This window comes from Melozone crissalis, unplaced genomic scaffold, assembly GCF_028551555.1.
Source record: "Melozone crissalis strain CALT ecotype California unplaced genomic scaffold, PUWL_Pcris_2 ptg000005l_1, whole genome shotgun sequence".
NCBI lineage: Eukaryota > Metazoa > Chordata > Aves > Passeriformes > Passerellidae > Melozone > Melozone crissalis.
The window spans coordinates 33147110-33291288 of NW_026535783.1; the positions used below are offsets into that span (position 1 = coordinate 33147110).

The 144179-nt window shown below is 39.6% G+C and overlaps 2 protein-coding genes across 4 annotated transcripts; both read right to left on the reverse strand.

The window, feature by feature from the left end:
- Positions 1-24768: 24768 nt before the first annotated feature.
- Positions 24769-32118, reverse strand: NXNL2 (nucleoredoxin like 2). Its single transcript, XM_054289051.1, has 2 exons — positions 31817-32118; positions 24769-24937 (listed from the first exon to the last, which is right to left on the reverse strand). The coding sequence occupies exons 1-2, from the start codon at positions 32116-32118 to the stop codon at positions 24769-24771; spliced, it is 471 nt and encodes a 156-aa protein (XP_054145026.1).
- Positions 32119-46724: 14606 nt separating this feature from the next.
- Positions 46725-106217, reverse strand: SPIN1 (spindlin 1). 3 transcript variants are annotated; one of them, XM_054282646.1, is made up of 6 exons: positions 106147-106217; positions 67986-68212; positions 58071-58119; positions 52628-52881; positions 51470-51703; positions 46725-48265 (listed from the first exon to the last, which is right to left on the reverse strand). In XM_054282646.1, exons 2-6 carry the CDS (start codon positions 68035-68037, stop codon positions 48066-48068), a joined length of 789 nt encoding a protein of 262 aa, XP_054138621.1. In that variant the 5' UTR covers positions 68038-68212; positions 106147-106217; the 3' UTR covers positions 46725-48065. The 3 variants fall into 3 exon arrangements, with proteins under 3 accessions (XP_054138621.1, XP_054138612.1, XP_054138630.1); XM_054282637.1 differs by having other exon boundaries at positions 105924-106211; XM_054282655.1 differs by lacking the exon at positions 106147-106217 and adding an exon at positions 105010-105222.
- Positions 106218-144179: the final 37962 nt, after the last annotated feature.

The following is a 144179-nucleotide window of genomic DNA, read 5'->3' on the forward strand; positions in this document are numbered from 1 at the left end:
TCCTCATTCCCCTCCCTTAGTATTTAATTTGCTTAATAAGCTTTTGCAAAATATTAATGAAAATAAATTATCACTTTGTATTAATACAAAATAACTGATAACTGATCATTACCAGCAAATCTGCATCATTAATTTCATCAAAAATGAAATTTGTGTGCTCTGGGAAACACAGTGGCAAAAATACCATTTACAATCTAAATTGATATAAAATGATGAAAACAATAATCCTCTGATGTAACAAAATATTCGATGTGGACTCAAAATATTTGACTCCAGCTAACAACGTGCTGATAAAAGAAATCTCCTCCTGACGCAAAAAGTAGACATATCTATGTTTTTAACAATATACCTGCTCTCCCTTCCACCCCGACATGAAACTATGCTGTCCATCCATTGAAACCAGCATTCCAGTTGCAATGAAAGAGGCTTCTGGGTGTCCTTTATCAGAACTCCCAAGACAAGGTTTTCGGTTCAGCAGTTAGATGATTATATGCTGTACATGTGAGCAGCTGCCAATGGCAATATCAGGAAATAGTGCTACTTTCAAGCTGGTCTGTATCCATGTACCCACCCCTTGTTTTTCTTCTTTACATTTCTCAGCACTGTGATGGACAAGATTAACATCTTTCTCTTCCCTCTGAAAAGGGGCTTAAAAATTGGTTTTAAAAAATACTCTTACACTGTTAAAAGCGTTTTGTAAGCATTTCGTTGATTGTTCTCCTTAATGTTTACTGCAGTCAGCAATGATCAGATATGTGTCATAGTGGAAATCTGTAATGGAAAAAAAATTCCTTCTTAATGACCTAAGCTAGCTGGCTTTTAACTCAAAGTCTTTGTGTAACAGTTTGTAGTTGGAAAAAGAGAGAAATCTCTGTGTCCAGGTTAATGCTACATTTCATAATTGCATGCAGTTTCCAGCTGTAGATAACTAATGGCCCAAATTCAGTGAGATCATCCTCACCTGCAACCATATAACTGAGAGATTAATCAGGCCTATTTAATACCTTCTTAAAGGCCAAGTCAGGAACTGTTCAGAACACCAAATGCCTTAGTGCTGTCCTTATGTGTGTTTTTAATGTGACACAAAAAGCCAGTGTTTAAAATGTGTCATTTCCATAAACCTGACATTCCAGAAGCTGTATCAATCCGCAGCATGCTGCCTTGTGCTTCTCCTCTCAGTGCTCCCCACAGGTGTCTCCCACACGCTCAGTGCCCTTGGGGTTAGTGTGTTCACAGTTTACCTGCCAGCTGCCCCTGAAGAAGTGTCTTGGCAAATGATCAACCCTACCTTCCTACTCTGAAAGGGACAGGCTCATTCTCCGGTCCTTGCTATTTCCTAAAAATCTATGGCATCTAAGAAGAGCAGTGCTGGCCTGGAGCACATTTTCTGGTCTCAGCAGAGTCCAGCTTATGGTCACACTTGTATCCTCCCATGCTTTGACGGAGGTTACTCTGAGTTTATATCCATTTCACTTCTTTGCCTCTTAAAAACGTTGGCTTAGTCATCCCTTGAGACCTTGGGCTTTGCAGGATGTGGAGGAGGAAATGGACTGGTAGAGCTAATAGCTCCCTTGGAAGGGTAGAAATTTCTCCATGATCTTGATGAGGAAGGAATGAAAACAAACAGCAAAGCAAGGAATATTTTTGCAGCGCTGTCTGCCTCTCAACCACCAACATGCACAGGCTCACTGTGAGCTCCCTGAGAAGACCTCCTCGCCCAAGGGATATCTAACTTGCCCTTGGCTGACTTCATCCTTCTGTACCATGGACTTTTAGGCAGTGACAGCATTAAAAACTGAACATACTCTTTTATTATTGTTTATATATTGTTCTTTCCCTACCTCCTTTCAGAATGTATTTTTATAATCTTCTGCTCTAATAGTCTGGCTTGCTAAATGAAGATTTTTGCTTTCAGCTACAAAGTAATTTTGCACTTAAGGAAATGAAATAGAAACTGCTACTATTTATATCTTCATTACCTTACTGGCAGTGGGCCTAATGTAGCAAGTGAAATGCTTGTCACTAGGAAATGCCATGACAGAGGTTTAAGACAATCATTTGCACACTGTGCCACTGAGGGCAAGAACTGTACAGAAGAGGGCTGCAGCCATCATGTCATTAAATGCTTGCCCTCAGAGAGAAAAGGAAGCATCACATCAGCACAGGTCTCCTGCCATTAAAAGGGCAGAGGTTCAAACCACACTGGAAAGGTAGGGAGACAGAGAGGCAGGCTGTGAGCAAAGTAAGAAGTGCCACCAGTCCTCATTTGGGAAGGAATAGAAGTGCCAGGGATGCGCAGCATGGGCAGTCAGAACACTAGGCAGAAACTGGAGCAAGCTTGTGCAAGCGAGGGAGGAGAAAGTGGGGCCAGTTTTGATTGTGTTCGTATTCATGCCCTGTGCAGAGCACCCGCAAGCACTTTGGGCTGATGACAGATGAGAGCTATTTTTTAAGATGGATATATCTTGACAAAACAATATTTCTGGTCCAGCAAAGCATACATACCAGCCTTGGGACTTTCCATGTGGCATAAAACCATTCATAGAGTGACTTAAACTTTATTTAGGCACCTTTTCGCAGGTATTTGAGCAGGTCTGGGAGCAAACCTTCTGTGTTTTGTTAAGGTAAGGTAAAAACATATTATCCTATGAGGCACAGACAGATGCGCCCACAGATAGGCTGACATGACTAACTCCCAAGCAGGCACGCAAATTACTAGCCCATTTTATCCCTGATTCCCTGTCCCTTGATGTTGCTGGCCACTGAATAAAGCTATGATCTGTGCTAATAGCTGCTGAAAGCAGTAACCTCGTGGTTAATTTACATTAAACAGGTGCTTCTGGATTAATTTAGAACCAGTAAGTCCCAGCACGTTAAGCTGCATTTCATCCTGTGCAGTCTTGTCCTATCCTCACAACCATCATTTTCTAGCTTGTGGCTGAGGGCCAGGTCCTGCTCCCAGACACTGCTGGGTAGATCTGCTCTACCCACAGAACTATTCAGTCTGCCTTTTCCTCCCTTGACTAGGCCTTAATTATGCATCTGGTTGCGTATTTTGTACACTGCCATCCATTTCATCCTTTTTGCTTTACTTCAGGCTTTGTGAAAAGCTACGTCTTTTAAAAAGAGATGCAAATGCAAAAACAACCTATTTTTTCCTTTCTGTAGACACACTATTGGTCTGATATTACTCTAAAATGATTTCTTCTTGACTAGTTCTTAATTAGATTAAGGTTAAAAAAAATTTCAAGTAGTGTGTGTGCTACAGCAACACACTGAGGCAAGTGTATGTATTTTTTATGCCACAATCTCCTAACATCTTGTACAAATGACTCATTGCAGTCTCAGCAGGTTATTACTTTCCTGAAATACTAGTAAATTCAGTCTCTCTTCCTCACTTGTTGCGCACTACCCTAAATTTCTGGCTATTTCCCACCAATATAGAAAATTAAAAGAATAATTCTCGTAGAAGCAAAAGTGCTCTCTCACATCTAATACCATCCTGCTCCCTCAACTGTCCTTTTTTGGTAATGTTTGGGCTAGGTTCTGGACGTGAAACAAGATGTCTGACAGAAAAGTGACTTGATGCTTGCATTGGTGGAAAATTCCAATTCCTCATTAGTTTATTTACTTTGTCTTACTGCGGTCTAATTGCGGGCTTAAATGCTGTGGTTATTTTTAATTGTATTACTAAGAAAAGGTCCAGCTGCTTGGATATTATTGAATATTTTTTCAGAAATAAAAATTATTTTGAAATATCCAAATGAAAGCCTTAACAGTAAACCAGTCGTAAATCGAAAGTCTGTTTTTCTCAGAAGTGTTTAAAGGAGTGATTTACTCCTGATGTCACATCATCTCTTGCAATTCTTGCTGGAGACTGAATTTTGCTGACACAGACTTACTATGTCAAACACAAAAGACTGTCTTAATTTGTGTTTTGAACCAGGCCCAAAGGAAAGAGAAAAAATGACAGAGGGAAGAGGATTGCCATTCCAGCTATGCAATTGAAAACAATGTGCCTATGCAGAGGAAGGGAAAGGAGAGAAAAAAAAATAGCTTCCAGTCTCCCAGGGTGCCCTGAGAGTGAGAGGGAGAGGAGTGGGAGTGCAACCTGATGTTCTGCTTTACATAACAAATTGGCTTCCTTTTGCTTACATTGAAATTTTATGGGACTCTCTTTTTTCACTTTCATTTCAAGAGCTGCTTTGAGTTTTTACCATTCTGCTTTCCAAATTTAATAGGCCATCCAGGTTGAGATAGGAGTGTGGTTATAAGATTTCTCAGTGCCTATAAGAAATGTAGTCACGATGAAGAGGAGACTCAGGGGAGGCTGAGTGACTTGAGGAAGCAAACAGCAGTCATATAGAAGAGTTTCAAAGTCCCCTTTTAAAGCTCCTGTGAAGAACAAAATAATACGTTGTTTATGATTGCTGACATCAGGGGAGGGGAAAAATATCCAAGACAGAGAGGTATCTTTGCCTCAAGGTCTCTTATTGAGCATGAGAATGCAGGTTTCTATCCTTACTGCTAGTGCTTCACAGGAAAAAAAAAGGTTTGAATAAAAAGAGCAGTTGACACCCCGGGTGTTTTACAGCACATGCCCATGTAGCCCCTGAACGTGGGGGACCACCCAAACCCCACAGTCTGTGACAGGCTCTGCTCCTGTCCACAGGGACACAGAGCAGGGACTATCATCCAGGCTGGTCCCTGCAGAGGGGCGCAGCAGGGTCCCCAGGCTGTCTGCAGGAGGAGATGGCTGCCCACCTGCTCAGCTCCCTGCAGGTATGCACAGGTCCAGGCGAGCCTGCCGAGATGCACCAGTGTCTGCAGGATGTCTTTTTCTGATGTGTGGCTGCCATAGGACTGCAGGCATCTCTAGGAGTGAGCGGGTAACAAACAGCAGCAATCCTGCTCCAGGTGCTGCATTTGACCAAGAAACCCTGGGTGCCTTTGCTTGCTTAACAGGCTTTGGCTGGCCAGGCAGCTTTCTGTGCCTGTGATCAAAGGGCTTGAGTTTGCTGCATCCGCACAGTTTGTACGAGCAGAGGCCCTGCTTTAAACCACGTTTGCCTTTTGCTGCAGTTCTGCTTTGGGCTTCATTGTGGGGAGCTAGTTAGTGAGGATAGAAGGGGCTTGGAGCATGAATGCAGGATTGATCCTGACAAGACAGCAATTCTCAGAATTAATACAGAATCAAGTAGACTTCCTTTTCCAGCTGTTTACAAGTCTCTGTTGCCTGTCAGATTGGGAACTTGATGGCAGAGACTGGTTCTTAATATAGATTTCCATGTTTTCTGGCTGAAATAAAGTACAATGCAAATCACAGGAGCAGAAATTAAGGCATTGAGTTCTTACTTTTGCAACAAACTTATCTGGAGATAATTATGCCTGGTGCAGTTAATGTGCATTGAGTTCAGTCACCACCTTGCCTTAGCTGCTCTGAAGTGAAGCTGTATTGATTTGTAATGCTTGCACATGGTGCAGTTATTCCTTCCACTCAGAGCAGGGCATGCCCTGTGTCCCTTTGTCTTACTGCAGAACATTGCTTCGTTATTATGCTAAATTGCAGAAACATCATGACTGTTTCTTCATCGTTCCTAATGGCTGATTAAGTGGTTTTATTTTTACATACTCTGGCAAGTCCTGTTTAGCAGGGCTGGGTGTTAGCTAATCCTGATGTAGCCAGGTGGGTTTAACTTTTTTAATGAGAATGAAACGCATCTGTTATATGGAGATAGTAAATCACTTTAGAAGTTCCAGCAGAAGATAAGACCCACCTACACTGTTGGCCTGTATCTATCAGGCAGCCATGGCTTGCTGTGCCATCAGTTTTTGTCTCAGTACTGAACTGTTTGAAGATTCGTGGTTAAATACAAACTTGATCATAGAGTTTACATTCCACAAGTGGCTCAAGCAATTTAAAATGAACTCGACCTGACATTTTAACCTCCTTACCAAGCTATGCAGACTGTTTATACTGGCAGGGGGATCTAATAAATGGGGTAAAAAAGGGAAAGGGAAGTCAATCATCTTATCTCAGCTGAATCACTGATTTGCAGTGTGACCTATGCAAAGCCCTGAGTCTCTATTGCCTTACAGATAACGAGAGTACTCTGAGACCCAAAGATACAACTTGAGATGATGTGATTTTCTTGTTAATTTATGTCTGCTTTCAGAAAAATGGTCTAAGCATGGAACATTTCGTACAATGCTAAAAACAACACAGAAATACTGGACATAAGTTATTTGCCAACTGTGGGCCTTGCAAAACATTAAGTGGGCTATTAGTTCACAAACCATACATTTGGGGTTGCCGACAATTCTTGAAAGTCACTACAGTTTGCATGGGTTTAGTCATGACTTTTCTTTTTCTCAGAATTACCTGAATTTTCAAGGACTAAGACTCTCAGCCATTTAATCTCAATTTAATGGACACTTTAGACACTTGGTGCTCTTCGAAAGCACCATCATCTGGCAACTCAACAAAGGCATGTCCAGCCCAGCACCACTTGCCTTTCTGATACTCATCTCTCTCTTGAATCACAGTTTGAAGAAAATGATTGTATCCTATTCTGTATGGTAGAGGCACTGTCATGGAGATATAAATGATTCGTGAGTTCTTCAAACTCTTTCAAAGAGCAGCTGCCATTTTGTGTGCTGTGTCACACCCAGAATATAAGGGAAAAATTTACTGCTCTAGTGTTCCTTGCAATAGCTCATTCTTATCCTTGAATTGATACTGAGGTAAAGCACATAGCAAATGAAAAGACTGATGCCTAATCTCTCAATCCTGATTGTGCCACAAGCCTAGAGCATTCCCTTAGTCAGTTGTTCAATGTATATGCCACATTTCTTTTAGTCAGATTACATTCCTTGAAAGTGTCGCCCACATGTTGCCATTGGGTTGGAAAAGAAAACCCATCATGGATATTATCAATATATTATGATAATGCACTTACAAGAAAAGAATGGTTGCAATATCAAGCATCACAATTGAAATAATTATTTCGTTCTCCGTTAAAAAACAGCAAGGAGTAATGTTTTACCCACTTTTTCTCCTAGAACAATGCCATATGGTGCCTAGCCTGGAGCAAGGAAGAAAAATTCCTTTGTTTTCTTCATGTCAGTAGCATTGGGCTCCTGTGGAGACATGGAGATGGTCTGAAATCATACCTTCCATAAAGGACATTGGCTTCTCAGTTCTCTGAGGGTTTCTAGGGGAAGATTGTCTGTATGTGCAGCTCCCACAATACCGACCAGGCTGCCCTTACCAGGAAGGGACTGGCTGTAGAAAACTAGCCTTGATAAGGGAAAGGGGAAGACCACTGTGGAGAAAAATAGCTGCTCCCAACAGACTTCCCAGTAAAGGAAGAAAGCTCTGCAACCTCTGGTCAGGTAGAAGGAAAAAACTGGAGTAGCTGGTGTGTTACTTCAGACTTTGTGCTTCACTGAGCCACAGATTTCTCTTTTAGAGTGTATTCACTTTGCTGAAATTCAGAGAAGAACAAAATGAAGTGGCTTGGAAGTCAGGTGAGTAGAAGTGAATGCTCACAGGATACTGAAGCCTGCTTGCACAGTAGGGGGCGAGTTCATCTCTTCATTCTGTGTGTGTAAGATGTGACAGACTCTAAGGCATCATGAGATCTGAGAGCTTTTGACATGGGGCACAGCGTAGATCTTTACTGGCAGCTGTCAATGTTCAAATCAGCTGCAGGAGAGGGCCTGATTCCTTGTCACTTTTCCATGGAGCAGATAAATCATTGACTGGACAAGTCTGTTTTGGCTGTGGCTGGCAGCCCAGGAGGCTTCCACAAGCACCTGACCTCTGAGTCAATGAAAGCAGAAGGGAAGGGGTGATGGCAGTGTCACTCCTGCCATAAGCAGCAGTCAGGAGCTCTCCTTGCCATAGAGGATAACTTCCAAGGAACCAAGGAACAAGGGTAGAGCACTGAGCCCTCTCTCTATTTTGCTGCAAGAAAATTGTATTTATAAGTGTTGGCATCACACAGCCTGGCTATGGCTGACTAGAGAATCCATCTCTAAGGACATGTTAACTGCCCAGGCTCATCCTCATTAGTTTTCAGTTACAGAGAAGGCAATGGTGTCCAGATACTATTGCATGCATTTTGAAACTGGAGTGATTTTTTGTAGCTCTCTTGTTTTAATTTTAAGCTTTGGTAGTATGCCACATCAATGCCAGAAGCTTCAAAATAAGTCTGGGGGAGTGAGAAGGATAAAACGGGTTATAATCTGAGAAATAAAATGAAGAAATTCTTCACAACACTCTTGTAGTCCTAGTGGTGTTAAACTCTGGGGAATGATAAGGCCTACATACTCCATCTGAGCACAACAGGTTACCTTTCTTAAATGGTTTCCATGGATTTTGGTATCCTCTCATTTCGAAGCATTTTTCAATTAAAAAAACATTGCCTGTGTTTAATTCACAGTAAACAGCAGCTGTAAGATTTGTTCAAGGTCACAGAGCAAATGAATTTTGGAAAATGGAAAGAAAGTAAACAAGTACGACTATTTTTCTCTTATCACTGGTGCATGCAGCTTTTCCTTAGGAGACAATGACTCTCACTGCCTCTTCAGTCACAGGACAGATTCTACATGTAAAAAAATTTTATATATATTTATTATGTCTATCAATGTATCTAATATCTTTGTCTGTCTATCTATCTATCTATCTATCTATCTATCTATAAAAATACATAATGGAAACAGTTTTCTCTTTTCATTCCACTTCAGCCCTAGCTTTTAAACCTGAGAGTGTCATACACACTGCAGAACATACACGATGATGAGCTCACTGCTTTTTGTAAGAACTCCCCAAGAAAGAAAAACAACACTTTATTGCTGTAAGTAAGGGTCATGACACAGCTTTCATACTGTATTTTTTAAGTGTTTGCACAGCACAGATCACAAAAATAACAAATCTCCATGAGAATGTGGAGTCTTCATCTCGCAGGCCACTTATCTTGTTAAGGTACTCTAATTAGTCACACTAATCACGATCAACTGTTGATTTTGACTGTTTAGTGTAATCCATCTGATCCATATTCCACAAGCTAGCAATGAAATTTGGATGGCTCATCATATTGCATTTACTTCTGCAAGCTCTAAGCAGAGAAGTGATCCTTGGTGCACAAAAAACACAACAAAGAATTGTCCTCTCCCAAACTTTGGTTTTTTAAAAGAATTGTCCTACACCTTGCATGATGAGGGGCTCTGGAGTATACACCTGGATGTTAACCCTACTGCATGGATGTCCTCATCAAAAAACCCCTAAAGCCCAGAGCTGCTTTATCATAGTTAATGTTGCTGGTCTTTCTTTTCCCCAGGAACCTGATGCCAGCTCCCACTCTTCATTCCTCAGGCTCTGATTCCTCTGTAGGGCAATTGCTCTGTTACTTTTCACCAGAAGAAGAATTCATCAGGTAGAGAGCACAAGCAGCTCATTCTCATGATTCAAGTAATGCTCCAGCAAATGGTAGAAACTCATAGGGGCCAAGCCACCAAAATTAAACATCTGGCAGCCTGTGACAGAAGGCTATTCCTCTGATGACAAAGCATCTCCTTGTTTACTGTCAATACAACAAGTAATTGAAAATTGCTTTCTAATTTTAACTAAAAGGCACTGTCTCTTGTGCTCTACCCACTTTTGCCCAGTGGTGTGCTGTGGCTTACCATCTTGAGGATCACACCTGCCACCTCCTTCAGCTGATACCCACTAGACAGGGAATATGCTAACTCACACAAAACCAGCTCCCAGACACTGACATGTCTTCTGCATCACTCCAGAGGTAACCACTTCCCAGTTATGAATGGCAAGGAGCAGCACAAACCTGTCCTGTAGCACAGCCAAACACACCAGCTGTAAGGAGAGGAAGTGGGTAGTGGGTCAAAATTGGGAAGGAACCACCAGTGATGCTTTAGGAGTGGACATGATGAACAGGAGACAGGCAGGACTGAGGTTTGGCAAGAAACAGACTTGTCTCCCTTGTCACGATAGAAAAACTGTGAGTTATGTCACTTATCACAAGGCTGTAATATTTTGGTATGTTCCTTTTGAAGGATAATGGCACAATTTGTAGGGATCATTGCATGGGTAATAATCAACAGTTTATCACTGCAGGAATGATCTCTTGTACAGATCTTTTTACTTCAAATGTGCTGAAGAAACAAAACTTCTATCATGTTCTTTCATTCTGTGCATGGGTTTTCTCTTTAAAAAGAAGAAATACTGATATAATTAAAACTTTAGAGAAATAAAATTAGAGAAATGCTGATGTAATTAAAAGGAACAAAAATGAAATTCAGAGGCTTCAGAAACTTAGAACTATAACAATGTACAGCATTTGCAGATCTATCAAATGCATTTGTCTTTTTGATATATATACACCTCCTTTTAAATCATAATTTTCAAGCTATTTCCCAGGTTCTCTGCTTAAAGAAAACAACAAAGTGCACATTTGAATTCTTCTGCTGAAATCTTTTATCTGTGAAAGATAAAATGAAAACATGTCAGTTTCCATCATCTAAATGCAAATAAGAGTGACTGACACATTTATCTGGATTTCTTTCCCAGCAACCAAGAGGTTAATAATAACAGGATCCAATTTTTAAAAAAAAATCACTTGATTCCAAGTGCCAAAGTGCATTTAAGGTTCATTTCAAAAGGTTCTGTTTCAAAGCACATCCATGTAGTCTAGAAAAATTAGAGTGGCTTAAAAATCATCCAACCAAACCACAATGTCACTATTTGGACTTTTCTGTTGCCTTGTTTAAATATTTTTACAGTAGTATGACTTGCCAAATCTCACTGAGAGGCTCTCATAACCACGTATGTCATGGTCTATATTTTTATGACATGGGCAAGGTAATCTAGATTTATTAAAACAGAATCCCCCATGTGCAAAACAAAATCTATTCCCAATATATCACACATCCCAAATCTGAACAGGGGTCCCAAAAACTAGAATGCATGCTCTGTGGAAACGGTGTGCTTTAATCCCCAAACACACACTTTACAGTTAAAGCTTCAAGACTGCAAGGGACAGTAATTTAGCTAAGTTGTGTTGGAGACATGGTTTATTTCATGCGAACAGAGGAAGATTTGAAATGTACCTCTTATTCCCTCCCATCATTGTTATTCCAGGAGCAAGGTGTGAGTGTGAGTGGCACAGGATGGCACTTGTGCCCTGCTGCTGCCAGCTGTGTGCCATGCAGTGCATTAAACCCAGCCCAGCTGCCAGGCCCCTGCCTGCCTCAATCTGCCAGTATTCCAGAGGTGTCACTGCTGAGAGATTGTTTAGCTTTTAAGCTAAACAAGTAGCATTTAACTGCTACCTTTTTAAGGCTGTACCTAGACAAAAAATGAAACTAATAAACAACTGAGGAGCTGCACTTAAGTGGCAAAAAATAACCTTTGTATGTTTTTTAATACATGTAACACACACACACAAAAAAAAACAAAACAAAACAAAAAAAACCCACCAACCCAATAAACCAAACCCCAACAAAGAAAAAACCACCACCAAAAAAAAACCAAAACCAACCAACCAAAAAAAACCCCCCAAATACCAACAAACATAACCTCTAAACAAAGGGGGAGAAAGGAGAAAAAAATGGCTCTGTAAATGTGTTCAGTGTCTTTTACCATATTGGAGAACTAAACTAACAAATAATCTCTAGATAAAGCAAGAGAGGAGATTAATGGCAATTGAACTCTGTGAATGTTATGACCCTCCTCTAATCCTTTTAACCATTCAGGTAGCAGAAGATGCTCTGTAGGAGTCTAGAAGGATGTTCAGACAATGGAAACCACAAAGCTGCCCAAAGAATCCACAGCATATTGCTCTCAGTAGGCAGCAGTGTTCCTTCTCCATCACACAACTCCATCAGCCACTGAATGCTCCAGAGAGCATCTCCACTGCAGCACATGAATAAATCACACCAGCCAAGACTGCACTGAATGAACATGATCTACAGTGGCTGGAGGAAAGCAGAAAAGGCATCTGTGGGAACACTTTCAAAACATCAACAGTTTGAAGTTTCTGATCCCTGAAATACCAAATTGAAAAAGGTATCTCAGAGAAAAATTAAATAGTCCAATTTTATTATTTTCTCTGCTTTGGACAGGTGGATTTGGCTATTAAAAAATGTTTAACTCAATTAGAATAATGAGAATGCTTCAACTGGAATGGTTTCCCCCCCCCTTGGTATCAGGGGTTTAAAACTTGCAGCATGCGCGTTTTGAGTAAGGGAAAGTATTTGTGTAATCTACATCAGTTACAATTCTGAAAACTCACCAGTTTCTACAGTTAGAAAGAGCTGTGTCAAAACAGAAGGCCTGGAGCCAGGAAGCTCTGATACCTAGCCCTGGACGTGGCACACACTCACTTGGGTAATTCACGTAGTCTCAATCCCAAAAGATATTAAAGGCTTCCTGTGAGACGCAGGGATGTAGCACTGGCATGGATTTCTGCTGAGATGTTTCTTCTGGAACACCATTTATCTTTCCTGCTGCTGTGGTGAAGAGAGAATGATGGGGAGGAGTTGGATGTTGCAATATTGTGCTTGCGCTGCTGACAGGCCAGATGGCAAAACAACTGGTATCACTGGAATGGACAGTGTTGCTAATTTGTCCTGCGTGCCTGCAAAGGCAAGAGCAAAAACCAGCTATAAAAACTGCACTTTTTAAACAGACAGGTACAGGGTGGAGAGGTAGGGCATGACTGACTCACCTTGGGCTCAAAACAACGAACTCATAGTTTGTTCCTGATATATACGAAGAGCTCTTACAGCAGTTTATTGAAACATGAGGTTGACTTACAGGATGACTTTGGCACTGATGATTTGCCAAGTCACTGAACAGTAATTACCCTCTTCTTCCTCACAACTTTTCCCTCCACAGCTCCTCTTCAGTAACAATTACACAAGACCACGACTCCTGTTCCTCTGCTTGATAACTGTATTGTTTAAAGATAGCCTGCCAGCACTAATGTCTGAAGCTGCTTTCCTCAAACAAATCTACATAGAAAGTAAATTATGACATTTCAAAGGAGCACACGAGTTCAGGGCTCACATAATGACAGATAATTTTGGAGCTTGCAGTGTCTCTGCCAGCAAATGGTAGACCCGTTATTGAAGATTAACCGCCACAATGCTAAATAGGTCCATTTATATGAGAGCAAGGCAGCAAACTGAGTGCGGATCGGTCAGCAGAGGGGGCAATGCGCAGGCTGGCGGAGCTCTGGAGCGCTCTGGTACTGAAGGATGGAAAACAGGGATGACATTGCCCTCTCGTGGGAAAAGGCTGAAGTGGAAAGCAGCGGCGCCGCAGCCGCCTGGTGCCGGCAGGGTTTGTTAATCCCGCGAGTCTCATTACAGCAGGCGCTTAAACCTCCTGACATTTTCCTTGCATATGCTCAGGTCATTCGGAGTTGAGAATGCGTGGCATGCTACAGGACCAGGATTAAATCTTTACCAGAAAGTTCACTGTGTTGGCTAAGGATATAACTATGAGGATATGGCTCAGAAGCATCCCCTTGAAAGCCAGATATCTGGGGTCAGGATTTTCTTTTCAGAGAGAACAGAGTGAAAAGCTTAAAAAAAAAAAAAAAAAAAAAAAGTGTTTTAGCCTAAGACCCATGACACAGATCTGTGCCACTGACAGTAAAATCCTGCTAAGACCACTTTGCTTTAAAAATTACCCCTCTGTTCTGTCTGCAAGCAGTTCAGTTCATATCTCCTAAAAGTATAACTCATACTGTACAGAGTGTTGGGATGGAGGTGATTTTTGGTTAATTTCAGAGGATTTATAAATTATTGTGGACTGTATCGAAAAACATGTTATAGAGTGGGTTACTGTCCAGCCATGACAGTTGTGGACATTTGAAATGTGCAGTCCTGAGGAGTTACATTTTATAAAGAAAGTTGATTTTGATTTTTGCTCAGATCTCTTCAGAGAATCTTGTAAAAGATGAACTATTCAACAGGTAAACTTGGGATGAAGAAGAATGAGCAAAAGCAAGAAGGAGGAGACAGGTTGAGGACAGGACGCTGAGGACAACTCAGCTTGGTTTTGTCTTAAAGAAAACAGCAAATTACTGGTGCCCAAGTAGGTTTCTGATGTCTACATGGTTGCAAGGACAAAAATGCAGGACAGTTTCTGGAAATCTTTACGATGGAGGCACCCAGGCCTACAGGTGGGTCACTGTTAATAGCATATATAGGATTGTTGTAGTAAGCATGGCTGCCAGAATATTGTCCATTAATAAACATTCTACTCTCAACACAAGAAAAATATTCCCACCACTTGTCATCTGCTGTGGGGAGCAGCTATTAAGAACCCCAGTAAAACTATAGAGAAATAAATTAAACTGGATATGTTCTGGGTTTAGAAGGGCTTGTTTTTCTTCTATTTTCCATATATATCCAAATATGCATACATGTACATGTATGCATGCATGTACAAATGCGGGTAGCAACTGCAATGACTAAGTAAAATCTTACTCCCTCAAAGTCTTTGTTCAAACTGTCTCAATTTCAAGTTGTTTGGGATGGAGGACACATGAGGAGAGAACAAGCCATACCTTGTTGATACACCAAGTAGTGCTTTGAAGATGGAACTGGCTGTTGTAAAGGTGAGATGGGCAATAAGAAATTGCACTCTAAGGTGAGATGTATGCTCTAACTGACCAGTGCACACAGAAAGAAACTATTCGGACAGTTTGTCTTTCAGGATAACACAAAAGAGAAGAAGGCAAACATGTGTTTTGTCACGTCTCTGTCCCACAAACCTTAGAATGCCTAGTTGTCTGAGTCAATGGAGTGGAGCAGCTGTTCCAGTGTAACCCCATCCCTCCTGGACCCTCAGGTAATATGCAGCCTCCACTCCTGCTGTGGTCCCAGTTTGTCCTAAGACTTCCAGTGTATCCCAACTCAGAATTATATGGTTGCAAGAAAAAAAAAATCTATTCCTCCTGCTCTGGATGGTTCCATTCCTTTCACGTCTCCCTAAATTCCTCACCCTAAGCTGGGCATCTTCCCTTGCCTTCTCCCCCCAGCCTGAGGTCTCTGTCCAGAAGCCAGTTGGTGCCTGCTCAGCTGGCACAGGTACAGCTGCTCTCCCTCCCACACAAATACCCTGGCTCCTTCTTTCACAGGGGCTAAAAACCACAGGCATGAACTGCTTTTACCAGAAATCTGCCTGGACAGGACACTGAGAGCAGGAGAGGAGAACATGTCCTGGAAAACTGGACGCAGTGGCCACAGAACAAGAGGATTCAAGTATGTCTTTAAGAAAATCAGCCAGTACTCCTGTCTCTTTAAATGGGCCTGGAAGGTAGTTGTAGTGAGTGTGCATCCTTCCTAGGTCCTACATTGTGTCTGGTGTCAGGTGTGCTGTGGAACTTCACCATATTTCTCACAGTAAATGTTCTTTTCCTATACTACAACTACACATTTTTTCTTGTAGTAAGTATTCTCTCTCCTTTTTCTTTTTTAGGATTACATGTTGGTGTAAGCATGTAACACAACTTGTTATGGTGCCATTTTTCATTCATACTTCTCTGAAGAGAAAAATACAGATTTATAAAGGCTCAAGCTTATTTAGCAATTAAAGCTACAGGCCTTTTGGCTATTCTATCCAAATATTTCAGACCAAGAAAGTGCAACTTCTCACAGTCTCTTACAAACAACTTCTCTAACTGAAAAGCCACTATGATTTTGTGAATTATCTGTAGACTTTTAACCACAATTGCGCAATGAGTCCCTGGCTGTAGTTTGGTAACCACCGGCTTAGGAATCAAATCATACCACAATTTGCATTCAGGTCCTGGCATTCCTGCTACAAAATTCGCAGGAAACTTTTCCAGACATTTCCATTATGTCTTGTTTTCTCTGTCATTAAATTAATATAGATTACATCAGCTGCTTCCCAGGACTGTTGGGATGACTGGAGTTGTGATAGTGGTGAAATATGGGTGGATGTGATCAGAGAGTCACAGAGTGCCATTATTAGATTTTGCCATTAAATAAGCCCTTCCAGAGTAAGATTTCAGCAGAATTTAAGGAAAGAAGACTAGGAAATTTTAAAAAACAGCCAATAACCAAAGAATGCTCATCATCTTTCATTAAACTAAGTATTTTTAAAAAATTACCTAACAGTCGCAGAAAACCAGCAGATCCACCTACAAGAGTTGTGCAGAAGAAAATAATTCTGCCTTTAATTGGTGCCTTGTCTCCCATGAAGCTGGGAAATGACATAGTCTGTCAAAATGTTTTAAAAAGCATAATGCTTTAGCCATTTTTGCTTGTGAAATTTTAAGCATCTCCCTGCCTATTTTACAGCTTTTCAGACTCTAATATTTGGAAGGAAAGGCTTGTTTTACAAGACTAAATTAAAACATCTATTGCTTCATTGTTTCTCATATTGGATCATTTTTCCTAGTGGGCAAACCCTATTGTTTATTTGGAAAATAAACCTTAAAAATCTCACCTGTAGTTTGCTATTTTTCTTGTGCCTACTAGTTTCTATTTGTGAATCTATTTCCTGGTTTCATACTAAAAGCAATTACCTTCCATTTATTTTTGCAGTTATGAGTCCTAAGAGAAAAAGCATTCTGCTTCTTACCATTGCTACTTCCATCAATTTGCCTTTTCTGTTATTCTTGTATCTAGCAACACAGCTCAAAATTTCCACTTGGTGCAAAATAATGCAAGAATATTGTTGTTCCACACTTGCAATATCCAATTAAAAGAATCATAATTTCTGAGCATGTGGATCAAAATGCTGATGCTCATACATTTTACGTGGGTATAATGGCTTCTTTGCTACACTGCAGGACCTATTTTAAAATGTATTTTCTTCTGAAACTGTGGTTAATGTTTATGTAAATTGTAGAAATGTTCTCAAAGAGAAAGAGGGCATAAGCTGAGAAAATGGTGTCCCTGGAGATCAATGTAATTATTGTGGTGAGATCAGTGCCAGGGAGAAATAAAAATTTCTGTGCTGTGGTGAAAATCTTTCTTCGATTGTTTAAATCTCCCTTAAATCCTATTTTTAGAACTAAATTTAATTTAAATGGGGCAATGGACCTTGTTCAAGCATAAGGGAGAATTTCTCTTCAAGAATCTGTCTGGTCTCATTTGGACATCTGTGCATTGCAGAGATGCGCATGAATGTGATTTAGTTTTTCTCTGGAGACAATCACCTGCCTGAGACAGTGGTGACGAGCTAACTTTCGGAGTGCTCTCTACAATTTCAGATATGCCTGTAACTAATAATGTGTTATCCTCTGAACTAGAAAGAAAGGAGGGGAGTGAATAAAAAATATTAAATGTTAAATTAATTTTAAATAGAAGCACTGCTTTACCATTGCCTTGGTTTTACACACAGAAACATATTTCCCGCTATGATAAACTAGAAGGATGAGAAACCTGAAAAACCTTAGTTCTGCCTATTTAAATCAGATACTTACATAGGTATTGAATTTTTAACATAATTTTCTATCCTAACTTCGAGATTGTAACTGGTCTAACTTTATATGTTCAGTTTTTACAAGGGAATCCATTTTTTCTTTTAACATGCATTGTAACTCCCAGTGAATAAAAGTAGAATAAATCTAGCAGACAAATAAAAGTCTGCTGGATTTTCTCTTACTATGCACAAAACTTTAGGAGATAGTGTACTTCAATATAAAAGGGTAAGTAGAAAAGTGATAAGTATGGATGACAAAAACTGGAGAAACAAGTGGAAAAATAAAGATTTCATGCTGAAAACTGGCAGTTTTTCAGCACAAAACTACTAGGCCAGGGATAAATCCTGCATTAACTGACGCTATGTTTAGCGAGCTGGTGAGATTAAAAAAGCCTTTTTCCTAAGTCCTCAGGAACTGACAATCTCTTCTCTAGATAAAGCAGTTAGGTGTTCAGAGAGGAATCTGAGCATCTTACAGCACCTGAAGAGGCAGAGTTTCCTAACATGGCCTTAGCACAGAGCAAGGGGAGGGAGGAGGTAACAAATACAGTTTGCGATCTTTTTGCTCCTTGGCTTTCCCTATAACAGGACTAAGCCTGTCTCTTTGTTGCCATTTGATGAGGATTCAAGCTTGGATTCTGTTGCTGGATTTTGGCTTCTCTGTTCCATGCAGAAACAGAGGGGTACGTCTGGTCCCTCCATTCTTCACCACTGCTTGTAGTTTGAGCTACTCTTGGCCTTTGGTCCACAGCAGCAGATAGCAGCCTGAAGGCCAGGTTAATAGCATCTCCAGGGTAATACCTGGTCTCCTTCTCCTCTCTCCCTCCTAGTCAGGAGCAGCTGCTGATGGCTGTGCCTCTTGCTAGCTTGCATAACTCTCAAACACCCACTCCCTTACTATTTTAAGAAGAAGAGACCCACCCATGTTCCCCTTCAATAATCACCTGAGCTCTATCCAGCATGATAATTACACCACCCTCATGTAAGACAGAAGAATCCTTCTGGGAGCCCAGCAATATTGGATTACCTTCATGAAGTGCAGCTGGACTGTAGTAACAAAATATTTGTCGATAACTACAGTTTGTCAACAACAAACAGCTGAAAATAAACTGTGGCAGAACCAGACTGCACTTGAAGGTCCCATTGAGTTCTCTTCTTTATGCTCTCACAGATGAAACAAATACTTTCTAACATAGCTTCAAGAGCCCTCTCTTTTATACTGCATATTATGTTTTGGCATCTGACCACTAGACAAGTTGTTCTAGGTTGAGATTGAAGATAAATACCTCAAACTAATGTCTTCCTTCAAAGGTCAAGTGCATCACGACTTTTTAAAACACATCTGGTAAGCAGATTACAAACCACAGCTCAATTTGTGAGCAAGAAACATTCTGCATGGACTCAAGAGTTGAGTGGTCAGAAATTTCCAAGCTTAAAGTACAACAGAACATAAATCACTAAGAAGTGGCCTATTAGAGGCTACTAGAGGCCTATTAGAGCCCAGGAGGCTGTTGAACTTTTGTGCATTCTTACATAAAATACCTGTCATACTGCAAACACAGTCTACTTTACAGATTCTTGTCAGGCAGGAGGTTATTTCAACAGCTGTAGGGCAGAAAGGAGAAAGGTTCAGTCCTCCATCAATACAAACCATGGCATACCACAACTCTACTAGGGTTTACGTACATTTACAGCAAATACACACTGCTGTGAAGGGGAGCAGAGCAGCATCTTTAAAAAAGGGAAATGTGTTTCAGCAGATGTACTCATTTCTTCCCGATAACCCAGAAACTGCATCCATGTGAACTCACATGCCCTCTGTCCAGCTTCTCCATCTCTGTTGCTGCTGTGTCCTTTTGACCACACCAAGGCCTGCTTCCACATACTGGCCAGAAAGTAGTTTTGGTTTGGACATTGCTAGAAGATTCAGACAAAGTTGATGCTTAACTTGAGCAAAAAGTCAAAGGTTTGAAGTTTTGAAATTTATTAACATCTAATTGAAGGGGTTTTGGAGGGGGGGGGGTGGTGTTTTGGTCAATCTTGTTCATTTTTAAAGAAAGTCACACCATCTTGAATGTAGGATGACTGAAACAAATACAGTAGAATTTTACTGTCACAACCCTACACTTGTTCCAGCCAAGTTCCAACTTCAAACCAATTTCAAACTTCTTTCATGGTGTTACAACTACTTCAACATCAAGCAGTTAGTTCTGTCTTTCTTCTTTTCACATGTGGGACACTTCTGCCTTGGTCTCTGCAGCTGGTCTCTCCCTCTGCACCACAAACAGTAAAATCCCCAATATACTCAAAATCTTGCATGGCGTTAAATGTGCAATGTATTGAATTTCTCTTGGAGGAGGTGATAATGTGTCAACTTTGAATAGAAATGGAGATATTGTTAATGTGAATACTCTTCTACTGATAGGTGTTAGTTAAGGTATTACTAAAAGCAGCACTCTTCATAAGCACAAGTAGCTGCAGCATGTCATATTGATCCAGGGAACAGAGTATGTGTTTTTCAGTGTTGATAAAAAAAGCCAGGACTGGGACCCCAGGATACAATCAAGATGTCTACTCATTCCCCTTGCCTGCCCTTCATTCTCTGGTCTCTTCACCAGATAGGAACTATATGTGGCAGCAGCTTTATGAGGTTTTAGAGAGGACATATCTAGATGTAGACCATGGAATTTTGCTTTGGTGATACCAACAAGATACAGCTGCCTTCCAATTTATGTAGAATGCACTGGGTCACAAAATGTGTATGCATTGGCATTGCATCAGCACACCTGGAGCTCCAGAGCACCCTTCAAACATGTCAACCTTCAGAGATGGTATTCAATGGGTTATTATGTATTATACTGGGAGAAGCCAGTGGCAGAGAGACAGAGTTCCTTGCACAATGAAATAGACATTATAACCCTCAATGTACCACTTGAGGCTGGCAGTATTGCTATTAATTTCCAAGTAAGAAATAAACATAACCAGGAGATTGCTGCATAAATGAAAAATTACTAAAAACATCCTCTTCTATGCTTAAACAGGCATGCTATCTGTTGAAGAGAACTTAAGGCTTTGACAGTCCTGCTAGAAACCCGAGTGCCTTTCAAAACCAAACTGAAGCTACTGCCAAAGAAGAGAATCTCAGTAAATGGCTTTGTCCTGGGACAAAGCCCCACTTATTCAAATAAAACAGCTTCCTTTGAAAACAATTTTGATCCAAGCATAAGAGTATTAGTAAATTTTATGTTTCCATGGCAAATGTGCCCTCACGTTATACTTGGAAAAACAGTAATCGCTGAAAAATACATCCTTGGATGTCCTGCATGCACTTAAGGTTATTTGTACAAGAAGGATTGGGGAGCTTTGGCTACTGCCTACACAAAATGGCTGTTTATTGTTCTAAGAATCTATTGATTTGTCAATGTCCTACAAATCCAAGTAGGCAGAGTTACTGGAATAGCCAGGACAAACACTTCCAGGACAGTGCTTATATCTATTTACAACCTGCCTACAGCTTCTGTTTGTCTGTTTGAATTGTTAGGGCTCCCATCTCAGTTCCTGCCCAGAGAGAAGTCTACATAAGAACACCCCTCTGCCAAGTTTCTTCAACTTCTCCTTGAAGTATTTCTTTGGGACTGTACCACTATGCTTAAATGCAGTGGTTTTGGATAGAAATAGCACCTTCCACAGCAAGTTCTTCACCTGACACTGACAGCATTAATTGATATCAGAAAGTCATGAGACTGATCATTGAACTTCATCCACTAGAGAAATTTAAATGACATTGAGGAGGTAAAAGGCTTAAAAGTGTTTCTTTTTGGTATTGGACATTTATATGTCCATCTTCACAGAAACTGACAGAAAAAAATTTACAGTTGCCCTTTTAGGAATATTGCCTGCAGAGAGAACACGTAACAGTTAAACTCTTATCTGGTTTTAAGAAAAAACTCAGCTGTACAAAAGGCAAAACAAGGCTGTGCACAGGGTGGAAATGAAATGAAAAGCAAAAATAAAACCCTGTCATGTATGTACCAGCTACTACTTGTGTCCTTCAGAACAGCTGTTTGCAGTCTAGATTTAACTCATACTTCAGGAAGAGCTACTGAGATTTTGCATGTACTCTCAACTGAGAAGAAAAGTAAAAGATTTAGTGTTAAAAATGCATATCAAGATATCATGACAGCATTTCAAGGAATTTTCAAGTACATACTCTAGGTTTTTTTCTTCAGCCCAAAATATCATAATTGAAGAGTTCAGGTGAATAAACAGAGATTTAACACCCCCTTCCCCCCTATTTTTAAGCACATACATTTAAATACATCATAATACTATTAAAGTTTGAAAACAGCAGCTCTGGAGGAGGAAGAAGGAAACTTTTTTTGGGAGAAGGATTAAAGAATAAAAGGAATAAAAGATTAACAAAGAGAGAGATTATTATTGCCTTTTTGATGTATATTTCATGTCTGAATTTGTCACCCTTTCTGCTTTGCCTCTTCCTAAAATAAGAGTCACAGGACAGCCTGCATCACTCACCTGCAGCAAGTCTCTACAAGATTCAGGCTATCTATCAATTCACAAAGTATCAACTTACAATCTTTGCCATTTTTCATAGTAAAGTAATTGTCCATAAAGCCTACAACAAATTCAACACCACTGGTTCTTAGCAATTTTAGCATATATCGATCCATAAATTATTTACTAATAATGGACAATATCTTGTCCAGTGGAATTAGGAAGAATGCTCCTCTTCTTAACTTTACTTTTTTATTTAGTTGACTCCTTTAAAAAGGTGCAGCATCAACCAGTATCACTATGCTGCTGCCTATTGTTGCATTTTTTTCCTCACTCCACTGAAAAAGTACTGGTACTCACTAATATTCAAGGTGACTGTGACTAAATATAGAGTGTAGAAAGTCATCAGTGAACTGAAGAATGATTTAAGAAAGTTAAAGGGACAATTCTATACATTCTAAGATGAGTACACTGAAAGTTCCATTTCCAAAGAACACACATCCCAAGTAATAATAAGCTTACAGCTGACCCACTAGGATTTGCTTCTCTAATTTCACAAGGTATTGTTAATAAAATATTTTCCACTACTCTGTACTTCATCTAAGTCAAATATGGATTATTTTAGCACTGACAAGGAAAACAATTTTCTGATATTCCAAACACTGATGTGCAAAACCAACAGTCCTTGACTGAAGTCACACCAAGCTTTTTACAGCGTATATATCTTTGTTTCATCATTATGAATTTTTAGCTGAATTTTACTTGGAACTTGTGTTACTCAAAGGGCCTAAGTCCATCTCTGTTATAAAATACTGAGTTCTTTCATATATGTGCATATAGACAAACAAGAATCAAGATATCAATCATCTTGACTCAAGATATCTTGGTTGAAGTAATGCCTGAAATCTGATAATAGGGTGCAGTGGATCTTTTTGCTATAAAAATTGTTCCACATTCAGGTAACCTATTTTCAAACTTTTGGAAACACTTTGATAATTGTTTTTCTCATCTTATATTTGAAATATATCTGCTATTAGGTGGTTTCAGAACAGCAGGGAGAGCTCACATCTCACTTGCACAAAAAATTTCCTAAGGAGCTTAGCATTCATTAGGAAAGACCATGAATACTAATATGGTGAGATGGCACAAATTAGAAATTGTCTGTGTATACCCAGATGTAATTTTTGAAACAGCTAAAAGGAGCACAGCACTCACAGCTCTGCTGAATACTTTCTAGAGAGATTATTTTCCATTTAAAAACTAGTTTCTCTGGTGTACTTGCTTCTTACCTACTGTGAAGTACATGTGACTTTTTACATTTCCACTGTTCAGACAATTTTTTTTTCACACACATTAAAGTTCAGACCCTCTTTGTTAAGTTTTCTGATGGTAAGGCAAACGTAGCTCAACAAATAATAGAGATAATGGTGGGTGGAGTCAGCAAGGCAATAACTGCAGATGGGAGACATCACAATCAGTGTTTTGTTTTAAGGCTGAAGTGGTGACCCTTCACACAAAGAACTGTCTGCAGAGGAATCAGCACTCTCGGGTGCCTCACTGAATGCCTCTACACTAATGCACGTAGCCCAGGGGATGGACAGGCAGTCACAATTCTGGGTGCAGCTGGAGGACTGTGACCCCCCTGGGGTTGCAAAAAGATTTGTGGGGACACTACACACAACTGGAGTGCTACAATTGGTGGATGCAGGCTCTCTTGCTCCAAATTGAGTCAGCCAGACTTCAAGTGTTAGTAGCATAAGTGCTTGTAATGGAAAAAATAACAGCTCTGTTAAAGTCTTTAGGTTCCAATCAGCAAACACTCAGCCTGCATGGGAAGTGGTTTTTTTGGCTCATTGATTGCATGAATGTCTGGGCTGGGCCGCCAACCATGAAGAGACAGCAAATCAAGCTGTGCTTTAGATACAACATGAACATTCATCAGAGAGACCTGGTATCATTGTTGACGTTTTCTTCTACATATTTTGGCAAAAGAAAAGATGGAAAATGGTTTCTTCTTAACCTGACTGATGTTAACTCGGATGCTAACATAACAGAACCATGGAATGGCTTGTGTTGGAAAGGACCTTAAAGATCATCTAGTTCCAATCCTGTGGAATTGGAACTTAGCTTATAGGCCAAAGTTTTAAAACCCATGGTTAAGGAAAACTGAGTAGAACTATAAATAAATATAAATAAATCCCATAAAAGTAAAATAAAATGTATTTAAAAGAATACTAAAATAATATTTCTTCAGTACTGACAAGCAAATATGTTCTATTTAAAAGTCATGACATTTTCTGATTATTCTTGTTAAGGTAGATAAGGAAGTACATGAGACATATTTCATAAACAGTTATTTATTAAAGCAAACAATTTCATTTTCTTAATAAAATGTGCTAATCACCTAAAAAAAAAAGTCATCAATAAATAGTTTTTTTGCATTTATTTTTACTGTGTTGACTTAGCAAAGTAAGTGTTTGCATAGATTTCAAAGGTTTCTATTATTACCGTCTAAACAGCCGATTCTTCTGAAGTTCTTTAGTATTATTTGGAACATTGTGCTTCATATTAAATATCACTGATAGAACAATACAACAATAATTGCATTTTATGACACTGGAATAACTGGTTTTCAAGTCAAATCCAAAATTTGTTTACAAGCAAAGGTAAATAAGTCTTACCCTTCTCATTCTGAACAAAGCAAGAGTCTTTTCAGAGCTCTACCAACTTTTCCACTATGCCTTTTCTTGCTTTTATTTGCCAACATTTTAGCTAGAAAAATTCTGAAAGATATCTGCACCCTCAAGCCAGTTCCGGAAACAGGACAGCCCTTTGTCTCTGATCTGCTTTCTTCCCTTGTCAGTAATGACTTCGCCAGTTTGTTTCACAATCACAAGTTTAGGAATTGCTGTTATGTTGTATCTCTTCTTCAGATCACTGTGGAAAAAAATGAAAAATAAAACACACCATTAGGAGCATTTTAAGAAAACCCCTAGTGTCTTCACAAAGGCTACTCTGGCCAGGACACATGGGAGAGCAGAAGTGATGAGTGCCTGGGCTTCCCCAGAATTTGAGGCAGAGCACTGGGCAGTGTCAGGAGATGAACAAGGCTGTAGCTGGAAGCCTACACCGTGAAAGGTAGCTCTGAAAGATAAGAGAGCTCCAGCATCCTTCCTGTAAATGATCATCACTGCTGCCTGCAGTTTCCACAGGAGCAGAGGCTCTTGGAGATGTAAAAGATGTCCATAGAAGCAAAGCCTGATATACTCTTCCAACTGTTTTTTACTAGCCCAAAGCAGATGTAGTTCTGGGTCCATTTTACAGCACAGAAGGATCTCACTTTGATTAGTATTTGATATTCATTCCCCTACAAATACACTTGAGTGCCCCATAGTGCTACTTCCTGCAATCACCATTAAAGAAAGCATGATACACCATCTTTTTGTGTAAATGGAAGAGACTGAAGATACTCCTTAAACTCCCTCAGAGAAACAAGCCCTCTACAGACAGAAAAGTGAGCAATCAAAATATTTGGAATAAGAGCCACCCATCTGTGTTGCCAGAGAAAAAAATTTCAACACCTCCTCTGCACCTTCAGAAGAACCAGAGGACAGACACAAAACAGGCAGTAACAGAACAGCCAGATTCCAAAACACTAACAACATCTCTCTCAAAGCATACTTAAAATGATAAATGGAAATATGCTGCCTGAGCGGCATCACCACAAGCAAGAACATTTGCTGTATGAGGTTCAAACACCACAGAAATTTGAGTAGGAAAAAAATGTAGACAGTGCTAAAAAATGCTTGACACTAATACACAGACATTCTCAATGATTTCCTGGGAGGAAAAAAAGCACTGAAAAATAAGACTTAAGTGAAATACTGACACAGATAAGGCATACCTGAAACGTGCCCTCCCTTCTCTATTTTTCCTTAAGAGAAGAAAAATCAACAGGTGAAGCAAACTGTTCTGCTATTTTGTTGGCTGAGCAATAATGCAGAAAATACTATGGAAGCAGCAATAATGTGTATGGACCAGGTTTGCTTCCTCAGAGAATTGTGATGTACAAGGAATCAACAAACAATCCCCACAGACCTTCCCAAAATCTGCTAAAACAGGTGAAAAAAACACATTCCAAAGCAAGTATGCATAGAAGCCATGTAAAACTACTATCACCTTGTTATAGGTAGATAATGAGACAGTTGGCTTTCACAAATAAGGGATGACTATTGTGTGAGTATTAAGAAAAGTTTTAGTGATGTATAGTTATGTTATTAGAGTTTAGTTGTCCTCTGTTCTCCCCATAACTCTCTTTCCCCCCGTCCTGTATTGTGACCATCAGACTGCCTGGGCTGTCTACGTGGTAAATAGGTATGATTCGGGCTGACAAAATTGAAACAGTAATCAATATTGATACAGTAATTAATATTTGGAAATGACAAAACAGTTAAAAGTTGTAATGCCAAGAAAGAACGGGAGAGGAGGGGTTCCACCCCCCGCCCGACCCCTCCCCTTTCCTGCAGATGTACAAGGCAGGAAAAAGCAAGAGATACCATTTACTAAAAATTAACAGAAAGAAAGGAAAATCTGGTTGGGTCCCAGGAAAATGCTAATTATATGAGATTTATTGCTTTAATGCTTAAATATAATATTATGTTAGTTTTGGCTTACATTACACTAGCTCAGTGCGCATGTGTAACCCAAAGGTGAGTTAAAGGACATCGAGGAAGAGGAGAGGCCTTCATCAGAGGTGACCCCCAAAGAATGGTGCGACCACCTAAATGAGTGGTGGAGCATGTGCCGTAAAGGTGGTGATGAAGGCAGAGGTAGAAGTGTGATGAATCAAAAATGGGAGGAGATGGCATTAGCACATGGCATAAAAGGGGGAATTTTCGCTCGACAAGCTCATACGTGAGGGGTCCAAGGACCCTGCACACCGTATCCCGCATGGTTATTTTTTTTTTGCTTATGCGCTATTATTGGAACCAAATTATCCCCCATTTTAACCAAATTATATTGTCAATATTTCAAGTGTATCCTATTTTATATCTTCTAAGCTATTCAATTAAAATTGCTGCTACGTTTAATATTGTTTGGGGTTTTTTTTGATGATGGGATAACTGGGCAAATATAACATCTAGGAGACGTAAAAGAAGGCTGCACATGTGCCCCTTGCATGGGGCAGTTGGGAATGGAAAAGCTTGGTGCTTAGGGTTGCAGCATGGCAACACCTGACCTCCAATCAAGTTACAAGAAAAAAATCTCCACTGATAAATGGCAAAGAGGAGCTGACTGACAGACGTTGGGAGGGGTCAGGGCTGGCTGATGCAACGCCCAGGGGTATAAAAGACCGAGCATCCACCTTGAAGACTAACTGGCTATGTGGTTTGCACATATACCGTGCAGCCAGCACTGCAGCTTTTTCCTTAGGCAATCCTTTGTTGTATTTTTGTTAAGGTTTAATAAACCTTTTTAAATTTTCAAAGTGAGCAGCTGTTTCTCACAACCTCATACCACCTGAATGACAGACAAGATGGGTGGAAGACTTATTGGTTCAGTGAACGATAAACACAATTGTATCAATCACAGACAGAGCCCTAGGAGACTGAAGGTATGGAATTTGTTATGGAACTGGAATCTTACACATTACTTTCCTAAGGGAATGCATATATCCAGCTCAGCATGGCACCTTGTTCAGACAGCCTTAGGGCAGAAGGTTGCCTGCATCACACCAGACTGAAGCGTGCACAGATTTTGCTCACATTTGTGCACAGCTTTCAAGATCGGTGGACCTGAAGAAGGCTTAGAAAGAGTTCTGCAGACAGTGCTTCTTAATCACTGTGTACATAGGCACATGTGCTTACAAAAATGACTTTTTAAAAGTTATTAATATCATTCTCTCTGATAGGGACCTAAAATCTCATGATTCACCTCCACAAGCCACATATGTCCCATGGGACTAACTCCAATGGCAACTCATGCTATCATTAAACCATAAATAGAAATAAAAACCCATGACATTACGACTGAGGCAAACTGGAAGGCATAGCCATTGTTAGATCTTTCTATTCTTAAGAGAAGGTTGGATGAAAGTTTCTGAGAGCACAGATTTTGTATTTCTAGAAAATACTAACATTAGCTGGGAGATAATTTTCTTCACAGCACCGTTCATGGTGCGTGCCAAAAGAGCACTGAGTAACACAAGAGTAATTTAGCTATTGCTGATATGTAGCAATAGGGCACCAGGGCCTTTTCTGCTTCTTGTGCTACCATGCCAGTGAGTAGGCTGGTGTTGCACAAGAATCTGTGAGGAGGCAGAGCTGGGACAGCTGATCTCAAACAATCAAAGGATGTTCCATATCATGCAACACTATGATTAGCTGTAAAAGCTGAAGAAAGAAGAGAGGAGGGATCAACATTCAGAGCCCGGAGATTTATCGTCCCATGCAGTCATTACAGGATGAGGCTATCCTGTGCTGGAAGCTGTTAAAATATCCGTCAGTGAATGGGAATTAGTGAATGAATTTCGTATCTTGCTTCGCCTGCTTATCTTTACTTTTGCTTTATCTATCAAACTGTTTTTATTTCAACCCGCAAGTGTTCTCACTTTCACCGTCCACATTCCCTCCCCGTCCCGTGGGGGCAGGGAGTGACCCAGCAGCCGTCTGGGCCTGGCTGCCTACCCAGGCTGAGCCACAGCACAAGTATCTTTATGTAAGGGTTTAAGATCTTAAAGAGCATTCCTGAGATGAAGACAACATGGGGCAGATATAATATAATACTGGGAACATAAATGGTAAATTTTATACACATGTGTAGTGCGATATCTGAAAACACTTGGATTATAACAGTTTTCACTTGGAAGTGCTGTCATGTGAAAGGGATGGGCTTCTTGCTCATCTGCTTCTAGTAGCATGCCCTGTAATACAGCTCTAAGTATTTTCTTTTAGCTGTGAAATTTCTGCATTGTTAAATCTTAAGTCATAAGCATGCACGTCACATGCTTGGGATTCAGTTTTAAAGCGTCTGCTGAGATTTTGCAATAGCAGTCTAAAAAGTCTAAGAACTAAGCAATTGCTCTTAACTGCTTAGATACTTAACATTATTCTATCTTTGTTTTTTAACAATCCATCCTCCCCAGTATTTCTGCCCGTGCCAATCTACCCTCATGCATAAAGCTTCCTAATATAAAATGTACATATAACCTTTTCATTTTCTTTTTATGGGCATTTTCCATAATTCTAATTTTTACTGAGCTGTACAGGCCAACTCAGTAAATACCTGCCTACCTGGAAGCCTGCAAGACCTACTGTACACACCAGGCACTCTCACAAAAACTGATGCTTTTCATCACAAGGCTCAGTACAAACACAGCAGTATGTCTTTGTGTGCCATTATCAAACATCAGTCCTATTTAACACCCTTTGCTGCTGATGTTCTGTCCAACACCTGCTTTTCCTCTCTACTACCCCCTTTCTCTTCCAAGCGTTCACTTCCTACCAGGCTGTCTTCACACTTCACTTCAAGAATCAAAATACTGTGCCTCAGGCAACAAAAAAAATTTACATCAACCTCAGACAATAAAAGGATCAGGAGCAGTATTTCCTATTAGTCATGCCACAGACCACACAGGGTAGTAAAGGTGCAGTCCCACCTCTGGGAAATAGCCAGGACTGACAGCATGGAAGAGCCTGAAGATCCTGCTTTGAATTCAGTATTCTGTTTCTCTGAAGGTAGGCTTGACACTGCAGTGTTAGGCTCTACACAGTACAAGAATGAATGCTGGCTATTTCTTAAGAAAAATTAATCACCAATGCTTCTGTTCTTGAAAAGTATTTTGGATGGCACACTTAAAATTGGCTCTCTTATGTCTAGAAGAGACATCAGTCTATGCTGCAATTATGTATCTTAAACACTGAAGCAACCAGCTAGGATATCTTAACCTCACTGAAGATATTAAACGCCTTCTTTACACAGTCAAAAACAATAGCCAACTCAATTAATTGCAATGGAACCTTAAAAATAATAATGAAATTTAAAATATTAATAATACAATTATCTTACCCATTTTTTAAAAATTATATTCTTAAATAGAACTAGTACCTAGCCAGAATTATAGTTTGGAGTAGTGACTACACATCTGCACTAAGTCTACGATGATTCACCAGTACCCCTGACACCAAACTACCAGTTAATCCAGTCTAAGCACCTTGAACAGCTCCACACAGTCTTTCATTGCTACACACAAGAAACACAACTCCAAAAACATTGCTTGTTCATATCCCTCTCCATTCTGTTCTTCAGTAACCACTGCGATCTCACATTATCTGGCACGACAAGCCATGATGATGTGTCCAGAACTTGTCCAGAACTGTGAAGGGCATTACAGGATGCCATAGAAAAGCCAATTAAACAATGTCTTTGCCTCCACTCTGCATTGAGCAAGAGCAGTCAGAAATAGACCTCTAATCCACAGAGGATGAAGCTGTAAGCACATTCCCATGGGCCATGCCGAACAGCTTGCTGGGTGTGGGACTTCAAGGGCTGCATTTCCTGATGGAAATTTGCCTGCATTCTATCATGCTTAGTAGATATCAAATACAATTACTGCCTGGGAAAATTTTGGAGAACTATGCAAAACAATATTTAAGTCAGTGGAGAAAAGGTCTAACATAAATTGGTAGTGGGCATCCAGAAATGAGCCAGGAAAGGATGAAATTGTTCCTGGCTTTAAGTAATTTGCTCTTGAGTTTGTCAAACTGCACTGAAAAAACAAGATTAGCCAACATGCTCCCTGTTGAGTGAGTAGCTGGGGTGTTACACACCAGGTAGCATACTGGGGTGGATCTAGAATTAAAAGGAAAGATAGAAGATACTAGAAGCACTAGAAAAGATTCCTTTCTTAAAATAATTGATTTGGCTGCAAGTTTTATTACCCAATCTCTATTTAAAAGTCATATTACCTTCTTGACTGGTACTACCTGGAAAAAAAATTTCTACAATCAACTCATTTAAAGAGAGGGGGAAAAAAATCTCTTTATCAATATTTACTTGTATTTCAAGTCTCCAGTTACAGGCATTTCAGTAACCCTGAACATCTTACTTGTCCTCCTGTAATCCCAGTCTATACTTATAGGAGCTAAATCAGATTTCTGAAAGTCATCCAAATGAGGCTCCATCCTTGACTAAGGTCATCAAAACACTTCTTGGTATCATCCTTCACCCTGTTAATTACACACATGCCCTTTCCTTTTGCTGTTTTCATGAGCAAGCTGCCTACAGGAATGTCACTTTGGAAACGGAGCAGCACAGGAGTTCTACACCCCAGTACCAGGTGCAGTATGCCACCGCTAAACTCCAGCTAATACTGTATCTGTCCGAAATTCTTCACAGTTTCCTCTGCCCGAAGTAGTTCAGTTACAAGTTTTGCTGCGTCTTCCTTTGCCTTTTTCCCCGAGCACTAACCTAGACAATGCAGACCAACCTTAGTAACAATTACCGCCCTGCTGAAAAGCAATCACTTGATCCTCACTTGCCATTCGTTTTTACCTCACTCATCTCTTTAACACACGGGGTCTTTACTCTCTGAACTCTCGTTCACAGACCTTTTCGCTTCCAAGGGAGGTGCACAAGCCCGCGTTCTTTACGTGTGGGACGGGCTAAAACCCGCGAGCGAGCAGCGTGGCAGCCGCGGCTGCCGGGGCTCCAGCAGGAAGGCAGGCGCGGGATAACGGGGCAGGGGCGGAGGTTCGGGGCACCTGCGGTACTGGGGCTGTCCGAGGGCAGGGCCGCTGGGGGGCCGCCGGTACTCACTGCTTGTAGGGGTCGTGGAAGGGCAGCGCCAGCCAGTCCCCGTGCATGGCGCGCATGTGGCCCAGCATCTCCTCGGCGCTGTGGTCGGAGGAGATGAAGACGACCTCGAAGGGGGCGGGCGGCTCGCTCTCCTCCAGTAGCTCCGTGTAGAAGTCGCAGAGGACAGGGGTGAAGTCGCGGCACGGCGAGCACCAGCCGGCGGAGAAGTACAAGCCCACGACTTTGTTCTGCAGGGCTTCTTCGGGGTCCACGCTGCGGCCGTCCTTGCTGACCAGGAGCCGGCCGCTGAACACATCCACCATGCTGGCACGGCCGCGGGCCCGAGCGCTCCCCGGGGACCCTCCCTCCTTCCCCCAGCGCCGCGACACGGCCGCCACCACACGGTCACCACTCGGCCACCGTGCCATGGCAGCGCCGCTGCCGCCGCTTTATAGCGCCCGCCGCCACAGGGCCCGCCCCGCGCCCCGCGCAGCCCCGGAGCGCGGCCCCTTCCCCCGAGCGCCCCCTCCTGGCGCAGCAGCTCGGTGCACACCGAGCACGCTCACGGCGCCGAGCTGGCCGTGAATTCAAACCGCAGCCCCGTGCGCCGGCCCCTTCAGCGCACCGTGGAGCTCGCCGCCTCTCTCCTGCAGGTCTGGTCACCAGCCTCAGTAATTTTGACAATAAAATTTTTATTATCAGGCGTCCTGCACTTTCTTTTTTTTTGGTAACAGGAAAATTATCTGAATTCTGGATATAAAAGGGGCTGTCTATTCTCTGTCCCAGTAGATAAGAGGAATTCTCATTTTATTCCAGCGTGTTTATCATGTGTTTGGGTTGAATAATGCTTTTTTTTCTCCAGCTGAAACTGAGTTAGAAATTAATAAAAATTGTATTACAAATAAGAAATGTTTTTTCCTGCCTAAAGCAAACTGCAAAAACGGAAATGAAAGATGATTTGGTGGTAGGGCTATTAAATTACAGTTTAATTAAAGGATCATGATGGGATAATAATCAAACCTGGTACATTTTCTCCTTTCCATGAACTGTGCAAAACCCAATTAAAGAGAATTTGTCTTTAAAAAAAAATTATCGGTATCCCGCAATATAAATTCTAGTGTTTATAATGGAAACTTCAAGTGTTTAATGAAGCTAGCTTAAAAATATTTCACATTAAAATGGTGTGTACAAGTCCATTCTAGAATTTACTCTTCAGTTTTTTCCCCTGTTTTAATCTGCAGGCTCTCAAAAATCTGTCAATTTTACTTACAGAAAAGATAAAATTGTGACAAATATGTATTATGATTCAAATACTTAGCTCTATGGAATGGTCCTTAGTTATAAAGAGTACTTGCTTGGGTAAATTGCAACCAAGTTTATAGTGAAATTAAAGTGCAGTTTCTACATCTGACCGTCTTCTGACCATATAGTAGGAACAGTGAAAACAGAGATACTTCAAGACAGAATTCCAGTTTAAATTTGCATAGGAATAAACTGAACACAAGTATTCTCCCCCACATTTATTTCCTTTTGAGGTCTTTTTGAAACATGCTTTTCTTCCATTGACCTGACAAAAAATTTTTCTTTGTCTATGTTCTGTCCTGAGTGAAAAAGGACATGGTCTTGTTTAAAATAATTGAAGATGTGAGAGGAAAGAGAGAAAACCCAAAGATGAACCTCAGAAGCAACACAGCAGTCTTGCGGTATTTTTCAGTAGGCTCATCAAAACTGGTTGTAGGGTCACTTTGAATTGGGAGCTGCATTCCTGCCATTTCTCTTACCCCTTTTGCCTTTCATTATGAAGATTTACTGCTAATTAAAAGGCTGTTTGTTTCAAGAAAATAGTTCATTCATCATTATTTTCTAAGAGATTCTTTTGAATTAATCTTTACAGAGTAGACCTTTTTATTTATTTCCAAGTATATCTGGACTAATATGTTACTTCAATTCTGATATTCTACTGGAAAACCAAAAACATTGCTTAGGTGTTTAAAAAGTAGCTTTTATTCAAATACTGTATTTCTCCACTTTTCATGGAGGGTTAAACTATGTTTTTTCAAGCCCAGGTACTCATCTACTTCCAGTAGAGAAGTGACATCTAAAACAATGTAGTCCTCCCATCTGTCACATCTCCTATCAATCCTTTCTCCAACTTTTGAGTGCTGTTTTGTGCAGTTCCCCACTTCAAAATTCCTCCAGATGTCAAAAGTAGAAGTTAACACCGTGGTGATTTATTCCGTCCCCAGTCTCCCCTTGGACTGAAAATATTGGAGCTTCTTTATGCAGAACCTGTGGGCCTGTCTCAAGTGTGTTGGCTGTGATGTGACACTGTCAGAAAATCTGCACACAATGCTCATCCAGTGGAAGCCTCTGGGGAATTCCAGGATAAAATTAAACAAAAACTTCCTACCACAAAAAACTGTGCTTATGATTTTGCTAGAAAAGAGCTTTTTGTTATTGAATTTACTATACAATTTTTAAGGTAACAGTATTTAGTCCTGTCTCTAATCTAAGCCCAAGACTTTTAGTTTATTTGTGCTCACATTGCAAAGATTATCCTACTTTCCTTGTGAGTTGTGCTTCAGTTAACACTGAACTTAATTACATATCCAGATTTTGACACACAATTGAGAATTTAAAAAAGAAAATATGAAGACTCTGAATCATAAACTCTTGCTTTTAATGACATAGGGTAGCATGCTGAGAAAGACCTGTAGAAGAAATGAACTGGAAGTAAAAATGTTCAGACTTGCTGACTCCTAAGTAATATAAGAAAATACAATATATGCTCAGAACAAAAGAATTCCATACACCCATGGTGGCAGAGTTAATGTCTCTGTAAGCTATACACAAGATAAAGTGTGAGAAGGTTCTGAAAGCCTGTCTAGGTCTTTAAGGAACAAACCCATTGCTCTGTCCTTCATGTACCTTCTTCATAGCTGGCACAGGTCTGAGTAGTGAATTTGACCCAATAAATATTTGCAATAAAGAGTCTCTTAAAACTCATGTTATATGCATGATGCTGGATTTTTAAATGAAAAGTTATAGAACACCAAGTTTCAATCTGCTTATAATTCTTAGGCATTCTGTAGGAAATGCATACCATCATTACACAGTTGACATTGGCTGGCTGTATATCCATCCAGTGAGAAGCCATGAGGCAAAAGCTGACTAAACTCACTCAAAGGAGAGTCTGACCTGGTTGAGGGCTTATTGGTTCTGTGTACAATTAATCATTAATGCACCATCTACTTAATTATAACCCGATGAAAACATGCAAATGACAAAACTAATAAAGATAAACTCTGGTTGGGCAGTAGTACATGTAGTGCAATCCCTGAAGAAGTCATATTAGCAACTGGCCTTGGTGAATCCCATTATGTGTGACTATTAGCCTAACAGAAAATCAGAACACACAGAATAAAGGAAACACATCTGTGGATTAAAGAGTTAAATTTGTAGCAATCATTGATAAAATTTTGTTAAATAGCTGGGTTTTTAAAATGCCTTTTCATAATACATAAAAATATGCTTTACAGGAGAGAGTTATAATCTGAGTACATATACACCACAGTGTATATAGTGAAAAAAAGGAATAGCAACTTTCTTGATCTCAAGCCAACACATTAACCTAGGAGCTGGGGAAAAAAGCCAGTGCACAAAAAATTACTGAGCCAAAAAAATTAAATTTTACTGTACACAACCTGCCAACTAAAGTAGTTATTGCATATTCATAGCGTTCCTTAGAGCTGACACATTCGGAACACCTTTTCCTCAGCTGGGTTCAGGACCTTATGACATAGTCAGCAGTGATACAGATATGTAGTGAATGCTCCTTCGTGATTGTTCTTGGAGCTGCTTCCCCTACATAACCTCCCAACACAAAAGAAATAATACCAGCTTTTCTCCCGTGGGAAAAGTAATCAAATAAGCAGAACACTTTTTTATTTTAATTACTTACTATTTTATTAATTTTATTTCAACTCTTTGGTACCTATTGCTGCAGATACCAAGGGTTACGTGTTAGGGAATCTTACTTCTCCTTCCTAAGAGATACTGGGATGTAGCTTAGTATTCTCACCACAAAGACGTCTGCCATCATCAAGACTGAATGAGAGCTGTAGCAGCTACCAACTAACCAAAACATTTCAGTACAGAAGATACTGTAAGGTATACCTCCTTTTATTTTGTTTTCCTTTTTTGAAGCAACAGATTGTTAGCAATAAGAGGCAATAATTATCAGAGAACACTGTGCTGGTGAGGCCTCACTTTGGGTCCTGTGTGCAGTTTTGGCTGCCACAACATCAAAAGGCATTAAGCTATCAGACAGCATCCAAGGGAGGGTAACAAGGATGGTGAAGGGCCTTAAGGGGAAGCCTTATGATGAGTGGCTGAGGTCACTTGGTCTGTTCAGCCTGGAGCAGACTGAGGGGAGATCTCATTGCAGGAATGGCCTGAAATGGTGTCAGGGGAGGTTTAGGTTGGATATTAAGATAAGGTTCTTATCCCAGTGGCTGATTGGGCGCTGGAACAGGCTCCCCAGGGAAGTGGTCACAGCACCAGCCTGACAGAGTTCATGAAGCATTGGGACAATGCTCTCAGGCAAGAGCAGGGTGTCCTCTCCAGGGCCTGGAGATAGACTCAATGATCCTTGTGAGCCCCGTACAAATCAGGTTATTCTTTAGTTCCACAATAGCAAATTTTAAGTAAACATTCACAACATTAGGTCTGAGTCTCAGTTTAATAAGCACTGTTGATGTAAATAAATAACACATATGGAAAGGGTGAAAGAACGCTCTTAAAAATGTTTAAAAATTAGCTGGATTTGAGATTTTTCAAGGAATATTTTTTCTTTTAATCTTTTTTATCCTGAGCAGTGTATCGCAAATTAACAAGTGCTAGATAGTCTAAATATCAGTGCTGTAACTTTTCTGACTTCCAAACAGGTATACCAGGGGAACAATGCAGTGTCATCTAATACAGCAGCAGCTGTGTGGCAACAAGAAACAACATTTTCACCCGCAGAAATGGAAAAATACTGTGGTAAAATTCTGCTCTAGTTCATTTGAGTTCAGTCACACTTTTCACTTCACTCTAGCCTTTTGGCAGTTTAATGTAGTAAAGAGGACATTTACGGTTTTTTTGTCTGAAGAGACCTCTGACTAGAGGTTTTCAGGTTCAGAGTTAGCCAACACTAGATCCTGCATTTATGTGCCTTATGAGAAGTGTAAAGCTGCTTTTGAGTCTTCATGCAGAATCTAGGTCAGTGCCCTATAGGTGCTAGCAACCGCCACTTAATTCTAATTTTTGTCAGAGTTTTGGTTGAAGAAAAAGGTCAGATTGTCACAAGCCCTCTGCTACAAGGAGGGGCTCCATAAGTATAATAGCAGTTTCAGTTGCTTTAATTAATTTGATACCTGCATACAAAAGTAATTGGTATCTGCACAACCTCTTCTGGCACAACTTGAATAGTCTTCAGTTGTGGAAGGGACAGCCTGCATCTACTCCTGCCCACCTTGTCAGCAGACTCTCTTCTAGCTAGATTGAATGATTTCATTAAACCTTGTGTTTCAGGAGATCATTTATTAGCAAAAAAAGGACTGGGTCTAGAGAAGCCAGTGTAAGTTTTGCAGTGCTGAAGCTAGAATACTGTTCTGCCAATAAACAAGCTGCCAATGCAGCTGTGCTGCGGCTGGTAGCAAGAGTTCATATTGAGAGTTTCAGCACAGCACATTCACCTCACTGCAGTCACTTTTCTCATGGGTTTGTAGATATCTTCCCAAGACTTTTCTGTCTAGCATGCTCCTTTTCATAAGAAAGCTGTGGTTTTGCTGTTTGAATTAAGGGAATGTTCTTTTAAGGCTGGCATTCACTGTCATTTATGTGTTTTATCTAACCACTGTAAAATCCCAAAGACCTTCCCCTTACACAGACATACACAGAATATGTAACATTCTGTAGCCTGTAGTCCCATGTGCTCTGATTTTAGAATCATTAGAAGCACAGAAATAATTGAGAAAGCGATGTCACTAAATAGGCTGAAGTGTCCACTACAACTCCCCCCCCCCAAAAGTAGTCTAAGAAAGGCATTTTCTGTTCCTTTGGTTGACCGTGAATTAAGAAAACAATGACTGTACTTTAGAGCTCTAAAATGACAATTAACTGCAGAGAATGACAGATGTCAAAGATTCAGGTTCCACATGCTTGCTTCTGTGCCTCATGAACATTGACTTTCATGTAATTTTCATGGGCAATCCCTGCCCATAGTGGGGGTTTGGAACTAGATGATCTTACAGTCTCTTCCAATCCAAGACATTTTATGATTCTATCCTTTTCAGTTACATAGAAAATCATCTTGGGCAAGGAAAAGAGAAATAATACATAAGTTGATCAGAATTGAGTAGAATAAATCCTTATGCTGTTGTGGTGAGTTAACCTTGCAAGACTGTCAGAAGCCCACTCAGCTGCTCTCTCAGTCCCCCTCCTCAACAGAACTGGGGGAGAAAAATGTTGAGAAAGTTCATCAGTTGAGATGAAGAAACAAACATTCTTTACTAAGTACCATTGAAGGTAGGGCAGATTTAACCAAGGAAAAATTAATTTTTTGCAAATTAAAAAATAGGAGTAGGATGGTAACAAAGAAAGACTGTGCCAAAAATATCTTCCTCCCACCTCTCTTTTTCCCAAGCTCAACTTTGCTCCTGAATTTTCTACCTCCTCCTCCTGCCCAGCTGGTGCAAGGAACCGGAAAATAGGGGTAGTGGTCTGCTCATAATACTCCATCTCTGCTGCTCCTTCATGTAAACACAAAACTGTTAGAGTTGGAAGAGACCTCTGGAGATGATCCAGTCCAAAGTGCCTGACAAGGCCAGTCAGCTAGAGCAGCTGAGAGCCGCCCATGCCGGCTGTGCCGAGGGCTCGGCCGAGGGGCCCCTTCGCCCCGGAGAAGCCGCAGCCGCACCAAGGACCCGGGGGTGCCGTGGACTGCCACAGGATCCCCCGAGGGCTCCCAGAGCCCGCCCGGGGCATGGCAGCGCGGTGCGACAGAGCCGCAGCGCCGCAAGGGACGCCATCAGACCGGGGCCTGCAAGGGAGGCACCCGGGCATCCCCACTGCCCACAGGTACATCCATCCCCGGGATTCCATACAGCCCGTGTGCCGTGGGGGCACGGCAGCAGCAGGGGAGCCTCAAGAACACCAGATGAGGGGAGCAATGAGATGTCGCTTGTCTAGAAGGTGATATGCTTCCACCTAACCCCTGCCACTCTCTCCCTATCGCCCCACATACGCCCTTTCCCTTCCCTTCCCTTCCCTTCCCTTCCCTTCCCTTCCCTTCCCTTCCCTTCCCTTCCCTTCCCGGAACCTTCCCTTCCCGGAACCTTCCCTTCCCTTCCCGGAACCTTCCCTTCTCGGAACCTTCCCTTCCCTTCCCGGAACCTTCCCTTCCCGGAACCTTCCCGGAACCTTCCCTTCCCTTGCCCCCCACCACTTCCTTTCCTTTTACTATAAAATAATTTTTTTTTGCACCAACATCTAACCTCATTTGTTTTTAATCATGCTTTTGGGTGTATTTCCAATTTTCAAAGTGGAAATTAGGTCTCTGTGTATAAAATAAATCTCTGTGTATAAATTGAAGTCTCTATGTATAAAATGGAAAGTCTATTTTATACACAGAGACTTAATTTCCTTTGCTCTTCTGGGTTTAAACCAGATTTTAACAGGGCTCCAGGAGAACTTCTGCTCCAATGACTGGAGCACTCTCCTCCCCTTACTGTGCCCTGACCTTGGTGTCAGCAGTGCTGTTGCTCTCACATAAACTCACTTTTCTCTCACAGCTGTCTTGCAGCATTTTGTACCCTTTCTCTAAAATGCTTTCCAGAGGCAGCACTAATAGCTTGGCTAATGTGATCAGCAGTGTCCTGTAGTGGGACTGTTCAGGCTGGCTGTGTCCTACACAAGGGCAGCACCAGCTGTTTTCCCACAAAGGCCACCCTACAACTTCTCTACTGCCAACACTTGGCATGTACACCTAATACCCCTATTTTAAATTCTTGCATCCCAGTAACTTCATCCCAAAATTTCTTCTATGGTTGAAACAATTCAGAAGAGGAATTACTTGAACACAGTCATCTTCATATTGAAGAAATCGTTAAGGCTGCTAACTATGAAAAAATGGCTGCTCCAGACATACTTCTGGGGCTAAGCTACAAGAACAGATCACTGCGAGCAGGACATGGAGAAGATGCAGAAGGTTGAGTCCAGGATGCAAAGACCTCAATGCTGTTTATGTCACCTGCCACTAGAAGGCTGGATCTGTTTTCTACATAAACAGTATTAAAAGTATTAAAGCCTCAAAGCAGAAGTCTTTCATGTTCACAGTAAAACCACATTTAATCCTGCCTCTCCAAGTGGCTCTGACAGAAATTCTTCCTGTGAGATGGCCCTGGATCTTGAATAGAAGTAACAGGGTGAGTGAGACAGGACTTTCCCAGTACCAGAGCATCAAGACAGAGCCTTCCTTATGTTGTTAATCCCATTGCAAGGAGACCACTAGAGCATGGGTCAGGACCAACCTTAATCTGGTCCAGTGAAGAAAGGATCACTGCTTCAGAACTAAGTATTTATACCCTTACAGCTCTTGTCCAAAGGCCAGTAATAAGCAGGTTCATTTGCTGCCATACCTTGCAGGAGCCTCCTACCCCAGTGCCATCCCAAAGGCAGTTCGGGATTTCAGTCAGTTTGCAGGTAATTTTTCACTCCATAGCATGATTTTCTCTCATGCTTACTCTGCACCTTTACTCTGCCACTCAAGAGTACTGACTAATCCCAGCTAAGAAAACCAAAATTAAATTTGAAATTGCATTTGTTATTTCCAAAATGTTTTTAGTGATATAATTAGGTAATTTACAGACAAGCAAATGTCTGAAGAATTCAAATTTCTGCCCCTGGCAGCGTAGTAAATACATTTTTTTATTAATTGACTCAAAAGGACACAGGTGTCAGCAATTCTTATCTTTGCAATCTTGAACCTATATTGAGTGCAAAAAATGTAATCTACAGAGGAGCACCTCAAAACAAAGCATGAAATGCACAGGCTTTCTGCAGTAAGGTTTTTAGCACTCTTCAGATATTTTCCACATACAAGTACATTCTTTAAAAATTTGAAGCAATTCATATCTCCATTTCATGCTTTTGTATTATCTGGAGGAGTATGACTAGATAGTATCAATTAATAGTAATTTTAGGTAGTTGTAGTTTTGTCATCTGCTAGAGTGGTATTTGTTGAACTAAATATTCAGAATTTTTAAAACATACGGTGTTATTTTGGGCCATTTACCTGCATAATTTGATTATATTTTAAATATGACAATTGTCATGTGTTAAACCAAATCTGTGGAAGCCAAAATGCTAAGAACCTTCTCCTGTACACAGTGCTAGTCTTGCAATATCTTAAGTAATATCTTATCCTAGCCTAGTTAAAGGCTAGGATAATGTTTGGATTTACAACATTAAAAAGCACTACCTATTGCAGTTAATCTTAATTTTCTTTTCTTCTCAGTCAAATTTAACACAATGCATTTCTCATATAATATGAGCATCTTCCTGTTAAATCTTCCTGACAGTTCTTTTAGAATAAAATCTTATTCTCAGTTCCTTATATTGTTTGGATTTTCTTCCCCCCTACCAGAAGTTCTGAATCAGAGTGGTTAGGTTTTCTGCCTCACTTTTTCACGCAACTGCACTGTAACTCCCTTTTAATTTTTTGTCTACGAGCTACTGAGTAGACAATACACTGAGCTGCAGTAATAATAATGGAAGAGGATTTTGTGTCAGGCAGAATGACATCCTTTTAAGGCATAACCTGAATTAAATGAAAAATGCTGGAGAATATTGAGCATTCCCAGCAAAACAGAGTTCCAAATTTCCATAATGAAATGTGTGGCATCCTATCGAAAAGTTACTTGTAAAAACTGCTGTTATCAGTCTTTCAACACTTCAAGCACAACGTTTTAATCACTTTATCTTCTCTAGTGCTTCTGCTGTTAGTGCCAATTTATTTTGTTCTTACAGCTTAAAAGGCTAATGTTTCGTAATTCATTAAATCAATGGAAGTTCAAGTTAGACATCTGCCTCTGTAAGCTAAAAATAGTGAGGAGTTTGTGAACAGTATGCAAAATCAAACAAATTAGTGACAGCTTTTATCCAGTGGTAAAGGTCTTTATGAAGGTAATTTAATCAGTCATCCCCCAGCCCATTTCAAAGCTGAATACATCATGTGTAGCTAGTTAGTGCCACAGGAACAAAACGCATCAGCCCAAAACTCAGATGAGTGTGGCCCTGACACTGAGTAATCGTCCATAAAAGAAAGAGAAAAATAAGACCACTCTCTCCTCAGTGGCTGTTTACAAGGAATCACTTTGATCAACAAAAATGTGTGTTTAAAGTAGTGTAAAGTTGTGTTTTGTTTTTTTTTTTTCTTTTAATTAAAAAAAAAAAATTGCCTCTCATCTCTCAGATCTGGGTAGAACATCCTTAGGAAGTGACAAATCAAATTAAAAGTGAAGATGTCCATGTTCATTACTTAAGTCAGCTTCAAACAGATCAGTCTATAGACGTGAGGAACAATGGCATCAAACTACTAAATAAGGGCCTGTAAAAGTGAGACTCCATTGAATATAAACAAATTTAAGGATTAATTGCATGGGGGTGGGTGGGACCAGTGTCAAAACATAGAGGTACTTAAACTGTGAGGTTGCAGAACCATTCACACAAGTTGCATACAAGTGAAGTTAAGCAAATCATTACTGATTTCGGAAGAAAAATGTGCAGAGATCTGTAATGAACATCTGTGTAGAATAGGGAAGTGTTGACACCACCTCACTTACACTGCTGAGATCTCAGCTGCATCCTGTTATATGCACACACAGGTGGACATTGTGCATATAGAGCTCTGCACTCTGTTTGGAAATCAGGAAACTCACAAGGCAATGGGAAGAGCAGAGCTTAAAAAAATCCTGAGTAGTTTGATAACTTCCTCAGGCTGTAAATCCTGAAATGAATTAAAATGGTAATTTACTGATACTGGCAAAGAGGTTAATGATGCAACATGCTGAGGCAGGAACTTACTGAAAGAAAAATGAGTCAGATTGAAAATAATGCTTCAAAGTTTGTGAAATAGTAAAAATCTTTTATTATCTAGTGCTTGAGGATGAAAGAACACACCTCTAATTACCTTCACCTATTTTTACTTCTCCTTTTGTCCCCTAATGATCTTAAATTACAGCAGCCCAACCTCCTCCAAAATATCCTTACTGAACTTTATCCTTTCCAGAAAGCAGTAGTCCCCTGAAGTCATCAATGGTTCCACTGCTTATAGCATGAATATAAAAAAAAAAAAAATTATGTCAAAATAAATAACTCAGTGAGCGAATAACTTTTTTTTTTCCCCATGAAAATTTAACCTGTTCATATTGACAAGGAGGAACCTGACAGATGTGAAAATACAATACAGCAGCATTAACACAATAGCTCTGAGTAAGACCCCTATCACCCTCTTAAATCTGAGGGACATTTCAGATGCTTGTAAGTCAGCTTGTAAGCAACCAGCTCTCAGGAGCGAGTTCATTACTGCAATGATAGACAACAAAAATATCTTTGCTTTTCTAAGCCTTCTCTTTTTCTCTATACAGAGGAAGATGCCACCAAACTGAGGGTGGTTTATTAGTGGTAATACAGAACAGGTTCAGGCATTAGTCACAAAGTGTAAGTATCTGTTGTTAACTACAATTTAACAGACTGATCACAGAGATAAACACCTACTTTTCGCAGGTGCAAAGACTTTTTGGAATAAAGTCTTAGACTCTCCTTAATCACAGATGTACACAATATAAATCTTCACTGGGAGCAGTGTCAGAGGCAACAGGATACAATAAACTGGATGATGAACTAAGGGAAAAGGCTTGGGTATGCATGCTGGGATTCTCCATATTCTCCATGTTCTTCAGTATATGACTAAATGAGCTTGGTGCCAAAAACATGGTTTAGAATCACAGAATCATTTAGGTTGGAAGAGATCCTTCAGATCATTGAGTCCAACTGTTAACCTAACACTACAAAGTTTACCACTATACCACATCCTTTAAGTGCCATGCACCCTTTATTATCAGAAAAGTAATAAAGAAAAATCTGTTCAATATGGGAAGCCTGCCTTAGTAATTAAACCACATAAAGTCTTCAAAACAACATAGAAGACTTTAGAAAATCCACAACATGGTAATGTTATCTTCTTTCCTCATCACCTCCAATTTGCATCAACTTTGTTTTTTATCACCAGAACAATACACTTTATTAAATTTTAAACTGCTTTAATTCAAAGTAAATTAATGTACCACCAAAACACTGAAACATGCAAAATGCTTCTGCAGTTCCCCACTGCCAAGACATTTTGTGTGCTCTGGAAATAGAGACTGCTTCACAGATCTGCACAGCCCCTCGTGGGGGGGAGTTTTCTGTGTTTAGTTAAATACAATTTAACAGTATACTTTTCCTTAGGCAAGTCCCATCTTGCAAGCAAACATATTTCATAGGGCAAGTATTATACCAGCATACATGGCTCAACATTAAAATAATAAATCCCCTTCAATCAGAAAAATGAAGAAACTGCTTCTTCAAAATCTGAAATCACATCTCTGTGTTTTGCTCATGAGAACAAAGTTTACAGGCATAAGTTGCACATAAAGGGTTTATTTTAAATGTTTTAAGGATAGAGTTACATCATAATTATAAAAATTACTTACAGAATTAAGTAACAATTTAAAGTGTTTATACTTCTAAATGCAGAGAACAGGGAACTGTCTACATTGTTCAAAATAAAATAAAAATAAAGAAACCAAGCTCTAAAGATGAATTAATTACCTAATTTAAAAATGTGAACACGAAGACCTCTGAACTATACACATACCAAGAACCATCCAAATTGCACTAATGATGTAAAATACAAAAAGCACAGCATTTTCAAGGAACCAGAAACTGTTTTTACCATAACTCTTTTCCCTGATGCAACTAGACAATTCTCTCTGAAGACAAAGCCCCTATGTTTAAACAATCCATTTAAAGAATGCTTCTACCTATTCCAACAAAAAGGGTTTTCCCCATCTCTATTCCAACATAGTTTAGGGTTTGGCACTCAAAAGAAAGAAGAAGAATGTAGTGTTCTGCTATTCAACTGAAATTTTATTTTTTTCTTCAACAGAATACATGGTCCCTTCAAATGCTGTATGACACATACAACTGGAAAATTACCTTCCGTTGGCACTATGCTCGTCTCACCGGTGCATTTAATCCTACTAACAACCATTAAAACAGCACAATAAGCAAATTCACAAAAAACTGAACACAAAATAAAAACAGAACAAAACAAAAACCTAAACATTTTAACATGCAACTTTAGTTTGTTACATTGAATGTTCTAACCCTCTAAGCATGCAAAAAAGGATGGTCTGCATTTAAGTTGTTTTTTTTTCCCTTTTAAGTTTTACATGGCAGCCTGACATCACACACACGCACACACACAATATACAACAATACTACAGCAGGTAAATGTGAAAGGTGAATAACTTTTTATACAAAGATCCATGGCTTGTGCCATCACAAGCCCTATGTGATTTTGGAAAGTAATGTTGAACCCCTATAACAAGGAACCAACATTTAGTTACCAGGGTAACGCAAGCACTGCATGCAGATCTGAAACATGAGCCTAAAACAAAGCCCAAAGCAGATGGGCAGGGAGTGGAATTAGTCTCAAGCCTCAAAACTGTGGTTTAAGCTATCGAAAAAAACCAAACCCAAAAAAACAAAACAAAAAAAATATCCCCAAAAAAACCCCAAGTGAAAATATCCACACAACAGACAAACGGGGACATCCAAAAATGACAGTGAAATTTACAGTTTGTAGATTATACTCTAATTGTCAGAATACATAGTGTATTCAATAGGCTTGCAGAAAACCCACAAATGCAAGCCTAATTCTAGAAGTGTTCCAGTAGACCTAAACCTCAGATATTTCAAAACAAACCTCTTATTCCTCAGATATATAGCCCCAAGCTCAGTGTACTAGGTAATCCATGTATCTTGTGTGTAATTAATACACTCACTCATTCCTGTGCCACAAATATCGACTTGGGCTCACGGAGCCAGGCTCAGCTTTGAGATTTACATGCAGGACTCTTAAGAGTCAATAGAAAACACAACAGATCTGCAGGATGAAAACACTGTGTTGCAAATCTGCTCACTTTGTTCAAACACAAGAAACATTTACGACTCGGGTACTTACTGCATAAGGACTGCATCGGAAGCTATTCACTGAAAGACAATAGCCTGCTTTTGGTTGCCCATGATGAAATACTGGACATAATGCAATATAGTAGCAATGGACAAAGAATTAAGGTATCATATTTATACGGAGAGTATTTATTACCATTCAACAGCATAATGAGGCACAAGCCTTAAGGCTAAAATATGAAATCAGGCAAAAAAATGGACAGAAAGGGGCTTAAACCACTGAGTCTTCAATATCAGGAATACCCACAACAGAGGTCATCTGCACCTCTGTCCTCTGATTAACAGCTCCTGCATTCTTCCACTAATGGCACACAGCTGGATATCAGGGTATTTGTTCCTTCCATCAACAGTGTTAACTGTCTTCACGTTCTGTACTTCTGTGAAGCAGTTCTTGAAACTTGCAGAGCTCTGCCTTAATGTAACATGACAACCTTGTTGCTGTGCTGCACTGTTGTTCCAATTCCATTATTTTTAAAAGCTGCCACACTTAAGGAAACCCTAATTTTCATTTACAACTATCTTGCAAGATTATAACCATGAAAAAATTTTGCAGTTGTGGGCTGCTATTTACATCCACAATCCAATGCAGATGACTGAACCACTGAGACTGCCTTATAGCTTCCATTAGATAGTACACCACTGGCATGCAGAACTCTAGTGTTCATAGAATGAAATTAATGTTAACAGCATACCTCAAAGCAAGTACAATGTACACCACAAAAGGCAACAACAGGTTTAAATTGTAGATTTTTCCAGACACTCCTTAAGTGGAAAAGCCAGAAAATGAATAAACCGGGAAGATGCCTTCTTGAACCAAAATTATTAAAAGCAAACCAAACAAAGGAATGCAACAGACTGAGCAGAAGGCAACAAATGCTTCTCCTTCTCTAAAATTGCATCTTCACTGTAAAAGGACATCCCCTCCCACTCCCCTGGTGTAAGATTGTATTTATCATGTAAAATATTAACTACTGTTAGGCTTCTAAGTCCACACACAAACATTCAGGTTGCTAGGTTTTGATTTTAAATGAGAGACTACTGATGCCAATGCGTAGTCTAAAGTCTTCTGAAATAGCATATATACTGTTAGAGTTGTGGCACCAAGCACTTGGGTTTTGCTAAGAAGTGTGTATAACAAAGAAAGAAGTACAACATTTAGGATTGAAGGCAGCCTTGTTGCATGTATTTTACTGGTTCCTACAACTTGTAAATATGGGCCATTAACCTGCATATTCTAATTAAGTGGTTATACAGATTAAATGTAATTTTATAGCTTAAAGCCTTTTCACTGAAAGGTGCGTAATCCAACACTTGATATCCTACTGCCCTGTGACTAGTAAAAAATGCACAAGCATTTCCACACACTGCAAGTTCTTAAAAAGCTAAATTTGAAATAAAGTGTAGAAACACAGCAGATTGATGTTACTTGGGTTAGGCACTCCTTGATACTGCACCAACTGTTTAAACCTTTCAGAAAAGTCACCTCTGTCCCAACCCTGAAGACAAGGACTGCCAGTATCCAAGAAATTAAATTTAATGTTACAAAAGAAGGCGTATCAAAATATCAAACTACACTTGCATGTGGCAGTTGAACAAGTGAGTGCAAGATTGAAGAAAAAGTCAAAATCTATGAAAAAATTTAGATTAATGATTACAACACTAGATCAACTTTACACAGCTTGAATTTGCAGCTGTTCTTTGCTTTTAACTCCCTCCTGCCCAAACATACTGACTTCCTTCAAGAAAAGGAGTTCTTTTACACAAAATGTGTCATGTTTGTATTACTCAGAACAAAACAGTTTTGCTGGCAGAGATTGTGGGTTCGCAGGGACATTTAAGCTTTCGTTAAACTGGAAAGCAGTCAAGTCTTTGTGTCTACAAATTTTACATTTAATAGTTCCACAAATTTGGCAAAAGTTCATGATGATGTCTAGGATGTCTTCACCAAATCGTAGACATAAATATGGAAATCATCATCAAACTTGATGAAATAGACAGATGGTTTGGCTTCAACTTGATGAATGACCATGCCAGTCCTTTTCGAGCCATCTTCTTTGGCATATTCCACTTGTTTGCCTACCAGGCTGTCCACAACTTCACCTGGTTCCCGTTCTGCAGGAGGTGAATCATCTGTAACATAAACCCAGCATGCTTTAGTAGACATTTTAATAAAATTTTGCACTATGAAAGAAAACTGCACAGTCATCTTTAAAACTCATACAAAACAATTAGAATTTGTAAACAGATTACTTAATTTCATTCAGACAAGCATTTAACAATTGCCATGCTTGTAGAAAGTAGTTGCAGAAAAAGTCTTCAAGCAATGCTGTCTTCAGTGTTATTAAGACAAAAATAGCACTTTGATAAGAGAAGTAAAACTTTGACAGGAGGGTGTATGCACAAGTTGTAGAAAATGGCTGTAGATAGCTGAATTTCTGCTGAATGAGCAGAAAAAGGCACTGGATCTACTTAGCAGAAAGGTACCCTAACTTAACTTCCCTCTTCCCACACACATTATTCAAAGGTTCAATGCGTGCATTTAACTACAACAGAAGCATCTCTTCTGAAATGGTAGTAGGTGTCAACTCCTTATTAAAAGGGACTTTTGACTCCCTATTTGAGTAATTTTGGTTAAGTCTGACTGTATTATTTTCCTCTGTGGCAAAACCTAACCGGACAATCCCTATGCTAAATCTGGATTATGAAAGGTGTGATTTGTAGCATGCCAAGTGATTGGATACAAGCCAATTACGGAACTTGATAAAGGGTAAAAAGTACTGTGTGGAGAACTGAAAGCTAACCACATCTTCTTTCTCAACTCCTCTTCTTTGATTCCTAATTCAGATAAACTTGTAGTTTGTATTCTACAGGAAAACTTTCTAAAGCAGTTGCAATATCTGATGTGGCTTTTATTCTGGAAATCATAAGCTTTTAAATTAATAATTTAGTTACAAGTTTGTATTAAGAATCCCTTACAGATTCTACCAATTTTATTTTGAGTTTTGAGAGCTGTGAAAAAACTCTTAAAGGAGAAAAAAAAAACCAACAGGGAATGAATAGACTGGCTTGCATTTGCACTTTGAAAGACTTGCAAACAGAAGGTTTTTGTTTTTCACTTCCTCTATAAATGCATTGTCACGCATAGTTATTACCCTCTTAGTATGAGTTTTATATTTCTTGGCAAAGATGCAAGTTCAACTCCTACATTTTCACTTAGAAGTGTAGGCCAAGTTTTAGTATCAGATCCAGCACTATATTTTCCCCTCACAAAAAGAAAAAAGTTTAAAACAAATTACCTATTATTTGGTCTCCTCACATTTGCAGAACCTATATTTGATAAGGGACAGTACCCTAGGAATTTTATTTATAACATTATGGCAAGTTCCACCAAATTTATAGAAGTATTTGTAGATATTCTAAAATCTGATTTTGAATAATACTACTCCAAAATACTAACATCCAATTGTTGAGTCAAGGACATGATTCAAACTATCTGGAAAGCACTCACATTCAGGAAAGGAAGCAAATACTTAGAAGTGTTTAGAAAATCAGTAAGCAATAATCTTTTGGCAAGCACAGAGGGTAAAGTGCACTAAAACCAATTAAGATTCAAATGGAAAGAAAGCATTTAAGCTTTCCCTACTCCGAAGGTGGAAGAAAGCAAAGCAGACTTAAAATACATTCCTAGTCCGTTTTGATGGTTAATACAAAGAACAAGTTATTTTAACATTCAAATCTGGAAGAGCTTGCTTTATTTCTTTAAGAAGAGGAAGACCACTTTTTCCCATTAACATTTGTGGTTCCTTCTTTAAAGCATCAGAGATGTTGCTTTTTGCTAGGGCCAGAGGAGATGGCAATCTAAACACAGATCATTAACACAGAGATTATGCAAATAAGTGCCACTTTTTTATTCTGCCAGTAGATCATTACCAGTGGTGCATCTGAAAGAAGATGATCTCAAACTCAACAAATCACTAATTGGATAACTGCAGTGGTTGGCTACATAGTGCTTTGCATATGTATTAGTTACAATAATTTTCTTTAAATCCCAGATGGCTTTTGTCAGAAAGGGCTTTGTTACACAGGAGAAGTAAACCCAAAGTATTCTTTCTAATCTCTCTCTAGAATAATATTGATTCTGTGAAAAGCCTCCTAAACCAATAGAAGTTCTGAATAAGACTACTTCATCCAAAATGACAGGAAAGATACTAAGGGGAAATCTTTTCTTATTAGCGTTACAATATGTGAGAGAAAATCAATTTCAAAAAATAAGTACTTCTTTCCCACAAGCAACTACTCAAGAAGTTTTTCACGCTGAAGACACATAGCTAGTGAAATTGTTCTTACTATATCAGTCTGACCCCAAATATTCATTCCCACAAGAACTGCTTCAGAGACACAAATAAGAGCCAACTCCACACAATATGATACTTCTATAAGAAAACAGCAGTGGAAGATTTCTGGCTTGTAAATTTCCACTAAAAAACCAAAATGTAAAGTCTTTCACGGTAGAACACACATATTTTCAGCAGAATTAGGATTAATTATGAAAAGGTATTACCCTGCATATGTCACTGCTATGAAAAGGTAAATATTTCAGCAGTTAATACAGATGTTCTTTCTTGTACTACCACATTTGTTAGCTGTGATACTTTGAAAAAAATTAAATGGAATATCAAATATGATGGTTGTTTGTCAGCTGTCTTGACCATACATAAACCACAGCTAAATGTTTAACACAAAAAGCTGTCAAAAGAAAACAGTAACTTTTTGCCATCGGCAGTCTATATACAACCACGAACAGGGACGGGACACCCAAAATCAGTGCCGTGAGCTGTTTATTTCAAACATCGGCCTCAGTACATTGTTAGGACAATGGAGACAACAGATGTGAACAGCTCGCTGATTCAAATGGAATGCTAAGGAAATGTAACGTTACAGCATAGCACAAAGCCATCTCAGTCCTGGTTTCAGCCAATCACACACAGAGCAACAACATATTGACAATAATTTTATCCAATCATATGAAACACACGTAACTGTAGTTAACAGAATAGAGACTTCTTCTCTAACACAGTGGCTCATTTATGAGAGACAAAGCACAGAGACTCATTCATATTAACCTTCTAAAGATATACATTAGATAAACTTGTTGCAACCTAAAAGGGCAAATCACAAAGGTTTATTGTTCTATTTCTCATGTCTGTGCTACAGCTTAGAAAACTTTCTGCTGCATTAGCAATGTTCACAAATCTGCTGTATGAGGCCTGTCTTTTTTACCATTTCCTCAAAACCCTCTAATTTTATGGATCCCAACATTAGTGGCCTACTTACTTGAATCAGGCATAATGCGAAGGTCACCTTCTTTATAATCATCTAAGAGCTGGTACATGTACAAGACGGGATCTTTCTCGTAGGTAATATAAAACCATGTGTTCATAATAGGAGCTCGAGCCAAAACCATCCCCCTCCATTCATCTTTTGAGCCATCCTCTGTCTCAAACATATGTTCCACGGCTTTACCAATCATTGTGTCTGCCAGGTGGGCATCACTAATTCGAGACGAAGCTGAAACGACAGCATTTCAGAAATTCATTCAAAATGTGTCTTTGTAAAAATAATCTTTATGCTGATTAATGCACAAATCTTATTGGCAGTTAGTAAATTCATACACAAAACAAATAGTGTCCATTCCAGAGAGTTTAGTGCTGCAGAACTAAGAACTTCAGAATGTTGTTAAAATAATTATGAATTATTGTACTCCCTGTGATTGAACAATCACAATGTAAGCTAGCAGGAGATCAATCAAGCAGCAAAGACTCTGTACTTTAACTAGACACTGGGCAGGGAGAGGCAGAAACAAAAGGCCTATCTCAGGGCAGTTGTATGATGGTATTAATTCAACTTTTGGGGATGGTTCCTCATAACGCCACCCTACAGATTGTAACCAATTCCTTTGCAGTTAGAAGAGGCAAGAGCTTTTTCTATTTACAAACTAGTGTTTACTTGGTGGATTGAAAAACCTGCAGTTTAACAATCCAAGTGCTAATTCTGTAAAACAAAAAGCATTATTACTCATCAGGTTAATTCACTTAGAAAATGTCTTCCAGCCATTATTGTAGTACATGGTGGTTGTACAAGAAAAAATGTAACCTTATTACTGTTAGACACACAAAATAGACAACATGGTCCAGATGGCTTAGAGTTGAAATATTTAACATAAATATCAATGTCAATCTGAAAACTACAGAACGTACTGCACACTACTTTAAAGACAGAAGACAGCAACTGCACTCACTAGCATCATCAAAATTTGTTGGAATAGAAAAAAAATCAAAGCATTTCGATTACCTGCCATGAGACAAAAGTGAAATTGAGCAGTAACATTTAAGTGGTCATGGGTTATCTGGGGGAAGTCTGCAGGGAAAACATTTGGTGATAAATGTCAGCCAATATGTATATCTATTTAGGAGAAAAAACCCAAATACTTACCAACTCTGTCTGGAAGAACTTCAAGTGCTGAAACTCTTTCATCTTTGTGAAGTTCTAGTCCATACACACAATCAAATCCATCATACTTTATGAGATAGAGTGAGGGATTTACAGGAACCTGATCAAGAACTGTGCCCTTCCATTGTGTTACAGGTCCACTTCCTTCTTTCCATCCGTGCTGTATCCTGCAGCCTACAATGTTTCTTCGTGGCTGAGAAATAGGTTTGCTTGGTCCCACATTGTTTCTATGTTTTCTGTACACAGATACAAACATTAATATTAAACAGGTACATACATAATCTGCCTCAGAAAATAACCGTATGCTTTTACAAGACAATATATTTTATAGCTTAGCATACCTTATTCAAATTAGGTCATAAAGCTATTAAAATTTAATTGGAAAAAAGAAAAACATACTTAGAAGTAGAGACACATTTTTGCATGCATACAGCATGTCTTATACAAAGTTCAGTTTCCTAGCAGTAAATTCTAAATGTAGTTTGCTTAAGCCAAAATAACAAATTCTATCCCTTGCTACACTGAATGTCAAAAGTGAAACTCACCTGATCAAATCTCAAAACACAAGGTTACCTGGCAGTACTACAACTTTACTACCTTGTTACTCTCTGCAGAACAGTAAACAACTCCTTCCCAGAAGGAAGAAGTCAGTGCAAGCATTATGTGGCTGACTGAAATTCTTTCCAAGTGTTTGTTTTTCCCTAAAACAGACCTATTTTCACCTGAAGAAAATTTTGGCTCCTTCATTTACAGGTAATTTTGATTTCAAGTAGTTTTAAAGACACATGACAGCAACAACACTTCCATATTTAATATGGAAAATTAAAAACCGCATGTAATGTAAATGGCCAGAGAAGGGATACTCCTTTATGTGGAAAACAGATCAAGTAACTTTTTTGTCCTTCTGATATTATCATGGAATTGGCATGAAAATTCCCTCTGGTAAGTAACAGCTGCTATTCTGATGAACTGTAATGTAAGCTATTTGACAGTTCCAAATCACTGACAGTGGTATACAAGTTTTGTTTCATCCAGCTATTAAAAACACAATTTTGAACACAAATGGAAGAAACTAAGGGGGATTATGACAATATACAAAGTTCTCCTGGATATCAACTAGTTGTAAAACAAATTTTTGAGCTACTACTTGTAGCACACATCATTTCAATGGCAGTAATATGTGCACACAACTAGCTTAAAAGTAACATCTAAAAGATGAGTTGCAGAAGGCAATATTGTTCCTTAGATTAGAGATAGTGAGCAAAGAAAAAAAGTCTCCAGATATGATTAATGCTCTCACAGAAGTCCCTAGATGATCCAAAAAACACAGATAACAATCATACCACTGAAATCCTGGAAGCAGTATTTCAGAATAATACACTCACAAAATGATATTGTGGAATGTTTAACACTGTATCATAACTGTAATCATAACTATTAAAAAGAAGATACACAATTAACTTCTGTACTTGTCCCACCTCCAGATTTTAATTCATCATGAAGATCTTAGCAAGGATATTTTCAAATTTCACTTTTGTTATCATTTGAGGTTTCCAAAGATCAGGCTGCAGTTTTGCATTCCTAACCTTGATAGCACATATAATTGGAACAGGTTTGAGTTCCTATAAAGAAAAACTATCCCACAAAGCTGGATCTAATTTTACGCAAAAACTAGAATGTACTTTCAGATTCTAGCTCTACTCAGGTATATATATGTGTTTCTAATTGTAACAAGCGTCAGTAATAGCTTACTATTACAGAATAAGTTCAGAGATCAGGTTCTCAGCACAAAATTGAGGTTGTTTTCGATTCGATTCATTTAATTAGTGCTAATGGAACATTGGTTCTTTCAGAAGGGAATAAAAACTACTAGAAATAAAAAAAGTTTAAACTGACATTGCTTTGTCTAGTTTAAGCAGTTTATGTTGCTCATCATTTCATCTTTCAAAAAAATTATAATGCTATAGATATTCAACCTCAGTCAACTTTCACTTTCTGCCTACAAAGCATAATATTTATTTGGAACAATACGGTAGAAAACTTTACACTCACTCTAAAAAAAGATGAAGAAGATAACATAACTGAGTTCAAACAGGTTTAAAATGCCTCACAGAGCAAAGATTTTTAGGAATTTAATTACAAATCAAGTACCCACTACATGTACTTGCAGTTCAAATTTTTGTTTGAAGGTTGCATAATTGAACAGCTGCTCACTTCTCATTTGAAGTGGTTAATACTATAACAAATTAGATACTCAAACTAGTAAATTATCAAGGAAAACCTACTTCTTGTATCTGAACATGGTAAGAAAGCAAGCAAAAGGTTCTAACTATTAGGAAGTAAGTTATGAATGTACTTCCATGTAAGACAACCAAGCAACCAAATCTCCTTCCCTCAACAGTGTGCCATTTTTGTAATAGTTACTCAGATAACCTTCTATGATGTTCTATCCAGAAGGTCCAACACAATTTCTCCTTCTCTTTCACTAAAACAGTATTTAAAATTTCCACAGACATTTGCTCTTGAATATTTGAAAACAATTAGACATGTAAGAAATGAAGCCAGGATAAACAGATAATAGCAAGTCCTGGAAGTAGTTCTTGACACATCAGACACATCATCATTGTAAACGGCCCTTCGACTCCCAAAAGTTTCTGATCCTCTTCTTTATCTCGCCGGCTGTATGCTGTTAAATAAAAACCTAATGCGAAAAAGTTTCATTATCAGAACCAGATACTTTGGAAATGTTCTAAAGACTACACAGTCAGAAGGAAATCTGCCCAGATGTTAAAGCTGTGTTTATATGGTCCTTACACAAACTTTAATTTGGCTACTGCTATCTGGGAAACCAACATATTTCACAAATGCAGAGGACTGCTAGCAGAAAAATCAGCTATTACCAGAGAGTTGTGCTTAAAACACAAACTAGCATTTATAAAAATAGGAATGGCAATGCCCAGTAACCTACAAAGTTACTCATTTAAGTTTTGTTGTTGATTGTTTTTTATCCTTATCATGTCATCTCAGAAAAACACCAAAAGGAAAAAAAACCCAGAAGGATGAAAGAAAATGACATCTCTCAGATATGCAAAACATACACAACTGTGAAAAACTGGAATGAAAATGATAAAACATTATAGAAGCAGTACAGTAGCAGTGGTCAGTATGGTACAAAACAAAAGTTATTGAAAACAGGATAAAAAACTTAATACAACTGTGATCTAATTAAGGTCTATCACTAATAACATAATGGTGATCTGAGAATTGTTATTAACTACTTTTTAGAACATTCAGACTATGAGGTATGTTAATTAATACAGAAGTTTTCAAGTATATTCTGTACTCCTTCAAAAATAAAAAAAATCATTAAGTTGTGAATTTCAGCTCTGGATGCTGCAGAAGCCAAGAGCACGTTATATTAAAGTGGTATCAAAATTTCAAAATGTTTAAGTCCACTTGTAATAAATTGCAATTATAACCTACACCTCCAAGTCTCTGAATTGCTAACTACAAGAAATCTGGAGAGCCTATGAAGAAAGGATTGCTTCATACCTGTGCTAGATTTGCACTATCCTTATACACTAAGCGCGGAAAGAATGACATTTTTGAATTTATTGATTGATCTGATCCCAGTGAGGTCAGCTTCATATTGGCAGAGATCACCACTACTCAAGACAGAGTGCTTGGAAGAACTGCCCTAAAACCACGGGAATCATCTCCAGAAGACTCAATGGTTGTGGGCCCCTCTTTCCTTTAAAGAAAAGGGTATTGTCTGACAAATAGTTAACTGCTGTTTAAAGAGTTCAGAAGGCTCATCCACACTGCTCATTCTATCACAGCCTCACTTACTTAGTCATGCCTTGCTCCTTCCTCTGCCACAAACCTTCTAAAACAAACCTTTAAAATCTCAATGGCCTTTGAGTACTAGTAGGCTTCTTTTTCTTTTTCCTTACATGAGGACATAACTATATAAATAGCTAAATCAGTGACAAAGTATATTACTAACTCACAGTTGATCATGTTGGCTCAGAGTAGTGTCAGCATACAGTATTACATCATATTCATATCCTACTCATTTATGGTAAACTGTAAACAATGTTCCACTACTACACCTCATTTGCAGGCAGCACGCAAGAAGTCACCTTGGCTTGGTACAAAAAAACCTTAACTAAGTAATAAAAAACTGAACTAGGCTAAATTAACATAAAACTGAGCTGGATGCTTAATTAAATACCTCAAAATTATGTCACTTAAGATCAAAACTTCTTACGTCCCACAAAAGCTTTTACGCTAATAAGTTTACAGCCTATTTAGTTATTTAAATAAGTGTATATTAACACAACAATAAAGACAAATCTAGCCACCCTCAAGTACAAAAGGCAACCCACCTCTGATAGTCTTCCCATCATACACTCCTTTCTCTGAGCGGTTGAAAGAGAACAAGAGAAATTAAAGTTTAACCAACTCTACCTGCCCCTAGACAAAAAAATGTTTCTCTTTGCCTTCTATGAAGATAGACAAGAATGGATAATGATGAGCTGGTGGAAGGCATCAGAGTAGTTTAACATCAAGTGTTGTCTCAGGGAAACAGTTAACACTGTTAATAGTGATTAACTAGATTAATTGTGGAAAATACACCTGCCAAACAAATTGCCTGTGATTGATACACACTACATGACTTTACACTTACAAACAGCTGGTAACATTTCAAGTTTCCCACTTACCCAACTTAGATTTCTCTCACCAGATACAGCCAGATATGGTATCTTGCTGCATGACACTAAGACCAATTATATCCAGAAGGTTACCTCTACTTTCACACAGCTACTCACCAGTGTTCAGCTGCCACTATATAAGATGTTGAAGATGGAAAAATACATGCCATGAAAAGGTAGCAAAAGCAGGTATCCTTCCTTCACATACTAACAGCAACTTCCTTACAGAAGTATTTCAGTACATTCTTTATTTTTAAAAAATGAAAAATTTTTTCCAACACTATAGTTACAATGCTATCTATGATTAGATATATCTGAGATTCCTTCCCAACTGGGTTCTTAGTAAGGATGATTTGCAGGTTTTTTTGATCTGGTGACTGCATGAACTCTGTGCCAGAGAACAAACATCCTACAGTAGACATGGCTAAGCTAGGCCTGAAAATCCTTCTCTACAGATTCCAGAAGAATTTCGAAATTGTATAAAAAAAAATATTATATTAACAGTCAAAACAACATTTAAAACTTTATCTGTGGGGCTTTCTTTACCCTACTACCCTCCTGAAAGGATTAAAAGTCTGACTCTACACACATACACAGACTGAATATTATTCCACAGTTTTCAAAAACAGAGTGGAACAATCAGGTATATTTCTAGAACAGTACTTTCAGTTACTGAGAGCTATTCTTTAGTAAATATATCAACAACTTACTTGTGGGATGTTCTTTTCTTCATCATGCTGGCAGACACTCCTGCATGACCTACAATATAAAAGATGTTGGAATTACTGAAAAACAATTTAAGAACTTACATAAAAGCCATCATATTGAATGTCAAAATGTAAAGAATCCAAACACTTCATGTTATGACTGATCAGTGAAAAGGCTCTAGAGAGGAAAAGGCTCTAAAGAGGTAGACATTGGCTATTTGCACATGAAGCTGGGGTGGACTGAACTTGGCTGGATGCCTGGTACCCACCAAAGCTGCTCTATCTCTTCTCTCAGCTGGACAAGGGAGAGAAAATACAACCAAATGTTCCTGGGTCAAGAGAGGGTCAGAGAGGCATCACTCAACATTTACCATCAGAGGCAAACCAGGCTTGACTTGGGGAATATCAATTTATTATCAAGCAAGTCAGAGTAAGACAATAAGAAATAAAGCTAAATCTTAAAAATACCTTCCTTGCAGCTCTCCCTTCTTCCTGGGCCTAACTTCACTCCCAATTTTTTTCTACCTCCTTTCTCCCAGGCAGCACAAGTGGACAGGGAACAAAGGTGCAGTCAGTTAATCACAAGTTGCCTCTGCTGCTTCTTTCTTTCTCCTCAGTGTTAGGGTTAGTTCTCCCTCCTCAGGGGAAGGACTCATCTTACTTTTTCCCCACTGAAGTGTGGGGCCCCTCCTACAGGAGACAGTCCTCCAAACTTCTCCAATGTGAATCCATCTCAGGGGCTACAGTTCTTGGCAAACAGCTCCAGCATGGATCTCTTCCACAGTGTGCCATCCTTCTGGAACAGGCTGCTCTACAGTGAGCCCCCCACAGGGTCACAAGACCTGCTTCAGCATGGGCTTTTCTCTGATGGGGCCACAGGTTCAGCCAGGAAACCTGTCCCAGTGCAGACTTCCTGCAGGCTCAGACTCCTTCATCCACACACCCCAGTGCAGGGTCCTCCACGCAATGCAGGGGCACAGCTGCTTCACCATGATTTTCACCACTGTCTGCACTGGACCCTCTGCTCCAGGGCCTGAAGCACCTCCTCCCTCACCTTCCGCAGTGACCTTGGAGTCTGCAGGGCTGCTGTGCTTACACAGTTTCACTCCTCTCCTGCAACTGCTATGGGGCAGAATCTTTCCCCTGTTCTTCAATACAATGCCCAGTGGCACTACCACCATCACTGACAGGCTCAGCTTTGGCCAGTGGCAGATCCATCTTGGAGCAGGCTGGCACTGGCTCTCTTGGACACAGGAGAAGCTTCTACCTACTTCTCACAGAAGTCACCCTTGCACTCCCCTGGCACCTTGCCATGCGAACCCAACACAGAAGCTCAGTGATGAATGTTAACGAGTGACAGCAACTATTAAAATGGAAGTTGAACTAAACACAACCGAGACAGTAGTTGCAATGGTCAATCAGCAACAATAGTGAATCACCAGGCTGTTTTAAGCTTCCATCCTTGAGTTAGTAAAAGGAGATGCCAATATACACCATCCTGAGTTAGCAAGATCAGCACTACCTGTGCCTAACAGAGCACATAAAAAACTTAAAAATAAATAAATTTTTACTAAAAGAAGAGCACTGCACTAAACCCAGCGATAACTTGGGATGAATCTGAAAAATGGAAAGCTTTTAATAAGATGAAATGAGGAAAGCGGAAATCAGGCTTCTGCTGGAAGAGAGCAGCCATGAAGAATTCACCAGAGGAAATACGCAAGACCAAAATGACAGAAAAACACGTTCAAAAGAACACTGTACATAAAAGGTAATGCGTACAGGTAGAAAAATCAAAATTAGTTATTGGAATGAAAACTGCAGGCTCAGATCACAGTCAGAGGTCACCTGTACAGGGATCATTTACTGGGGTTGACTGAAACAGCCCCTGTTAAAGTGATGCCTGATGGTGACCACATGGCCAGAAGATAACTGACCTTGATTCTGATTCTCCTTGTCTTCCTCACTATACAGCCTCTGAACAGTATGGAGTTAAAATTTCTTCACAGGACCTTGTTTTGGACTGTTTTGGATTTTTTCCTTCTTGGTTGCCATATCTAAAACAATCTGGTCACAGTGCTGGATTGAACCATGTATAACTCTAACAGCTTGTGTTTATGTACAAACATGCCTAGAATTTTAACTAGGAATGCTTGAATTAACATTTGCAGAGAAGTGCTTTAATTTCTCTATAGGCTTAAACAAACCAATTCTTTCAAATTTACACTATGTTCATGTTCCAAGCATATCTATAACTACATACATATTGAAGAGAATCATACAGGAGTCAAGCAGTGACAGTACCAATAGTCTTTGAAGTCTTCATAAGTATTTTACTATTTTAATTTTTGTAGGCAAAATTTAAGAGGGCATACACAAAGTTACAGAAATGGCAGAACTAATATAATTAATTATAATTAAAATAATCTTATGTTTAGTATATTCAAGTTTTCATCAGATAGTCAAGAATCTGCATTTCCAACAGTAATGATATCTGAAGTGTTTGTAATTTTTAAAAATTAGACCTTGTCTTTCAATTACTGCAGTAAAGATCCTTCTTGCAATTTCTGACTGTTACAAAACCAAACAATTAAATTGAGTAAGAACTTAGCTGGGAAGACCAAAAAAAAAATCACAAAAAGTATGATTAGAAACCCATAAGACTTTAGGACTTTATAACAACCTGTAAAAAAACTTTCTAAGCATAATTTCCGTTACCTCTCTGTATATGAGGCTGTATTCTATGATATGTAATATAATTTAAAAAAAATTATTAAAAATATGGTGATGTTTTATTTTAAAAGAAGTAATTTCGTCAAATCCAAGAACTGTTCTTACAAAATAGAGAAACTGCATCAACAGAAGATGAACATATGTACTTAACATTTTACATTTCCAGCTAATGAGGGAAAAGTAAGATTTTGGCTAAAGTAGCTCAAGTAAAAACACAGCAAAACAACAGAATGGTGCAGCACAAAAATTTGCCTTATGTCCACCTCTCAAGGACTCTGTAACCTGTGAGAAGGGAGATATGAAGAATTTATCTTTCAAAGTCAAGAACTGAAGCACTAGATTGACACAGAAGGAAGATTTACTCCAACATTTGCAGTAAGTACAGAAGAGAAGTTATGCCGACCTCCAGGAATGGGATTTTGCTGTTTCCTAAGTTTTCACTTGGGATCTTCAAATTTTGCTAAGATTCAACTTGTTCACTGATGTAATGAGCTCTATACCAAAGGCAACACAGACAACTAAGTACTACTCATCATCTTAAGTCAGTCTCTTAAGAGAGCTCCTAGCTTAATACATGAAGTGAAGGCATTTGGATGTTTAATAAATATATCAAGTATTTGAAGATCCTAGGTTAAACACACTCTTGTACTAACCAGAACCTGATTTACCACAATTTGCCCTCTTAATTTGCACAGTCTGAATTCAGATAGGTCTCAGAGAGATGTAAACTCCTTTTAAGGATATATGGGGTTATACTATTGAATTGCTTGGCTACCGTAGTGGGTCTAATGCTGGCCAAATGCCAGTCCACCCACTAGAATTACTTACTCATTTTCTGCTGTGAGATAAGGATTAGAAGGAGAGCAAAGCAGGCTCAAACTTTAAAGGATATAAAGAAAACTTTATTAACAGAATTAAAAGAAAAATAGAAAGAAATCAGAACAAACCTTCAAAATACTTCACCTCCCACCACACCCTCTTTTCCACTGACAACGTAAAGAGACAAAGCCTGGGACTTTCAGTCAGTTTACCACCTCTAAAATAGTCTTTCTTCAGTTCTCTTAGGGAGAAGAGTCTCTCTTGCCATGCCATGGAGACTTTTCCACAAGAAACAGTCCCCTCATGGTTTTAATCTTCACAAATAGCAGCTGCCTGGAAATCTGCAATCATTAAGTCCCTCCCAAGTTTTGGTAGTTTTTTCCATAACTATCACCATAGGTGAGTCATTTCAGCTTACTGGGGTACAATTTTAAGGATGAGTTGTTCTAGTATAGAAATAAAAGTTCTCTTCTTTTATCTCTGGAAACAGAGGTTTTCTTCCATCTTTGGGGAAAGGTTTCTCATCTGTCTCATCTCTCTCTGTTCAAGCTACTTCAACACCTCCTTGCTTCAACACTCATGCCTCTGCTCACTGTGGCTAGAATGCTACATCCCCCAGCGCATTCCATGAGTTACAGGGGGGGAAAAAGCGTCTGATGTATCAATTATATCTTCACCATAGCCATACAAGAGACTTTCAGCCCAAGACTAAGGCATCTCCTCATTCTCCTCCCATCTCCTCCTTTACGGACCTTGGTGTCTCTATATTGTTTTCTCTATGTGTCTTCACCCTTTCCTTCTCTCTCACTTGAGAGAGGATTGATGTCTGCAAGTTCCATCTGTACACTAAAAATGTTAACATCTTGCCCAGGCCTGTGGACAGCTATATGATCTTTGCCAGGCAGTGGCCACTCTGGTTGCATGGCTGTTTTCTGGTCCCTGCTGCATTAAATTCCAGTTGCAGGGGCTGATTTCTGTGTAGGGCTGCAGAGCCATCTCTGTTCTTAGCCACATGATTTTTCTGCAGAACCAGCAGAGTGGCTTGGTGGCTCATGGCTGGAATGGAGCCTGGCTTGGCTCCATCCAAAGCCGAATGGAGCCGGCATGGTCCACTGGCTGTGGTTGGAACTCAGTGGCAGCAGAATCTCAGCCAAGCTGTGCTGCAGGCTGGGCTGGCTGGGCCATGAGGCAGCGCAGGGCCAGACTGGCCTGGCCAGACAACACAGCAGAGTGAGGCGTTGCCTGGCTAGCGTCCAGTTACCTGCTGAAAGGCTAGAAGCAAGAGAGCTTTTCCCAGGATTTGTCCATTTTTAAACACGTTTTCCACAGAGGCATTTTCAGCTCTTTTAAGTGGTTTAACAGGTTGTCAATATTCAAACTAGCCAACTGATTGGTTTTGTCAGGTCCAAAGGAAGCTGCCAAGGTCCTTACAGAGAATCACTTCCATAGCTCATGGATTTTTTTCTTAACTAAAACCTAAACTATGTTAATTCATAACAGCTACACAATTGTAGAAATTGCAACAAGAGTTTCTCTGTCCTCTACAGCAGCTCTGGACATGTGGAGAGGACAGCACAGAATCCTTAGGTTTAACATATTCTAGTCAGAAGGTCAAAATAAGAACTACCTGCCTCCTGAATTCATCTTGGTCCACAAGGATGGAGCAGGTGGATGACATGACCCAGCCATGGGCACTCCCAGCCCAGAGAGCCAAACGTGTCCTGGACTGCATCCAGAGCAGCGTGGGCAGCAGGGCAGGGAGGGGATTCTGCCCCTCTGCTCTGGTAAGACACCAACTGGAACCCTGCATCCAGAGGTCCTAGCACTGAAGAGACCTGCTGGAATCAGGTCACAGGAAGGCCACAAATATCACTGGAGGGCTGGAGCACCTCCTGCATGAAGAAACATGATAGTTGGGATTGTTTGGCCCGGAGAAGAGAAGGCTCTGAAGAGACCTTACTGCAGCCTTCCAGTACGTGAAGGGGGCCTATTAGAAATACATGGACAGACTTTTTAGCAGGACCTGTTGCAACAGGACACAGGGTAACGATTTTAAAAACCGATTTGTACATTGAATGTGGTGAAATACTAGCACAGGTTGCCCAGTTGGTGGTTGCCCCATTCCTGGAAGTGTCCAAGTCTTCACTGCAACTTCAGTAGCCTTGTGTCCATCCATTGGTTCAGAGAGTATAGTGAAGCACTTTATTAAGTGCTAGCAAATTAATTGTGACTTTAAAAGGATTATGAATAAATTTTCTGTCTCTGAAGCATGATTTCAAATTTGGGGCATAGTAATGACTGGGGATATTCTATGAAAAAAAAAATGAGATCTAGTTGAAGATGTTCCCACTAATTGCAGGAGTTGGACAAGATGACCTTTAAAAGGTCCCTTTCATATAAAACTGTTTTATTTTATTATGACTATGAGCACAGAAACATATTTTTTGTAATAGAAATTGACCACAACCTCCAGCTTCCAGACAAAAGCAACAGAATTAAGAATTCAACTGTCATATGGTGTTTTGTAATACTTGTGTTTTCAAAGGCTCATTGATTCAACCCCTTATAATAAACTCTTAAAATTCAACAGCAAAACTAGAAATCATGTTTCTGAACTTTACTCCAGACAAAGATAAAGAAATAGGGTATGACAAGACTAAAAAAATAATTGTTCAGGATGTTGGCTTCAAGGGAAATACACATGTCATTTCAGCTGGGGCTATAGGAGAATAGGACGAAGGATAGGAGAAAGCTACTGGTAATGTTTTGCTATTGTGACATGAGTTGGTACCCTCCATGCAATCCATGAAAATCAGACAGGCTCTCCAGAAAACAGCAACTATATTTTACTTCTCTGAATATCTCCTATGTTTACAACAGGCAGCAAAACCTAGATGTTTTAAAGTTGTGTTCCAGAATCATCAGTGTGAACAGCAGTGTGAACTCTGGAGACTATTTCAGAATTACTTTCATGGACCTAAGAAACACTTCAGTGCACTGATTCACACCTAGTATTGCTCAACCTCAACTTAGAGTTTGAAGAAGGAAGGTCTTTTAATTGAAGTAGGTCAGAAGTACAGACATAAGCCAAATTCTAACTGCACAAAAGATTTCACTGCAATTCTAAGCAATTCACATGCATTATCTCTTTTCTTAGCTAATTAAAACAATACTGAAACTATTTACACTTGATTTACAAGTGAAAAAGCTACAAATGCTCATGTATGATACAATCATCATATGCCCATACATGTGTTAAAAGTTTTCTTTACTAAGAGAGTACTTTTTTGTTTTCAAAACATCCAGTAAAGGCTTTACAATTGTTCCTGACCATCATGCAGTTCAGCAGGAATCTGTATCTCTGGGAGAACACAGCTAAGAAAGACTCCAGAGAACCATGCCTTTCACTTATACAGCATTATACAGGTGATCATTAGATTTAGAAGTGTCAATTGAGTTAACACAGAGTAATCACATCTTACTTTACAGTCAAATATACAGTACATTAATTTTTTTTTAAAAGGCTGTATTTCTCTTATATTTGGGACAGCAGTACACTAATTAGAGAGACAGGGAGGCACACGGTCAAGAGCCCCAGTCTGATTCACGGAAACTACATCATGGAAAGCAATTCTATACTTCGACAAACTCCAAGAGTCTGCAGCCATGTACTCTACTGTTATGTAACAATTAAGTATCTACCTTGCCTTCTTTCCCCCCCTTCAATCCTACCCCTTGCTTCTCAAAAAGGAACTACATACAAAGTATGTTTCCCAGAGAGAGATTTCAAAAGCCTAGATATTATAAATCACAAATAGCTCTTCTTTTACACCTAGTTAACAATCTATAAAACCATTTCCTTCTTAAGCAGACAGACAGGACAGCTGAAAATTGTCTTTGTCAATGATGCTACCAACCTGCAGTGTCACTGACTGACAAGTCTCTACAAAAGGATGAAATCAAAGCCAGTCGAAAAATGCTTTGTTATTGCATCAAGTTTTGCCCTATATGAAAACGTGACACTACCACCGGTTTATCTATAACCTCCAGAACTGTTTTTTGCTACCTACCCATACATGATCCTAAAATCCAACAATTTTATTATTTTAAATTATTAGCATTAATAATATTTTATGTTAATAAAATATTATTAACATAATATTTTATATTATTAAAATATAAAATACATAGGCTATTTCCACTCTTTCACTGTATCTTCTCATTTTAATTTTTTTCCTCCTGATAAAGACTACATTACTGCTTTATTATTCAATCTCAGATGACAGAAATTTTATGGGCAAGACTTAAAATTCTAATTTCTACCTAAGATGTAGCTATTCTGGAACCTTATGTGTGTTTGTAAAGTTTCTTGGAAAGTAGCAACCATCATTAAAAATGCAAGGCAGTAAATAAGATATTTGTATCCATAATGCAGCAAAGCTCAACAAATCTGATTAAAAAGTTACTTCTTTAAGTAGAACTTTTTTCCTTTTTTTACAGCTGTTCTAGGTAATCTCAGAGATTCTCTGAAGTTTACCTAGTTCAGCCCTATGATGGGGGAAGGCACTTTTCACTAGATCAAGTTGCTTAATATCACTTTGAACATAACCTTAAATATTTCCAACGAGGAGTCACTCACATTTGGGTAACCTGTTCCTGTATTTCACCACACATACTCATTGTAAAAAATTTCTTCTGTATACTCAAACCTAACTGTACTCTCTGCTTAAAACAATTACCCCATATACTGCCACCGAAGGCTTTGGCAAATAGCCTTTTTCTGTCCTCTTTGTAAGTACCATTTAAAAACTAAAAGGTTGCACTTCCTGGAGCCTCCTCTTTTCCTGGGTGAACAACTGCAACTCTCAGCCTTTTCTCATGAGAGGAGCTCCATGGCTTTAGTCACTCATGGCCATCCTTTGGACCTACTATCTTTCAGTCTGAAGCCATTTTCTCTTGTCCTGTCATTACAAGAGCTTGTAAATAGCTCCTCTACAGCTTTCTTTGAAGTCTCCTTCAGGTAACAGCGGGCCATAATTAGGTCACCTTGAGGCCTTCTCTCTCCTGAACAACCACAGCTGAACAACCACAGCTCCTGGAACCTGCCCTTGTGGGACAGGTGCTCCAGCCCTCAGATTATCTTCATGGCCCTCCTTCGGGACTCAATCCAACTGATCCACATCATTCTTACATTAGGAGCCCCAGAGCTGAATGCAGAACTCCAGGTGGTGTCTCATTGGAGTGGACTAGAAAGGCAGTAGCACATCCCTCAACCTGCTAGTCATGCTGCTTTTGATGCAGCCCAGGATGTGAGAGGCCACTGGGGCTGTGAGTGTGTCTGCATGACTGTGACGCTGATGGGAGATGTTGAGCTTCCTATTTGCCAACACCCCCAAATCCTTCTTGTCAAGGCTGTCCTCAGTCCATTCTCTGTCCATGATATATTTGTGCTTGGAATTGCCCCAGCACAAAGGCAGCCCCTGGCATTCGGCTTTGTTGAACATCCCAAGGCATGCAGGGCCCACCTCTCAATCCTGTCCAGGTTCTTCCGGATAGCATTCCTTCCCTCCAGCATGCTGACTGCAACACATAGCTTGGTGTCATCAGCAAACCTGCTGAGAGTGCACCCAATCCCACCATCCCTACCACTGAATAAGATGTTAAACAATGCTGCTCCCAATAGTAACACCCGAGGAGCTCCAGTCATCACTGTCTCCATTTGGTCACTGAACCAAGTGTTTAAGATTTTGCATTGGATCTCTCCTTTGAAACCCCTAGCTCTTACTTGAAAGATAACTGCATTACTATTGGAATCAGTACATGTTTCAAACAAGTGACAGCAAATTTTAACACATTCTCAGGTAAAATAAAAGTTTGAAAGTCTCCAAAGGGTTACTGAGAAATCCTCCAGCATCAGTTCCATGTTTCAATGAATCAAACGTGTATTTGGCGGCACCCAAATCATCTGTTGCATAGGTATTTTAAAAATTAACTGAGCTTTCCCAATTGCACTTGTCAGTTGGTTTTTTGACAGTTTCATAAAAGCTACAATTCACAATGGTTGGTGATAAAAAATTATGTTGCTTTCTCCACACAGGTCACTGATAAATAACTTTTGACACAACACAAATAGGACAGTCAGATCTGTAATGCTGCATTTACATTTAAATATACTAGTTAATTTTTTAGTTTGTCTTTTCAAGCCATGATCTTCTAGAATAAAAGCAAATTTTCTTTTAAAAGAGGAATGCTGACATCTAAAATTATCAACATGTGCAGAAAATCATTCACATATGTAAGAAGTCAGTAAAGTAAGAATGATTTTCATCCATTAAAAGCAAAGAAAACCATTCAGAAAGAACACCTCACCTGCATCAGCTCTGGACCGCTGACCTGGTGATTTTCCAAATGGGGTCTTCATTCATCTGTGTTTAAGTGAGCAGCAAAGCTGCTGGACTAGGGTGAAAATCCAGTTCTTTCCAACTTCCAGGATCTTCTTTTTAGTCTTAGGATGAGACAATCACTTATTAATCCACCATTCAATCAACAACTTGTCCTTCTTCAAATGTAAAAGATGCTCTCTCAATTACTGTACTCTGAAAAATAAAACAGATTAAGTTTATAAGTAGCTTGATTTTGAAACAAAAAATATTCCATCTTAACCAAGCCCCACTTTAATGTTTGTTTTCATATGCAACAGGATATTCCTTCACATTTTATTATTCTGAAAACATTCAGCAACACAGGACATATATGGCTAAACAAATACAAGCGCTGCTACTTTTATCCCCTAATCACAGTGTATTTCTAGGTCACTATGTCAATTACAAAGAGAAAGGAAAGCTTCTTAAAAACCATTGAGCTTAACACAGGGAGGTATGACTACTAACTTAGAGAAACTGTGTTATCTCTACAGGGTTAAAGTACCAATCAAAGTATCTAACTAATCTATTTGGTTAGAAATAATATGCTCCCACTCACATAGCAGAATAACTTTGCCTCACACAAGTTTAAAAAAGACTGGTGAAAAAAATGCAACACAAAAGCTTTTAAAAGCACTGATTTCACTGCAATGACTGCTTATACCAGCAATTTGTTGAGCAGGTCAATAGTTCATAGATCTGATGATTCATAGATCTCTTTAAGTTTCTGGCAATTCTTTCCACCTAAGATCATCAAATTCCTAAAGCACTTAGTCATCACATTCCCCTAGATAAGGGAAGTAACTGAGAACAATTTTTTAATACTCTTTCCAGGATTTAAAACCAGAAAATTTTTACCATGTGAAAAAAATCTAAGCATTACAGGTTAATTTATTTCAGAATAACATTTCTGGGCCAGAAACATTTATGTATAAGAATTCCCTACTTCAGTGTTGCTTACAAAAGAGGCAAGTGAGATCAGATCACTTCCTTAAGAAATGTCACTGCTAATCTGTGAGAGATGGGGCCGGTCTAATCTGTGAGTCAGCACTCTCTTCCCTCTTTTACTTCAGTTTTGGAAACTGTTGTCAATTTTCATACAGGGGTTAAAACCTGAAGAATGTCCCTAACTAGTGATCCAGACAAGGGAAAAATGTAGCTTAAGCTAATACCTTACTGAATAACAGACCATAAAGGTGACACATCTCAAGGTATGGTAAAACTGTTACACAGAAAAATGCATTTACATCTAACACTTGACAATTCTTTCATGAATTGTACCCATTAACTTCTTGGAACAGTTCAGCAACAAAGAGCAATACACTTTGGAAAAATCGGTAGGGAGCCATCTGCAAATTTTAGAAAGAACTAACTTAAGCAATTTACAGTGAGGAAGTCAATAAGAACTTCTGAAATTAAAAAATTATTTACAGAAACATACTAGTTTTCCACATTTCATCTCATCCTGAAATCTAACAGTGCATACCCAACAATGCTAAAAGCTACCATGGCAAAAATATTCAACAATATTCCAACAGGAACCAATTAGTTTGCTTAACTACTTTACTACAAATACAGCATAAGGATTATTTTTCTACTGAACTCCGATGTATTCTCCTATGGACCAAAACACATTAATAGAGAACCATCACAGATTATGAAAAACCAACTCTAAAATCATAGCACTGCTGTGATATACTACCATACTCAATCTCACAGGTACTGCATAAAAATACAAGATAACTATTCTCCTCCAGCTATTAGTTGAGCTATTAGTTGAGAAGTAATTGTAATCTTATATCTTCTGATCTAAAAAGCCCCACAAAACTAAAAGAACAATCCCTCCAAAACACAAACCAACCATCACTACCTTCACAAATCCACAAAATGTGAAAAATCTTCAGATTTAGAAAATAATACACCCTTTTACAGTAAGCTGTTGAACTGTTATTCAAGGGAAGTATTTTGTAACACCAGTATTACATACTTCCCCCTCACAGGATTTCCAATTCACAGTGAAAATATAAAGTACTAGATATTTTGATTGCATTGCTTATGCAGTTATGTATAGAAAAATAATTAAACCAGAACAAAAGATATGGTTTTCTACCAGTAAAGTTTTTTTTTAATAGAATATTCTCAAATTTGAAATCATGCTTTGGAGACAGAAAATTTATTCATAATCCTTTTAAAGTCACAATTAATTTGCTAGCACTTAATAAAGTGCTTCACTATGCTCTCTGAACCAATGGATGGACACAAGGCTACTGAAGTTAAAACCAGATCCAGCTGTTTAAACTGATTTGCCAGAAACTAAGCCAGTAACTGTTACTAGTTTCAAGCCCTACTGGAGAAGAAACTCTGCTTTCCTAACACTAGTATTCTGAATTCAATACATTTCACTTGCATAGCGACAGTTGTGAAGTTACTAACAATGAGGCATAAAACCTCATTTTTTGAAAACAAACTGATGCACTTTAAGAACACTTGGAATTTAAAGAATATATAAGTTAAGTCTTACTTTTTTAATTACAAATATACTAAATCCTGTACAACTTAGGATTCTTAAAAGTGATAAATGACAAAATATCAGACTTAATGCCAACATGCAAATATCTTGATGTCCTAATACGGAAAATCATAAAGAGAAGATAATTAAGTCATAAAATGAAAAATCTTTTACTGCAAGTCTCAAGAAATGTCGTGCTTCACATAAACGTAGGAAACACAAAACCAAAACACACTTCTGATGCATCTTGTTTGGCAAAATGTAAGATGACCTATGAAACAATCAACTTTTTAAAGTCATTCTGTTGATAGTGGCAGATACACTAAAATAAATCCAACATACATAAGTAGGGGTTTTTTGGATACAAAGTGACACATCCAAATCGACTTTACAGACTGCCAGTAACTTCTGGAAGAGAAGAGCCACTGCCTACTTGTCAGACACCCATTCCTCCAACACCCAACAGCACAGGTCATGATCAGTGCAGCGGCAGGTTTCACTTACAAGACAGACATTGTTTTGACTTGTGAGCTGCTACTCACCAGCCCAGGTGTGTTGCTCATCTGTTTTTACAAGCCTTTCTACACAAAAGCACACTTTAGGAAAAAGTGTGGAAATTGATGACTGCTTTGTCTGATAGTAGTCTAATTATTGCAGAGTGTTTCAGAGGCTATTAAGTGTTAGATTAAAAACACTAGCATTACAAATTGTCAATCATACCAGTTCTATTTGAGAATAGTGGAATCATACTATCAAAACAGGCAGAAAGACATGACATAAGGACAGAAAAAAAAAAGTAATGAAAAAAATTTTTGGCAGTATAAAGGGAAATTATGGAAAAAACAACATGCACAGACTTCTTACTGTGAAATATCTTATCCCCTTTCTAAAAACTTAATTGTTTACAAACATTACAATGGTTATATGAACTTTTAACTCCATGAAAGTAAGTACAACCACCTAAAATAATTCTCTAGCTTAAATTTTACTTAACATTCAAGTCTGTATTTCCATAAAATTGCATGCATTTCACTGCAACACATGGCATAATGCTGTTTAGTGAAAGCTTCATGGCTCTGCTATCCACAGAAGAGGGATGCTAGCAGACAAAACCAATGATAATTAATGCTGACACCAAGTATCACAATTTTAAGTGCCTCACTCCTAACCAGCATATTTAAATTTTACCATCATGAACACAGAAGAAAGTATTTGCTGAGGAAATGCTTTAGGGGTAGAGAAGTTTGGAAGGAGAGGAAGGGTAATTGCATTTATTGCTCGCATTTAGATGATACAATTTCTGCCAAAAGTGGCAGGCTTGCACTTTCTCAGCTCTGTTCCAGCTGTCAGAGCCACCAGTGATCAGGCCTTCTGGCACCACCTGGTGGGCTTTAATATTTTTACGTTGCTATCTAATACACTTCTGTATACAACTCGCTGAGAACTTCCACTGCTAGCTGCTCAGGGGAGGAGCAGCGCTTCACAAAAATGTTCTGGGGAAGGAGTCATTCTAAACTGAAATGCATAAACTAAATTCCTTGGTAAGCAATTGTGACTTCCATAAATTAGCTCAGAGCTACTGCTATATGTTTAAGATGAAGTAGTAGTATAGTTTATTCCAGCACTGGAATAAAGCTGGATGAAGTATGTTATTCAGCATGTTAGTCTGTTATTCAGACTCCCAATCCTTATCATATGAGCAGAAAGGATCATGCTCTGCATGTCTTCTGCACCTGCCTCCCCAAAGGCAATTTTACTGTTAAGATTTCTCCTAAGTAATGATTGCAATAAAAATATGCTGGTTTTAGCTTGTTACTGTTGGGTTTCTTTTTTCATTACCTAATAAAAAAATCCAAAATGCTTTCCTGTGGTACAAGAATTCAGCAACTCAAATTACAAATTTTTGAAATATCTCACCAGCTGAATCAGTATATTAGTTATTAGGAACTTCTTTTATTCTATACTAGGAATTTGTGTAGGTAGTAAGATCTGATGTCTGAGAACAAAGTACAGTTACAGTACATGATATCTGAAGATAAAAGTGATTTGCAGCTGACAACTATGGAAAAAATATTTTTCAGAAACATGTTTATGAACTGAAAGACCCCAAATCAAGTACAACTACCACTCCACTATCATGGCCTCTGCAGTTTTACCTCTACCCAGGGAAGTGCTGTCTACAATTGTCCAGAAACAACTGCACTGGTGTGCAACTGTGTGTGCACATACACAAACACACCCATACCACCGCACTGGTACTGCCCTATGGGGCTTTGACCTGGTCTAGGGAAAGAAGGCCCTGCCACTAGCAGGGCAGTTAGACTAGATGTTCTTTAAATGCCCCTTCCAACACAAACTACTCTCATGACAGATATAAAACACAAAATTCAAAGTTAACTCCACATTGCAATCCCATAGTGATGAACTGCAGATTATTCAGGAGAGGACTAGAAGAATCTGTAATTTGTGCACAGTCGTTTGTTGAAAAGGTGTCTTTAAAATTCAAGAGACAGCACACTGCAGTTTCTAATTATTTGCAAAAAAAATTTAGCATAAACAAATGGACAAGTTATTTACCATAATGAAAAACAATATAAAAAGGTTTGCTGTTAAATTCTTGGGGTTGTAGGGAGAGGGTGGAGCTCAGAACTGCATGGGTGTGGCTATTCTATAGCATCTACATGAGCACTGCAGGGCACAGCCCTGGAGAAAAGAAATGGTGAGTACCCTGCAAAAATGACACAACTTTGTTTACCTCTTTTCAGAGAGGTTGCTGGAATCAGCTGAGTGGACACTGCCCTCTCTTGCCACTGCTGATCCATTCCGGTCCCTGAGGAGAGCGCAGCTCTGGGTGTCAAACACAGCTGAGCCCAGTGGAACAGTTAAAAGCCCTGGTGCTGCTGGGAACCTGTGGAAACCCAGGGAACCAAGCCATAGCAGACTGAAGAGGGCAAAAGCAGAGGCACTCGGGTGGGAATCAGCTATGGGGAACAAAGCAGTGGCATAGCACAATGTGAATGATCTTGCTTTCAGGGGTCTGTCATTGTTTTTCATTGTCTCAGACCTGCAGGACAGAGAAAGCCAACTGTGGAGAGCAGCTGCCATCTTGTCCTTGTCCTAGCTGCCACAGAGAACTATGTGGAGGTGGTGAATGCCTGTTTTTGTCTATAATGCACATTCTCTTCCTGCATACTTTTGTTATAATATTGCTACTATTACTGTGCATTTCTTATTCCACTGCTGTTTGCTTTCACTAAATTGTGATCTAACCCTTGGAGTCTCTGTCAGGAAGAAGGAGAGAGACTTATTTGGAGTTTAATTTGTGGCTGGGGTCAAATCACTATTCATTGGTGCCTACTGTGAGCCACAAAAGGGTTGAAATAACTTTGATGTAAGAATCTGTCTCATTAGGTACAGAATTCACTAGTTACAGCTGCTCTGTTTGTTCATGGAGGTGTGATATTTAACCCTGCATATGTTCGTATACATGCTCCCCATGATGCTATTTTTACGGAGTAGGAAGAAGGACCAGGATTGCTTTGTTGCTGTACAGTGTGACATGATAACATCAATGGCAATAAAGGTCATCCGGGCTGTGTGTTCAGTGCTGTTCACTGGTCCTGGCCTTGGCTGCTACCTCTGAGGATTCATTAATAATAACACCCAGCCTGTAGAGGGGCCAGAGAACAGTGATTTTTCTCATCCTTTCACCCTTTTTTCCTCCTTTGAGCCTCCTACAACAGTTTTTGAGAATCTTGAATTCCATTTGGATGTTAAAGAAAGCATATGCTAATTGCAATATCTGCCAGATTTCTTCAGTGCAGTCTAGTATAAGTGAAATTTAGAATAAATTACGTCTACACAATGTTTTGAGTCAGCATAGACACATTTAGGGAAGCTGTTCAGTGAACTGCCCTGAACAGTGTGAGTAGTCTGAGCTGAACAGTCATGAGTAGTATGGGATGGTGGAGAAAATAAGCCAGCTTTTAAAGGAGCATGCTGCTCCAGTGGTTTGGAAGTTCACCCCTGAAAAAGAGAGGACCTTGATAAAGTGGCAAAATATTTGAAAGAAAAATGCTGTGACAGCTCCAGAGAGGCGTAAAGTTATGCAACTTGCTGACACTTGTCAGACACTGCTTGTGTGTCTGACAGCATGCCCAGGGGAAGGAGAAGAAAGCAGAGCAACAGGCAGCAAGGTGACTCAAACTGCAGCTGAATCAGAGGAACAACCCCTGCCAGCAGCAGCTGCCCCTGCTCAGAAGAAAAAAATTCAAGAACAAATCAATTCACATGGTGAGGGATGAGGACCCTCAAAACCAGAGGCAGAGACAGGGCTGGACATAATCACCTGATCCTTATTCACGGGTGAGCTCTGGGATACACAAAAAGATTACAGCCACCAGCCTGGTGAGCCCTACTCACCTGGCTGCTTGATGTTGGGATATTGTGGCAAATGGTGCAACACTAGATGGCAATGAAGCCCAAGCAATTAGGATCTCTGTCCTGGAATGCAGGCATTGACCAGGGGATTTAGAAAAGACCAGGAACTCTCAGTCTCTGCAAGTAACTCCTGCCAAGTCTGATGGAGAGGTACTTTTGCACAGATGACCTTTTAATGCACCAACCAAGTGGAACACCACCAAGGCAAGGTATCCAGTACCTGAGAGAATTAGTTATAATGGAGGTAATCTGTAAGATTCAAAAAATGAGCAGTCCCCTATAAATACAGATGAATCCAATGTGCACAAAACATGTGGTGAAGTTCCTACAGAGTGTGTCAGTGTCACATGCCAACTCACTGGCAGAGAAGTCATAGAGGGAAGGAGAAAAAAGGGAACAATTTGGCTACCAAACTCCAGCTATATAAAGAAACCATCTCCATCCAAATACAGGACTGCATCTCATCTGTGAAATGACTGTCCAAGGACTCACAACAATGTAATGGGAAAATTAAAGAGGACCAACAACAATTTAAAAAAGACTACCCAAAATTTAAGGAGGAAATGTCCCATACCCTGCCAGTACAGATCAGAGCTCCTGCTATTAGGGAGCAGGTGCTCCCCAGCTAGATAGAGAGGGTACACACCACAAGGTAATCTGTGGTTCTAGATGCCTGACCACTGAGAACACGTGAGGAAATGGGATGGAAAACGCACCTCTGCTCTAGCAGCACTTCTGTTGAGATGAATAATAAACACCACATTAAACTCTTTGATAATAAATGCAGCTCCAGTTTTCCTTGGGCAAGACCTCAGAGAGATTAAAAAGGCTGATGTTATTTCTGATCTTCTTGAAGGGGCCTCCAGGTCATTTACAAGAAGTATCAAGTACCATGACCAGACCAGGAGATGCCCTGCCTCTGAACAGGAGGGGGAAAGGAATGATCACATCTACTGGAATGTGGATCTGATGCCCTGGCACATAAGACCCATGAGAACGTACGGCTTTAACTGGCACCAACACACTGATGCCATCAAGGTATCTAGGGGCAGAATCCATCTCTATTTCTGGGGTGACAGGGGGATCGCAACAGTTGACTCTGAAAGCTGAAGTAAGCATGACTAGAAACGAATGACAAGAACATTCCCTCAGGAATCTATGGCTCTGGGTGCCAAGAAAAGCAGAGTCCAGAGGAGTTGAGTAGAGACGTCAAAAGTAGTGTCACTGGCTCAAGAAGCCACCAGGAATGATACAGTGGTGCAGTGTGACATGGATGGCCTTGCTTTTGGGGGTTTTTCTGCCATTGTTTTCTGTTGTCTTGGCCTTGGCGACAGGTAAAGCTGGCTGTGAAGAGCATCTGCCATCTTGTCTTTCTCCAGGGAAACCACACAGTACTGAGTGCAGAACAGCAACCAACCTGTCTTTACCCTGGCGGCCAGGCAAAGCTAAGTCATGGTGATGAACACCTGCTATTGTGTGTAAAGCCTTCTCATTTTCTATACTTTTGTTATCAGCATTGCTACTATTACTGTATGTTTCTTATTCCACTCCTGTTTGCTTTCAGTAATTGTTATGTCAACCCATAGCATCTGCCTTTCCCTCCTTTCTTACTAGAAGGGCAGGGAGAAGAGACATGTCTTATTTGGAGTATAGTTTCCAGCTGGTGTTAAAACACCACAGTTATGAAGATAAGAGTAAAACCAGGAAAGCTGACATAACGTAGGAATCCTAAAATAAATTTGGCAACACTATAGTAGAACAATAAGTATGAACTAGTAATTACGTTGAAGAATTATCCCAGAGGTTTAGAATTACATGGGTAGCTTTAAAAAGGGTACTATTCTTTCAGAAGGCTACTATCTCAGGCAGCAGTTTGAGCAAGTTTCATTAAACCTATCATCTTTTAGTGCATGTCCTTACCATAGCTCTTTTAAAGTTAGGAACAGTGATTAAGGTGAAAGGTGGATTTGTCTGAATTCATTAACTTGAAATATTAGTATAGTCTTACAAGATCACATGCAGATGGTAACCTGTGAATACTGCATTCAAAAGTTCTTACACACACTAAAAATAAAGATGAATGGAAAGAACAGACAGAGAGAAATCCCAGAATTGCAATTTCCATTGTTTCCTATCCAGTCTTTTTACTTTCTCAATTAGCAAAGTGTAGTAGTTAGAGAACCCAGTACAGTTTGTGCTTTACTTCCATTACATTTCCTTCATGTTATATCATTAAAGCAGCTCACTCACTTAATCCAGTTCAGCATTACAATGGGTGTAACTTTAAATAAACTCTGACAGTGTGTATTTGGGTTAATTTGCAAAGACAGCAGTAAAAACTTCATTAGAGCTGGGATTACAAAACAGTACTTTAAACAAAAGGGCAAGTTATTTACCATTATCTTTTTTAATTTCAGAGACTTAATAACAACTTTATAGAATTAGAGTATTACCTTGCAAGACTAATTTTCAGAACACCCTCACTACACTTCTAAACTGCAATAAAAGCACCAGTGAAGAGGTCAGGAAGGCACAGGATTCTCAGTCCCCATGTTAGAATGCAGCTTGTTCTGATTTAAGAAAAAAGCGCTTTAGGCTGAATGATAAAAAGCTGTTGTTTTCTCCAAGCTTATACGTAATTTTTAGTGTCTATATCTACATGTATTTTAGCATACCCTTACGCTTACATATATTTGTATGCACATGCATTTGCAGTATCCCTCATCATCGTGGGAGATTCAAGGTACTAAAAATAAGTCTTCTTATCTGCATTAGAGTACCCATCCATCAATAGCATGAAAAACCAAAAACCCCAAGGAAATAGGACCTTTCACGGTCTACTGAGAAATACCAAACAAACATCCAAAACACAGAGTAATCATGTTAGACTCTACTGTGCAGGAGAACTGCTTAAAATAACAGGAAGAACACATTATATCGCATTTGATGGCAAGAGTGGATGATGTTCCTTGAAAAGGCCTGGATTCCTGGGAGAAAAATCAATTTCAGAATTCTAAGCACTATGCAAAGAAGGACAGGGTTTGTCTTAAAATGTTCACATACAAATTTGTATTGTAGTTTAAAATGAGTAAAATCCATAGGTGAAAAGTGTCTGTGAGATGTGGAACTTCCCCATTGTTTTCCAGCCCAATATAAGAGTCAATATACCTAACTAGTGCCACATCACTGAAATTGATTACTGAAGTTCAGCTTTAGGGAGTCACGGTCTTTCCAAACAGCAAGAAGCACTTTCCTGAAAGGTCACGTGTCTAAAGTCCAATGCCTACTTTTCTTAAACATAGCAAGGGGTTACTTTCTAAAGTGTCTAGATCCTACTGCATACAAAGAATAGAATTATTTCAGACTTTCTGGGCAACTACAAATTAAGATTATGTCATCTTGATTCTCCTGTGACTGGCTTGATATTTTATGCCACACCTCAGGATATAGCAGAACATGAATGTGGAATTCTGGCCTCAAGAATGCTATTGTTTTCACCTGCCTTTGGGTGCTCCTCAGAAAGATCATCTGGCTTGCTCCCTTTGTGGGTCCTTTAGTGTGGAAGGTAACATTTTCAGCATACTTAACACAAAACAAAATAGCAAGTATGTATGACCACAAAACAACTACTTTTTAGCTTCAGGGTTACAAAGGCCCAGGCTGTACCAGCCTAGGGTTTTGGGGTTTTTTCTTTTGTTTGTTTTTTGGGGTTTGTTTTTTTTTTTTTTTTTTTTTTTTTTTTTATAATAGGGAAATGGGAAAAAAAAAAACCCCTGACTACAAATTGCCTAAAGAATACTAGCAAACAAAACCAGAGGTTGAAGCATGATCCATTAGAGACCTGGAATTATCAGTTCCTTGCACATGGGTAAGAATCTCGACATAACCTGTGAAAAACTCCACAGTTAACTTGCATTATCTGTCCACGTACTTGAAAAAATCAATGTGTAGGAAACTTTAATATGCAGTTATTGTAAGGAAACCCTACTCTAGAGGTTCACAGAATTGTGAGCTCAATGCACAGAAATTCTTCTCATAAATAGATTTCTTTTTGAGGGCTCTTGTAGCTCAAACACAGATGGAAATTAAGCTCCAAACTACCACTTCTCTTCCTCCAACAGCTCCAGTGAGAAAGGGATAAAAAGGCAGAGATTATGGATTGAGACAACAATTCACTAGAAAAACAGCAATGAGCTAAGGAACACAAACAGTAGTAGCAACAATACTAATAACAACAGCGTATAAAAGAGGGTGATCACATGCAAAAAATGCTTATAGAAGTCCAACTGACCCAATGTTACCATGTCCAGTGACACACAGATTCCTCAGACAAAGGAGAATATTGCAGACTTTACCACAGCCATCATCTTCTTCCCTGAGCCCAAGACAATGAAAAACAATGGTACAAAAATCATCTTGGGAAGTTTAGGAAGGACGTTGACGCACTTGAATGCATCCAGAAGAGGGCAACAAGGCTGGTGAAGAGCTTGGTACACAAGCCTGACGAAGAACAGCTGATAGTGGTATTTGGCCTGGAGAGAAGGAGGCTCAGGGGTGACCTTTATCACTTTCTACAACCTCCTGAAAGGGGGCTGGAGCCAGCTGAGGGGTTGGTCTTTTCTCCCACAAGAACAAGAGCATACAGTCTTAAGCTGCACCAGGGGAAGTTTAAGTTAGAAAAAGATTCTTTGCTACAAGACTGACTGGGCACTGGAATTGTCTGCCCAGGGAAGTGGTGGAGTCACCATCCCCAGATGTGTTTTAAAAAAGACTGGATGTAGCGCTCTGTCCCATGTTTAGCTGATGAAGAGGTGTCGGGTCATAGATTGGACTTGATCATCTCAAAAGGTCTTTTCCAGCCCAGTTCACTCTGTGATTCTGTCTCCACCCATGCTCCTTCCTCACGCCTAAGACAAAAACCATAATGTATACATCCCCCCGCTGGACTGCCCACACACTACTCTGTTGGCTCCTTTGATCTCCTGAAAAAACAGAACAAAATAAAGGCCATTCTGCATCATGTTCCCTTTCTCTCCAATTTAAAGCCATGCCCTCTGATAATGATGGGGGTGCTATAAAATAATCTGGCCCTGCCCACACAGTGTGGGCATCTCCCTCCTGGCAACTGTGATGAAATTACCTCTGTCCTAGCCAAAATTAGGACAAGTGTGAAATTAAGATCATAGAATAAGGATGGAGATTACAGATCAGAAGTTTCAATGTGCCTTAACTGTTAACAAGGGAGGGAGTGAGGGGGAATACAGAGGATTCTGGCATGCTCTTTCTTTTACTGGTGGTATGTATATGAGCAGTTGCTTCCCATGCATTTTAGTACAGCGAGAATTTTTGTCCTGATGCATTAACCAGGATGTGCTAATCAGATCTCGCCTCTCCCAGGCCCAGAATTAGCAGCTTCATGTTGCAAATTCTTTCCTTCTGTCCCTGACCTCAAGTTTTCACTGTGATGCTTTATTTTACAGACAAGTACCTTCTGTGGCCTTGACAATCTGACACAGGAAACTGTGCTCTTTAAGTCCTTACACCTTACACCCCATGGCTCCAGGGACTCTTTTCCTCAGCTCATAGGTCGGCCACAAGGGTGATGTATATGAAGCAACAGAAGAAGAAAAGACAGAAGCAATAACATGAACAGTCATACAATGTACAATAGCTATCCAAATCATTAAAAACGCAAATCCAATGGCAATCATCAACCCAAGTCTCATTAGCCACTTCCCCTACCCTCCCCCTATCCTTGAGTCCCAAGGATCAAAGTACTGACATAATCCAGGAACTGGTGCTAACTCCTAGAGAACTGTCTTGGTCTTTGAGTGATTGGTAGCAATTTCTCTTAATTCTGCCTTGGGCTTCTTCAGTCAATGCCACTGCATTGTGAACAGTGATACAACATTCAGTTTCATTAAGATTTAACATTCCACATACCCCTTCCTCGCTTAATAATAACATATCTAAAGCCCTTTTAGACACTTTTTTGGACTTGCAATTTAAGGTCTCTGAACACATACCTCATCCAGTCACTGAGGGTATGTATCTTCAACATAAAAGGTTCTCATACAAAACAGAAACCAGCTCTCATACAAAAGGTTCTCATGCAAACACATCAGTCCACTGGGCCCATACTCTATTTCTCCAGGGGACAGAGTACAGCTCTGGAGAAGGGCAGAAGAAGACAGGGAGAGGGATCCTTCCTTACTCTGGGCTTCTTGGTGGTGGGCATCCCCAAGTCGTTCTTCCAGGAGTACCACCCATACAGTCCAAGTTCACACACAAAATCACAAGGTTGGAAGCGACCTTCAAAATCATTGAGTCCAGCCCATGCTCTAACAGCTCAGCTAGACCATGGCACTGAGTGCCACATCCAGTCTTTCTTTAAACACATCCAGGGATGGTGACTCCACCACCCCCCTGGACAGGCCATTCCAGTACTTTATCATCCTTTCTGTAAAAAACTTTTTCCTAACATCCAATCTAGATTTCCCTTGGTGCAGCTTGAGACTGTGTCCTCTGGTTCTGTCAGCTGCTGCCTGGAGAAAGAGACTGACCCCCACCTGACCACAGCCACCTTTCAGGGAGTTGTAGAGAGTGATAAGGTCACCCCTGTGTCTCCTTTTCTCCAGGCTAAACAGCCCCAGCTCCCTCAGCCATTCCTCACAGGCCTTGTGTTCCCAGCCCCTCACCAGCCTCGCTGCCTCCTCTGGACACGCTCAAGTGTCTCAAGGTCCTTCCCAAACTGAGGGCCCAGAGCTGGACACAGCACTCGAGGTGCGGCCTCACCAGTGCCAGTACAGGGGCAGAATGACCTCCCTGCTCCTGCTGGCCACACCATTCCTGACACAGGCCAGGAGCCATTGCCCTTCTTGGCACCAGGGCACACTGCTGGCTCATGTCCAGCCGGCTGTGGACCAGCACCCCCAGGTCCCTTTCTGCCTGGGCCCTGTCCAGCCACACCATCCCCAGCCTATAATGCTGCAGGGGCCTATAACATGATTGTGGCCAAAATGCAGGACTTGGCACTTGCAGTTATTAAACTTCATCCTGTTTGACTCTGCCCATCCATCCAACCATTCCAGGTTTCTCTGCAGAGCCCTCCTACCCTCCACAACAGATCAACACACGCTCTCAGCTTAATGTTGTTTGAAAATTTACCATTAAAGACTCAACACCCTCATGCATGTAGTCAGTAAAAATATTGAACAGAACTGGCCCCAGCACAGACTCCTGAGGGACACCCCTGGTGACTGGCCCCAGCTGGATGCAGCACCATTCACCAGCACTCTCTGGGCCCGGCCATGCAGCCAGTTCCTAACCCAGCAAGGAGTGCTCCTGTCCAAGCCCTGGGCTGCCAGCTTTCCCAGGAGTGTGCTCTGGGACACAGTGTCAAAGGCCTTGCTGGACACAACAGGTACAACACCCTCAGCCTTTCCTGCATCCACCAGGCGGGTCACCTGGTCATAAAAGGAGACCAGGTCAGTCAAACGTGACCCCTACATGGTGGCTGGGTCTGATACCCTGGCCATCCTGTAAGGGCTGTGTGATGACACTCAGTACAAACTGCTCCATTACCTTGCCAGGTACTGAGTAAGGTACAAACTACCTGGCCTAAAATTACCAGGATCCTCCTTCCCACACTTTTCGTGAATGGGTGTCACACTGGCCAGCTTCCAGCCATCTGGAACCTCACCAGTGAGCCAGGACTGTTGATAAATGATGGAGAGCCTTTGCAAGCTCATCTGCCAGCTCCCTCATCACCCTGGGATGGATCCCATGGATTTATGAACATCCAAGCAGCTCAGCAATTCTCTGACTGCCTCCCCTTGGATAATGGAGGGACCATTCTGCTCCCTGACACCATCTACCAACCCAGGAGGACAGCAGTCCTGAGGACAAGCCATCTTCCCATTAAAGACAAAGGCAAAGAAGGTGTTAAGCGCCTCTGCCTTCTCCTCATCTGAAGTTACTAAGTTCCCTTCTGCATCCAACAGAGAGCAAAGGTTAGTCTTTCCCTTCCTTTTACCATTCATATATTCGTAAAAACATTTGTTATTATCTTTTACAAAAGTTGCCAAATTAAGTTCAAACTGAGCTTTGGCCTTCTCAATTTTTTTCCTACATGACCTAGCAAGCCCCTTAAATACTTCCTGAGAACCTTGACCCTCCTTCCAAAGATGATGCATCCTCCTTTTTTTCTTCAGTTCCTTCAAAACCTCATTGCCCATCCAGGCTGGACATTTGCCTCACAGATTCATCTTTTGGAACACAGGGACAGTCTGCTCCCATGCCCTCAAGATTTCTGTTTTGAAGCATGCCCACCTTTCCTTGACTCCTTTGTTTTTAAGGGCTACTTCCCAAGGAACTCTCTGAATAAGTCTCCTAAACAGGCCAAAGTTTGCCCTCCTGCAGAAGTCCAATGTAAAAGTTACACGTATGCATGGCAGCATACCCCCTTGAGACCTGTGTTTGACCGACGATAACTCTATGAGCAGTTGCTTTCTTTCGCACACTTTTCACACACACAGTAGGAATCCTTGGATGCATTAACCAGGATGCGCTAACAAGGATCTGCCTCCTCCAGGCCTAGAATTAGCATCTTCCTGTTGCAACTTCCTCCGTTTTCTGCTATCTAAAGTTGCTGCTGTGCAAGTTTGCCTTATGGTAAGTTCCCTCTAAGGCCTGGACAGGCAACTGTGCTCTTAAAGTCCTTACATTTGGGTTATATCAGAATCACTTTTTACATTAAAAATTACCTAAGTTGTGACTTTGTATTCTTTTAAGAAAATAAGGACTGTTAAAGGAAGTAGAAACCCAATAGCATGTTTTTCATCAAAAAACATGTAAAGAATCTTGGTTCACAACATGTATGTTAAAACTATGACACAGTTTTCCCTGATCTTATTTCAGCACACTCTGTGCTAAGAACACTGTAAATAAAACAGAGCCCATGACCAAACATCAGATCTCAAACAGGAACTGCTGTTGCCCAAGCTGTTAAAACTCCAAGATAGCAATGTTTTGATTTTAGATTTCTTATTTCAGAGCAATAACAAAAAATTGCTCAAAGAATACAAAAACTAAACACAAAACAAAACAGCAGTGTACAATACTAAAAACAATCTAAAATACCTGAACCTCATCTAAAGATTACATTTGAGAAAAATACAATTCAGAGATCAAATCCCTAAAAACAGCAAGCTCAAGCTTTTGCCTACAAACCCCTAGTTGGTAAGTTAAAGAAGGCTTCTAAATTACATTTACATTTTTAAAGACTTTTTCCATAGAACTCAAGGAAATTTTTCTTTTTCTCCAAATCATGTAAATCAGTATTAGCACTTTCTTAGTAGGATCTTTTAAACTTGCTGTGATGCATTGCCACTTAGTAAGAGTTCAACATCTATTAAGGGGAAAGTTGAGCAACCCTTACACTTGCTTAATTATAATTGCACAGCATTTTTATAAAAATACAGTTCATTATTTCCATGTTCATTTGAGCTCTGCTCCTCTCACATTCGCAGCATTTTAAGTACATGCATAATGACCATCTAAGAGATGAGGTAAGCCTAAACAGGCACACAACAGCAGTCGCTACTGGTGCCGCATAAGTTCGTTCAAATGCTTCTATCGAGGGTATCAGGTTAACAAGTCTGTGCCACCAGCAGCATGTAGGCTTGCCTGGCTGCCCACATTTACCATCCATGGCTACCCTTCCAGACTGGAAGATCTCTTTACCTCTCAAAGCCACTCTACAGTTGCTAAAGCTATCTGCCACTATGAAATATTGGACCATAGTAAGCCAAGAATTCTCTAACTTCTTTTAAAACACCTTACTCCTCAACAACTGCCTTACATTCTCTCTTTACCCCTCCCCCGACCTCAGCCTTTGGTCTTTCTTCCATTTAAGTCATTCTACCATTGCTTCACAGGAAAAATTCTTCAGTCATTTGACCATAACCAGTCCAATCAGTTGCTCAACTTTTTTTACACAGTTCCTCATACCAATAATCTTGGGATTCCTGCAGCATTTTTTTCTATCCTAGGCTGTTTGCAAAACCAACCAAAGCTAATAGTACACTGTTCTCTGTGGCTTCTGGCCTCTCACTGAGGGCTACTTGTCACAAATAAAATTCATAGCCATCACTCTGAAAAATTCTACATTTCAGTCAACAGTAGAAGCATTAAAAAAGCATAAAGCAGATCACAGAACATGAACTAAAAAATTCTCAGTGGCTGTCTTCACCAGTGCAACAAGTAACACTACAAATTACAGTTGCAATCCTACCCAGCCCACACCATGCTGCATAGAAAACATGGGGATTTACCAAGCTCTGGTGCAGTGGGTCTTTGGTTAAGTATGCATAAACAAGAATTGTTCAATGCTTATTTCTTTGAGTTGAAGTGATCCATTAGCAGTTCACAAATTTTTTTCCACTTATAAAAACCTATGCCCTTAACAAAGATATATTCTTTATACTTATTGATTTCACACCTTTGATACAAAGTCTGACATATTAATCAAGAACAATACAGTATCTTTCTGAAAGAAAAAAATCAGTTTTTCCTAACTACATCATTATAAAGAGACTTAAGAAATTTTGATTGAAGTTTCATTATGAATTTTCTTTTAAATTTTTGAGGCCATATCCAGGCTAAGAAATACTAATGTCAACCACAAGCACTGCAAATAAGCAGTACCACAAAATTCTTAAATGCCTGCTTAGAACCACTCCCCAAATACACTCATCTTACTAGTTCAAAATGCAATAAAAGGAAGCCATTTTAATCCCTCAGTTTACACCATGTTCTGACCAGCTCTTTTCACCATTTTGTTAGTAGACTGATGTTTCACTATGCACTCTTAAAACCAATGAACCCTTTCTGCCTTTCATCCAAGGATGTCTGATTTATAATCAATTAGGCCATACAAATTGATAGAAGGGCTATAGCAAATATTCAGTTCACCAACTAATAATGAAAAAACCTCACAGAATCATTAAGGTCTGAAAAGACCTCCAAAATTAACTGTCCTTGACAGAACACCATCTTGCTTGTCAACTAGATTGTAGCATTAAGTGCTACATCCAGTCACTTCTTTCACAATTTCCTGGGTAGCCTGTGACTATACCTCCAAAAATATTTGTAGCTTAGTTCACAAACATGCATCATAGAGAAGTACTGAATCAAACATGTTTGTCAGAAAACTGATATCTGACAAGTCATGTCATACATAATTTTCACTTATTTATTCAAAAGTTTTAGCCAGTCAACAGCAACATGCAGGGCACACATAGGCCCATACACTGCAATTTCTTGAAATCTAAAAGAGAAAATGTTTTTAAAATATTATTTGAAGTACTACTTAAGCTGTTTTATTGCTTTTGTACTTTATACGAAAACAGTATTTTCCATTACAGTACATAAAACTCAACTGATTACACACTTGATCTTATATTACAACTCACAACTTTCAGAACAAAAGAGGCAGTACAGAAGTTAAAAGCATTTTTCAAATTTCCTTGCAGTCATCATCTATCAGGAATAGAACTAATTAAAACTAACACTGGTCAGAATGTAATGCAACCACATGCATCCATACATGTGAAAGCAAGAGAAAGAAATGCTCACGGGTTAATTCAAGTGACCTCTCTGTTTATGGCTTAAAAAGGCAGAAAACTCTTAAGCCCAGAGAAACTTATCTAATATAGCTGACCCCAGCACACAATTATCACATGTCAAAAAGTATACACTTTCCATACTTGCACATTAAGCAAGGGACAGTCTGAAGCTACTCAGAATAAGTAAGGTAACAAATATTTCTAGATAAAGAGCATGAAGTTATTTTGCCAGCAGAATAATTAAAGAGGATTATGAGCTTTAGATCTACAGGAGATCCATTCCTTTCCTATGTACACAGGGAAATAGTTTCCCTTTTACAGGAAGCATTAATATAAAATTCTTCTTTCTGATTTGCTTACTACTCGCTTTACTGAAATATAGTTACATATCTGTACAACAATTACTAACTTCACAGGAGGTTCTTCACTGTTTTTTTGCTACTAAAGTTCTCAGAGCCAAAAGCCAAAACAGTTGGCTTTCTTAGGTTTTTTACTTCCAAGAGTATCTTTTATCACAGTTAAACCAAGACTTTTTCTACTCTCTAAAGCAGGTAATCTGTGACAATAAAATCTACTGATATTAGAAATGCTTCAGGCATTTTCAATATCATTTCAGAGGCCAAATATTCCAGCTTTAAATAATGCCCTGACCATTTAGCCCAGTTTTCCAGCAGCTCAGCATCTTCCTTTTATTTTTCTGTATTGTTAAGATCTGAAGATTTAGCAGATGTCCCTGCTCTAAAGAAAGATTTGGTTAAAAAGAAACCTGACTTCTCTTCCTCCAATTTCCCAGAACACTGGCTATTAAATTATAACTTCCTGACAAGATGGTGAATTTTATTTCCTCCATTACATTCTGTGCTAGGTTTGGCTGGGGTAGAGTTAATTTTCTGGTTGGCATGGGGCTGTGTTTTGGATTTCTGCTGAACACAGGGCTGATAACATCAGGAATGGTTTTATTATTGTTGAGCAGACTTACACAGGCCTAAGGCCTTTTATGCTTTTTGTACTGCCATGTTGTTGAGGAAACTGGGGGTACATGGGAGGTTGGGATGGGACACAGCCAGGACAGGTGACCCAAACTGACCAAAAGGATGTTCCGTACCCTATGACATCATGCTCAGGATGTAAAGGTGGGGGGAAGAAGAAAGGGTTGGGGGACATTGGAGTGATGTCATTTGTCTTCCCAAGTAACCATTATGTGCGACGTGACCCTGCTCTCCTGGGGAATGCTGAACACCTACCTGGCCATCAGAAACAGTAATTAAATCCTTGTTTTGCTTTGCTTGTTTGGATGGCTTTTGCTTTCCCTATAAAAGTGCCTTTCTCTCAACCCATGAGTTTTCTGGCTTTTACCCTTCCAATTCTCTCCCTGACCCTGCTGGTGTGGGAGTGAGCAAGTGGCTGCATGGAGCTTAGTTGTATTTATTTGGTTGCCAGCTGTATTTAACCATAACACAAGCCTTAACACTTAGTTCTACTAACGTGCGGGTAGTTCAGTGACCCAGTACAGGAAAATAATCCTGGCCTTCAAACCAAGTTGAATTTATCACACCGATAAATTTTCTATTTATCACTTCATAATCCAATTCTCTTCAACATCTTCACTGATGGTCAAAGAAAAACATTATACTGTATTTTCTGGGTAACAGTAGAGGATCATTTTCACGTCAACACCAGCCAATAACCAAGGACAAAGTCATGACTGACAAATCTGGTGGCCTTCTACAGTTTTGGTGCTTGAAGGAAGAGTGACTAACATCATCTATCTGGACTTGTGTGAAGTATTAGACACTGTCCTGCACAACACCCTTGTCTCTAATCTCAAAAGACATGATTTGATAGATTAGACAACTTGATGAGTACAAAATTTGCTGGAGGGCTGCACTCAAAAAGGTTGTGGTCAACAGTTCAATATCCAAGAGGAGAGCAGTGACGAGTGGTGTCCTCAGTGGTCAGTACTGGGATCTGAATTGCTCATCATCTTTGTCAGCAACACAGCCAGTGGGACCAAATGCACCCTCATCAAAATTGCTGAAGACTCCAAGCTGTACAGGGCAGTCCACATGCTGGAGGGAAGTGCTCCATCCAGAGGGACATGGACAGGCTTAAGAGATGGGTCTGTGGGAAACTCATACAGCACAAGAGGGCCAAGTGCAAGGTGCTGTACTTGGACTGAAGCAATCCCAAGCAGGAATACAGACACTGGGCAGACAATCGGTTGAAGAGCAGGCACAGAGAGAAGGACTTGGGAGTGTTGGTGGATAAGAGGCAGATCAATATGACTCAGTAATTTGTGTTTGCAGTCAAGAGAACCAATCACATCCTGGGGTGCATCAAAAGTAGCATGACCAGCAAGTCTGGGAAGGTGGTATTATCTACCTAGTCCACTCTCACAAGTGGACTAGAGAGCTAATACCACCTGCATGGTATGCACCTGGAATACTGCATCAAGATCTGTCCCCCAGCAGAGACAAAAACACAGACATGACCTGTTGGAAGAAAGTCCCAAGGAGGGCCACTGAGCTGCAAGGTCAGGCTGAGAGAGTTGGGGTTGTCCCGCCTGAGAAGAGAAGGCTTTGGGGAAACTTTACAGCAGCCTTTCAGTAGCTGAAGAGGACCTACAAGAAGGCTGGAGAAAGACTTTTTATCAAGACAAGACATGAGGGAGCGGCTTCAAAGAGAGAATAGGTTTAGATTAGGTATCAGGAAGAAATTTACTGCGCAGGTGGTGTGGCACAAGAACAGGCTGCTCAGAAAAGTTGTGGATGCTCTGTCTTTGGAAGTGTTCAAGGCCAGGCTGTACGATGCTTTGAGCATCCTGATTGAGTGGAAGGTGTCTCTGCCCACGGCAGGGGGGCTGGAACGAGATGATCTTCAGGGTCTCTTCAAATTCTCTGATTTTTAAGATCCCTATAGCCTTATACCATAAAAAACCTGCTATGCAAAAAAAACCCCCTATCAACTAACTAAACTGGACCCTCAGCCCAGTTTTCTTCAACATCTTTATTAAAGACTTGGATGCATGACTCAGATGGATACTACATAAGTTTGACAGGAGCACTAAATTAGGAGATGTTGATCAGGACTGAGAGACATCTTGACAATTAGAGAGGCGGGTGATCACCAAACCTATTAAGTTTAACAAGGGCAAGTACTGACTTCTCCACCTGGGACAACCCTGGATATGTGTACAGACTAAGGAACAAGAGGCTGGAGAGCAGCACTGTGGAAAGGGACCTGGGGGCACTAGTCAAAAGAACTTGAATATAAGTCAGCAGTGCCCTGGCAGCCAGGAGGTGCCAGGGGTGCATCAGGCACAGCACTGCCAACAGAGGAAGGGGATTGCCCCACTCTGTTCTGTACTGCACTGGTTCAGCCTCACCTTGAGTGCTGTGTGTAGTTTTGGGAGCCACAATATTAAAAAAAGACATTAAGCTATAAGAGAGCATCCAAAAGAGAACCACAAGGATGGTGAAGGGTCTGGAGAGGAAGCCTTATGATTGGTCTTTTCAGCCTGGAGGAGACTGAGGGGAGACTTCACTGCAGTCTACAACTTCTGCATGAGGGGAAGTGGAGTGGAAGGTACCAACCTTTTCCCTCTCATGACCAGAGGCAGACCTTGAGCCAATGGCAAGAAGCTCAGCCAGGGCAGGCTTAGGATGGATATCAGGAAAAGGTTTTTCGCTCAGAGGGTGACTGGGCACTGGAACAGACTCCCCAGGGAAGGGGTCACAGCACCAAATCTGTCTAGTTCAAGAAACATTCGGACAACTCTCTCAGGCAGGCACAGGGCGTGATTCTTGTGAATGGTCTTGTGGAGAGCCAGAAGTTGGATGTGATGATCCTGATGGATCCCTTCCAGGTCAGCATATTCTAGAATTTTGTGGTTTAGTTTTATCAGCATTTTCTTTTAGTAGCTTTTAAAAAACATGTTACCAACTTAAATAAAACCAAAACAACAGTTTTCTTAAATTATGCCTACCTTATTAATCTATAGCTTTTCCAACTACTCTTGTATTACTCTGTACAGTGAAAGCTTCAAAGGACTTTTCCTCTTGCCTGTAAAACGTATAATAAAATACAATCTTAGAGAACTAGACCTTAAAAGTCCTCAATATTATCATCTCTTCTGTTGTTTTTTTGAGGGTAGGTTAAATTTAATATAGCTAAAGCAAATTTTTCAAGTCTTGTATTTTCTATTTACCATTTAGCTAGACTTTCTATTCTTATTTTTAAAATACACTGCCTAAAATTATTCTCTGTAAGCATGCTTTCATTTTCTCTTTCAAATTATTAATGGAACTTTAATGAAAACTAACCCAAGGACACACTAAACATGGTTTATCAGGACTCAGGAGATCGTGCAACAAGTCATTACCTATAAACACCTTTTACAGCTCAAGAAACTTATCTTCAAAACAAAAACTACCTCTGAGCACACACCTATAATTTATTGCTTACATTTATTGCTCCCGTAAGTGTAGGTTACACTAAGACAAGTTTTCATCTGAAGAAGTTTAGCTGACTGATGAAAACAGTATCTTTTCTGACACAACTCTCTCACAATACTTCACTGTATTTGAGAAAAAAACTTCTGAGATATAAGGTTTTGTCTTCAGTTACAGGTGGTTATGGAGCAAAAATAAAGTTGTTTTTTTTAAATGCAATGAATAAATGATGAAGTAAGAACAAATTTCCAGACAGACATTCTGGTATACACATGCATCTATAAACTCATCACATTTTATAAGTATACCTCAACACCTGCATCATCCACACAGAAAAATTAACGTAATGACCTTCAACAACAACGATTCTCCATTTTGCCTTCACAAATCTTAATAGAGTGGACACCTCTGAACCCTCAGGCATTCAGCAGTAAAAAGTGCCTCATTACTTCTAATAAGCAAAACAATCCAAGATGAGGATCAATTAATTACAGTTTTTTATATCTGTTTCCTAAAATGCACTAAAAGATCACCAGTTATACAGAGCTTACATTAGCCTCACACAAACTGAGAAATCCCCTTCAAATAATTATAGACAAATTTTCATCATTCCAACCCATTAGTGGCAGATACTTCTGCTGGGAAGATCATCTTTTGGTAGAAAATTCTGTAAATAATCAGACATACTGTGCTTCAGTAAGTGACTATTTAATTGTCCACAGCTGCACAACCTTTAGACTTGCACCCTAATTTAACTATCAGGAATAGAGTCACTAGAGTGAAAGTAACATAAAAACCACATTTATACTTAGTTTCACGTGGAGCACAAGCAGAAAGTTTTTAATAGTTCTCTGAACTCAGGAACTTGCTTAGCATCTCTAACACCAGCATGGACATGATACACTGAGCGATTTTTTCAACTGCACTGAAAATGCAGATGTACATAATCACGTTATTGTCCCCCTCTCCTACCAAATAAATGAACCGAAGACCAGCTGGTCTTTCTACCTCTGGAATTTTAAAAATGCACAAAGAAGGGCAAAGGGAATGACGTCACTTTCAACACAAGAAAGGTGTACTTTAATCATGCTTTATCTATTTTTCATTCTATTTTTTCCATAAAAAAGGCACTAGAGAAACTAATGAAACATCCAGCCTCCTATTGTTGTGTAGGAATTAATCCACCTCTGTCCAGAGGTTTTAAAAGTTCTCAGTCTTCCCATAAAGAACAGATAGTTGCACCTGCAAGAGATTACCATCTCAGCTGGCACAGCTCAATAGTTCACAGATCAATGCTTCTTCCATTGTCTGGGCCTTTGCATCAATTGGAAAGAGTCTGGGAACCTGCGATCAAAACTTACTTAATTTTGTTTATATGTTGCTCTATATGGTCCTAACATTCTTCAGAAAAAGTGGCAGAAAACCTCTATTAAATGCCATTCCTAAAGGCATCATACATCAGCGGTTATTAGGTTTGCATCCAAAAAACACTGATTTTTAAAAGCCAAGTCAAGTCATATGGGTTGATTACAAGTAAGAAACAGTGACAACATTACATAGTCACTAAGCCAGACATCAGCTGCTGACTGCAATTAGGAACAGGCATAGGATTTTGCCTGAAAAGGAACCGCTAGTTATCAACATGCACAGGGGGAAAAAAACCCAAAAACAACCCACTGACAAAAACAGTGATAAATTAAAGAAAAATGAGATTAATGAGGCAAAAGAAAGCAGAAAATAACATATGCATGACATATCCAGAATGCTAAAACAAAACAAAACAAGCTCAATTAACTACAGTTTTTAAGTTTATGCTCACACTAAATATGTTTTTGAGATTCACAGAAACTTTCAGGGTAAAGGAAAACTGCAGGACTACAACTTTAAGCATTCATAAATAAATAACACAGAAAACAAAGGAAAGTTCTCCAGAAAATAATTTCAGAAAACCTTGTAGGCTTAGTCTGGCTTTTTACAAGGTATTAACAGTGAAGCTGTGCAAAAGCAGAGCATTTTACTAAAATTAAACTGATTAAATTGTAATAGTTCCTTATTTGATCTGCTCCCCACATAGACAATATTACAATCAGATTAAATATTTGGCTAAGGACTCATTGACATTTTGACATATGTTTGCCCTTTGAAGCACTCCTTACTTGTCTCTTTGTTCAAAAAATGAATTCCAAAAATTAAACACAAAATTGCAAAAGAAAATTTCATATATCTGCATATTTCGGCAGTTCTACTGACTAGAAATGAAGCTAATGAAGGGATAAAAGAACGGATTCATGCCAAATAAGCTTACAAGAACTTCCTTAAAAAAAAAAAAACCCAACAAATGAAATATGCTTATCAACATGAACCTTCAAGTTCTACACTAAATCATGCAGTGGTTTTAAAATAAATTTCTGGTCCATTTTCTAATGGCTAAGAACAAATGTATCTGTTTTCCTATACGTACAGATGGTAGAGCAAAACTAATTTAAAAAAAAAATTTCCATTACTGCAACATTATGCAGACCTTAGTAAAAGAACAAAAAGAACAATGAAGATACACATAGCACATTTTAAAGGACTTTTCTTATAGCTCTTGTCTACTCCTCTCTCAAGCAGCATGAAAAAGCACAACCTCTTTTATTAATGAATTATTTGCCTATGCTAACAGAACACAGGGTTTAATTTCAGTACTATTCTGTCCTTCTACCATGGAATCATCATCAGCTATCAAAGTTTAGCCAAACAGTGGCTTTAAAAACAGTGACAATGTTTACAATCTATTTAGTAATACAAAGGTATTATTTCTTTTTACTATACTGCTACAATTCTTCCTATGACTTTGCACAATATACCAAGACACTGAAGGACAATTTCTTTTTCAAACCACACTCTTACAGGCAGTGCAAAAATACTTGCTGATTTAACCTTGTGCATGTTCTAATCTACAGTCTGATCATTTCATGCTTACATGGGAGGACCATGCTTAATCTTACAAAATAAGGCTTTTTAAAAAAATATAAAGAAGAGATCTAGTACTTATTCAAAGTCATGATAACCTCCCTTACATCACTCTATCCAAAGGTAAATTTTAACCCACTCCTAATTGTCCAGTCTACTGCAAATACCTTTGCATTTAACCACAGGGCAAGAACTTGCACCGCTGACACAACGAGAAGTTGTCACAGGCTTGTGTAAGGATCCTAAGCAGCACACTTTTGCACCATGGCAAATGCGAACTGGGATAGTTTTTCATGATGATCACAGGGCTGGAACACATCGCTACAAGAGCAGGTTGAGAGGTGGGGTTGCTCGGCCTGGAAAGAGAAGGCTTTGGGGTAACTTTATGGCAGCCTTTCAGCTGCTACAGGAAGGCTGGAGAAAGACACTATCAAGGCAAGGAGCAACAGGACATGAGGGAGAGGCTTCAAAGTAAGAGAGAATAGGTTTAGATCAGGTATCAGGAGGAAATTCTTTACCGTGCAGATGGTGGGGCACTGGAGCAGGCTGCTCAGAAAAGCTGTGGATGCCTCTTGTCTGGAAGTGTAAAGTCTGCCTCAATAAGCCCTTGTGCATCCTGGTCTAGTGGAAGGTGTACCTGTCTACGGCAGAGGAGTTGGAACTAGGTGATCTTTAAGATCCATTCCAAACCAAACCACTCTGTGGTTCTAGAATTTTCTTTCCTGGTAGACAACTGTCCTCCCCTCCCTCCAATTAAAAAACCCAAAAACTCATGCACAAAAGTAACAGTTGCCCAGGATATGAAGCAGCACTGCACAATCACTGTGCTTGCTACCACTCTATGGTGAATGCAAGTGAACTTCCAGTTTTATAATGCAATTATTTTCTTAGTCATGCTCTTATAGAGAGAAGTGACACAAATAATTTATTACAGCTCTAAGCAAGTGTACTGAATTTGGTTTGGAAACACTTACAACAAGTCTCTGAAAACCATGGAGGAAAAACATCTATTTAAGTAAGGCACTTCACTGTTCTCTGCTCGTGTCTCTTCAAGGAGTATACCTCAGTTGGCCTTTGTCAGAAGACTAGGTTTAATTTCTGTTGTGCTAGTCAGAGGAGGATTGCTCCAAAGCCAAAAGGATCACTCCAACATTCTGGAAGAGCAAGCCTAGGGCAAACATACCAACCCTTCTGTTAGAAAGTAATGGAGTGGTAAGTTACTGCACTTGTAAGTCTGTTAGGTTTAGCAACCATGGCAAATCGAACTCCTGTGTTTATAACTCTTGGGAAGGCTGGCTGATCTTTCTAAGCATAATTTTAAGTACATCACAACCACTTCCCCACAATGCAGGCCACCAGCACAGCTACATACACCTGCAAACATGGAGGAAATACAAGCAGCATAGTTTTTAGGGGCAGGGGGGGATGATCTCCGTTAGATGGAGCCCTTTTAGTCTGTGCATCGTAAGTAAGAAATTATTCTTTGATGTGTTTGACTATCCTGAGAAGATGCCACTGCAAAACTAAATTAAACCTAGGCATAATAAAAGAAAAATCCTAAAACAAATGTAAGAATTTGTGATACAAATACTTGTAAAAAAAATTCTTGTGCAACACAACCACATATTAATTTCTAATGCAAACAAAGTGCATAAACATTCAAGATTCTTATAAGGATATTATTCACAGCATTGGCTGGAATGTCAAAATTTAATTGTTAAGAACCCCAACCTAAGTAACCAGTGAGAATATTGACATGTAAGTAGTAATTCCGCACTTAAAAAATAAAAAGAGCAGGACTGCAAAATACTGAAAAGGGATAAGGTTAGAAAACAGTTACCTACATTAGAGCTTTCTATACAACCAAAACTATGACAAGATTAGCCACAAGATCATTTATTCAAAGATTTCAGAAACATATATGCAAACTTCTCTCATACCAACATCAATCACAGTAGCTACAAACATAACAGACAGTTTTTAATAAATCAGATATTAACTCGGATTTCCACTGGACACAAACACTGATTGCCCCTATTCTAATAAAAATGTAGCTCTGTTTCTTAAATCAGCCAACAGCAGGAAGAGGAATTAGAGTGAAAGTATTGATAAACTTTGGCCTCTTCTAGTCAGAAGAAGATGGACAATTTTTTACAAATTACTGCAATGAAGGAGAAAACAACACCATTTTTGCAAACTGAAACATGATCACACTGAACACTAAATGCATATTCCAAGCACAGGAAAATTTCTCATTATACACCTCATTTTAAAAAAATCTTACATAGTTAGACAATTCAAATCAATAGCATTTTTCATCCTACCTTTGCAATGACAATGGAAAAAAAAACTAAAAAAAGAACAAAACTGAAAAAAGGATTCAGAGAAAATTATCTCTTGGCTTTAATCTACAGTTTGAAAAAACTGAGCAGCCAGTCTTAAACCAAATTTATCTTACCTATTTTCTTCCTATTCAGCCATTTTAGCTTATATTAAACCAGTTCTCAAATGCATCCATGTAACAGTCTACAGTGGGCTCATAAACCACTTAAGTGAAAACACTTGCCTCTACACATGGCAGTCTCTTGTCATGGCTACTAATGAAAAATGAGATGTCACTTTTTCCAGATCAACTGAAGAATATTCACTCACCGTCTAAAAATCTTGGCCTAAAGAGATTATCACATTTAAATGGTAAATAGCTGCCATAGATGTCAAAGTTGCAATCTGCATAACAGCAAGTCACTGAAAACACAATTCAGCATTCTATTGTATAAGCTCCAATTGCAGCTAACTACACTGGTTTCTGTAAGTCTGGAGGGTCAGTGAAAGAACAAAAACTTACTCTAAAAGAAGATAAATTAGCTGTAGAAAATTTATGTCAGATATTTGCAATATTAATTTAAATACTTCAGTCAAAACTGGATTCATCATCAAAGACAATGGTACTTATTAAATCACCAATCATACATTCTTCTCTAAGATGAGAACCATCAGCAGGATTGTGATGTAGCATCGTATCCTCTTTGCTTGAGTACTGTTCTTTCACATTTTTGGTGAAAAAACACAACACATCCTGCATAAGTGTGTATGTGTGTGTGAGTGTTGGTAAGGAACAAGGCAACAGAGAGGTAAGTTCAGCTGTGAAACCAGTGACTCTCCCTAAAAGCTGCAGGGACATCGGAACACACCAATCCTCATACCACTAGTATTTCTTAAAAAGCACAGAAGAAAAATGCACAAAATATTACTTCTGATTTTATGGTACTACAAAATATTACTTTTGATGATGGTATTTATGTACTCAGGAAACAAATTAGCAGATGTGAAGTATTTCAGCAGATGACAAACTTTTTCAAGCTACTGTGGGAAGTTATTTACTGGACTGTGAAAAAATGAACTTTAAGACAACATCTGCATGCATTTGAGTATAGCTGACTTAAAACACTATGCTGTCCTCATTCTCTAGTTACAGAAAGGTATTAAAGTCATGGCAAGAAGGAAGTCAAAGCTTCCAGAATGACAATCACCTTGGAATTACTTGTTTACCGTACTGTGTCTAACCCACAGTAAACCTGCCTTCCTTTCTTCAAGTTTGATGGTTAAGTTGTAATCAAAACAACTGCTGCTCTGAAACTACTATACTGTACACAAATAGAAATTAAATGAGAAAGTAAATTAATTATTATAGAACTTGGAGGTAGAACTTCTAGCAACAGATAAACGAAGTCTCTTTTTTTGCTTTATAATCTCATTTTCTCTTTGAAAAGTTTTAGATCTGATCTGAACTAGATTCACCAATAAACACTTAAGTGTATTTCCTGAGATTCTGCATTAACCTAGGTATTGGTAATAACAACAATCCTCCCAAAAAACACACACATCCATCTTCCCTTTTGAAAATGCACATGCTTATTTGTAGGGAGGACTAAATTGTCCTGTGGTCCTTGAAACAAAGTTGAGTCTACTCAGTTGGGCAGCAGAGAATAGGAAATATAGAAACTGAAGAGAAAAAGTGAGGCATCTTCCAGCAAACAGGATCTCAGGACGCAGGATATTCTTCCCCACGAAATCAGGTGAGGCTTTCTAGGAGTCTGTCCTGGAGATAATCAAAGCACACACTACCACAACCACACCTCTGTCCTTTTAGCTCATGCCAGTGCATATTGCACCACTGTCACCCAAACACAAACTCTCCTAAAAATGTGATTAGAGGCTTAAGTACAATCAAAACCTGGGATGCCTATTCACACCATCACTCTTCCTTCTTCAATTAAATTATACCTAAGAGCAAAACAAAAAGCCTGTCTCAAACAAATCCATGGAAATTCAGTTCTTCAAGCTTCTAGTCTAAAACTGCCTGTAATGTAATGTCTATTTAATTTCTGGTTAGCCAAGGTTACAGCACTGGAAAAAGTACTTTTCACCTACTGTTAATACAGCCACATCTCCCTACTGCCATGAAGTAACATTAACCTGTTTGATCTCTTTCCATACAAGCCACAGGTACAGACACTGTAAATAGAGTGCAGGGCTTTAAGATTCTTCCTTTTGTTTCTTTCTCTCGGGGAATTTTCTCCCGTATGTGTTGCTAGGAGACAGTAGCAACTGGGTACTTATGAGGGACAAGAGAAGTGGCCACAGCTCAAGGGAGGGGTCCAGCTGGCTACTCTCCCTGGGTTTCTCTGGGAAAGGCAGGGATGCCATGAGAATTGTGCTGCAAAGAGAAGGGGCTGGGGCAGCTCCTAGCTCTCTTGCACTTGGCTTTGGAGGAGGATGGTTGGACCTGCAGCTTGGGGGAGGGAATTCGCTGCCGCCGCTGGGGCCCAGCCCAGTCCTGCTTCTCTGCTGGTGAGAGCAGACACTGAACTAGGACCTTATTACCAACCAAACTCACTAAAAAAGGGACTTTTCACCATCTGCTGAGGTGCCTCAGGAGAAAACTCCGGGATCCCAACTGCTTTCCCTTCCCAAGCAGCCTTTTCCCTGCCCTGCTCAGAGCCAGGCTGCCACTTCCCGCCCCCGCCATTTTGGTTTTTTCCTGCCACTGTTCTGAGTTTTTGCTACATTGTAGCGCTGCACCCCCGAACATCCAGAATGCCCCGTGGTTCCAGCTGCAGCTGCGAAGTTTCTGATAAATCTCACCCACCACTCCGGGACTTTGTTGATCCCTACCTTCCCAGCTTACTGCTCCGATATCCCCGCAATAGCTCCTTCTGCTATCCAGAGGGGAGGATGGCTGCCCCTGGGGGTTCCTAAAGGAAACCCCTTTTTCCCTCCCTTCCTGCCGGCTCCGCCCGCCACTGTCAGCGCGGGGAGACACAGCCGGACCCGCGCACAGCGCCCCCTGCAGGCGCGGGGGAAGCACTGCCCTCACCCGGCCTGCCGGGAGCCAGCAGCGCCCCTGCCGGCCGCCACCGGAACCGCACCCATGGGGAAGCGCTTGAAGAGTGGGCGGAGACTCCCACGGGATCGCCGCTCTGCTTTGCTGTCGCTGCCACTGCTGTTGGCCTGCCTTGCTATACACACTGGCAAAGAGCTGCTATTCCGTTTCTCGTATCTTTGCCTGAAAGGCCCTTAATTTCAAAATTATAATAATTCAGAAGGAAGAGCATAATATTTTGCATTCCAAAGGACACTCTTGCCTTCCTTAGCAGTGTCTTTCAAACCAAGACACATAGGTATGTGAAGGCACACTGAAGGCAGGAGTGAAACTTCCCCTGACTTGAGCAGATAGGAAAGTCTGCTTTCCCTCTGGTCTTCTGTTTGGCACCTAACAGTATGTATGGAAATGAAGATTTCTGTGCTTATTCACTCCTCCCTTCAGCAGCAGGTAGTGATGACCCAGAGGCCAGCTGCTCTGCCTATCATCAAACAACCGTAAGAATATGCAACAATCTGTGGGTTTCCAAGTATATTTAACACCTGCACATCCCTTAACCCTAAAAGCACTCAAGAACTGATTTCTGTGAAGTCACATGAGAGTCAGAATATATTGTTAAGCTGCTTTTGAAGGCATACTTGTCAGAGTACAGATTTTGGCCTATCACATCTCACAAAATCTCAGCACCACAATATCTCATTTTTAGTTCCACTGACACCTAAGCAATTAATGAGTTTGTAGGCCATCTTTCACCAACAAGACAAAGAACTTCTGAAGGGGATTTCTGAAGAAAAAAGTAATTGCATCCATTCAACAAAGCTCTCTGCAACTGGAATGCTTTGAGAAAAAAGGAGTACATTGATCTCTAACTTGTTTGCCTCCTTTCTAGCTTCACTGTGATGTTTAGCTCATTGTCTTGACCATACGTGGTTATTAAACATGATGGCCAAGCAATTGTCCAGAATCAGTCAACTCTTTTCCAAGTATAATTTTAGGAATTACACAAACGCCAAATTTGAAGCATTATTTTTACTAATTTTTATAATTCCTAGAAAATTGAAGAAAGACAGTCTAATCTGCAGATACTTTTAAGTGCACAATTAAAGCCAGAACTAAGTTACAGATATGCAGCAGAATACTTCCCAGTCCATGGCAGGTACTTAACCTTTGCTCACTAAAAGAACCAGAAGCAGAGCTCCAGACTTCAGCAAACATCATGTTTGTCAAGGTATACAAACAAGTTATTCAACAAAACTTTACGGAATTTTCGCTGGAGAACTAACCTAGAACATGTTTTTTCTTGTGCTACTCAGTTCAAAAAAAACCATTAAATCTAGAAAGGTGAAAATTTCTCTATTCAAAAATTTCAACTAAAATCACAAGATAATATACTGGTCTTGAGCTGCCTTGATTCAATGTAACTACCAATGACTTCCATTTAGGAAACATAAACACTAAATTAGTAAAACTGAAACAGTTCTGAAACACATAATTACTTGATTGTAATAAATCAAATAGACCAAAAGTTTGACATCTAATGACTCTTTCTGTCCTCATACACCTAGGTTAAGAAATCATAATCTCGCAAAGCTCCCTTTTACATTTAAACTGGATTAAAATAAGTTCATGGGAAAAGAAGTTGGGCAATTGGGTTTTGCCTGTTCTGTTGTTGTTTATGGGTTTTTTTGAAGTCTGTGTTGGTGACACTTTATAGACCTCAGCATGATGGCACAGACCAGCTAGAATAGCTTACTATACTACAAAGTAGTAACTAATTGATACAGCCCCATGTTGTTCAAAATGACATATGGAACAAATGGTCTTGAGTTCAGCACCCCTTCTGTGAAAGTCAAGTATTTACTATATCACTGGAATCCACAGAACTGCTTTTGAAATAAGCACCTACTCTCACCAGTATCTGTAGGTGCAGAACTTGAATAGTGTACTGAAATATTCCACAGTAACATTAGAAAATCACACCAAAAAACCACCAACCAACTAAAAAAACTCCAAACTGAACCCAATCAAAGAGCTAATCAAGTTTTAGACATTTTTAAGTCTTATCAAAAAGAGTATGAATTCATCCAAATATTTCAAGAACCTCTCAACCAAGGTGCAATAACTGCAGAAATTAAAATACAATAAGGTAACAATTACAGCTAGTAGATACCACAGGTAATCATTACTATTTCTATATATTTCATTTTGTGGAATCATTACAATAGTGAAGTTTCCAAGTCAATCGTTCAAGACCTCATTTAACATAGATTTACAGCAGTTTCATGACATACGTTACAGAAAATAAATAAGAAAAAATATAACCTGGATTTGTAGAACCGTCCCCCACAAACTGAAAGCCATTCACCTCCTGAATTCTGTACGTCTTTAGCAAATTCACATTTTACTATATAATAGCAAGTTAACTTCAGCCACCACTTGGTGAAAGCAGTTAGCTCAAATTATTTCCCCATTGTTTCAAATGGGTCTGTGAGGAGGCCCTTTTGTCTCTAGAATCAACTGTTCATAGCTAAATACAAACCAGTTAAATGCACTGTTTTAAGGGTCTCAATATATATTCACATCAGAGGGAAACAAGTCTACACATTCATAAAGCAAATTCAGCTTCCATTCTTTTAAGGCAGGTGGCACAATAACAGCTAGATAACATCTGGACAAGTGGGACACATCTTGATATACAGGAGATACTCATTATGAAAACCAGAGTCAAGAAAGATCAGCATTCGGCCTTCCATCATAAAATCACTAACCTCTAAAGAGCAGTAAGAGAAGGAACACAAGACAAACAACAAACAAAAAATTCTCTCACGCCTGTCATGAGAAACAAGCTATCTAACCACACAACAGGAAACAACTTTCCGTAAGAGCATTCTCTTTTGGTTCAGCTTCAATGCACAGCTTTCGAAGATGGTTTTCTAAACCAGTTTGTTGAATTGGTTTTAGTCACCTATGAAAACATATTGCCATGCCACACCATCAAGAAATCAAACTTTCTCTTACCAGGTAAAAAAAAAAAAAAAAAAAAAGAAAGGATACAAGAAAAACAAAATGGAATGACGAGAAGTATGCAGCAAAAGGCTTCATTCTTTGGAAAGGGGAAAAAAAAGGTTAAAAAATTGTGTTTAGCTTCAGTAAATAGAATCCTTCTAAAAATATTTAATTTGTCAAATAGTAAGCAAATCATGCATTACATTAACACACAGCTCTTGCATCAGCTATTGGTTTACAGATCTGAACATGTCAAAGAGTGCAGTCTGGCAACAGATAGCAAGGAAAGATACTGGCTAAGAAGAGGGTGAAAGAATACTTGGACTAAGAAAATATAAAATACTGAATAAGAATGTACTGAATGTTTATTACCTTTAGGACTGTATGGTACTTGGCAATTTCATAAATATTTAGAACTACAGCAAGTCATGATTTACTTGATTAAAGACCTACTGAAAAGCATGCCTACTTTGAAAAAACAGTCAATTTCTAACTTCTCCCAGCAAGCTGATCACTGAGACTGCATTTACTGCAGTCTTCCTTTTCCTCAGTCTCATTTACCATACAGTTTCTGAAAAGAAGGCTTTACTAGTCTCAGGTTTTTAATTTGGTTGAATACAGCCTAGCATAACTCACAAAGGCAAAAACACTGGAGGGTCTTCACGAAGTGAAGATGCAGAGATTTGGCAGGTTCTTCAACTACATCTGCTTCTTTTGGGCTGATCCCCACAATACTGATTTTTGACTAAATCAACACAACCAAGACAGGAAGAAAAACCTTCTGAGTGTCACAGAAAATAATACAATGCAAGGTGAAGTAAAGATGCTACAAAAAGAGGCAAGAAACTTCACAAAGATGATGAAATACAGACAAATGTTACAGAAAAAATTTAGCTCTAGCAACAAAACTGCAATGTAACAGAGTTAAACTCTGTTGCAGATGGCTTATTTTTATTCTATTTTGCTCTTCAGCCTAAGAATTGGCTCAAGCATCTGAAGGCCTGTTTGGAGGGAGGAGCTGCATACTTAAATGCATTTCACATTTTTAGTAGGTGAGCATAATTTCAAAATGCAGTAGTTATCACAATAAATAACAAATTAACTACAACTGGTAAAACTATTCTAGTTTAGGCAACATTGCCTTCAGACTGAAAAATGTAAAAAAAAAGTAACTGCCTGTTGCAGGAATCTACTGATGTATCAGGCTATAGATTTGCTCTGACTTTTCCATCTAGAATTAAAACAGTTGCCTCAGAAGCCATGACGTAGATACACATTCCAAAATGATACTGTAATTTGGATTACTTCTTTTAAGTTTTATGTTGTTGTAAACTCCTTCTGTATATTATTTTCTCCATAATCAATGCTTGCTAATCACTGCTTATTAATGGGGATGGAAAAAGCAGCAGAAAGAAGTACTCATATGCAGTATTTAATTCGCAATTTCTATCTCAGTAAAAGCAGCAAGATTGTGCCATTCCAATGCTTCTCCACTAGAAGCTTCTGAAGCAAAGCAGACAAAAGACGACATAGCTAGGACATTTGTTACTTAAGAGCAGTGCTCAGAAACCTATGGCTATCCATGTGTATAAATAAAGACTGTATCTTCAAGTATGATCCTTGAAAAATGAAACACTTGGAATTACAGTAACATGACTAGAAAGCAAATATAAAGCATCATGCCATAACACCTTCAGCATTCACCCTTAACTTACAAACTAGAAATAAAACTGTTTCATGGCAGACCACTTTAGATATGCTCGAACTACCTTCAAGTGTTTTGGTTTTACGTCACAAGCAGCAAAAAAATAAGCCATATTTATCAAAGCCAGAAGGGGGTGCTCTGAATAACTGAGGTGGAGGGTACTGAACTAAGCATTTGCCTTGCACTACTAAAGAGGTCAAAAGCATGCTGTCTTGTTTTCATTTGGGAGCTCACTTAACTTCACATCCCCATGCCTTTTTTACAAAAAACCAAACAAATAAACAAGCAATAACAACAACAAAAAAACCCAAAATAAAAAAATCTGAAAGCACTCCTTTTAGGAAAAAGGAGTTTGTACTATTGTCATCACAAGGGCAAATTAATTTGTGACAGAAAGCTAGCAACACGAAGACCTGACAAGTGTAAATTCGGTTTACGTGCTCCATGTTTCACAAGCTGTTTAAGACACTAACAAGGAGATACAGGAAATGCAAAAAAGCCAAAACGCCGATTTTACGGGTATTAACTACACAATGCCTATTCTGACATAACTAGTTCAGATCTTTTTAATGTGATTGTCCAGAGTTGACCCCTTATACCAAATTGTCCTGAAACGAAAGAAAAGGCCCTAGTTCATTCTGCCAAGTGTAACACAGTATTCTCATCTCTGCCAGCACTTTGGTGCATCAGCCACCCCCCACCCAACACGAGAAAAAGATACGCACATTCCAATCAAGCCTCTCTCAGCAGGGCTCACCCAGTTCTCCCCCTCCTTCCCTCCCTTCCTCCCTCGCCCCAGGCCCTGCCAGGTTCCCAAATCACCTCTGATTTTAGGTTTCATTTTGTTGTAAACAGCAAAACGAAAGGAGAAAGCTTCCAAAGCGAGGATCCTTACCCTTGTAATCCCGCCATGCGCGCAAATAAGGAGGGTGAATTGTTTTTCCTCTCTCTTTTTTTTTTTTTTTTTTTTGGATGGGCGATGAAGGGGGAGGGGGTAAGAAACAAAAGCCTACACGGAGGAGCGGCTAAGCAGCGGAGACTGAGGGAGAAGGCGGAGACCCTGGTGGAGGAGCAGGGAGAGCGTCAGCCATGTTGTGTGTGTGTGTGTTGGTCCAGTATTTACAAACCTGCAGCTGCAGCAGCGCTTGGAGCCTGGGAGAGAGAGGGGAACGCAGGGAGGGAGAGGGAAGGGAGGAGGGAGGAAAGGAGCGAGGGAGGAGGGGAAAGCGGCACAGCAGACAAAGGATCGCAGCAGCGCAGAGCGAGCGGGGCGCGCACACACCGCGCCGGCGCTATCTCCCGCGGCCCCGGCTCCCCCGCCGCCCTCACGCCCCCCTCGTCCCGCTTTCCCGCCTCCACCTCCCCGGGGAAAGGCCTATCCGCCAGCAGCCCCTCGGCGGGCCCCAGCCCGCACACAATAGCTCCGCAGCGGGGAAAGGGGGAGGGCACCGCTCCCCTACGGGTGGATGCGGCGCGGGGCCGTGCCGGGGGAGGGCGGCAGAGCCCCGGAGCCCGGAAGGGCGGGGGGGGTTGCCAAGCAGCCAGGGAGCTTGCGGGGAAAGGGAGAACAGAGACGACACCTCCAGACCGGAGCCTCCGCGGCCCCGATGCCGCCCGCGGCTTCCGGGCGGACAGGGCGGGGGATCCACGAAGTGAGAGGCCCGAGGGAGGCGAGGCGCGGCCGGCCTGGGAGCGCCGGTCCCCCCACAGCGACTCCCTCCGGCTCTACCCGGTACTGGGCCGGGCCAGGCCAAGGGCGGCGCGACGGGCTGCGCTCCCCCCGTCCCCTCCCTCGCCCCGGTCGCTCACCTGCTGGCGGAGCGGGCGCCCGGGGGTGCCAGGGCTGCCGCTCAGCCCCTCCCAGCCGGGCCGCTCAGCTTCTCTGCGGCGGCGCCAGCAGCGGCGGCGGGCACGGCCGCTCCCCTCGTCTCGCTTGTCCCCCTCCGCCGCCGCTGCCTCCAGCTCGCCTCTGCCACATTTGGATCCCCCTCTCCCTACGCGATCTCCGCCGCCAGGATAGAGGCCTCCTCACCTTCCTGCCAAATAGTGAGCCGCCCGCATCGCGCCGTTCAAAACACAGGGCCGGGGCCCGCCCTCCTCCCCTGCGCTGGCCCCCCCTGGCGGCGCGCAGGCGCACTGCGCCGCCCCGACTGCGGCGGTCAGCCCCACCCGGGCCGCCATGGGCGGCAGCGCGGCCGGCGGGCGCGAGGGTGGCTGGCGGCGTTCCCCAGGTCACCCTGCTGCCCTCAGTCGGCACAGAGAGCCACCGAGCCGTCTCTGAATGTCCTGTTCTGGGAGGCACCCACAAGGATCATCGAGTCCAGCTCTCAGCCCCGCAAGGGACACAAATCACACGATGTGCCTAAGAACATTGTCCAAACGCTTCTTGAATTCTGCCAGGGTTGGTGCTGAAGAAGGTCAAGAGTGTGGTGCAGCTGCCAAAAGGCAGACTAGCACTTAACCTGAGCAGGGTAAGTATTTGTAAATAATACAAGCAAACAACTGCATTTTGTATGAAATTGTCTTCTCATTTCAAGAGAGGCAACGTTACTGGGAGAAAGAAGATGTAGTTCCTTCAAAACTTAAAGGTTTCCCTGAAAACATGTTGATCCATGCAATAAGGACGTGAAAAAAGGGAGAAGCCTTCAAAAATCCATTCTGAGCAAAAGTGGTAGTTAAAAATTCTTTCCCCCTCTTGAAGGGCTGTCCTGCATGCCCCTGGAAGGCTGAGGGAGCAGTACTTGAGGGAGCAGTAATGGAAAACCTGCAAGTAATCAAGATTTGTTCAGCAATTGACAGATGGTAGGAAGATGCCATCTTTTAGCATTAGATGCCAGGACATCTAGGAGAAAATTAGTATGTTTCTTAATCCTTATGGGGAGTATTTTCTAATTCATGAAGCATGCATGATGTAGATGGAGTGGAATACCAGAAAGAAATTTGGTGAGCCATACCAGTGTAATATGTGATGTAAAGTAATTCATGCTTGTGTGGAAAATGTATAAAATAAAAATTGTAAAATAAATTGAATATTCCAAAGAGCCTCAGACCACGGACAGCCCAGAGACAGATTACCACACTGAAGTTGTGAAACTCTTGGTAGCAGTAAGAAAGAATGCCTCGTTAACTAATAAAAGATGTGGCTGGTGCAGAGATGGGCTTCCCCTGGAACCATCCGGGAACACCCAAGGACGATCAGCACTTGATAAGCATCATCAATCAAGACAGCTGAAGTTGTCAAGAGCATACATCCGAATACAGACTTCTCCTGACATGATCAGCGCCCGCCACCACACAGCAATTGTCCAGCCCTGTACAGTGAAAAGAAACTTCATGCAAATGCGGGGTGACAAAAGGAATGGGGGCGCCTCTGCCTCAGGCAGAACAAACTGTATAAAACAGCGCTGCTGGAGACAGCATTTGACAGAAGGAGGCCCGATGTGATAGAGGTCAGATCCAGGTTCACCCAGCGCCGATCCCGGGCTCGACGCTGTCTCTTTGGCTGTGGCTTCTGAGAACCGAATTTTTGGTCGCCTTTTGCTATTATTATTAATTTAGCTTTCTTGCTGATCATTTATAACACCAGAAATTTTCAGATGAAACTGTCTAATTAGGGGAGGAAAAAAAAAAAAGTAAAATAATCTGGAAATATATTGATGAAAATATGATACAGTGTCATCAAATCCTAGTCCATCATTTTGGTAAATCATTACAGCACAGACCTCTAAGATCCATTCATACTGTCATGCTGACAGTGAAATGGGAAACATCAGTAAGATTGTTACCTTCTGACAAATTTGTCTAATAATGGAAGCAGTTGGATAGCTGATCTGCCATAACAAATCATACTGGTACCTTTTTCTGAAGCAAGGCTTGGCAAGAAATTAAGTCAGCTTGGGGAAGGGAAGATTTTGTTCAAAGAATGGACATTTGGGATTTCTTAGTTCAACAGTAGCAAATGCACAGGGTAGTATCCAAGTTACTAAGTCACACATCACATCATTCATGAAGTCTGTGCCTGTGACAGAAAGTAAAATATGGGTATGTGAAGGTACAGATGCACATAACTTTGCTTAAAATTCTTATTGGCAGAACAGGAGAAGAATGTTATTTTTAGTTTCTCCTTTGTTGTTTTCACATCTCTTAATTTCATCCAAGGAACTGTGTCCCCAGTAATTCCTGTGATAAAAGGATTCTGAGATTCTGAGAGATTATTCATTTGCAATTTAAAGGAAGAAACTTCTGAGAAAGAAAGAGAAAGAGAGTGAGAAACAATGAAGTAGGGGACAAAGATTGGTAAAGATGAGAATACAAGTTAATAATGCTGTACTATCTGTGTAGGATTGTAAAATCTGTAACCAGCTTTGCATATCATTAGATAAGCAATCATTGGCTAAATTTTCCTGAAATTAAAATAGACATAGAGTAATAGAATTGTGTAGCTAGGAAGGGACCTTCAAAAGTCATGTAGTCCAATGCCCCTGCAATGAGCAGGGACTTCTTCAACTAGAGGTTGCTTCAGCTCAGGTTGCTCAGAGCCCCATCTGTTTGACCTTGAGTGTTTTGAGGGATCTATCTGCTGGGCAACCTGTGCCTGTGTTTCACCACCCTCATTGTAAAAAATTGCTTCCTACGATCTCTAAATCCCCACTCACTTAGTATATAATCATTTCTCCTTGTTCAGCTGTTACAGCTACTGCAAAAAGGTCTCTCCCTGTCTTTATTACAACCTTTGCTTAAGTACTGAAAGGCCACTGTGGGGCCTCCCTAGTGCCTTCTCTTCCTCAGGCTGAACCATCCCAAATCTTTCAGCCTTCCCTTATGCAGAGGTGCTTCATCCCTTTGACCATTTCTGTATCCTTCCTCTGGAGTGACTCCAACAGATCCATGTCCTCCCTGTGCTGGGAGCCCAGAGCTGGATGCAGGTTCCAGGTGGGCTCTCCCCAGAGCAGAGCAGAGGGGCAGAATCCCCTCCCTCCCCTGCTGCCCACGCTGCTCTGGATGCAGCCCAGGACACGTTTGGCTCTCTGGGCTGGGAGTGCCCATGGCTGCGTCATGTCCAGCCTCTCACCCACCAGCACCCCCAAGCCCTTCTGGGCAGGGCTGCTCTGCATCTGCTCATCCCCAGCCTGGATTGATACTGCAGGTTGCCCTGACTGAGGTGCAGCACCTGGAACTTGGTCTTGTTAAACCTCATGAAATTCACATGTTTGCTGAGCTTGTCGAGTTCCACAAGAATGATATCTTATCCCTTAGTTGTGTGAGTTGCATCACTCAACTTGGTGTTTGCAGGTAACACTGAGGGTGTACTTGATCTCACTCTCTGTAACTTTGATGAAGACATTAAACAGGACTTGTCCCTTGAGGGACACCACTTGTCACCTACCTCCATCCGGACAATGAGCTTCTGAACGCTGTTCTGTGGATGCAAGCATCCTACCAATTCGTCATCTACTGAACAGTCCACCCATCAAATCATGCATGACTGTTCAGACAGCGAGAATACATAGATCTGAATATATGGTGTGGGACATACTCCATCATGGAAGGATATTAACAGCTACTTAATATCCTAGCTAGTTAATAAGGGAAGGATAGTAACAGCTTCTCATAGTGGCTGTGGTGCTATTTTTCTGAAAGGATTTAATGGTACCAGGATGGATTTGTTCTTTTGAGCTGTCATTGACTGTAGCAGGATGCTCTGCCTAAGTGGGGGTAAATAGCTCTAACCTCTATTTGTAAAAGTTATCACTGGTAGATAGAGAAGGGATTCATGTTGCTTTTGTTGAAGCCAGCCTGAGTCTTTTATCCCAAAACTAAACATTCTGAGGATGTGAAAACCAGTGTTCTGACAGCAACTGACATTGCTGAGGAGGCTGCAGACAAAGATCCTGATTAAGAAACCAGCAAGTGATTACACTGTAATCAATTTAAAGGTGCTGAGTCCAAAGGCTGCTGAGCTGACATAGCTGGCCTAGAAACATGTAATTTACAGTCAATGACTTGTACTATGAAAACCCAGTCCCTCTTCTTCCAGGAGGAACTTGCAACGCAGTCCTTCTAGGAGTACATGTGGAGATTCCTCCCTTGAGTGCTGATGTCCCTCAGAGTTGCTTTGCCCATGGTCTTTGGTTTGGATAAGTAGCATCAGTCTCCATTTAATAATTATTTAGCTAGCTTCAAAATTATTGATTTAACAAATAGCACACTCTGCTAGTAGTTACAGTCCTGACTGAAGTCTTTTAGTCTAATCACTATCATCAATTAAAGTAACTGATTTACTTTCTTCATCTGGATGTGTTTGGTTTGTCATCCTCAGTCTTGTAGAACAAAGTCATATAAGTTTCGATCACACCTATGTAGTCCTTTAGACATAATCGTTGGTTCAGTCTGTGACTAGGATTGGATCCAGCACACCTAGACTTCTCTCTGAGAAGGAGTTCAGAAGGCAAGGGAGTTTTTTCTGAACCCTCTGTCACAATGGGAGGGTCTCTCTGTTTAACTTTGTCTGAAGCTTCCATTCAGATCACAACGTATAAGAACCAATTCTAGTCTTCCTACACTTTGTCAGTTCAGATGTTTCTGTACTCAGGAAGCCAGACCAAAATAAGCATCGCCAATAATTCCAGTTACCATGCTCACCCAGAAGCCTTCGCATTGTACCACAGGCTTGTTCCTCAGTTTATGGGCCACAGAGCATAAATGGGATGTAGCTGCTTTTCGCATGAAATAGTACTTGAGTCCAATGAGGTCTTGTTCCTGATGCCATCAGGCCATGTGTGAAGTCAACAAAGTTCCTGTGGTCCCAGGAGCAAGAACTGAATTCAGTCCTGCACACACTCCTGACATTGTGGTTTTGTTATGCAGTTGGTGGCGGGAGGAGCAGTTTAAAAGGAAAACTATAACTACTGTTAATCCTGAACTGTGTCAGGGTTGTAGTTGTTTTCTTCTCTTGGGAAGAGGGGGAGAGCCATTACTTTGGAAAACCCTCATAGAAAAGGATCCTCAGTGCTATCAAGCCATTCCTTGCTTCAGGATCTGAAGTGTGATGATCCCTGAGGCATAGGAGATCACTTGATTGAGAAGCTCTTGAGAAACTGACTGCCCATCAAGGCCATTTGTTCTTCCTTCTGAATTGCTAAGAGCTCCTGCCTGACTGTGGGCAGGGCAGGGCAAATTGAACTGTGTAACCCTTGCAGCTTTGGATCTGACTGTCTGCTTCAGCCAGACTGTGGATTCCTTGGCACAAGCTTGGAGCTCTTGTGTCCATTCAAGTTTTCTGAGGAAATGTTGGAGGTTATGTCTGTACAGAGAAGCCCAAGACTTTGTGGCTACCTGACAACTAATTAGGCAATACAAGCCCTCAGATGCTGACCAAGCAAACCCAGGTACTATATTTTGTACTAAATAGTCTTCCTTATGGAAGAGACTCAGCAATATTTCTTCAACTGCAGGAGGAGTAGTTCCATCAGAAGTCTTCCTTTAAAATTGTCTCCTTCTTGCCATCTGTGAACCAGGGAAACAAAAAAGAATGTGGGGGAACATTTCAAAATTCCCTGCTAAAAAAAGCACAAGGTTGCAAGTTCTTTTCACATGGCCATGGTGAACTGTTGTTTGTGCTCCTAACATTTTGGTTCCGTTAGGGTGAAAAGCCTTCCACTAGAGCTTGGCAAGTATAGCATGACATAATGTGACTTTTTTGTTACAACATAAGACAAAGAAACTTTAATTCCTGAAGACCCGTAGAACACTCTTCATCTGTCTTCCTTAGGAGTACCTTAAGAGTCATGAAGAGCTCAATTTGGCACCATCACATTGTGAACTCAAAAAGCAGCTTAATTCAGTTATTAGTATCCTGTTTTTTTACGAAATATTGTACAAAAACTTCTTGGAATTTTCAATGCTCTAAATGATGCCTAGTTTCTCTGGGAACAGAATGGCTGAAATCTCCCACAAGCTTTAAAGGCAGTTGGGATGATCTTGGTAGGAACCAGGTTCCCCCCAGTTCCAGAAACATTTTCTTTTTCAACATCCTCCTCATCTAGGAATTATCAGCAGTCAGTCTTGAAGAAACAAATTGATTATTGACTTGATAGTAGAATCAAGAACTCTTGGAATCCAAGTTGCTTGTGAATTTGAAGGGGAAATGCCACCTTGCCTCCGAGCCTGATTTTTAATCCACATCCTTGAATACTGTGATTAGTCAGCCTGTTTTAATTTTATTTAAGGGACTAAGGGGACTTAATTGCTGTATTAAAGGGTAGCTTTAATTGACTCTCTGGAAAATTTGTCTGTTCCAAGCTAGTTGTTATAAAGCTGATATAGAAGTTATTTAAAATTAAAGGAAACAGAGGCTTCTATTGTGTTTACTGAATGACATGGTTGCAACATTTAGTATTATCATGTCTACAGGAGCCAAATACCTGTCTTCTAACAATTTAAGTAAAATAACAATAAGGTTCAAATATTGGTGATTTATAACTTGTCTTTTTTAAAAATGTATCTATGTATGCATCAGAACATGGTGAATAAAGCTCAGCCTTAAGAGATTCTCCAACTACTACAGAACTGATGCTCAGGATCTATCAGAGATATCTATCATGTGCTAACAGAGTGACTTCTGATCAATGTGTTTAATTTCTAGGCTTACAGTGAACCTGCTTAGAATTGAAACATATAAAAAGTAAAAAACAAACTAAACTATGTTCAGAATAAACTAAATTAGAACTTCAGTTTGAAGCAAAATCTAAAAACCAACTGAAATTTTAGAGGTTTGATAAGGAAGGTTTTGTAGTATTTTTCTTATAGCTCAGTCCCAATTCATGATTACATTTTTCTTACTATTAACAAAAGCCTTCATTTTTACTGGTGTAATTACATCCCTTTTATAAGTGAATGATCTATTACTAAGTGTCAAGGAGTGATAAACTACTGAAGGGGAAGGAGTCTAATGTGCTTTGAGAGAAGAATCACAGATACTAACCCAACATTCTTTTAAAACAGATAAATATTTCTGTCATATGAGATGACATCCTGCTTCACAGACTTACTTTGGTCACAGCAAGAGAGAATGCCAAATGGATCATACTATTATTGCAGAAATTTAAACCCTTCTCCTCCCACTCTTATATCTTCCCTCCTCACTTTCATACACATATATCCAAAATAAGTAGTTGTCAGCCTTTTGCAGAACAAAGTATAGCATTTTTTTCCACTGATTTCCATATAGGTCGAAGAAATTAATCTCTATGACAGAAAAGGAAGATACTTCAAAATACACTTTTTGTTCATGATTTCCATTATATGGGCTTTGAAACATGAGAAGTTTGATTAACAATTTATTTTGCAAATATATGACAACCATTTCCATTCTGATTTTTATTTTAAAGGAGTTACACAAGCACTTGAGATTCATGTGGTCTCTGTGCCATGTTCTTTCTTAAGGCTTTCCAGGGGAACCAAACAGTAATATTAAAAACATACACAGCAGGAAGAAAAAGAAAGAAAACTACTGTGACCAATCTTGGGAAAAAAGGCATGTCACCTCAACTTATTAATAGCCTTCAAGGAATATAGGAAGACTGTTATTTCAAAGATTTAGTACTGAAAGGAGAAGAAAAATTATGAAATACTTTTAAGAAAGGTAAATGTATTTCTATGCAAGATAGAAAATACAATGTAGATAATATTGTGTGATTTTCCTCCCAGTAGTGTTGGATTAATTAGGACTTAAAAGGTATTTTCCAGTTGCATTATTAGCATATCTCCTTCTGTTTCAATTTTTCATAATATTTACCATGAAAACTTGTACTTTACTTGTACTTTATATTTATTATTTTCTTTTGTTCATTCACTTTTTATGTGTGCTGTCTTCATTACTTAATTTTTTTTTTTGGCTTTAATTACAGCCATGTCACTTCCAGTTCAGATGTGTTTGCTAGTTCTTACACATGGTTAGTATAAAGAGGGAAGTGGGCTTTACTGTGTTCTGTATTGATACTGAAGATGTAGTCTCTACAAAACTTGGTAGGATGAACATTTTAGTGGTCTCAGCTGTGATGGTCTAGGGGTACAAATTAGTCTGTTTTTATAGTGATACTTATCCAGTAAGCTCTGAATAGGATGATGAACATGAAAAGAAATAGCAACCTGTGGACTACTAGATGCACTTAAACTCAGACATAACACATCCACCTTCATAAAACCTGCAACCATCTAAAACATATGCTTGCATAAAAGCCTCAATTACTTTATACTCAGCTGCACTTGCAACAGAACCTGAAAAGAAATTAAGAAAGAGTAACACAAGGAAAAAGTAGTTTGCAAAGCTCAGCATGGAGAGAAGAATTTAAGGAAAACCTATGTAAAATTAGTACAATATGAAGTGATACCTCATACAGTTATATTATACCACTCGGTTTTGAAAATTCTATAAGAATTCATAAAATATGTTTAAAGCACAAACTTTAAAATTTCTGCACAACCCTGTGAGACTCGTTAGGATCAAGCTTCCTGAAGCCTATACTGCAAATGGAACCAAATCACACCAGAACAATGGATAGAAGACATACCCACAGAACTTCACAGCTATTTCAATAGGTACCTCCCAGGACAGAAACATCAAAATATAATAATTCTATATATGTATTTAGTGGAATGTGATCCACTCCCTTGCACCCATCATGTGTCTTCATGGAAAAAATGTGCTGTTCTGATGAACAAACACTGCTTTTGAACCAGTTGATAATGGATGGAGACATCCATTTAGTAGTAGTAGTATTTTGACAAAATAACTGTCCTTTGTACCTTAATATTTTTCCTCTGGGGGGATTAAAAAAAAATACTTTCTAAACCACACTTGGGAGCAAACATTTATACAAGGGGACTGAAGGTTTCTAACTGAATTTAATTAAAAAATTGGATTTTGACATAGTATCATAGAATTATTTTGGTTGGAAAAGACCTTTAAGATCAAGTTTAGCCACTAGCCTAGCACAGCCAGGTCCACCATTAACTATGTCTCTGTGCCACACCTACATGTCCTCTAAAAACATCCAGTGATAGTGACTCTTACCACGTCCCTGTGCAGCCTGTTCCAGAGCCTGGCAACCCTTTTAGTGAAGAAATTGTTCCTAATTTGTTTCTTTGTATATATGTAATCTAAAATTTCACTTCAGATACTCCCTACTAGCGCTTACTCTCCTCCACCACTTGCTATTGTTTGCTTTGTACAGAGCATTGTTTTTTTTCTATTTTTTGTTAATGTGTACAACTCAGTTAAATTTAATGTAAATGTTCTTAGCATGATAGGTGCAGTTTTTGTTTGGTTGCTCCAAAGATCCTTATCTAATTTCTGATCTTAATCTTGATTTCTCCCACAACTTCCTCTTGCACTGGTAGATGCAGTAAAGGAAATTTTTATATAAGTACCTGTTAGTGGTACTGTGAATGTACATTCTTGTGAGCACAATTGACTAGATAAAGATTCTTAAGGCTTTCCTGTGCTTTTTCTGCCAGATTTAACCAAACTATGGCATATACTGGCTCTTCATATAATGAAATTCTCTAGTCTACAGTCTAAAACTAATTGTTTCCAATCTGTTTATATTTAATAATATTACTGGAGTAGTCAGCCTGAGTACTCTTTCATTTTCTGAAGCCAGCAAGCAGCAGTCAGACTATATGTATTTCTAGTACACAGTTAATATGGAGAACAAAGGTCACTTTGTAAATCTTGAGAAGATTTAAGGGAGCTCATTAACTTACAGAGATTCTCAGCACCTTAATTTAAAACATTTTCCTTCCCTCTTAACTCAAAAGGAAACCATCAAAACTTGACATCTAGGTTAATTCCAGAAAGAAGATAGTTAATGATCACCAAAATCCCCAGTGGTAGCATTTAGTGATCCTATAATTGCAGAACAGTTTCTTACATTTTTTTTCCTGAGGCTCACCTGTGCCTTTTAAATATCTTGAATATTTCCAGGTACTGTATACATTAAAAACTAAAATTCACATGAACATCTCACAGGTGGGTAGATCTCTCTAAAATGCATTTTCTTGCAGCCTTCCATGAATATGCATTTTTGGAATATGCTGAATAATGATTGACAAGATTTCACAGTGTTGTTTCAGATCCAACATATGAATTTGTGATCTGGGAACGTGTCTCTTGATAGCAGAGTTGATTAGTTTACTCTTTCGACTGTTTTCTATAACCTGTAGAATCTATAATACAGATGGTTACAAAGCAATCCATCATGTTTTAAAAAAACACAAAGAATTGTCATTCAAATATTTCACTGTGGAAAACATATTCCTGTCTAACCAGAGTTAGATTTTCACCTCTTTTTTTTTTTTTTTTTTTAAGTTCTGCTTTAGCTCTCATTCACAGTGATAAAAAACATACAATATGAAATCATGCAATCATTGGGAAGAACAAATAATATACCACAGAAATTGAATCAATATTGAAAAATACAAGAAAGTTGCTTCAAACTGTTACGGCTTGAGGTGTTAATGAATCAAATGGATCTGAAATAAGCTAGCCGGCCTACCAGCAAAGATACTGCAGAAAGAAAATTGTTCAAAAAATACTGAGGTAAAGTTTTCCTGGTTTCAATATAGAGTAGATTTCCTTTCATTAAGAAAGAAAAGTAATTTATAAGCTCCTGCTGTTAGGAGATGTTCAGAGTTAAGTCTCAAAAAAGCTTATAATTCAATGAAGTTTTCCCTGCTTGCAGAAATCATCAATCTTTGCAACAGAATAGTATCTGAATATCTTGGGGTTTATGTCATAATTTTTATGTAGTGTAGCAGGATTGAGGAAGGTGATCCATGAAGTTTGTTTACCTATGGTTCCAGAGAATCAAAAGATACCATTTTTGTTCACTTAGGGAGAAATTAAATCTTTGTTACTTGTGTAGACAACTTATGAATCAGAGAAAACAAGTAACATGGATTGTCCAATAGCAGCATCAACATCCATCCTGTCTGGGAGGTGGGGATGCCAGCTGGGGATTTAGACTGCAGCCACATCTGTGTCTGCTTCAGTCGGGCTGAAGCAATTGGTACCTCTGTCTTCATGCTCACTGCCAGACAACACAGACGATACAAAGAACAGAAATTTTCTGTTCCCCTTGCAGTTGCTGAAGAGAGTTTAAAGAGTAACTGGCAAAATAGATAAAGAAATTTAGGAGTAGACACACAGATGCAAAACTCAACTGAAACCAGTGGATAAACAGATCATGAGCAACACAGTGGCTTTTGTGGCGAAGGAGGCTTGGTAGTCTATGTACCTTGCCCTTTGCACTGTCATCTCAATCCTGTAAAGACACCTCACAGCACACTAAGTGGCACCTGATGCTTGACAGATGACACAGCTCATGGACACACACTTCTTGAGTGCACTTGTTGCAATATTATTTCAAATATAGAGATCCATTAGGAAAGGGAATGTTGAAAAAGGAAAGAATATAAGAGGAAATTAGACTGCAGATAAATAAACTGAGGCCTCTTATGTCTGTTAGTTCTCTTGACTGGAAAACAGCTCCCTTAAGGCTCCTCCAGTAAGTCTGAATTGCAGTGAAAGTGTAGTTGAAACACAAATGCATGTTCTAGCAAGATAATTATTTAAACTCGTCTAACCAACAGTGATGTTGTGTAAAATGGGGGTGCTGAATGAGCGCAAAAGGGATGTTGAGGTTAAAGCCCCTCATTTCAACAGACACAGATCCCATAATCTATCTCCAAGATACCTATTTATTTAGATAAGGCCTGTGATAAATTGTCAGATTATTTACGCTAGAGTCTACCTATTGCAATGTAGCCACCTTCTTGAAAATTTGCTTTGGCTGTTCATAGTGGAAATGGAAAAATGGAAGAACAATTACATATTGAGGAGTCACTTTTGGCAGGTGAGGTAAATTCAACATAGTTTACTGAGAACCTGTTTTCCTTCGCAAGTGGGGTCTTTTTTTGCCATATGTATGTGCTTTGTTTTAATTATGTGTTACCTAAACTTGTGCTTATAAGCAGTTTCTTCAAGGTGCTTGAGTGTGTTGTAGTTTGAACCATCCAAACACTTCTAAGAGATACACAGGGAAAGGACAAGAGACAGCAGTCATTAATTAGAGCAGTGAAAATTCTGACTCATTATAAACAGCAGTTTGTTTCTGGTAAAGAGATCAGACCCCGGAATGAGCTGCCCAGAAACTGGAATTTCCGTCTTCAGAGATTTTCAAAACTCAACAAGTCCCTGAGCAGCTCTGTCTAAGTCTGAAGTTGGCTCTGGTTTGAATACTTCAGAGGTTCCCTGCCACGTAATTTTCTCTATGAACATGTTAAGAATTTCTCCATGATCATGTTAAGAAAATTCTAGTTATTTAATGTCTCCATTCTGGTCCAGGGCTGTGCATCCTTCTCTGTGGAGGCAATTCTGAGCTTTCTTAAACCTCTTCTGAGAACTGCTTATATGAATGCTTGACACAGAAACATTATTTTCCTACAAATAAGAAATATCAGGAAAGTGTCACCCTACAATTTTCTAATAAAATCAAAACTGTACTAATATTAAAAAAAAAGTGTAAAAAGACCAGAAAACAAATATTGTTCAGAGATATTTCTGATCGTTAAACTGGGGACTCCCATAAATTCAAATAAAATGTAACTTTTGCTCTGTAGACACCTGTTCCTTTCTTCTGCATCCTTCTAAGAAAGTGTTCACGGCAGCAGACTCTCAGAGCAAGCATTAAACTATAGGCAGCCACATTAGTTGAAGAGAAGAGATAACTTCCCTTTTGTACCAACTCTTTAAATATGAGTGTGGGAACCAGTTTCATCCTTCTACTCTGAGTAGCTTGAAACCAAGGGCTTGGGTTCACCTCATCTGATCAAGGAGCATGAGATGCAGAGGAAAATAAAAAGTAATTCAGTTAATTATATAGATATTTTTAAACATACAGTGCTAATTCAGTTAATTTTCATTTGTTGAGTAATTCTTTTTTTACTGGCAGCATATAATTTTAAGTTGCTGCACAAGCTTATTGAAAATACAATATCTAAATTAGAGTTTGTAATTATTTGTGAATTTAATCCAGAACCTATTATTAACACTTACAGCACATAAGGAATTATATTTTCTTCAAATCCTTGACTTCAAAAGCATTATAATCCTCTGATAAACAGGTTTTACTAAATGCTCAAAATCAGACGATTCTCATGCAGGCCTGAATAATTTCAGACTTTCGTTATGTACCTGTTGCCATCAATGCAGAAAGGTTTAAATTTTTTTAAGGTACTTCTATAATGCTGAAGCAGCCCATTTTGAAAATCTGAGGCAGAAGTAATTTTCCTTTGACTCTTCTTTAACCAAGTGATTGGTGAATGGATGCACTTTTCTAGAGATCATTATTTTGATTAAATTTATAGGTTGGTGTTGGGGAGGGGTGGTGTGGTGTAGCTCTGTTTATTTGTGTGTTGTTTTCTTTCCCTGCTATGACCAGATTACTCTTAGGAAAATAAAAAGGAAATATGTTGTGACTTGCAGTAAGTGAATTTGTCTATAGTGTAAGAAGCTGAAGTTATTTGGCAAATATTAATTCAAGATTTATTTTAAGAAAGTGTGGATAATGGACTGGTTTAAATCATTCTTAAAGTGATTTCAGGTTAAAAAAAAAATCAAAAATCTTGTCTCTGTCCAATTGAAGTTCATATTATCTGATGATCAAAGTTGGGTTCACTGCCATTAATCTATGAAACACGTTGGTTGTTCATTTGCCAGTTAGTGTCACGTTATGAGTATCACATATTTGTGCATCAGAAATAAAATTAGAAATTCATGTTTATTTCTTTATAATATCTTAAACTAACTTTAAAAAATTAGCAATTTCTTACTGATTCTTGGACATAGGATGAGACCTATAGCAGTTTAAGAAAGCTGCTCTACATAAACAAGATTTTACCAGAAACATGTTTTTTCTGGGACTTCTGAGGAACAGTAGATAAATAAAGATTCATTAACAGCCAAGAAAACATATGAAAGTCACATATAACAGCAGTAGACAGTCTCTTACTGCATACAACGTGAAATAAATATGTAAATTCAATACTTAAAATTGTGCCATTAAAGTTGGAAATTTACCTCTTCCAGTCTGAATTATTCTATGATTCTGTGACCGTAAGTCAGCCTGTTGGGGAGGTAATTTCACTGGGTATATTAATTTGCAATAATAAACTCTAGAGAAATCTTGGGCCACTTGCAGATGAATACCTCTGAAGAACAGAGTTTAGTGACAGAGAAAAAACATCCCAATACCTTTTATCTGCATATTATTTACATACAAATTCCTAACCTTCAATATGTATGTGGACATTATTAATAGTGAATTAATAATCTGTGTAAGGCAAACTTTTTTTTCTTTTTTGCTTTTAAGCTATCTTCTAACTCCTACTTTCAGAAAACCTTAGCTTATTTCTCAGATACTCTCCCAATGTCTTCTGGTCCTCTTACTTCCAGTTAGCCTAGAAAAGACAAATTATGGCTATACAATATAAAGCTTTGCTGAACATCTCAGCACATTGGAAATAGATATATTATATGGCATGAACTGATGCATTTATGAGTATATAATATTTGTATCATAGCTATGTAATTTACATGTATGTAACTAATATACTAATACCTGTGTAATAAGGTGACTCAGTAGGTAGTTTATGCATTCTAGAAATTACAGTTATAGCAGGAGAGGTTCAGCAACGTGGAGTGATGGGTTCTGCCCTTGTGTCACAGTTCCAGGCAGTGCTACTGGCTGGGGTCAGAGTGGCTGGAAAGCAGCTCAGTGGAAAAGGACCTGGGGTGCTGGTTCAATGGCTGAACATGAGCCAGCTGTGTCCAGGTGCCCTTCCTGGCTATAAAGAAGGCCAGTGGAATCCTGCCTGTGGCCAGCGGCACCAGGGCAGTGATTGTCCCCCTGGTCTTGGCACTGGTGAGGCCACACCTTGAATCTTGCATTCAGTTCTGAGCCCCTCAACCCGTGAAAAACACTGAGGTGCTGGAGAGCATCCAGAGAAGGGCAATGGACCTGGTGAAGGGTCTGGAGCACAAGTCCCAGAGGGCAGCTGAGGGAGCTGGGGGTGTTTCTGCTGGAGGACACCCAAGGATGATCTTTCTGCTCTCTGAAAGGAGGTTGTAATTAAATGGGCATGGGTCTCTTCTGCCACATAACAAATAACAAAACAGGAGGAAATGGCCTCAAGTTGTGCCAGGGCATATTTAGATTGGATATTAGGAAAAAATTCTTGCTTGAACGAGTTACCAAGCACCGGTACAGGCTGCCCAGGAAAATGGTTGAGTCACCATCTCTAGAGGCATTCACAAGACATGTAGATGTGGTCGTTAAGGATGTGTTTTTGTGGTGGACCTGTTAGTGTCACATTCATGGTTGAATTAAATGATCTTAAAGATGTTTTCCCACCTAAATGATTCCATGATTCTAAATTATAGATGAGAGATTGTATCTTTGGTAACAGCTTTAAAAACAAAATCTTCAAGTACATGTCTGTCTCCTAAACCTACCTTCATTTACGTACGATTTGTAATCTATACTATGTAGTAAAGAGGATACTTTATCAGTTAACAATAGTATCCAATCCCTTCCATTAGTAGCAGATCAAAGCTTCATCTTGCAAAAAAATTTTTAAGTGGGTGTTGGCATGAGAGAGCATCATTGTTTGTCTTGTGTAAGAGTACTCCCTGCAAACACATCCTCATCACCTCATTGTTTCCCAGATCAAATTGATGCAGAAGTGTCTGGCCAAGTGTATTGGATTTTTACCCCAGTAGTAAGAAGATGGACTGTTTCTGTGGCTGACATACTAAACCTCTACACCCTTTTCAAACGAATGTAAGTTTTATATCAATGTGTCTTTTAATAATTTATAATTTTCGATCTACAAGCTGAGTAATCTGGCCAACAAATTCATATGTTGCAGGAAAATAATCTTCTTACCCCTAAAATAGAGAACTACCCTTATAACTGTATTAATGAGAAAGAATTGCGTCAGTTCATAGTTAATTTTTATGCCTTTTTTTAAAAAAAGTAAAATAACTGTAAAGATAATTGTAGAGCCTTGCACTGTTACTGAATTATGGAGACTTAATTGCTTAAATTAATCATCAAGACTCAAGTAAGAAACAGCCTATCTATAGTATGGAGAGATCTGAGAAGTTTCATTCATTTGAAAAGCAAGGTCCTTGTTGAAATACTTCTCCTTGATTCCATTTCCGTATTCGACAGTTGTTAGATGATAACATGATAAAGGATGGTTACATTTTCAGTAAATTACTCAGTAAATATGCATTGAAAAGGACTGGAGAGATGTTTGGATTTAACTCATACTCCATTTTCTCAGGAAGGGCCTAAAGGCCTGAAAAGTGCTTGCACAACAACGAAAGTTTATGACCAGTGAAATTGCTCAACTTCCTCACTCAGGATGTCCACAGACTGTTGGTAACCTCAATAAATCTGACAAGTCTACAGGCTGTCACTTTGCTAGGCAGTCAAAAATTAATCTGAACTTGAAAGAAAATAAAAAAAACTGAGAGGGAAATATCCTATTCTCATCTTTCATTCTCAGAAGATGCTTCAGGACTGGTTCAAATGAAGTTGAAGCAGTGCTGTTGCCAGCTGGTCCTGTCTTTTTTCAGCCTTTTGATGTGTACTCCTCCTTATTAGCCTGTGTTGGATCTAGTGACAGCAAAGTTTTGTGGTGTGTGGGAGCTGCATTTTCACTGAAAATATATCGGTACAAAATACAAAGTTTTTTATTTGGATCATCATACTGGGAAGAGTGGGAAGGAGATAAGAAGAAAAATAAATGGTTAGACTGCTCCTTCTGACAGCAGCTGTGTATCTGGTTCATTTAACTCCAAAACTGCATGAAGAGAAGAAGGAAAAAAATATCTTTTTGGACAATATTTTGAATAAATATGCATTTACCAATGTGTCTTTATTACAGTATGCTGAATTTAAAGGAAAGAAAAAATACTTGTATCCCAGAGCAAATATTCATAACAGCACATAGTGCTGCAAAAATTCATGTAAATTACTTGACCCAATTATGATCAGTCCACTCAGGGTAAGAAGCCTAAGAGATGAATCAAGATGGTAAAATATGAGACATATGTTTTTCTTGGATTGGATTAGCCTTGTTTATCTGTAAAGAATTTTTAATTAGCTGGTAGACATTTAACCTAGCTGTGAAGAGTAATTTGCACGATTTGCAAATATTTGCTCCAAGACATAGTCATCTCCACTTAGGTGCAGTTACATCTATCTTGGAAATAATGGACAGCCTTACTGTGGAGGTCACTAGTGCTTTTCGATGTTATACATAATAAGATCGAAAAGTATATCTAAAATATAGTTGCTTCAGACAAGATTCTAAGGAATTACATATTTCTGAATACAAAAGTATCTGATTTTGATGTTTTCAACTGTTGCACTTGATAAAACATAATATGAGGGAAAAGTACACAATTTTAAAATATTTATTTACTTGGATATTTGACTTACCTACCACATCAATCTAGCATGGTCTACAATAATCTAAATACTATTACAATTTTGAAATTATACTTAGGTCATCATACACATAGTTCAAAAACAGTAAATTAAGACTCCACATGCCAAATTACCTGGTGTCACCTTAAGAGTATGGGAATTCAGCAGAAAATTAGACCCCTCGAGTTCCAGGTGGCCTTCAGAGGTCAGAGGGCCTGAGTATGGCCAGATTATAACCAATTTAGCACCGCAAGTCCAGTCAATTTCAAAAGAAGAATTTGAAGCACAGGTGCGGTTTACCAGTCCAACATTATAGGTCTGGTTGCACTCAAAAAGCAATGTTCACAATCCAGATTCACAATAATGAGAAGCAACAGAAGAGCACGTAAAAATACAGAGTGTTACATCAGAAAGTTTTGTGACAGATATTCTAATAGTGGTGTGCATATATATATATATATGAAAATTAATATTCTCAGGTGTGCTACAATGCAGTTGGAGGTGTAAACCTCGCCTAAGGCCATCCCTTCAGTAGAGGAGAAAGAGGAGAGACACTGTCTATCAGTCAATGCCGAGCAGATAGAGATATTTTTCCCCTCCAGCGATGTTTTCCTCCTCCAGAGGCTTTTCCCCCCTCCACGTGTTTTTCCCAATCCAGCCTTTTCTGCCCTGAAGCCCACGTTTTATACTATAAATTTTGGCCCGGCCCTAGGGGACGGAACAATCACATGTTGGGGTGGGGTGTGATGACTTTGGTCATACATGCTGTTGCACAACTCGTGTTCTTCATTTGCATCCCAAAGGATGCTTAAATTAATCTGTTAATGGGGCTTAATGAGAGTCTCAGTTACTTTTAGTCAGGATTTATAGCTGACAAAAGAGGTAGAATAAACACTTTGGTCCTCCTTCACATACTGAGACTGCAGAAAAGGCTGGCTGACCTTTTTCAGTACAGTACGGTACAGCAGGACCCATATGTTTGTATTTTTTCTGTGCCTCACTGAAACAACATCGGGTGGGAGTCTCCAGATATTCTGTTGTTAAGCCCTGCTTGAGCCAGAAGCACGATAACCAAATGGCCCAGCTCATCTTTTATGCAACTAGCTTCTTCAATTCTTCGCCTGTCTTAAAGCAACACTGTACAATTCTGACTATTTACCACACCTGGGAACAGATTTTACAACCACACCAGAAATCTATCAAGTTAGTAGGATTTTCATTTCATGCAGAACTCATGTTTATACTCTGCTCAAACTTACTAATGCTAAAAGTGAATGATTCAAAAACTTGGAAATAAATTCAATTATATTGAATTACCACCATCCTACATTGAAACCTGTCAGGATTGCTTCTGTTGTGTAATTACTTTAATGACCCAGAAAATAAATACCAGTTCTGGTGATGTGATAAACAAAGTATCAAATCTCTTGCTTCTTTATCCCAATGGCACTCTGCTGTATTCAGCATGGTACAATTTGTTTTGCACAACATTAGTATTAAGAGTTACAAATACAATATCTTTTCCAAGTACTGCAGGAAAAGGATAGATGGGATCAAGTGGTAATACATTGCACTTTGTCTTGTATGACTCTCAGAGGCCCTCTCTGCTGCTCTCTCACTCCTCCTCAAGACAGCAGGAGGAAATAAGATGGAAAAGTCCGAGATACAAGCTGTTTAAACAGAAAAGAAAAAGTTGCACCTGGAAACAAAGCAAAAAATGGGAATTATTCACTGCTTCCCATTGTCAGGCAGATGTCTGTCATTGCCTTGGAAGCTAGGCCTCACTGGAGAGAACTTTTGTGAGCCTCCCTGTCACTGGGATTTTCAAGGGGGCTGCAGTTTGTCTAACTCTCTGACTGCATTCACCAAAAATATCTACAGGTATTATAACTTGACAGCAAAAGTATTGATGAACTTCATGGTGAAGCTTTTCCAGCAAGCTTTATTTTACATATCTGAAATAATCACCCTTATTAAGAATGGATTCAGTAGTGGTCCTGAATGCCAGATAAAATTATATATATATTTGCATTTTTATATTTATATATCTGTATATATACCTAGGCTGGAAAAACAGGTAGCTGTTTAAAAAAAAGGAGGGCGTAGTATAGAAATTAAATCCTTGTTTTCACACAAACACCAGAAAACAGAAGAAAGGAACCCCAATATACAACTTCAGGAATAAATTGGAAGAGAAGCAGCATTTACCACTTGAAGCCAGATTGGTTGTGAAAAATCAGACAGCAAAAGGATCAAACTATCAGTCCTGCATTCAAATGTTATCCTTACTGTGTAGTCATTAAATCTGGAAATCCACAGAGACATAAGGACATGCAGATTCATATATGTATATGCTGATCTGAATTACCTGCTCTTTGATCCAATGACATCTTTCTCTTTTAGGAATGTTTAGAACCTTAAAATATCTCTATTTGTTTCACAGATCCTACTACTGTTCTGCGTCTTGTGTGGTATATATGTGCTGTTGAGCAGAATGACTCTATCAATGCTTTTGTGATGACTGCTCTTTATCTTTAGTTACAGCCTTGCCCATTCTTTTATGTGAGAAGAGTTTGAGTGTAGCTTGTCTCTAACTCCAGAGTGATCAAAGCATGTCTAGGGATTGTGGAGAAATTGAAAAGACCTAACAAGAAAACATTCCTTATAAATGAAGGTAAGGTACAGAATTTAGGTGGAAGTTGCCGAGGACATTTTGCATTAAATATGCTGAAAGTAATAGATACACAATTCACATTGTTGTGAGAAATCAAAAGAGATGTCTGATGCTTTTGAATATCAATCAGAGGAGCATAAAGGACAACTGCAGTTCATGTCTTCTATTTTAAACCTGACAAAATAATATTCAGATTTCTTTTCTATAAGCAGGTACTCACAGCTGCATGCTAGCTAGTTCGAATACAAGCTTCCACAAAAGTCTATAGCATGAAAACAAGACAGAAAAAAGATACAGTGTAGTACTATTAAAATGAAGAATTTAGTCAACCAGATTTACTGAGTAAAATCCTGGCTCCATGTCAGACGTGGGAATTTTGCCAAAAATTTTAATAAGGTAAAAATTTCACTACTTGCATTCTCTGATAGAAGAGGAAGGAAAGGAAAATGAGATTAAATTTAAAGAAAAAAGGGAAAGAAAACTCATACACATATTCAGCTCACATATAAATTCATATGGCTATAGATTTAATGAATAATGATAACTGTTATTATTTATCAACATAATTAATACATTTTCATGAAGCTGTAGACTTATGTCTATTTTATCCTATTTTATATGTGTATTTAGGGAGTAAAACCAAGGAGAAGTGGGGTTGATGACTTTCTGTGGGAGCAGTTTTTTCTAAGTGTGATATGAGAGTCTGGAGATTGAGCAAGGATTAATGTTGAAAGAAAATGTAGCAGGAATTCTGATAATCACCCTTTGCATTCAAGAATGCCGTTGGTAAGGAATACCTGCGTATATGTGAATAGAATATCATAGTGAGTAATTTTTGTCTAAGTGGATGGATATTTTTGCTTAAGTATGCTATCAAGCCCTGGAAAATTATTTCTTTAAATCATCTGCCCATTTTAAGACATTTTTCCAATGTGAATGGAGTGCCTTAGTTCCTGTGCATGATTCACAAATAGCTACTAGTTTACAAACTGCAGGATGATTACAGCAGCAGAACACGCTGATATTCTTCCTAGCTACACTGTTCCTTCTCCAAGAGTTTATTTTTTTAGTCTGCTATTGTTTAGACAGTATACTGTTATCCTTCAATATAAAGACTTCAGAGAAAGAGTGATTTATTTGTATTCATGATGACTCAGTTGTCCTTAAAAATTGTTGCTTCGTCTTTGGCAAAGAAAAAGAAAATAATTTAGCTTCCTAGAACAACTTCAATCCCAGAAGTTCCTAATGAGCTAGGAAGTATTAGGAAGAAAAGGACACCCCACCCACTGCCTTGTCAGGACAGGAGACTAAAGAGATGGGAACCACGGTATCCATATGAGCAGCCTGTAAAAGAGGAAAGGGAGGTGCTAGCTCCAGTTTGGCCAGCTTCCTGAGCAGTACAGCAGGGTGACCCAGATCCCCAAGCAGAAACACTAGGAGAATGTGTTGTTGCAAGTGACTTACTTGCTTTCTCCTTGTTAGAAACTCATGAGCCTAATAGAGTGTGCTTTCCCATCAGCAGAGCTAGACAGCATTCTCATATCACACCTTGTCTTTTTTGGATCGAGCCACCATTTCAGGTGCTGGATTAGTAATGGATGGCAGCTTAGTATTCCTCCAATTTAAGTATGATTTTCTCTCTTTTCTTTCCAAGATCATGCCACATAGTCCCCATCCCGGAAGTAGGCTTTCCAAAGCTTTACAATGAGGATTGCATGTTACTTACAATATTGGGAGCAGACAAACATAAATCACTGGTGAGACATCCAGTAAACTGAAGAGTCCCCTGCTCTGACTCGTGCTCCTTTCTGAATGTGCTCTGGAAAGACACCTGAGATCAGCAGACTACCCTCATTCTACTTGGCATCTACAGCAGCACTCAGCTGTGTGCCTGGGGTGACTTGATCCACATCACTCCTTGCCTGGTGACTTGGTTCCTGTAGGGCCTTTTGCTGTTAAACCAATTCTCCTAGCTGAAGGACAACCAGCATGTCTCCTCCATGAGAGTACCATCAGGATTAATGATTCTTCATTCTTAGACTGGATCTTTACTCCCTTGAGCACTAGCGCAAGTGGAAACAAAACAACAACAACAAAACAAACAAAAATTCGAAAAAGAATACTTGAGAAAAAAAATATTTGGGGAAAAAAAAAGAAAGGAAGCCTTGAGTTTCCTAAGTGGAGCATACAGACGCAGCATGTTGATGACCTCATATAAAATGAATATTTTTTTAAAAAGTTATCATGTTCTAGAAATCATTACATTAAATATGAGTAATAGGTCATTAGCATGTAAGGAAATGTCCAAACTCAGGAGAAGTCTGTTTAAATATTTCTTTTGTCTTCTGGCTACATTTATAAGGTCTTAGCAGCAGTAGTTGTTTGTTAGCTGAAAAATTATTTCACATGTTCCATGTTTTAGTTACATGTGAAAACCTAAAGAGAAGTAAAAACTGCACAAACAAGCCTGCATTAAACAAGCCTGATCCTTAACTCAGAAATTTTATTAGTGTCTTGAATAAATACATAGATCTATTAATTTTTAATTTCAAATTTACATATTTTCTCATTAATTTACAAAATATCTTTGACTTTTACAAGTTAAGGAACAGAAGTGTTTGGGAAGTAGCCCAGCAACCACTTTGCACTATCAGAAAAGTACATGATTTTTGTGAGCCACAAGATTATCACATTGATAAAGCTCAAATACTGCAATAGGGTGCTGGACAAAAGCAAAATAGAACTGAGAGGCACAGGCAAAGTTGTTCTTGTAATTTGCTGTTCTGAGTTGCTGGGTACAGAAACATTTAGAGGAGAACACTTCAAGGAAAAGTGAGCATGTAGTGTTAGTCATCAACACACCTCTGTGAAAGAGCCTCTTTCCACACAGAAGTAGTAAAGGCTGCGTCTCATTACAGCAACAGTAGGAAAAATTGCAATCTTGAAAGGTAAAGTTACAAGTGGATATAATGGCAACAGGCACCCAACAGACTTGAGGAGAATCTCTAATGGAAAAGTACTCTCATTAGGCAGAAGCAAAGTTACTTCCACTCAACAGTTATTTCTCCACTTCCTACATGTCTTCAGTGTGCAAATTTAATGACTCACACCTGCAGCTGTGCCTCTTTCGTCTTGGAGGTGAAGGTGTAATGAGATAGAGTGGCTGTCAGATGATACAGGAAAGTTCATGCAGGAGCCACTGTTTTAACCAGACGTAGAATTAAACATTGGAAGAAATATGAAGCAACACACATCTGCAGACATAATAGTTCATTTTAATAGATGCAGGACTCACTATGTGAAGCTTGCTTTATTCAGCGAGTCAGCCTAATTGCTGATCAATTAATTCTGATATTTTAAATGAGTGTACTGTTGCTCTTTGGTACATAAAAACAAAACCAAAAGCAAAACAAAGACAAACCAACAACAAAAAACAAACCAAAAAAGCTGGGAAAGAAAACACAGCCATAGAGAAGTCTGCAGAAAATGCTTGCTAAAAATATGTAAATCAGGGAGCTGAATCCTGTCTGCGTGCACTGTGCCTATCTGGCACACATTGGTGAGCCTCAGAAAGAGAACTGTAAACCAAGAGAAGACCACCAGGGAAGCTGAAATTCCAAAGGCAGTGCATCATCATTCCTGTACCCCCCAGTGGTTTGGTTGGTTTGTTTTGAGGTTTGTTGATTCATGGGCTATACTGAGCCTTGCATCCTGACCACACCTGAGATGGCTTTCTGTCGCTGTGACCCAAGGAAGAGGTTTTCATGGACAAGACACTGGCCACTCTACTTTGGAAATGTTTCCAAAACAAATGCATTTAAATTAGAGGAAATACAGAAATTTTGGCTCTTAACAGAAAATTTTAATCATATTCTGGGCTTTCAATGGAAAGAAGATTCCAGTGAAGTTACTACCATCAGCCCAAAAATATCAGCGTGGAGTTTTCAAACCACGTAGATCCACTTTGTACTAAATCCCTGTCCCAAACTGACAATGCCTCCTGAGAAAGAGTGATCAAGTAGGATCTAGAGGATTTTTATTTTAAGATGGGAATGTCTGAGAAAAGTAAAGTTAAAGATTTCTGGAAAGGATGTTTTGTTTCATGATTTTCTGCTGGGGGATGGGGAGAGATGACAGGCCAACATAATCCCACTTAATTCCTGAGAATTCTTCTCTGATTAGTCACACTCCAATCCAGGGAAGGGTCTCCTGCTTTTCCATTTGTGAAACAAAGGGAGATCATGACTGTTATCTGAAAAGTGATAGCAGTGTATGCTCTGGTGCAAAGGCACATACATTCCTTCTCTTTATCTTCTAATTCATGGATGAAATGTGACTTTAAGGATCAGTGTGAACAGAAGTAAAAAGAGCTAAACACAGCTGACAACTACTGATACATATATGAGTATTATAGCAGTTTGGCATACAGTTCCAGGATTAAAGAGAATTTCAAAATTATACATGACAAAATTCCACACTTATATTCACAAAATTAAACCGAGCTAACATTTTCAGCTAGTACCAAGTCCTGTACCACCATAGCCAAGGGGAGATTTATCAGTCCGATCATTGTCATCTGTCTGGGACTGTAAAGTGAGGGCAAACCTGTGGCAACTACCTTTATCAAAAGTTTCTCTAAATATATTGCAGTTCCTAGGTGAAGAATTTGGAAACTGACACATGCCTAAATGTTTAGGATGAGTAAACATTTACCTTGAAGTTTTGAGAGACAATACGTGGAATGTGATTAATTTCAAAGCATGTCAGTGTAAATAGAAAAAGAAGAAAATGGTTCTTGCTCAGAAACTGGAAATGTACAGTATTCCTAACCACTCTATGATCCATTTTGACTGAAGTAGCTGGTCAGATATTCAAGTCTTCACAAGTTTTGGACAAAATTATGTCAGAGCCTGAAGACACAGTAAGGTAACTTTAGTACAAAATTATTTATTTGAAAATGCTAACTAAAATATCTTTCTCTGACGATGAGAAATTAAATGCTATGAGGAGGTTGTTCTTTTAAAGCTTATCAAACTTACTGGGTGATCAGATCACTCTGTAAGATTTTTTTCCCTCAAGATTGTGTTTCATCTGATTTTGTGACCAATGAAACTTGCTGTCTACACAGTTCTAGCTCTGAAACAGATTTGGGTTTTCTGGATTGGAGACTTTGTTTGAGACCTCTTGTATTTTCAACTTAAACCATAACTTTACACAAATGCAAAGATGCAAGTGCAGATATTATCTGGAGGATGTTTTTGCTTTGCAATCTTTCTGACCAAATTTAAAAAGCAGTAAATCTACTTCTGATCTCCCCAGAAACTTCCCCTTCCCACCCCCCCTTTTATTTATTTTTTTCCCCCACATCTTGATATTCTTTGTGAGTGGTTTGTGGGTCTGAGGAGTCCGCAGCAGTCTGATCAACCAAAGTACCGAAGGCAGGTTAGGGTAAGGAGCAGCGTTCAGGAAAGGGCAGTGGCAATGGGAGGAGCAGTGCCATGGCCTGGAGGATCATCAGCTGAGCCTATTTGACTCGACACAGGCAGAAAGATTACTCTAACAGCAAATAATCTCTTACAAATAGCTTCCTAGAATTGTGCTTTGTGAGACCGTCGCCATTTTGGAAGTTTTCAAGTTATCAAAAGTGTTGATGTTTCAAGCAATGTTTGCAGCCAAAGGTGTATATTGAAGGACTCTATCAATGTTAGGGACAAAAGATTGGTGGAGTTTATTTGGCTGCCACTTAACAGCCAAAGTGATAGGTTCCTTCTAGGCAACAGGCGCTTCATCCAAATGTGAGACTTCTGGTCTCACCTCTAGAAACCTTTGCTCTATCTCTTCCTCTTCCATGCTGTATTTTGCTTTTGTTTTGTTCTCCCCTTTTGTTCTCCATTTTTTGTTTTCTGTCGGTGCTTTTATTTTAAGCAAAATGTTTGACCCATGGAAACAGAATTAAGTAAATCAGTAGGCTGCTGACCCAGGAGGAATGGAGTGATGTGACAGAAACAAAATTACTGCCTAACTTAATGACATATAACTGGTGGTACTTCACTGTGCTGAATTTATGTATGTTCATCATGTAAATTTTTCACTATTTGACAAAGAGGCTGTAGTTCTGAACTTCATTTTTCCATCTTCTGTACTTTTTTTCCTTTCATAAGAAAATAAACTAATTAAAGAGTGAGGAGAATCCTCATTTAAATTATTAGCATCATTTTAGCAATCTAAGTTAAACAAAACAAAATTTTCTGCTCCTTCAAATCAGCTTAATTAATCTTGTGAGAACTAAATTAGTCTTTATGTTGACTGTGTTAAAGCCCCTTGTTAACTGACAGAATCATAAGCTCATTATATGTCTCAGTGTTCATAAGAAATACAGAAATAAGATTTCCAAGTTACAATTCTGAAATTAGGAAAAAACCTATCTACTTCAAAACACTTATTAAATAAAAACATTAGAAACAAACCCCATAGCCTTTTACATCCTGTGCTTCAATTTTTTCTCTTTACTTTTTTTAAAAAGGGAAAGGTTTAACCTTTTTCTCTTCCAAAAATTAAAATCAGCTTTAAAAAAACCCACACAAAACAAAACACAAAACAAAACAAAACAAAACCAAACCAAAAAAGCAGCATTTTTTTTTACTGCTTAGAAGAATTGCATCTGATGAATAGATGTGTGGATTTTATTTGCAACTGCAGCAAATCAGGAGCTCTGACTCAAGTTTCTCTCATTGTCATAACAGAAAGAAAGCTGTGATCATTGAGATTCTTTTTCTTTATCATGTTAGTGTTATCTAGTCCAAGAAGTATTAATGAACTTTTTCTGCTGCTTCTGTTGTTTTCAATCATAGCTTTCACAAAGTTTTTAAAAAATTAATTTTAATATTTTAAATAGTAATTTAATTGGAATAAGCCAGCAGGTCCAAAATTTGTTTGGGATAACAAGATAGACAGATGGGCTTGTAAAAAAGCATAGAGACTAATCGATAAGTGTTGTTTCCATAGGTAATCATAAAAAAATCACCTCAGGTGATCTCTTTTTTTCCTGTGGAAAAAAATCAGCTGAAAAAATGCTCATTTATTCGAGAAATATTCTTCTGAAAAAAGGGATAGGCCAGCTCTTGCTGTAACCTTCAGACTTGATGTGGGGACAAAATTGACAAGAGAAATGAGCTGATGCATAGTATTTGAATGTTGTGAAATTATAATTTTTCGTTTGTGTTCAAACTTGTTTCTTAGCATTGGAGTCTTCTTTGAGAAACAATGGATCTTTAGCAGAGAAACACCAGGAGATCACTTGATAAAATTTTTGCCTCTCAGTTCAAAAGATTTGTCACGTGCATTTTTGTGGCTGTTACCACCCGGAGCAGCTTTCTCAGACTTTTTGTAAGAAGCTCTTGCTTGATATGTAGGTAGGAACATAGAAGCATGTTTAAATGTGGCAGTGTGATTTACCAGACTAGTGTATTTTGTGAAACAGCACTGTTTGCAACAGTGATATACATGAGGTCAAATTTAAGAGGGCTTAAATTAGTAAGAGTTCAGGCACATCCTGTTTTTTCAAAACTGACATTGAGTTTAGAAAGAAGTGTTAGTCTGTTGTAGTGTGTTGTTAAGTTTATTGTATTACTCTCCCATTTTATGTATTGTTACCCCCTGTTTAATGTAAATGGTTCTGCCCTCCCCAGTTTTCCCGCCATAGCCTTACTGTCCGTTATGTTACCATGGTTACCCCTGCCCTTGGTAATATCAGTTACCTAAGTTATATAATTTCTCCTCCCCCTTATCTCCTTATAAGTAAACTTTTCCTCCTCCCTGGGCCCAGTCAATCACCCCCCACTCCTCCTAGCTTTCGAGAACCTTCTTCTCTCTGGGGTTTGTGGTTGGCTGTGGTCCCGGGGCCCCTCCTTTACTTTGTATTTATTGGTTTCCCCTTTATGTCAGTTATGTTAAGTTCATCCCTCCACCCTTCCTTATTGGCTCAGTGTAAACCCCTCCTTTGTACACCACCCCCTTTATAACCTCTTTTCACCACCACCCCCCCCCCCCCCCCATTTCAGGGTCTCTGCCTGGTTGTCGTATTGAGTGCTCATTAAACCTGATGTGACCCCAGAGAGTCCAGCTCCTTATTCCCGTCGCGTTGGCAGCGAGATCGGTCCGCAGGCGAGCACAGCCCGAGGCCCTCAGACGCCGAATGGTGCTCGCATTGGATTGCAGCAGGGTGTTCGCCTGCCCTCTGCTAGCCGGACACTGACCATCCCAAGCCAGATACACCCTCGCCGCATTAGTCTTCCATAGTTTGTTTGAACAACCTACGAGAAGCTCATAGAACGCTAGAGTCATAAAGAATCTTAATAGAATGGACCCATAAACCTTATTAAGTCCAACTGCCTGCAGGACTATGAAACACTAGAATATATATGTAGCTTTGTTCAATTTCCTCATGTTCTACTCCTGCTCACCAGAAAGGGGAGATCAGCACAGCCCTGCACTGCCCACCTGAAGGAAGCTGAGGGATCACCCCTCAGTCTTCTGTTCTCTAGGCTAATCAAGCCAAGTGACCTCAGCTGCTCCTTGTAAAATCTTGCCCTTGAGACCTCCCACCTCCTTGGGAACCCTCCTCTGCACTCCTGAATATAGCTGAATATCCTTCTCATATTGTGGCAACCAAACCAGCCTCCAGCACATGAGGGGAGGCTGGCCCAGCTCAGAGCAGAGCAGGACAATCCCCTCCCTTGCCCAGCTGTGATGCTGTGCCTGATGCACCCCAGGACAGGGTTGGCCCTCCTGGATGCCAGGGCACTGCTGGCTCAGATTAGATTTGCCATCAGCCCCAGTCCCCCCACCCCAGCTCTTTCTGCAGGGCTGTTCTCCAGGGTCCCATCCTATAATTTGTATGTATAAGCAGACTTACCTTGCTGCTCCAGGGGGAGAATCTGGCACTAGCTTCTGTTCAGTTTCAAATGGTTGGCGATTTCCCAACTCTCCAGATCTCTCTGTGCAGCCTCTCTGCCCTGGAGAGAGTCCATGGCTCCTCCTATTTTAGTATCACTGACTAGTTTAAAATCAACAGATTGGGAGTAGCCAGAAGATACAGAGGAGATAAGTGAACATTAGGAAACATTGGCCCCTGGAGCAGTCACCTGGTCTGGGAAAAGACTGATAAGAGAACCAAAGAATGAGGACCAAATTAGCATGGAAGCAGAACGGATCAATAACCAGTAGGAGATCTGACACTAAGAATTGTGTAATTTGGAACAATGAATGAGAATTTCTTTGGGTTTTGTATGTATAAATATGTGCAAAATCGGGTTAAAAGCCATGTGTAATTCAATAATTTTTTGCACAACCTGGGCATGTGTGGATGAAATAATTTCTGTGGCACACCATGGCCAGAATAACATCCTGGCCAGAATAAACTAATGCCTAAATTCTCTAAAACTGAGAAGATGTTGGAGAGTTTCTGTTTTCCTTGCTGTTTTGGTGATGGTGTGACTCTTGGGGTTGTCCTGTGCAGGACCAGGAGTTGGACTTGATGATCCTTGTGTGTCCCCTTCAAGTCAGTGTGTTTTGTGATTGTTTGATAATGCTTAATGCTTTAGTAGGAGGGGCTCTTTGGTCTCACTAAAAAATGCAGAAGGCCACATATCCCATGCAGTTGATAAAGAAATGTACAAAATTACATGCTCTGCCTACTATGAAATGTCCAACAAAGCAGTTGCCAAGAACTTTGAGTTTCGAGACAAGGTGCTGGTTATACAAATGAATAGATAAAAAAGACAGACTTTTATGTTTGGAAGTAGGTCAATTCTAATGATAGAAACTCTGAAGTTAGTTGGTCTTCTATACATCCTAATAGTATAAAGGAAATTTAAAGGAAATCTGAAGTCTGAAGGAATATCACATAACTGATAGATAGTATGAAACTATTTTCAGTAAAATACTTCGGGTTTAAATGTCCTGGTAATCACAGAGAATAATCAAAATGCTGTTAAAATAAACATGCATAATGGAAACCCAAGTGAATACAAATAATATTTTAAAATAAAAGGAATTGAAAAATAGTTGCTGGAGAAGGCAGTGTAGATAGATACACTATCCTGTTTTATTCTGCTTGGGTTTGCTATTTACATTCCCTTACACTCCATTGTGAGAGGTTCACTCTCCTGTAAAAAATTTCAAAGTTTTTAAGAACAATAGGAGACAAAGACAATAAGACAAAGGTTTACGGCCAGGTGCCTCTAGGCATTCAGCCAAGAGCGCACCTGCTATTTTGGAAACACCCTTTATATACCATTTCCACTTCATCAGCCTGTTACATATTCATAAACAATTACACAGTAAACTTTTCCCCCAAACTAGTTTACATGTTCCAAGAATTGTTTAGCATGGACTCTCCTTGGGTCTGCCTTTTTAGAGCATTTGTATTCCTTGGCTGTGGTTTTAGCTCATTCTTAGAATCACCTCCAGTTTTGGGCCTTGGTCCATACTGTCTTCAGAAAGTGAGTGCTGATAGTTAGCCTATCAGTAGCAGAGTGCTCATCATATATTCCTTGGATATTATCCCATCCAAGCAGGCATTTTAACAAAAGCATATCTTTATCAGCTATTTCTAAGTTTTAGTTAAAAACAGAAATAAAAACTATATCCTTATAGCAAAGTTACTTTAACACCACACATATAGAATCCATTTTAGTATTTGTGAAAAGCCAGGAGTATAATATGTATCTATAACAACATGGTAACAACAGCCAGTAAATCAAATGCTGCAGCTTTGGATGGCTTTCAGCCATGAGCAAGGGCTTTTGTGGCATTGGGGTCCCTGGGTTGAGAGACAGGGACCTTCACCTATCACATTCCATCCTGAGCTGCTGGCATCTCCCTGGTCAGGAGCTGGGCTGTGAGAGGATCAGACCAATGAGCTGTGGAGGCCTGGCAGTGTTGAACTCCCTCTGTAAGAAGGACAGGCTGTTTGTCCCATGGAGCTTTGGGAGGTGTGTGTGGTCCCTGTCTCCAGCCGCTGACCCCATGGAACACGTGGATTTTAATGTAATAGGCTTTAACACAGCAAAATTATACTCTTGATCATGAAGATCATCTTAATGTTAAAGATCTCAAATTAACAGAGTGCATTGCCTGACAGCATTTCTCTGGTAAATTGTATGTTGAAGGATTCATTATCCTTGGGAGTTAAATTCATGTGGAAATCAGCGAAGAGTTCTTTTGCCTTTGGCAATTTTTGAGTATAAGAAAGCCAAATCTTTAATAGGAGATGAATTTTAGCAAAAGAAGAAGGCTGTTGCTCCCTGTAAAGTAGAATTACACTAAAAAGAATGTAATTAGTATTTGCATGCCTTGAGCTTTGTCATAAGTGCATCAAAATAAGGAAAATCATAGCAATATGTAAGAATTTTCTAGCACTGTAATACTGCTAATGGCATAAGTGCTACCAACCACAAAGCATCAATTCATAAACAATACTAAGCTACAAAGAGACTTGCAATAGAGACTTCCTATACAGCCAAGATGCAGGAATACACCTGAACAGTAGTTCAGGTAGAAAACACGGGAGATGAGCACCTGGACACCAAACACAGGGAAAACAGAAAAATTCTGTAGAGTAAAGAGGAAACCTGCCCGGTGAGACCCAGCTCCCGAAATCAGATAAACAATCCTGGGTGACGATGAGATTCCTCAACTTTTTATTGTTGTTGTGCTGGAGGGATCAAGGAGCACAACACCACCAAAGGTGTTGAAATAAATCTGAAGCATGTTGTCTCCTTTTGATTTCAGCTTCTCTTCACCAAAGGGCTTTCAAACCTGAGCAGCTGAACCTTGATTTGTTGGAACCATGGCATCAATTCTTCATTTGCAGCTGATTTCAGACAAGATTATTAAGAACTAATTTTGAAAATACAGTGGTATTGATGGAGAGCAAAGAAAAGCTAGCCATTGGCAAAGTGTATTTTTAGCTAGTGTTGGTATATTGCAGTTTTGTTATGAAGACTAAAACTTGTCTGATTTATTGATCTCCTATACACCCTAGTGAAAGAAAGAAAAAAATATAAAGGAAAGCTAAAAGCAGGAGGAATATCACATAGCTGTATGCAACCGTTTAGACTGTAGACTGTAGATAACCACTTGGGTAAAAGATATTGATTTTAAAGATCAGATTAACTCCCTTGCTGTGCAGTTACATTGATTTTTATTATTTTTGCCTTAAGAAGTCATCAGCATCCCTCTGATTGCTATTGCAAGGGTTATTGTTCTTATTATTACTAGAGACATTAAGAAACATGCTACAACTTTTTATGTAGGGAGTTAAAGTCCTCAGCCATTCTGATAGTTTTCAGGAACTTTCCTGGAGTAACTTCGGTGGCACCTGGTAGTTTCAGTGGCTGAAGCCAGAAGAGGTGATCTGTATTGGGTTTTCATGGGAAGGTGCTGGGAGCAGGGAGATTTTAGGAGTGGTCTTTGTGAGAAAAGAGCAGCAAGTGCCCAGGTGTTGGACAGAGCAAGCACCAGCTGGCTCCAAAACAGGCCCACAGCTGCCCAAGGCTGAGACAATCAACAGCACTGCTGGCTGGCACCTCTGTGATGTCATGCTTATTACAGAGTTTATAGTTATTTATAGAGTTAAAAATGACACACAGCAGCTCTGAGAGAGAAGATTGTGAAAAATGTGAGGCTCTGCTGATACCTCAAGCAGAGGGACTGTGGCGGTGCAGGTTCTTCCCCTGCAGCTCACCGAGGAGCATGCTGGAGCAGATATTCATGCTGCAGACCTTGGGACATCTGTCATGGTTTGGCCTTGCTGGCAGCTTATGCAGCTATTTCTTTGCTTTCTCCTCCCCTACACTCTCTGTGAGATGGTCAGGAAAACAGTAAAACTCATTAGTTCAGATAAAAATGGTTTAATAATTAAAAGAAAATAAAATCTAATTATGCCCAGACTGTCCCCCAGAAGCAATCAGCACCTCTAGCGTATGCTAGGCATGATGTTCTATTGTATGGAATACCAGTAAACTTTCACCAGTCTTTGATCCACCTTGGAGAAATTTGTGAAGGAACCACTTCTTGTAGCAAGAAAAGAGCAGGATGAGAAAGAAGTGGCAGAGACAAGTCATTATGAGCAGACCACAGCCCCTGTTATTCTCTACATGGCTTTTGTCAGTGTGTGCATGTGTAGGAGCATGAATGAAGGAATGGAGATGAGCCCCCAAAACAGAGGAAGGCAGGGGAAAGGTGGTTGTAGTCTTGTTTTTATTTCTTGTTACCCTACACTTAATTGGCAATACTTTCAATTAATTTGCAAGCTGATTCAGTTTTGGCCATGCTGGTATTTGGTGACTGATCTCCCTGTCCTTATGTCAACCCATGGTCTTTTTCTTGGTGCAGTGTTCATCTGTCCTGTTGAGTAGGGGGAGTGGGAGACGGATGGGAGGCTGGCAGTCAAGGTCAGCCTCTCACACTGTCTCACACAGCCTTGCTCTGTTATTCTCACTAACACCAGTGGGACCACAGTGCTTCCAGCATGGTAAAAAGCCAAGAACATTTCAGGTTAGGCATATTAGAAATACAAGTTTTCTATAGAAGACAGAAGTAGCCTAGCTTTGAATGCACTCATTTTCTGAGAAGAAAGTAGTTTGTAGCTGCTAATTGATTTTTAAAAGCTTGCACTACCATGAAAGTAGCTATTGCAACAGACAGTTCTAGTAAAAAGATGCTGTTTTACCTGCTTTATTGTAGTTAGTTGAGGTCAGGTCCTGCTAGAGACATACTGCTAATTCCCATGCTACTGAGAACACCCTTAGCTACAAGATTGAAAGTACCAAACTTCCCCCCCCCCACCCCCACCATTCCTACTTATTTTTTATGATATAAAAACCTACTTTTTCATAGCTGTGATCAGATGCTTAAAATTTTCTTGTATGGCTGCCCTGGAAGCAGAAAGCTTACAAAAAACAGTGAGAAAGGAGGTGAAGCACGGGCATGTGTTTGTTAATTTCTGAATCATCAGGTTGACCAGACCCACAAAACAAGTGTGATATATGTTATGGAATAATAAATGCATGTGTAAAATATACATTAAATAAGTTGTGCTTGTATGAAAAATTCTTAAATATTTAAAACCACAAACCGCAGAAAGAGGTTGCTTCACAAATTGTGAAATCACAGACAGCAAGGAAGAGAAAAAACCTAATTAGCAAACGAAAAGATGTGGCTCCATGGGAGATGGGCCTTTTCCCAGGGACAGGACACCCAAGAGATGTATACTGGTAAGTATCTATGATCAAGATAGCCAGAGTCATCAAGGGTGTGCATCCCAATGCAGGTTCCGGTAACATCAGCATTCATCACTTCCCAGAAAGATTCATCACTTCCCAGAAAGGGTTTTGTCCAGCCCAGCACAGAGAAAAAGGAAACTACATGAATATGTGAAGCAAGGAGAAGAATGGGAGAAACTCTGCCCCAGGTGGAAAAAATGGTATAAAACCAGCCCGGCAGAGACAGCATTTGTGAACAGAGGGGATCCAAAGTGGTGGAGTTCAGATCAGTGTTCACCCAGCGCCGATCCCGGGCTCGACGCTGCCGCTTTGATTGTGGCTATCGGAGACTGAATCTCAGTCACCAAATAAAACCCTTTTTTTATTGATTATTGATTTGGCTTTATCATTTATTATTTATAACACAAGGAAGAAATTATTAAATGTGATTGTACTGACCTGAAGCAAAACTTAGTGGTCACCAGGCCAGATTTAAGAGGAGCCCTACACATCAGCTAGCCTCCAGTTTTCATCTACCATTATGCTTTTTCCAAGGGAACAATAATGATAATTAAAACCACACCACCTTACAAAGGGTAGTTAAACTTTAAAATTACCTTTGTATGTGGCATAAACAAGTGTCTGAAAATCACAGTTATCTGAAATTTCCTCTTTGAACCCATGATAACTTTTAAAATTGCTGTGGGATTTTAAAAGTAGGAAGGCTGCCCTCCCACTCATACCTGGGAGGGCAGCCTTCTGGCCGGGTCAGTCCAAAAAATTATACTTTTATGGACACAGAGAGCAATATTTTATTAAAAGTCCATGTTTGTTGGAAAAAACCCAGCCCTGTAATAAGGTTTTCGACAGTCTTATCTCACCTCTTACACGGTTTTTACAGAGCAATTTGTTTAAAATGGTAAGCAGTTAAATAGCTGGTTAGTTACTGTCCTGTTGGGATTATATTTTACTGCTTTGTGATCAGTTGCTGAAAAGACACTTAAACTTGTTTTATCATCTCAGAGTAAGGTACAAGCCTTTTCCTAAAAGGAACTAAGTAATTGGCTTTCCCTGCAACAAGATAACATTTAAAATCTTAATTTAAATATCTATTCTCTGATTTCTTTGATTTGTAATCCTCTCCTCTTTTGTGTTTTGTTTCTGCCTTATTGAACACAGCACAGTCTAACAACAGATAAAATCTGAATTCCAAAGGCAGGCGGCCAGTAACAAAAGACACTTCTGGCAATTTGATCTTCCAGTCCCCAGTTTACTTGTTCTGACATTGCCCAGGAAACTCCTTGCTATCCTGTGCTGACATCGATCACTTAAAAAGTTCAGGAACTCCTTTCTGCAACAAAGTGAGATGGACTTTTTCCCTGGCTTAGAGAAAAGTGTCATTTTGGTTGCAACAAACTGTGAAGCGTAAAGAACTTTGTGAACATTTTCCTTGAAAATGGTGCTTTTTACTTTAACAATTTGTACATACTTTATCTGTCTTATTTAAGGATACTGTTTACCGTTTTTGCTCATTATTTGTACTGACCAGATGGTAGGGGTATCAGAAACAAGCTTTTAATTCTCAAAGGCAAGATGGTATGTTGTAATTATGCACTTCATAGAAGAGGGTGTACAGATATAGTCCCCTTAAGTCCTTGTGATCTTCAGACTATTAGATGTAATTTAAATCTCTACTATGCCCAACACAGAAGATTTTTGTTCTATTTTTGCATATCTACCATAGTTAAGTATAAAAATACTATATTATACTATGTTATATTGGTGTGCAAAAAAATACTAGCATAAAATACACATATTAAAAACATTAAAGAACAATCAAAATGTTTAATTCATAAACAGGATTTCCCCCTTCATGACAGATGGCAAACACATAACATAATAAATAACTTCCCCATTACAGACACTGGAACCTCTCTACTGAAATACATTTTTAATTAATAGCGGTACACCACACACCTTTTATTTTCAAGGCCAGATTTTAAACAGTAGTGAGTTGGCTTGACACCTGATGGTATAAGGCAATATTTTTATATCCAAAAGGGAGACATTGCTTATGTCAGAGAAAGAGATTACTGAAATGCTTGTCCATATCAATTTGAGTGTGGAAAATGAAGAGGCCCTGAAACAGGGTACCACTTCTTCTCCACAAAAGAAACAGAAATTATTCACTTGTTACCAAAATATTGCAGCATAATTTATATCTGGACCTTTCTATATGATGCTATAATTACTTTCTTAGCCTTTCCAAAATCTCTGCATTGCAGGCAACTGCTGTGTTTTTTATTTTTATGATGATTCAGCTTAAATACCCACCTGTTTTGTTGGATATGAGTCCCATTCCTATCCTAACCCTGCAACACAAAATCAAAGAACTAACATACAAGTAACAACCAACAGTCACAGATTTGACAGGACAGATAAGAATTTTTTTCCCTTCTGCCTTTTAAAGCTCACAGAGGACAAAGAGATGAATTTTCAAGGATCTGACAAAAAATACTGAGTGAAAAGGGAAAATGCGCTAAATATGGTGATGTGGAAATTTAATTAAAATAGTGCTCTGTAGTGGAAAAGCAGCCATCCGTGCAACCTGCTGAGATAAAAATGCTATTCATTGTATTTGCAACTGGAGTTCCACCATGTTTTTCTAGCTGGGTCTTTGTGCTGGCACATAAGAGCTTGGTTGTTCATTTGGCTCCGGGTTGTTGCTGTGATCTTGGTCACATGAGGAGGATTTCGGCAGACTGGTCACATTCCTTTAAACTCTTGCACAATAGAAAGCAGTTGCTGAGCACGCTGCTGAATACTCTGCTGTTCTTCTTCTAGCCTAGAGAATCTCCTCCTGCAGGGAAACGCCTTGTGAAGCCTTAGATGAAGCATTCAGATAGAGCAATTAACGTGGAGATTTACTTGTAACTCACTATCCAGTCATCTTCCACTCTATCATTACAAATTCTAGAGAGCTCTTGCTCTGGTAAGCTGAAGTGCATGCAGAGTGCCCCCTGCACTGCAACAAACCCAAAGAGAAATCCACAAAAATACCCAGAGACAGAACTTCACAAAATAAACCTACGCAGTCAAGAGGCAGAGTTGCAATGTTGAGCATGCCCTGTGCAAAGAAACATAAAAGAATGAATAATTAGTTCGGTTTTGCAGGGGTCCAGTGTTTCATCATGTGATGCCTTTGCAAGACAGAGGATGTTTATCTCAGGGTGGCCACCAGGACTGAGAGTGGACTTAGCTGAGAAGATGACAATCTTTTTCTTTCCCTACTAGTGCTGCCCAGTGTTCCAGATCACATACCGTAACGGGACAATACACGTACAGACAGCTCCTCTTCTGTCCAGCCCCCCTCAGCCCCAGAGGTACATTCAGCCTTGCCAAGAAAAAGCTCCTCCTCATCCTCAGTAGTAGAGGAGGGAACACCGTGAAGGGACAGCTGTGGTTACAGGATGGGAGAAATCCTGTAATCAGAAAGTACAGGCCCGTGCCAGGTCGTGCGACTCAAACACAGCAGGTCTTTACTCCTCCACTACTGCTTCCT

Coding starts and splice junctions, on each gene's coding strand:
- NXNL2 (XM_054289051.1), bottom strand. CDS start 32,118: ATGGTGGATGTGTTCAGCGGCCGGCTCCTGGTCAGCAAGGACGGCCGC. Junction 24,938..31,816: donor TTCCACGACCCCTACAAGCA/GTGAGTACCGGC, acceptor TTTTTTCCACAG/TGATCTGAAGAAGAGATACA.
- SPIN1 (XM_054282646.1), bottom strand. CDS start 68,037: ATGAAGACCCCATTTGGAAAATCACCAGGTCAGCGGTCCAGAGCTGAT. Junction 58,120..67,985: donor GCGGTCCAGAGCTGATGCAG/GTGAGGTGTTCT, acceptor TTTATATTGTAG/GTCATGCAGGAGTGTCTGCC. Junction 51,704..52,627: donor AGTTCTTCCAGACAGAGTTG/GTAAGTATTTGG, acceptor CTGTCGTTTCAG/CTTCGTCTCGAATTAGTGAT.